Consider the following 144,179-nt stretch of genomic DNA (forward strand, 5'->3'; position numbering starts at 1 on the left):
ATACGAGGCAATACATGATTTTTCAGTTTAGCTTAGAACCGGTTCTAATCTAGCGGATATTAATCGGTGTCGAAGCCATACTGAAAGGATACAGCGATCTTTCAAAATTTCAGATTATCTTATAACTTCTTTCTTTACTTTTTTAAAATTTGGGTTAAATAGGATTTATAATGCATTTATTAAAAGCGAAGGTTTTTGTATAATTAGGGTCGGTTCGTCCGTTCGTGTTAGAGATGTGTTATCCATTTCAAACGTTGCATGAGGATTCATATAACAATAATGTACGATTTAGAAAGCGTAGCAACTCAATAAACGTAATCCAAGATTCCGTACGTTCTCTTTTTTTTCAACAACTTTTTCATGACATATTTATTCTATTTATCTGACTTTTGGAATGATGATTCATAGGACAACCATATTATTAGCGAAGGATCTCTATGATCAAATACTAAAATTAAAAGTATGTTCTTCTGCAGTATCCTGTATTTACAACAAATTTCGTTTGTCCTTCCTTTTAATTTAGAGCTTCGCTTTTAAGGATGTTGTCATCCTTAATTCTCTAAAATTCTCGAATGCAATCTTGGTGTCAGAATGAGTTGAAGCCGACAAAAGGCTTTTCAATCTTATGATGCATGAGAAATCATGTGATTCTGGGAGGGAGGAGACAATGGCCGATAAATTGATGTACATAACTTTTGATGATACACAAAATTATCCCTTCTATAGATTAAAATTAGTGGTTGAAACGTTTGAACACTCAACTTAATGAAACAACCAATCAAATTTACAATCAAAGTCAGCAAAGTTGTAAACCAATGAATTAGAACAATGGATAATATCGTCAAATTTCAATTAATTTGAAAGTGAGTTACTTTAATTTGACGCAAGACCTTTTTTAAAAATTATTTTTAGAGTAGCTTTTATACAGGGATATTAACAATTTTGAAAGGTTTCTTAAAAGGGAGGCAATTTTCCTTCCAAAAATGTTAACTGCCCCTCTTTTACAGATCCTAATTTTACATGGCTTCGCCTATAAAGGTAGATTAAGAATGAGCTTTAAAATAAAATATACATTTCAATGCTTTAGAATTTAAGTATTTGGATCTCCAAGGAATTATACTATTAGGTCTCCAAAAGGGTTGTCCATTTGTGTGTCTGTCTGATTGAAAAGGCTGAGAATTCTAATATGTGTTTTTAATGACCAATGTACATTATTTACTCGCAGAATGAATTTAAAAATTTTTTTTCTTTCATTAGAAACTAGAGGGTGGGGTTATTTTTTCTAGGGGCTTTTCTCTTGGGAGACTGGAGGTAATCTCCTCCACAAATAGTTATGAAACTTCCCAGGACCAGTGAATGAGAACTATATCGTTTTTGCGATGAGCAAGATACCTTCACTACATACAGACAGACATACTGTGACTTTTATTTAAGGATAAATTCATTATTTTTTTTCTGAGAATATATTTCTCTGATCCTAGTTAAGATAAAAGACCCACAAGAAGAATTGTGTGAAAAATTCCATAGGGAATTACTGATTCAACAGAATAAATGAAAAGGTACATACATATCAACAAGGAAGATCTTATGTCTAGTATTTGCGAAGCTTTTTAAAAAGCTTATCGAATATTGACTATTTTTGAAAACTTTTATTTAAGCCGGTTAATTCTCATGATCATCTGCAGATTTTAAATTCAGGAAAATATTCTGGATATTTTACCGTTAATAAGTTAAGGTATCTGTTAAAAATTTATGCAAATTTAATTTTTCCTAAAATTGTATAATTTTACATTTTTTGATGAAACATATCTGTTTAAATTTGTATGTTTAAGGTATAATTCAAAGATTATTTTATCTCTTTTTTGACTTTTAATTTTACCTTTATTCATGACAATTACAGATTCAAAGACTTTCCAATTTATGTACTTTTTCTTTTCTTCAAAAAAATTGGATTTTATTTTCCCTGAAAATTAGTGATTCGAAGATTTTTCAATTTTCTATAATTTCCTTAAATTTATTGTAAAAATTTAATATTTATGTCTAAATAAATATCAACTTTAGCTTAACCTTTAGCGTTTTTAATTGATCCCATTTCCCTGAAAATTACAGATTCAAAGACTTTTCCATTTGCGGCACATTATACTTGATTTGAACAAAAAGCAATTCTCTTGAGCGAGCCAGGGGTTATTATTCACTCACCAGACATAGGACAGGGATAAATATACTTTGCAAAATTTTAGAAGAGTAAAGACGATCTTCAATTCGTAGCAGCTCTATAATAACGTCTGTGGGTGTAGCTTACGCTAATATTAAGCAACTTAATTACAGAGCAACAATTTTTGTTATATTTTTTAGTTTTAATAGTGAGCAAATTTTGACTTATTATGAGTTATGATTTTTTGGATGTTGTCATCCTTGTTTATATACATACTAGCGGCTGCGACGTAAAATATAGGGGCTCTATATTTGGAAGGAAATGGAAAGACAGAAAATAGCCTAAAACCATACCCAGACTTATTTATAAAATAAAAATAGCCTAAAACTATTCCGAGATATAAGAAACTTCATATCGGTTTAGCGGTTAGAAAGATCCTTTGCTACAGACATAAAAAGCTTACTACTTTGAATAGCTTTTAAAGCTTTCTTGTAAAAATGATTAGGTTTAAAGAAAATATCTCCCTTTCTTGGTTGCCAGTCTGGGGTTTTATTATTCAAGTGCTAAAACTCTATAATTCACTTTGTCTGTTGGTCTGTCTGGAATAGATTGATGCATTTTTTAAATTGTTGCTATCTATCATTTCTGTACTGAAATTTAGAATGTATATCGATTCCATTAGTTATAAAGCTTAAAGTCAGGGGCGTGCTAAGGACTTTGTGTGTGTGTAAGTGGAGGAGGGGTAATGTGTGGGGCATTTCAAACTTCTTTGTTATAGATCTAGTCACTTCTTAAGGCTAGTTATAAGAAAGGTAATAACTTAAAGGTTAAGATTGTTATTTTATGAATTTAAACCTAAATAATTTGATCTTAATTAATATAACAAGTATAGAATTTACTACTTATTGTCACTTTGAACTTAACAAAGCGTTTAACACTCGTCAAAAACTTTTTGTTCTCTCATTAAAGTTTATACTGTTTGTACAGTTGTCGATAATAATTGTACATTTTTTACTCACTAAAAGCTCCTCCTAAGGTAACCTATGGGTGTTAAAGACGGGAAAGCTTTAAAATTTTGAAATGATCAACATGATTAATAATAATAAATATACATTACTTACTAAAATAACGACACCCACTATCCACCCCCTTTATCTCATTAACTTCAATCATACTGGATAAACGGACTGACTAAAACTTATTCTGTATCCGTTTTTTAAATATCTAACAGTATACAGAATCTAACTTAAAATTAACTGAGCTTTTATTTCATCTAGTAGTTTTTAAGCTTAAATCTTGATTTGTGTGCAATTTTAGAAATTTTCTCGGATATTAAAAATATTAAGTTGGTGTAATTAATGATTTGATATTCTCCGCTACTTTGAATACTGAAGTTCTTGTCTATAGAATCTAGAAACTCATAACCATACACACAAACATTGTGTTCAGGCAAAAGGACAAGAAATGATAATTCAAATTATAAAAATTTAATATATTAATGGTAAAGGTTTAATAAAATTAAAATATAAAGTCTTTATTGAATATTGATGTCCAATATTTTTATTTATGTCATTTCTCTAGAGATAGTTTAGCTATCCTCTAGAAAAATATAAAAACTCTACCCTTGACAATCACAATGCTTCTCTGTTTTATACATACTTACAGATTACGCATTACCTACTTTATTTAAAGACTAGCGGCTACGCCCCTAGAGGCCTCTACAAGCATTTAAATGTTTTTTTAAATTTTAAATATCTAATTTGAGAAATAATTTGTCTATGTTGCGATCAGCTGTTAAATTTATGTCTCTACGCAGCGCCACTACGTTAGCGACACTATAAGGCGGGAATATTTCAATTTTTTTTCGATTTTATTGTGATTTCTCTTGGAAGGGTGGTGGTACCCTCCCACAAAATAGTTATAAACCTTCCTGGGACCTATGAGAAGCTACCCTGTTAAGGAGAACCCGATCGGTTCAGCAGTTAGCGAGATCCTTCGGTACAAACACACAAACAAACAGACAGATAGACATCCTGTTACTTTAGTATAAGGATACAAAACCAAGAAACATAAATATACAGTTTTTTATTCAAAGCAACCCTTTTTTTTGTTACAATGTCAGTGCATTTTTGACACAATACAGTAAAAAAAGAAATAAACTGGTTCGTCACCCACCCATTCTTCAAGATGACCAATGATGGGAGCTCTTTCTATGTATACTTTGTTTGATATATTCTTACGTTAATCGACCTCAAAGCCCGCTAAACTAATTTGAACAAACACTTAGCTATGATAAATCAGCCCACCTAAAAGTATGTTGTACATGAAATCGTTTTATGCCTGTTTACGGACCAAGCCATTCCCTAAGCTATTACGAAGAACTTAATCCTTTTTTAAAAGTAGTAAGTTTTTTTGTTCTCCAAAAATTCTGCTATGTATTAGTTATACTTTAGTGGGAAGTTTTGTAAATGTCTTGGGGGGTGGGGTGTCTTAGGATATTTTCCTGACCTCCCACGCCCTGCCTCGAGAATAGGGACGAATCAACTAGTTTTATAAAAATAATTACACATAGTTCAAGATACAATATCCAAGGATTGGTCCTCTTTTTTGAACCATTCTTTACGCCATTGAGTGAATACAAATGGAAAATTTGAAAACCTATTTGGATTTGGGACAAACAGTTTACAACCAGAACAAGGATGACAACATACACAAAAGCGATATGGTGCCTATAAAAAATGACGTAATACTGGCCCACCATTGGTCAATTAAAATGTATACTGTCCTGCCATTGGTAATTTAGTCTGTGTATTGGCCTATCATTGGTCATTTGTATTGTAGACGTCATTATTTTTTAGAGACTTCCGCTACATTTTGAGATTTTAAATCTTTTTCAGGAATCACCATGACAAAATTTATGAAAAAGAGATGTCCTTAAGACAGATTTCACACCCTTAGTGTAGAAAAACTTGAAAATATATTTCATACAATTTTTACAGCTTTCTAAAATACCTCTTCTATGTAAGACTAAAGTTTTATCTTTTGAGGGAAAGTACAACCACAATCAAATTTATCTACAATACTTCCTCCCCCACCTCCTGTAAGTTCATAAGTCATAATGTCATGGAAAAATAGTACAAGGTCCTAGTTTAAATGCTTTCTTTGTTTTCCAATTCGTCTAAGCTTTATTACATGGGCGAGCGTGTCAAAACGCACGTTGAAATTGGGAATAGGCATTCCCTCCTATTTAACCCTAAACTTTCATGGTTGGGTTAAAAACCCTTGGGTAAACCCTGCGTCACTGTTTTAAAAAAATCGATTATATTTCAACTTAGTGTTTTTAATCAGCTTAATATTGTTGCGCTACTTGGACTTTGAATATTCTACTAAAGTTTCACGTTAATTTAACATGTTTATAAACTAAAACCATTCAAGGAATTTCATTAAGCTTTATAAAACATAGTATGTACTATTTTCACTTGGCACGTGTAGAGGATTTTAAATGTGAAATCGAGGGGTTAATATATCTTTAAGGGAGTCGGTAAGTACCCTTCCTCCATTTTTTTTAGAGGGTGCAGACCTACCCCACCAAAATGCGTCTAGTGTAAAAACACATCCTTAAATTAAACTAACAGAATGTGTGTTTGCCTGTCCATCTGTTTATCTGTAACGTAAGATCTCGCTAACCGCTAAACCAAAATGGCACTCCTTTAAAGTTTCTATTTGGGGTAAATTTCCTCCAAAATCTCATAAAAGAAATAACTTTTTTCTTCATTCTGTTTTATTAATTGGTTTTATTGCTTTTCTTCAAATAAATTTTATAAACACAGTCATGGAGTTGCTGTAAATAAAAAGCTGGCTGTATTTAGCTTTATTGAGTTAGATTCAAGGTAGGAGGGATATCAAATTTGTTGATTATACTAGTACCCAAAGTTTTATAACAATGTTATCATATAAGTTGACTCAAAAACATTGGGTACTTTTATTGTAGTTTGATTGGCAAGTTCAAAATTAGTAGTGTTTAAACTTTTCAACCATTAATTTTAATCTACAAAGGGGTAATCTTTTATATTATCGTTATAAATGTACATAAGTATATTAATTTATCATCCATTGTCTTATCCCTTAATATCCCTGATTAGAAGAAACAAAGCTGTGTATCTGTAACAACAAGATAAAAAACAATTTATACACTTTTTTTTGCAAATATGTAAATACCATTGCAAAAACAGATTTTTAAAAAAAGCAAAGCTATTCTGTTACTATTATGTGTAAGTTGCACATCTATCTATAATACAAAGTAGAATGATGTCTGTCCGTCTGTCTGTCCGTCCGTCCGTCTGAAGCTTAAGATCTCGGTAACCACTGAACCGATCGGATTCTACTCTTCAGGGATTATACCTACTGTTCCTGTGGTGGTTTTAGTCTATTTTCTTGGGGGGTGGGACACCCCCAACCCCCCCAAAAAACGGAAAAATTCCACCCCATATTTTTTTTTGTAGGAGATATCCTTGGTCCTTTTTTTTTGTAGAATTGTAGAAAATTTCCTTGGTCCTTTTTTTTTTTACGAATTTCACCTTAAATTTTTTTGATCACCTCTAGGGGCAAAACCCCTAGAGGCTAGGGGCGAAGCCGCTAGTTTATTATAATATAATGGATGTAGAATATACGTGGATATAATGACAGCGGAAAATTGTCGTCAATTTAGGTTCCTTTTTCCACTGTCATTTATTGGTTAGTTTGCTGATCCAGTAGGAGGAAGAGGGATTGTTATTTTAGCCCGCTCTAAGTTTCACTTGATTAGAGAACATGAAAATCTGGTGTAAGATCCAAGTAATAATAAATCCATTAATAACGCTTATTTGTCTTTTTAAAGTTAAAATTAATAGTTATATGTATATATCACATCTTCATATAACTAGGCAATAAGGCAATACGTACGTTCGTCTGTTTGTCTTAGTTAAATTTTTTGAAATAATAATAATAGCAAATTTTTTTCTATGGGCATATGTCATAATTATTTTCATAACTACTGTATAAAAGTATTTTTAAATCTAAAATATAATTGATATTGTAGTTGCTGCGCTACCAAAAGGCATAACAATTTTATTTTCAATAGTATTACCTATAAATGTCTGTCTTTATTAACATCTTCAAACTACAATTTTGCAGTTTAGTGATCATTTTAGGACGGTTGTAGTTTAAATGGTAGGTCCGGCTCTCAGGCATATCTCAAATTTGGCGAACTTAAAACTTTGCAACGCCTTAATAGAAATTATTTTTTTCTATTTAGAATATTTACATTCCATATTAAAATGCACAAAAAATTATTAAAATATTTCATTTTGTACAGCAAAAACGTAAATTTGATTTTAAAAATTAGCGATGGTATCGGAGACAACTTCGCAGGAAACTAAATAAAATTTGTGTTACACCTCTGATGACTTTAGAGTTTAAGTTTTTAGTAGCGAATTTACTCTATGTTTAACCCTAAACGGTCGGTACCCTTCCAGACGGATGGACAGACGGATGGACGGACGGACGCACAGACAGACAGACGGACGGACAGACGGACGGGCAGACAGACGGACATTTCGAATTATAGAGTAGACGGACAGAGGGACGGAAGGACAGACAGACAGACAGACAGACGGACAGACGGACAGACGGACGGGCAGACAGACGGACGGACATTTCGAATTATAGAGTAGACGGACAGACGGACGGAAGGACAGACGGACAGACAGGCGGACGGACAGACGGACGGACAGGCGGACGGACAGACGGACGGACGGACGGACAGACGGATGGACAAGCGGATGGAGAGACGGACGGAAAGACGGACGGAAGAACAGACAGACGGACAGGTGGGCGGACAGACGGGCGGACAGACGGGCGGAGAGACGGATGGACAGACGGACAGATAGACGGACGGACAGACGAACAGACGATCAGACGGACAAACGGACAGACGGACAAACAGACGGACGGGCAGACGGACGGACGGACTTTTCGAATTATAGAGTAGCTTCGCTACTAAAAACCAGAAGGGGGGAGGTGGCATTTAAGTCTCTCCCCCCCCCCCCCCCAAATGTTAAGGGGTTATTGAATTATTTTATGAAATAGGGATATGGTTTCATCAAATAAATTTATTAATGATAATAAAACAAGGATGACAACATCCATAAGTAGCGAAGCACAAAAAAATCGTAGAGGGGAATGTGTACAAGTAGATTTAAGGTGTATTTTTAAAATGAAGAATAGATTTTTCGGAGAAAATAAACACGAAACCTTGTTTTATTTTGTACAATGACGACATAAAAGATGCTCATAACATTGGGAAAAATTATTTTGATTCTGATATTCAAAAAAAAGTTTGAAAATTGGACACCAAAGAAATGGGGAAACATATAAAACATATAAAAATAGCCAAAAACCTGCTAAAAGGCAGTCTTACTGCTATGTTTGTTTTCTTAAAACGACAGAATATTTAATTTTGATATCTAGAACTGAAAAAGTTTTGAAAATCGGACAATAAACACCAAATATATGGAGAAAAATGTGAAAAATATAAAAATAGCCTAAAACCTACAAAAAGGCAGTCGGACCGTCATGGTTGTTATCTTTAATTGACGGGAAATTTAATTTTGATATCTGTAAATGAAAAAATTTTGAAAATCGGACCATAAACACCAAAGATATGGAGAAAAAATAGAAAAATTTAAAAATAGCCTAAAACCTGCTAAAAAGGAGTCCGACTGGCATCCATGTTTTATACTTGATTATACTCCATATTAAAAAGATTGTTGACAAGAAATTTCATCCTTCTATCTTAAACAGGAGCCGAGAAAATCGTTTCCCCTATTCTTTCTCAGATAGACGGACAGACATTTCAAATTATAGAGTAGCTTCGCTACTTACTAATTAGGGGGGCAGCAGTTCAGACACTTTTGCGTAAACAGGGAGCATAGGCTTTATCTTAGGAGTGAGAGGATGGGTTATTCAGGTTCAGGTACTGCAGGCCTCCAGGTGGATCCTGGACAGGTAAAAACTTTTACTTTTGAAGTTGCTACTTTATGGACAGTATTTACTTGTTTTTACTTTTAAAGTTAGAGCATAACTTCTTAAACAAAAGTTACTTTATGGATAATAGGTATTAACTCATTTGAAGAAAAATTTGAAATCAATTACAAATTTTTCTTTAAATTATTTAATACTATACATAAAGTAGTAACTTTTGTTAAATAAGTTTTGTTTAAACTTCAAAGGTATTATTTTTAGTTTTTACCTGTCCAGAATCCACCTGGGGGCCCGCAAGAACCTGGAGCCCGATTTAAAATTCTTCTTCTAATGAGTTAATAATATCCATAAAGTAGCAACTTTTGTTAAATAAGTTATGCTCTAACTTCAAAAGTAAAATTTTTCAGTTTTTACTTGTCCAGAATTCACATGGAGGCCTGCAGTACCTGAACCTAGAGCCCGATTTCAAATTTATCTTCAAATTGGTTAATACTATCCATAAAGTAGCAAATTTTGTTAAATAAGTTATGCTCTAACTTCAAAAGTAAAAATTTTTAGTTTTTAACCTGTCCAGGATCCAGCTGGAGGCCTGCAGTACCTGAACCTGGAGCCCGATTTAAAATTTATCTTCAAATTGGTTAATCCTTATACTAAAGTAACAGGGTGTTTGTCTGTTTGTCTGTACCTAAGGATCTCGCTAACCACTGAACTGATCGGGTTCTTCTTAAAAGGGTATATTCTCATAGGTCCCGGGAAGGTTTTTAACTATTTTGGGGGAGGGTACCACCACCCTCCCAAGAGAAATCACAAAAAATCGAAATTTTTTTTACGTTTCTTAATTTTAGAAAGAGAGTTAAACGCAAATATAAATGTCAAAAGCAACATAGACATATTTTAAATATAAAAAAAAACATTTAAAGTGCCATTAGAGGCCTCTAGGGGCGTAGCCGCTAGTACTATCCATAAAGTAGCAACTTTTGTTAAATAAGTTATTCTCTAACTTTAAAACTGAAAATTTTTTTGTTTTACCTGTCCAGGATCCACCTGGAGGCCTGCAGTACCTAAACCTGGAGCCAGATTTCAAACAAATTTTTTTTTCATTTATACCTGTCCAGAAGTGACCTTCCAGCCTGCAGCACCTGAACCTGGAGACCTATCAAAAAAATAGATATAAGGAAAATACACCCCAAAACTAAACTTTTTTTATTGAATAATCTATCCTCTCACTCCAAAGACAAAGCCTATGCTCCCTGTTTACGCAAAAGTGTCAGAACTGCTGCCCCCCTTAACAAAATTCACCTAGAATTGCCCTCTGGCACATATCTTATAACATAACTCCTCATTTTAACAACAATCAAACATGGAAGCCAACATCCATATAAGCAAAGCTCTTAAATGGTAGGACAAACGAACATTAACACTTGTAGAGTGTCAGAACTTCATAATCAGAATTTTAAACATAAGTCAATATAAAGTTGTTACACTTTCTAAATTATACCTAATTTTTATAGGAATCAACATGTAAAGTTTGAAATTGATAGGACAATTCTAACCTGTTTAAATTAACCGGAATAGCTAACTGTCCCAGAATAAAATAAACTCACATACAGACGGACAGACCATAATTATAGAAAAGCATTGCTTTTAAAAAAAACTAATATGTATTTACTCACTGACAGTAAAAAACTGATTCGTTTTCCAATATTTTTTACAAAAGCAGAAAAAAAGTTACAATGACAAGCTGACAGACATCTAAATTATAGATAAAATTCGCCAACAATTTCAAGATCCATATTTCAACTCCATTTATCCCTGCAAACATAATTTACATTGATGCGAATACATTCAAACACATGCAACGCATGTGAATTAATTGATACTTTATCTAAAGACGCTTGTAATAAAAGATTTAAATATATCTATGTATATAAAATACATTAATATACAGATTTTTATTTTTGTTTAAATTTTTATTATTGGTGGTGTTTAAACCACTTTTTTGAACAACGCCCCCATAAAACGTTTCCATGTATAAATTGAAGAAAAGTACATTAAGCTATTAAGTACATCGATAAAGTATTTTTTTCTTCATAGTATTTAAATTAATTTTTGAAACAAACTTAGAAAAAAAGCTTTTGAGATTTTAATACCTAATCATTAATTAATTCTTAAAAAAAAAAATTAATTTAAATATCTGAAAATTTGCCGTTAGTTCTTAGTTGGTATAAAACAAAATAATTTAGAGTAGCGGGGCTACTCTATTACTATTAATATTACAGAAATTTTACATGAGAATTAAAGTAAATATCATAAGATTAGCACCAGTTTTGTTAGCTCAGGCATTCAGAACCTTGTTTTTACTAATTATCCACGGAAAGATGTCTATAATACGATGTGGTAAATTACTCAACAAAATTGATTTAGGATCTACAATTTTGATATACAAGATACAAAATATATTTGTTTTATTTAATGAAAAAAAATATATTTCTTTTATTTCATGAAAAAAATATTTTCTACTTTTCATCCCTTTTGTCCTTGTTAACACAGTATAAACTTTGTACAGCAGAGAAAGAGTGGGCAATGACAATAGTCCCCAAAGTTATTAGGTTGAGTGTTCACACTTTTCAACCACAAATTTTAATCTACAGAAGGGGTTATTCTAAGTATCATCATAGGGCCGGGGATGTATATTAATTTATCAGCCATTGTAGTATCCCTTTAGATCCACTACTGTATACCCCTTCTAATATAATTTGCTTTTGTGTATTGATGAAACAATATGCTGATGTGATAATATGCGGAAATGACCGCACACCGTTTAATTGGTACTTCCCCCCCCATCTTACTTGTTTCACTACGCCTCCCACAGTACAAAACTGTATAAAAAGTCGTCAGAAAATAAGAACTAAAAATCATGAGATATTTGATCATGCAGGTAATGCGTGGACCTACCAGATTCCCCACAACCTTTAGGACATGTAATATGTTTACTCATGCAAAGAATACAAAAATAGCTGATTATTTTTTATCAAAAAGACACATCCTCTGATATAAAGTAGGAAGGTTGGGAATAGTCCCTTTCGTAACATCGCCCCATAAGGGGCGATTCGTTGTATTTTTAAAATGGCTTTTTATAGGTTATTTTAGGTTAGGTTAGGTTATATTGGGTTAGGTGATTACCCCACAGGGTTAGGTAATTGGCCCCGTAGGGTTAGAGCCCCCCGCAGGGGCTAGAAATAGGAGAAAAGCTACTGTGAAAAATACGAAGAATCGCCCCATAAGGTGCGATGTTACGAAAGGGACTATACCCGGAAGGTTTTTTTGTACGTTGCTTTAGATTAAGGATTTAGATGATTACTGACTGAATAAACCAATTTAAGAAAGCTTCACATAAATCCCAATGTTGTTTTAGACTATTTTATTTTAAGATTTGAGTTCTGAGGTGAAATCTTGAAAAAACTTTTGCCTCACTAAAATCAGTTTGCCCCACTAAAATTTTAGTGAGGCAAAATTATCCCCTCTAAATTTTTAGTGAGCCTCACTGATTTTAGTGGGGCAATCTGATTTTTTTAAATTCACCTCTGGGATGAATTAGGATATTTTTTTCAATCTTCGAATACAGTTAGTTTTTTTATGTTAAATTGGCTGTTTTTTTCGTCAATTGACTTAAATATTTTTGCAAGGAAAAAATGGGAAAAAACATAACTTTTGCCTATTTTACTGTTTCAAAAAATTTCATCCTTCACCTTTCTGAGTCTTAATTCAAAGTAAAACAAATAAAAAGATATGAAACTTTTTCAACTCAAGATTGCAGGGGGAGTTGTTTAAACTGTTTTTAACCTATTTTTAAAACATATATCAAAAATATACTATGACACCAGTAGAATTAAACTGCAGAGCCTAAATTTGAATTAAGTCCCCAATAAACTTTTTTGAGGGGATTTAAAAATTAATTTTACTGTTGCTGTGGTCTTTTTTGATCAGAGCAAAAGGTTTTTTTTTATTTGGGTAAAATTCGTAGCTTTTAGAGTGTTTTGCTTCACATATATAGTATTCTGGTATAGAGTAAAATTAGGCCTTTTGATTTCATCTAAATTAATTCATTAAAAACTTAATTCTTTACAATATATCAATGAATTAACTTTATCGTGCTTGTTTTCCATCACTTATTTAAAACACAAAAAAATTGGCTGTAAAGGGTTAAATAGTGAAAGATGAGAACAAACGTTTACGCAATACAACCAATCTTTTTTGTCACATATACAAATATGATAAAATATAAGATTATTCAAACTTATTTTTTAAAATATTTTTAAAAAGCATGTATCTTTTATGTGTATAGTTTTCATTCTTTTCATTTTAATTAAATAAAAATTATTTAACTACATTGGAAATAAGTCACTTTGTGAAAACACTCTTTTTTAAATTGTAAAAAACTGAAATGAAACGAGACTTCTAATTGGTTCAGACTTCAGAATAATATGTTTTATTTTAATGTTAAATTTCTTCTATATAAATTATTGTTTTAGAAAAAAATTATTTGCATTGAACAGAGTAGAGTTTTTATTATTGTATTGATATAATCTGAATCACATCAAATTGTTCTGTAAGAAACAATTTAACCCCAAACTAAAAAATGCTTTTGCTTCCATCAAAATGATCACAGCAACATATAAAATTGATTTTTAAATCCCCCAAAAAAAGTTTATTGGGGACTTAATTCAAATTTGGGCTCTGCAGTCTGATTCTACTGGTGTCATAGTATATTTTTGATATATGATAAAAAAATAGGTTAAAAACAGTTTAAGATAAACCCAATCTCTTCAAAGTAAGGATTTTAGGATTTTTATAGTGTTATGGTATATTGTTAAATAGTTAACTTTAGCTAAGTGAAACAGAATTATCTACCTGACAATCAATTCTTAGTTTTTTGTCTACTGTTGTGTCATAAAAACCTGTACTAGACATATTTTCTAGATCTTTTATAATGTGAATGTAACAGAATAGTTTCTGTACATACTTTCTAGTACTGTTATGTTACCTTAAGCCTATTAGTTTTCTTTGTCTTATATAAAACAACAACAACTAGCATGAAAAGACAAAAAAAAAATTAATTTTAAAGTTGCAATCATAGACACAGTGTAATGATTACAGAATTGATTTAAGGTATATTTAGACATTTGTTGCCAATGATATTTTTCTATACAGCGCTGGATGCTTTGGGATCAGCCACTTGTAAGGTATCATAAATAGGTATAACCAACAAGTACAATAAAAGGAAGAAAAATCTATATATTATTGCTTCGATGTTGCACCAGATTTTCATGTAATCTGATAAAGTGATGCTCGCAGCTGGCTAAAATAACGATATCCTCTTCTTTACTCATACTGGATAAATGAATTGACCAATAAATGATGTCCATATTTGCAAGCTAAATTAACGACAAATTTTCCCCTGTCAATATATCTGTTCTTAAACGATTCATAATAAATTTCTGAAAAGCTTTAGCAGAGAAAACCAGAAAATCTAGTTTCTCGTATTCATTCGAATCCGGTGGATAGGAACCGGTTCTCATCCATACGAAAAAACTATGTCTAGCATCGTAATATATCCAGCTTTCTACGAATATAAAAATGTACAATCATAAGATTAAAACCAGTTTTTTTTAGCCCGCGCCTTCGGCACCTCGGGGCTAAAAAAACTGGTTTTAATCTTATAATTGTATATTCTATATCCGCGGAAAGCTGTTTATAATACGATGCGAGAAATAACTATTATGTTCTTTTTTGATGACCTCCGAATTAGTTGCCGAATGTGTACGCAGTTTCCTGAGTGTTTCCCCATCCTAGCTCAATATTTACTACTAGCTAAAAAAGCTTCAAACTTTAAAAAAAATATCAAAATTTGAAAAATTCAAATTTATAATGTATAAATCGTTTATACATTCAAATTTAGATTTTTTGAGGGAAGTTTGAAGATTTTTAGCTAGTAGTAAATATTGAGCTAGGATGAGGAAACACTCAGGAAACTGCGTACACATTCGGCAACTAATTGGGAGGCCATCTCTTTTTTCATAGTACTCTTTTAATTACAACATACCAGAGTTTCATTAGATGCTTTCACAGGGTCAAGGGATTATGGAGTTTTATTCCTTGTGGCCAAGTTCCTCTATAAGAGACTAAATGTGTCCTACTGTTTTTTCTCCTTGTTTTAAAGAATTAAAGGGGGGGGGGGGGGCACCCATCTGGTATAAACCTGTGTACGTGCCCAACTTTGATTTTGCATTCTCTGAAAGGCATCCATTATTCGTGTAAAAAGGTACTAGGCAAAAAGGTGTCCCCAAAGTTTTCTGAGAGGAATGCTAAACAGCAGGTGCTCACAATTTGGATACGGGGACAATATTTCTGAAAAACAAATCGGTAACTAATTTGGATATTTGGCCATTTTTTTTTACTAGTTTCTTGTTAATTATTTGACTATTTCGTCTGTTAGTAAAAACAGATGTCTAAAGCTTCTTATAAAGATTCTCATGATTAATAAGTACCTACTTTATAAAAATTACTTTATCCTAATGCCATAATTTTTGTTACCTATTTCCAGGGGCATTTTTTCTTGGACCGTCTCTACCCCATAATAGTTGAAAACCATTCCTTGACCCATCAAGGGCTTCACTATAAAGAAGAACAATGTCACTCTAGCCGTTAGCAAGATATTAAGCTACAACAAGACAAACGGACATTATGTTATCATTAATACACTATTAATTTTTCTTTAAATTGTACGTCCCTTAAAAAACGTAAGTGTGACTGTGTGTGTGTTTGTGTGTTTTTGTGTGTGTGTGTATGTGCGTGTGGGTGTAAAAGTAAAAACTGTGTCTTTATTAAACTTCTAGTCCAGATATTGTCTGCTAATGAACTTCCCAGAATAAACCTAGAAGGAATTGTTACATGATGTAAGCATAAATTACTGTTTTACTCTATAGTACTTTGCTGCTCTTTATCTATAATACAAAGTAGAACGATGTCTGTCCGTCTGTCTGTCCGTCCGTCCCTTAAGATCTTGGTAACCACTGAACCGATTGGATTCTACTCTTCAGGGTATATACCTATTGGTCATGTGGTGGTTTTAAGTTATTTTCTTAAGGGGTGGGACACCCCCAACCCCCCTAAAAACAAAAAAAATCCCCCCCATTTTTTTTTTTTTTTTTTGTACGAAATATCCTTGGTCCTTTGTAGAAGATTCCTTTGTGGAAGATTTCCTTTGTGGAATATTTTTTTTTTACAAATTTCACCTTACACTTTTTTTACCATCTCTTGGGGCAAAGCCCCTAGAGGCTAGGGGCGAAGCCGCTAGTTATAAATAAAAAAATAAAAAAATGGTGTTAAAGTGTTCTTGCATCGCTTTTTTAGGTTACTAGCGGTTTCGCCATAGCATCAAGAGGTTTATTATTCACAGGGGCTAGAAAATAGCTTAAAACCATCCCAATCCAAAAAACCTTTATATAACTTTATATAATAGGATAATTGCAGGAATAAGGTATGTCCAACAAGCGAAATAAATCTAAAATAATATTTGGGGGGCAAATGGAGAGGTCGTCAATTTTACGATGTGTTGCCCCCCAACGACAGCTGAAAAATACGTATAGGTTTTGTGATTTCTTTCTGAATTAATTTCATTGTTGGTATAAATAATTGTCATTATCCCAGTTACATAACCCTGCAAAGCCTTTTATAAAAAATATTGAATATAATTCTAAAGTTGAAGTCTTATTTAAAGCCCATACAAATAAATATAAGAACTGTGTTTGCTCAAAACGGACCAGCTTTTTTGTTGAGTTCTTTATTAATAAAAATAGCTTGCAAAGTGAAAGGCGATAAAGCTGAAAATTTGCACACGGAGTGCAAATATCATCCAGGGCAGAACAGCCGACATTTTGACATGCAACGATCCAAAAATTACGCGGCTTGATAAAAAAATAGCTAGACTTTAAGTTCAAAATAACGAAGAAAGTTCTTTAGAGAAATTCCGATGTCTTATTTGTGACATACTTATAGCAGCTAAACGGTTCAATATATATAATCTTGAATAGGAAAGACTTAACAATGCACAAGAAAAGCGAGACAAGAGAAAATGCGCTGAAAATCAGTCTCCATTACGTTTACAGACAAAAACATACTTTTCTTAAAGATGCAACTACTTAAATAAAACGGCTAATTAAACATTAAAAATAAAGCGGCTGACGTTTCCTTGAAAATTTCTGGCAGATTTTTTGTAGGAAGCTTTCATCCTTGCATAAGAAATGACCTTTAGATTTACATTTAGAAATATATATAAATAATATTCTTGCTTTTGTGTTTTCAAGTATTTGTATTTTATATCAATGGTTTGCGGATTTTCTTTTACAAGTATGAGCTGGACAAGAGCGAATAAATGGAGAGCATAGAAGCTTTCACAAAAATATAGCAGTTGGGTAACAAGCAAACTTTATTTATTCATAAGTATTGATGTAGAATACGTGTTTATTGTTGTGGCAGGGGAATTTTTATCGTCAATTGGTCAATATGTTTCTCCCTTAACTATTTTGTCCGTTCGTCTGTCATTTATGAATCAAAGAGTTGCTTTGCAATTTGAATGACAGGGTTAATGACATTAAGAGCCTTGCTATTGTTAACCTATGAATACGTTTTTCATTGATTTAAGTAGAAAATACTAATGTATAAATATTACGAGTTCTATATGACTTCTAAAATTTCTAAATTTATAATCCAACTTCTAAATTACATTTTAATCTTTTAATGAATCCTTTCTTAAAAGTTTATTTTAATTGATATAACATTTTGATATCTAAGTATGTTTTCCATCAATGTTACTTTTACAATTTTTTCCCTTTTCAACTTTTCATTGAAAACTAAGTTTTTATCTGTTGAATAATGATTACATTGTTCATTAGAGGGGGTCAAAATTCATTTAGATTAGAAACAAACGTATTTTAAAAAAAATAATGTTAAAAAAGTAATCCAACTATAGCACATTTAAGCGATTTTGAATGTTGTTGAAAGGCTAAAATTACACTAACATACTGATAAATTACAGTATTTAATAACAATGAAATTTATAGTATTGTAAGAATTGAATAATTTTGAAACAGTCTACTTGTGAAATTCTATTTTCCTCGTATGAAGGTTTTTTTATCTTTCCTATTTTTAGATAAAATGAACAATGAGAAATTTGGATTGGCGGTTCTTATTTTCTGGTCTTCATTGCTCAATTCAGGTTGGAGAGTTTTAACAACAAAGTTTTTCATTTATTATGGTCGGTCCGTCCGCCTGTCTGTAAATGACGTTAATCTAGACTTGTTTTTTTGTCCTATTGATTTTAAACTATGCTTGATGATGACCCCTGTAACAGTTAGCTAATATTTAGAATGCTTAGCATTTCTATTATTAAGTCCATACATCCATTTAAAAAATACTGATTTTTAACTTTTTCGCCTTCAATTTGTTTGTTCTTAAACAGTATCCTGTATTTAAGCACCTTTGCAACAAATTTATATAAATTTTGTATAGATTTATTAATAAGGGCTTCGATTTTACGGGTGTTGTGAAAAAATATGAAAAAAATTGCTGAAATTTAAAAAAATTAATCTGAGATTTTTAAGTTTTAAGTGTTCCTACAGTTAACTAATGCAATGTCTATAACTGAAATAGCTTTTAAAAAATACTTTGTAGCCTTGCCAAATATACCTTTTAACTCTACAAATGTTGATAAAATGGATATTATTTAGAAAATTAATTTAATCACTAATGCCTACTCCCTCCTTAGTAAAATCAGAACTATAAATGGATGTAGAATATACGTGGATATCATGACATGGAAAATATTGTTGTTAATTTAGGTTACTATTTCCCTTGTCATTTATTGGTCAATTCCTTTATCCAGAAAGAGTGTAAAAGATCATTATTTAAGTTCGCTTTAAGTTTCAATTTATTAGAGAACATGACAATTTGGTGTAAGACCCAAGAAATAAATCCATTACCATATCATGTTTAACTAAGTTTAAATGCATTAATTCAATAAATACAAACTTGTAAATAAACTTTTAAACTAAACTGCAGTAATAGGTTAATAAAAAAACTTTGGATATAGTCCCTTTCGTAACATCGCACCTTATTGGGCGATTCTTCGTATTTTTCACAGTAGCTTTTCTCCTATTTCTAGCCCCTGCGGGGGGCTCTAATCCTGCGGGGGCATTTACCTAACCCTGTGGGGAAATCACCTAACCCAATATAACCTAACCTAACCTAAAATAACCTATAAAAAGCCATTTAAAAATACGACGCCTGGCCCCTTATGGGGAGATGTTACGAAAGGGACTATTCCCAAAACTTTATACTTAAATGTAATTGCCGTTTTAAATATGCAAAGTTTAGTTAAAGATTTATCTAATTTTACCATTTAAAATACTAAACTGCATTGATGTTGTTTGTATGTGTCCAATAAGATCTTGTAAACGGTTTTATAAAAGAATTATGTAAATTAAAAATACTTTTGTTATCTAATTTATAAGAAAATTGACTGAATGACAAATAAATCAACCCTTAATCCACTAAAGGTGAAAGAGATTTGGATTTGTACTTACAATATGGATATAGTATATTTAGATGGTTAATCTGGCTACATAACCAATCATCTTAAAAAAGGTATTCCTTGCAGACAACCCTTTTTGTTTATTTATATTCATAAACGATTATTTCCGATAAAACGAGTGACGGAATTTTTCGTTGTTATGATTTCTTAAAAGCTACCTCGTTCCTAAGAAATGAAGCTATTCATAGCGAAACTCATTATACGAATGAATTTCTAACCTATCACATGGCCTTCTTATCCACTCCCCTTCAGTTATATCAAAAAACAAGTTATACTCCAACTTTTCAATTGGAATTGATTTGGCTGAATAGCAGCCCCTGATTATATATAGGATTCTAAAATGAAAACATTAATAAATAGCAAGGCACAAAAAATAAAAAGGCTCAATTAAGAATGGATAAGCAGACGACACATGAAAGAAATCTTTAAAAAAATATAAAAATTTATTTTGCCGCTGGTAAAATTCCCTTTAATTCATTAACAAAGCGAGGTTTTAATAAATGCCTTTTGTCAGAGGAATCTAGATATATCCCTTGTCCCTGATATTTATATAATATTTATTCAGTAGATGTGGGTCGATAATAAATCTTGGGCACTGCAAATTTAGCACTTTCACATAATTTACCCACTTGAGCACCGATACCATCCCCTTATTCTATAAAATTGAAATAAGAAGGGGAGAGAGTAGTTTTTTTGTTTCGTTTGTTTATAAATTTTTAAGTCAGGTTTTATAGGGTTATGGGTAGCCTAACAGGGTTCGGGCACTGAAAGTAAAGATCACTATAGTGTAAGGCATGTAAAAAATCACTACCCCACCCCCACACTTTAGTTATATTTTAAAAATAAGGGTGGAGGAGTGGGGTTTTGGTTCTTGACAGCACTTTGTATGATAGAGCCGCTGATTTTTGTTAGCCCGCTAAACATAAAAGTAGTGTACTTACAATATTGACTTTTTCTAGAGAAATATATTTACTAAGAGACAAACAGACAGACATACAGACAGACAAAATACAGTCAAAAAGACAAGCAATATAAAGACAACAGGGTAGACAGTAGGACAAACAAACTGTCAAAAACAACTTACAAACAGTCAGACGTCGACATATAAACATAGTAAGATAGGCAGATGTCATACAAGTAGTAACAATATATGTAAATGAATGAAGACTATAGCGCTGTACAATTTTTGGTTATATTGTGGGAAGAAATACCCCAGAGTAAATCAGTCACGGTTAGACCCTCAGATGTCAAAACTTTATTTAAGTGTTTGGCCAAAATGACTTAGCAATTGTATCTGTAAGTACGTCTAATAACACCCTTTGCTATTTTTAAAATCCTAGACAATTTTTTTTGCAAGAAAATTGCATAAATTCGCAACCTTTTTTAGAACCACTACATAACTCGAGTTTTAAAACTTTTTATATAAAATCCTTTTTACAAAAAATATCAATAATTACTTAAAATTAAACCTGAAAGAAAAAAAATCTCATTACACGTGTTAATTTGCATGTTTTAGGTCTTTTTTTTGAGGAAAGTATAACTTCCACATTTTTGACAATAATTATATTTTTTAACATTTCAAAGTAAAATATAATAAAACTTAAACGATTTTTCTTGAATTATCAGTTGAAAATTTCATCAAACATGCATTTTAAGTGATGAAAATTTAATAAAATCATTTTTTGAATGTTTAGAATTACCAATTTTCTACATTTAAAACAAAATGTTAACAAAATTTAAAAACATTCTAATATATAACTTTAAAAATCAATAACATTTTATAAAATGATGTTTTAAAAAATAAATCATTAAAAGGTATTAAAATGCATTTTAAGTTGCTTAAAATTAAAACAAGAATATCTTTTTACACTTTATTCTTTGTAATAGAGATTAATCGTCATTTGCTGAAAATGAAACATTTAATAAACTAATTGAATCTTTTTGTGACCATATTTAAAATTTTTAATTTTTACACTAAGATGTTTTTAAATAAAAATCTTTGTTAATTTCTGTTGTACGACAAAAAAAGAAAGGGACTTTTTTACTATTTCTAGGTTATCTTATGCAATTTAAACTATATAATATGAAATAAATTTTAATTGTCTTTCTTTTGAGCCACAAAACACTGTAAAATGTAACATATATGCAAAAATAACAATTTTTTTAATGAATATTATAATATCCTTATATGACATTGCGTCAGAGCTTATTCTTTAGATCATATGTTCATGAAAAGTAGCCATAACTTGGAGGGTTGTGCTATTTGTTAGAATATTAAATAAACTTGAATGGTAAAAATATTAGCATAACCTTTGTCAATTCAAATGCTTTAGGTATATAATTCGGAAAGTTAGTTAAAAAAGAGAGAATTTGCTGTGTATACTATTGAAAGACTTTCAAAAATGTGAATTACAAAGCAATCTTAAAAGATCGGGCCGTAGGCGAGTCTTAGTCGATTGGGGGGTACGGGGGTTTTCTGATAGCAATTTGCGTTATTGGTATACAATGTAAAAAAAAACATTTTAAAGAAATTCTTTAAATAAAACCCAACGTGTATTGGCAGTACAAACATCTTTATGCTAGCAGACATATGTTTATCAAAATTAAAGAAAAGTATTTCCACAAGAAAAATTATTCAGGTTTCTACTTTATAATTTTAAATATTTTTTCTGATAAAATGTTTGACATATATCATATAATCATTTACCAAAAAAAATATTTTGATAATTTAGATTTCAGAGAATATGAAAACCCTCAAAAACTAAGACGACATTTTGCATCTTCTGCTATGACATTTAAGAAAAAAAATTAAAAAATCAAAATTTAGTATGAAAACTATTTTCATCGATTTTTCTGAAGGTATTATCGTATTCTATGGGTTTTTCATTATCATTTACTTATATCAAAAATGCCAAACATTGTACCCTAACTTATTCATTTAATAAAAAACAAACCGTGCAGTATTTAATACTTATTGGCATTAAGGGTCAAGTAGGATTCTTAAATACAATCCAACTGCTTAGTTACCTAACAAACTATGAAGTAAAGCTTTATATGGTAGATTTAAAATGCCTTATGATTAAAATTAAAAAATTAAGCTTCAGATAAAAAACCTTACTACTTTATACACTATGATAATTAAATATGAGTCAATTTAGCTCATAAAAAATGTCGAAAAAAATAGTTATTTCTCGCATCGTATTATAAACCGCTTTCCGCGGATATAAAATGTACAATTATAAGATGAAAACCCTGAGAAGCAAAATGCAAGAAATATTAATTATATTAATATTTAAGATTTAATTAGATGTACATTTAATACATATATTTTTAAAATATTTGATTAATCAAAGTTTATGAATTTTTTAAAATTAAGTGCATAAAATAAATTTGATAAAATTTGATATTTGACTAATTATTTAAAATATAGTTAATAAGACTAATGTATAAATATATACAGAGTAAAAATTAGTTTACTTATATAAGATTTATTAATTTATATTAATAATATTTTTTTGGGTGGTGGAGGGGAAGTATCATCTTCTCTTAAAAAATATTGCCCGTTTATCACTACCCCCTCCCCCCCCAAAAAATATTTTTTTTCTTCCTTCCTTTTGTTTTAAACTGAAATTAAGTGGAGAGTGTACTTCCCCCCTGTCCTTCATAAAAGTGCCTTTAGAAGACTGTAAGGGAGTAGCTACTAATCTAAATCATTACTAACTGTATCAGAAAGTTTTACATTTAACAAACTTATCCTGTATTGACTTATGCAACTAACTATAATTAGAATATTTGTTTATGTAGACACAAAACATAATAGACATAGATATAATTAGTTTAAAAGTTAGTCAAAGTCATATTAATAAAGAGGAAAATATGTACTTTTGAAATTTTTACAGAAAAGGTAGGATTTCTGTCTGTCTGTAGCAAGATATCTTTCAAACCGCTGGAACAATTTGGTTCTTCTTTATGAGGAAACCCATTAAAAGTTGTGTGTTATTTATGAGTGGCTTGCTTCTAGCTACTAATCGGACCACCCGACTTTATTTTTAATTGAGGGTTTATTATTTTATTTTGCCTTAGAGACACAACCCAATCTGTCCTGATTTTGTATCACTTTGAAAAGTGCGATTCCAGTTACGTCATATACGTTTTGGGAAAGAAAAAGGGAAGGGGGGAAAAATCTCTTCAAAAGAGATGGGAGAAAAGGGAAGAGATTTTCTTCTCCCCTTCCCTTTTTATATGACGTCACAGGAATCGCACTTTTCAAAAGTGATACAAAATCGGGACAGATTGGGTTGTGTCGCCTTAGACCAATACTATAATTTTCTTAAATTGTTGTACAATTGGTGCAGATCTTTACGAGGTCTTAATGGTCTATAAAAAATGTAGACTTTAGTACCTTCAATTCTTCAAAACCTGTAGGTAATTGAATAAAAACTTTGAAAGGAAAGGCATGTAAGAAAAATAATTACGTAAGTCTATCCTTATAGAAAAGTAACAAGATCTGTGTCTGTGTGTTTTGAAGGTTCGCTAATCGCTGAACCGGTATGGTTCTTCTTTAAAGTGTAGTTTCTCGTAAGTTCTCTGGTAAGGTTTATAACTATTTTATGGGATGGAAACACCACCCTTCCTAGAGAAGTCGCCCCTAGTTAAAGAAATAACCCCCTAAATATTTTTGCTTTTTCTTTTGAAAACTAAAATGGAAGAGAGGGGGTCGACTTTTTCTTTTTAGAGACTTTCTTGATATTATGCTAGATCTTTAATTTATATATATCTATGCTTCCCCACTTATGGACGTTGTCATGCCTGTTTTAAATGTAAGATAACATCTAACAATATTCCATTGACCTCTAAAATTTAACAGAAATTGAAAATAAGGTGAAATAAAAAAAACTTTGGTATTGTTTTCTTCTGTATTTATGTTTCGCTTTTTTTGTCAGGGTTGAAGCGGTAAGTAAAAAATATCTATTAAGTTTGTTTGATAACAAAAAATATACTTTTTTTGACAATAATCGACAATTGTGTTAATTAGTTTGATTAGTGGTTTCTCTAAAGTTTTTAGTCGAGCACAGAACATCCACAATATTTTGGATAAAAGTTGAATAAATTGGGAAAAGGTTCTTTTTTTATTACTTTCCCTTTAGATAATATTAGGTACTGCTCAGATTTGGTGTAAGGCATAAAAAAAGACAACGATTATTTTACATTCAACGAAAAAAATAAGGGTTGTAGGGGGTTCTATAGGGTTTTAGGGGCATTGTCCGCCGACCAACTATTCTACAAGACAACCAACTCATAAGATTTGTAGAATAACTACGATGCACAAAACTTAAATGTCTCTTTATCTCATTAGGTTTATACAATTTTGCACCGAGTCTTGCAGTGTGTTATTTTATATTATAAGCCTTCCATGTGTATGTATTATATTATATTTCTTTTCAGTAGCAAGGCTCTTCCATAATTCTCTGTGTCTGTACATTAGGGATATGTCAGATTTATTCAGCAAAAATAAAAATAGTTGAAATTTGTTTTGAGATACCTTTAAAAAAAAACTGCCGTTAGCCGGTAATGCTTTAGGTATTTTTACAGCAATTTATTCGTTTGCTAAAAAGTTTGAAATTTATTGAGAAGGTTCTGTAGGCAAATAATCCTTTACTCTACAAAAATTTTGTCTGTCAAATTGTCTATTCAGTTAATTTACTCAGATAATGTGTGAGATAGAAACCTGAATTTTCTTGGATATTAATTTGGGATTTAAATATGAAGTGGTGAAAAGTGTTATGTTTGACGTCATAAAAATACGTTTATGAAGGAGGTATGAGAGTAGAAGTAGGAAAAGAAACCCCTAAAAAAGGGATTGATGATAGACGTATTTTTATGACGTCACATATGACTTTATCCAACACTTCTTTAAAAAGATAAAACTTAAAGCAACAATTCTTTATGGCTGTGCTAATTTGTAATGTTAACCTTGTTATTTTGTACAAATTTATGCATAAAAATATGGTTGCAATGCAACTTATAGAAAACATATTCAATTCACTTTATAGATTTTTGAAAAACTTTTCTTGTATTATTCTGCACATATTTTTATGATGTTAGCTACTCCCTATCTTTATATCTCTTTCTTTATTCTATACTAGCGGTTTCGCCTTTAGTGTCTAGGGGCTTTGCCCCAAGAGGTAATTAAAAAAAGTACTACTGGTGCTGCCAGTAGTTTTATGGCACCAACTGCCCCATAAACCAAAAAAATGGGGGGGGGGATTTTTTTCCACCCCACCCACCCCCCAAGAAAATAGCTTAAAATCACCACAGAACCAATAGGTATATACCCTGAAGAGTAGAATCCGATCGGTTCAGTGGTTACCGAGATCTTAAGCTTCAGACGAACAGACATTAAGCTACTTTGTATTATAGACTAGTTCTTGGCCACTATCCTTCTAGGGGAGGAAGAAAAATAGTCAAATACCTCAAAAGACATTTATAAAGTCCTCTGAAATGTAAAACCAAACAGGATGAGCATTTTCCTATATCTTTAGCGAAGGATTCTGTCAAATGCTGAACCGATATGGTACTCCTTTACAGTAAAGATGAAGTGAAGGTTTTAAACTATTTTTTTGGTGAGGGTACCTTTAACCTCGCATGAGATACGTCCCTCTTATCCCCATGAAGATGACTTTCCTCCTATCCTTTCCTCAAGTACCCTACATGCCTCCAGTGGCGTAAGGTACTAGATTTGTATATATCAGCTAGAAAGAAATTACAAACAGACAGAAAAAAAGACTCACGGACAAACAATCCGATGTAATGATAAACAGACGCGCGGCGTAATTGATAAACAAGGTTGACAACATCCATAAAAGCGAAGCACTGAAATGGTATGACAAACAGACATTAACACTTGTATAGTGTCGATAACTAAGTAATCAGAAAGTGAATGTATAAGATTCAAAGCAAAATTGTAAGTAAATTTGTTGAAAAACTGCTTGTACAGAATAATGTTTATGGACAAACTTACATTTTAAGGACTTGATTATAGAGTTGCTTCGCTTATAATATTGTATTTTGTTTTCCCAGGAATCAGTATACCAAAAATCAGATCAAACGGATAATCAGATCACTTAAAAATTTGTTGTTAAAAAAGTAGAAAATCAACATGTTTAAATGGACGTACGGACATTCTGGTAATGATTATAGAGTTGCTACGCTTTCTAAATCTTACCTTACTACTACAGGAATCATCATGCAAAGTTTGAAATCGATAGGACAATTCTAACATGCCTTAATTAACGAATAAAAAGCTATCTATCTCGGACGGACTTAAGGACCGACCCTTAATTATAAAAAAGCTTCGCTTTTAAAAAGACAGACAGACAAACATTTTAATTAATATAGCAGCTTTACTAAAAATCCACATTAAATTGAAATTTGTAGTTCATTTTTTCAGGTAGGGAGGGAATATAGAACTGTAATTAATACTGGTATTTAATGTTTCATATCCACGTAATTTTATTCGTCGGCTCAAAAACTTAAGACACACTTATTAATTTCGATCCGTTGTTATCAATTGGTATGTACATCAATTTATCATCCATTGTCTTATCTCTCATGATTCCTGATTTTTTCAGGACATTACAGTTACTAAGAGCGCCGCAAACTTTTGAGTTTCAATTATTTGTGGCATGAGTGGGGGGGGGGGGAGGTTAAAGTTAAATAAATTTGCATTGCATTCTCTGAGTAAACCCTTAACAATATGTTCGTGGAAACCAGCAAAATTAAGCTGGGTGGGAGGGGGAGAAATTTTTTGTTTGTTTATTACATTAGGTAGGGTTAGGTTAAGTTATATATATTAAAAGCGAAGCTTTTTTATAATTAGGGTCGGTCCGTCCGTCCGTAACGGATAGCTTTTTTCGTTAATTTAGGCATGTTAGAATTGTCCTATCGATTTCAAATTTTGCATGGTGATCCTTTAGTAGTTAGGTACTAGTTAGGAAGCGTAGCAACTCAATAATCATTACCAAAATTTCCGTACGTCCATTTTAAACATGTTGATTTTTTTACTTTTTTAACAACAAATTTTTATGTGATCTAATCATCCGATTGATCTGATTTTTGGTATATTGATTCCTGAAACAACAAAGTATAATGTTATAAGCGAAGCAACTCTATAATCAAGTCCTAAATATGTAAGTATGTCCATAAACATTATCCTGTATAAAGCAGTTTTTCAACAAATTTACTTACAATTTGGCTTCGACTCTATACATTTATATTCTGATTATTCAGTTCTGACACTATATAAGTGTTTATGTCCGTTTGTCCTACCGTTTCAGTGCTTCGCTTTTATGGATGTTGTCATCCTTGTTTATATTCATATACAATATAAATCAGTAATAAGCTAGTTATTAATATTTATTAACTTCAGTTACAATTATTTAGTATTTTTAGAAATTATAAACTAAAGGCATTCTTTAGAAGTCCTAATTATCTGGATTTCCTCGTATTCTCGTATAATCAACTACTATTGCTATAAAATATAAACACTACGCAAGCAGTAGGTATGCAGAATAATTGAATTATTTTTGTTCCAAAACTGTAAACAAGTTGGTGCCAAGAAGGAAATTATAAACAAAGCTATTTTCACAATCATTCCACTGGAAATTAGAGTTATAGCAGGACAGACATTTTTAAAAGAGAAGCTTTTCTATGTTTTTTTTTTACTTTTTTTTGACAACAAATTTCTGTATGTTATAATTATTCTATTCATCTGATTTTTAAAATAATGATGCCTAATATCCAGGGGTGTCCAAGCTTTTTTTTTGGGGGGGGGGGGTAAAAATTTTTTAAGGGGGGGGTAATTCGGTTTGGGGGGGGGGTAAAATGGCGCGCGAAGTTCGCCGCAAATGAACACAGTAATAGTGTCTGACTGATTATGACGTAACAAAAAAAAATAGCCAATGAGAGGCCGTTATTGACCAGCAATGGTAAAATTTATAATGTCCTCTCATTGGCTAATTTTTTTTGTTACGTCATAATCAGTCAGACACTATTACTGTGTTCGCCGCAAATTTTTTTCCCCCCCCAAAATTTTTACCCCGGGGGTAAAATTTGCTTGGGGGGAGTAATTACCCCCCCTGAAATCTGTTGACAGGGGTAAAATTTGTTTACCCCCCCCAAAATTTACCCCCGGGGTAAAATATTTGGGGGGGGGGGGGGTAATTTAAATTTTATTAAAAATTTTGTATTAAAAATGCGCGCGAAGCGCGCAAAAATTTTTTTTGTTCGAGATTTTTTATTTTGGGGGGGTATTTACCCCCCCAAAATTGTTTGGGGGGGTATTTACCCCCCCAAAAATTGTTTGGGGGGGGTAATCGCCCCATTACCCCCCCCCCCCCCCTTGGACGTCTATGCTAATATCACAAGTCACAATGTTATAAGCGAAGCATCTCTATTAACAAGTCCTAAAAATATAAGTATGTTATTAAATAGTATCCGGTATTTAAGAAGTTTTGCACAAATTTTCTTACAATTTTGTTTAAAATTATGGCTTAATACTCTGCTTATTTAGTTCTGACACTCTACAAGTGTCAATGTTCGTTTGTCCTACCGTTCGATTCGCTTTTATGGATGTCCTTGTTGTTTTCAAAATTACCAACCAAGTTTTATACTAAAAGGACGATTCAATAATATTTATTTTTTTAGTGAACCCCATCCCTGACATAGAGAACTCGTTCATTGTGTCGAAGCCCCACACATTTCAATCTCAAGTGGGTGGCAATATTCTCTTTCACTGCAAGGTAAGTTAGGTTAGTAAAGCCCCAGTGGGAAAGCATATACAGGGTGTCCCTCGTAAACTGGTTTTTTTAAAAACACTTATTACTCCCTTACAATTGAGCTAGCTTAGTAAAATAAAAAGTATTTGGCAGCCTACTACTGACCATTTAATGATATAGTGATGAAAAATCCGCAAAGATAACAGAAAAAAATCTACAAGGTAATACATAACAGGCTGATTTTAGTGAATATAAGACTAATCCACAAGAAAAATATGCCTTAGTTAACTTTAAAAGCAGCTGGTGGTCAAACGGTGGATCACAAAGACTTTCTCCAGACAATATAAGAACTGGCATTGTAGTATAATTAAAAAATCTGGTATATTTCAGGTTCTTGTGTGCATTTGAAGCGAGCTCTCATGAAAAATTAACAAAGAAGATCAATATTATGCCTATTTTTACATATTCACTTATATTACACTTCAGATTCTTGAATATTGCGAATTTCTGGTATGCCATGTCAAGCCTGTTCTATTTTTGTGCTTAGAAAGTCTGAGCGAACAGCCGTTTGGACCCTAACTAATCCTAAAGTTCACAAAGCAAATATTTTCTTGCGGGTTAGTCTAAATTCAATAAAATGAACCTCTTATGTAATACCTCGTAGATTTTTTCCTGTTTATTTTGTGGATTTTTCATCATTACCCCATAAAATGGTCAGTAGTAGGCTGCCAAATACTTTTTATTTTACTAAGATAGCTCAAATATTAAGGGAGTAATAAGCGTTTTAAAAGAACCAGTTTACGAGGGAATCTACTGTAGTTTAATACAGAAATCCGCAGAGTTTGGTTCGAGTGTTACAAAGCCTCATGAATCTTTTCTTAAGTTTGTGGTAATATTTCAGGAATGAGGTATAACCAACAAGCGAAATAAATCTAAAATAATAGTTGGGGGTCAGATAAAAGATCGTCAAGTGTTGACCCCCAACGACAGCTGAAAATCACGTATAGGTTTAAGGATTTTTTCCGAATTAATTTCATTGTTGGTATAAGCTGGTAATATTCTCTTTCACTGCAAGGTAAGTGAGGTTAGTAAAACCCCAGTGGAAAAGCTTATGACTAAATATAGAAATCCGTAGGGTTCAAAAGTGATTTTAAGTTGGTGGTAGTATTCTGTTTAATCTAAAGTTGGGTTATTTTTGAATATCCTTGCAAGGTTAGAGTATTGCTTAATCAATGTTAAAGAGCCCAAAACTTTTAATCCCGAGTTGGTTGACTGTAAATCATACAGTTTTATAAATTCGTTCTCTCATTCGATGGCATTTTAACTTTGTTGACTAATCTAGATAGGGTCTAAACTTTTAAACAATAACTTTAATTTAAACAAGGGTTAATTTTGTTAATCTTAAACTATTTTTTATAGTATTCAATTTAGCTTAGTTAATGACGTAATAATCATTTCAAAAGAAAGGGTTAAACATAAATATAAAAAATGTATAATTTTATAATTTCATAAGAAAACTGAATTTCAGAGTAAAACTTACTTATTATGGTAATATATTGATTTAGAAGCTGACAAAATATAATCATTTTATAGTATTTCATTATACTCAGTTAGAACTTTTCTCACTTATAAGCTGTTCTATATTTGGCGGTTATCCGTACGTACGTAATTACAGTGTTTTATGACCATTCCATTGACTATCACATGTTGTCATATACTTTCTTACAGGGAGGAAGGGGACAATGAGCTGTTAATTAGTCTCCAAAGTTTTATGATAACGTTTTCATATTCATTGGCTTAATAACTTTGGGGACTTTTATTGAATTTTGATTTTTCATTATGTCCAAACGTTTCAATCACTAGTGGCATTCTACGGGAAGGATAATTTTGTGTATCTTCATTGGGGATGTACATTTATTTATCAGATCCCTGATTTTCTTCACACACAATCCATTTGTCTCTCTTATTCTTTGTTCTCTGATTAATATATATACATATTTAATTTTATATATTACTGAAAGGTATAAAGTCATGTACAGTACATCCTCAATGATGAGACACAAAATTACCCCTTCTGTAGATTAAAATTAGGGGTTGAAACGTTCAAACATAGAATTCAATGAATCAACCAATCAAAATTCACTAAAGTCCCAAAAGTTGTTAAGCAAACGAATAAGAAACAGATCGTTCAACAATTATTTGGACCAGTGCAGGTTTTAAGCAATCAACTTATATGGTTATTTTATTTTATGTTAGGTTAGGTTAAGCAAATGTTCTCAGCAGGGATATGAAGTCTTTTTCGGTGGTCCAAAACTAGATTTAAGGAAAGGTACCAATATACTTATACCTTTGTCCCTCTTATATAGACGCCTGTCCAACACATTTGATGAAATTAATTTAGAATAATGTATGAGTATTATTGCCAAGGCTATTTAGGTGGATGTCCCAACAGTCCAGCTAATTTTCAAATCATCTGAATAGAAGATTAATACTTTAGCACAAAATGCCCCGTCACCTTTGCTTTAATCTTACAATTAGAACCCACCCTAAATTTATTGACTTTAGATCTTTATAGTAAGGAAGGGGGCATAGAACTGTAAAAATTACACAGCTATCCAAAGTTCTATACCCACGTTATCTTATTAGTTGGCTAAAATTTGGATACTTTTATGCAATGAAATTGGTTGTTTCCATACCAGTAGAGTCCAAACTTTTCAACCTATAATGTATCAACATTGGGGAGGTACATCAAACTATCGTCCATTGTATTATCACTTATTATCCTAGTGCTATAAGTATGACATACTTGTAGTAATGACAATATGCGGGAATATTAGAACACTATTTAGGTCTGATGCCGTAAATAGAGGTGGTTTTTGAAGCGTTGCTGCTTTGTATAGAGTTTTATTTGTGCTTCAATTTGTATTAGCTATTTAAGAAAGGGAGAAGAGAATGCAGGTTATTCTAAATTTCAATTAGTTTTACTTTGACAAAACTTTTGGTGGTTATATAGAATCTTATAATATTAGTATTGATATCTAAAAATTAAGGGGAGTGTCAGGAGTAGTGGAGGTGCATTACGGAGACAAGGATAATCAGATCAAACACTTATAGAGTAGCTACGCTGCTAATAATTTATAAATGCAAATAGGATGATTTATTAATATTAAATAGCTGGAGATATTCATTGATTTTTTAGTTACAATATAAATGTTAATAATAGGAAAAATCAAAAATATTCATTTGGCTTTTTTCATACCTATAAAAAAAGTATAAGAAAAGTAGGGAAGTTTAGAAACATAAAACAATGTCGTAAAATATCGAGATTAGTTAGACAATCTGACTGACAAAGGTAAATGGATTAAACATAATCTTTAATCAAAGATAAATGGATTAAACATAATCCTTAATCAAAGAAGCATTTCCCGTAGCATTATTGACAGATATATAAAGACAAATTGAAAAAAAGGCCTAAGAATCTTCACGAAAAATTTCAGTCATATATCTTTAAAAGTGGCCGTGTAAATCACATTTCCTCTGTAAAAATACTCTTTTAGCACTACCGGCAGACTGGCAGACGAAACAAGTTAAAACTGGATATACGAAGTTTATATAAATTTGAAGAGGAAAATTCAGCTTTATTCTTTTAATGCTGTAGTGTTTACCGGCGAATTCAGTTAAAAAAATGGATGATAGATTATGCTTTGATTAATTATGAATACAAATTTCGGGTATAGTCCCTTTCGTAACATCGCACCTTATGGGGCGATTCTTCGTATTTTTTACAGTAGCTTTTCTCCTATTTCTAGCCCTTGCGAGGGGCTCTAACCCTGCGGGGCCAATTACTTAACCCTGTGGGGCAATCACCTAACCCAATATAACCTAACCTAACCTAAAATATCCTATAAAAAGCCATTTTAAAAATAGGACGAATCGGCTCTTATGGGGCGATGTTACGAAAGGGACTATTCCCAAAATTTCCACCTTCATTAGATTAAAACAAAAGAGTTAAAAGTTTGGAAGCATAATTTTATTGCCTTCAAAAAAATTATAAGATTTTTTAAGGATATTTAGAACTAATTTGTTGTCCATGGTCCTTTCCTTTCCCGTGTAAAAGGAAGTGAAAGAAAAGTTTTAATTGTATGTCTACAGACACAGTATAAAAAGTTCACATTAGAAATCTCTATCTTTGGATCAGGTCGGAATTGCTAAGAAAATGATTACAATTTTCGATAGTTTTTACAAGCTTCTAGAGACCAAACGGCTGACTGACACAGTATGAGAGAGAACCCGCGATTGTTCCGTATCACATAGCGCATCTGCTCGTTGTCAGGAAGGTGATAAGTTTGAATCTCGGCTTGTATAGAAGGTGCGCGACTTAAATAGTTAGAGTACGAGGAATGCCTTGGCTCAAAACAAGCACAACTTCTAAACTTGCATAATAGGAGTATGTTTCAAGGTGCGTGGAGAGGTTTAGAACCCGAAGCGACACCAAGCCAATTAGATGTCAAACGATTAATACCCACTTAATTATTTTTTTCTTCAGCTTTTAAAGTTGTTGAAAACAACATTTTTTCGACTTAATCCAATATAAATCTTTTCATATAGGAGACGTTGGGTAAAAACTTACTATTAGATAATCTACAATAATAACTGAAACACATCAAATAGAAATCTAATAAAATGGATTTGCACATTATTTATTTTGCGCAAAAAGCATTTCAACTTAAATTAGTAAACCCAGTATTTTATGATATGATATTGAATTATAAAGTATATAGATGAAAGAATGTAAATTTTTACCATGCCGTTTCATAAATAACAAGACTTAAAAATTATCCCGTTGTGAAACACTAATGCAAATCAATAGTCTGTAAAAAAAAAGTCAATCTAGGTGTATCTCAAAAACTGTCTAGTAACAGTATTTTTTGGTATTTATATCATTATTGCAAATTCATAATTATCATATTCTAAAAAAATACTTTGTGACTTACCACTCCAAGTACTTTAACTTCTTGGAACTATCCCTTTAACCCATAAAATGGTGTCTGAAGTTATTCTAATATCTTTTTAAGAATGATGCAAGGGGCGAAGCCAATAGTAGTTGACTTACCTTTATACTTTGTTTTTATTGACATAATGTTTCAGGTTACAAATCTTGGTGCTATGGTCGTTGTTTGGAAATATGGTTCTAGGTAATTAAAATAATTTTATGTTCTCATTCACTTTAATGGCATGAAAACAATTTATGTTTACAAGTGACTCGACCCTTTTTGTTTTTTTAAAGGGATGAGGGAGGGAGGTCGTAATTTATTTTCTGTTTCAGTGTTTAGATATATTATAAATCACCAACAAACGTATGAATATTATTTGTTTTCTTCATTACAGTATACTGTATTTTGATAAATTTCCGTTGCTGCAATAGACAAAACTGTTCTTGTTAAAATGATAAAACGTTGAAAATTAATTAGAGAACAATTTTGTATGATGTGCATAGTACAGATGTACATTTTTATGATGTGAGGAAACTTAGAATTTAATCTTTAGAAGTATCAGATTTTCCTTATTACTTCACAAGAAATTTTTTCTTCTTAAATTTTTGCAGTTTGCAAATTTTGATCTGAAATGAGTAAAATTTTAAGTACAGCTACCAATTACAGTGGGCGTGCCTTTAAGGTGATCGTTTTTAAAATGCACTAGTTAGCTTATGAAACGACATACTTTTAATTCCATACGACTTGTTTTAATAGCGTATTTTGACGGAAAGGTATTTTTGGGTGACTTAAGCTTTCATTTTCACATTTGGTCACTTCTAAAGATTTATAAAACTTTTAGACAATTATAAAAAGAAATGGCAAAACATGATACGGGACAAAACTATGAGTAAACATCATAATAGCAAATTATTTTAAGGTTCTAGTGGTAAAACTAAGATAATAATTTCGACGTAAATATCAGAGAAGTTAGCTCGTATAACAACATATAGGTCGACAAAACCTTATGAAAGACAAGTCTTCATTTTTGGGTAATTTATGCATGTTGGACTTTTACAAAGCTTTTGACAAAGATTGGTAAATAAAGAAACTTCAAATCGATATATCATTACTTGGATGTTGCTCTAGATTTTTATAATGATAAAGTTTTGCACGCAGCTGGCTAAAATAACATAATCCCTCTTTACCACATCCCCTTCTTCTACTGGATGAACGAACCGACCAATAGATTAGCAAGCTGAATTATCGATAAATTTTTCTTGGATAAAATATTTGGATGAAATACATAAATGTTTCATCCTTCTTTAAATAAAAACAAAGATGTCAATATGCATGAAACATAAGCTCGCAAAGACAGTGGGACAAATGAAAATGAATAATTATAGAGTAACATTACTTCGATATTGAAATCTAAACTAACAATTTTAATCTGTCATTAACATTCAGCATCAATTCTTTAAGACCTACAAATATTTTGGGATTTTATTACACAAACGCTAGTTCTATAAACTTATTGTATTCCAAAATAGCGAAAAAACAACGGCCTTAGCTAACCGTTACGGACGGAAGTACGAATGTAAAGACGTTTACTTACTGTTGAAAAGCTTTGCTTTAGATAAATGTATAAACTATAGCTAAAACATGTAAAAACAAATATTTTTTACCCAGAAAAACAAATTCTCAGAAATGATTTAATTTCAGCCCTTATAAATTGGGGCTATAAATATTTCGCAAAACACAAATTTAAATCGAAATTTTAAAGGGACAATCCACTTTTATATTTTATTCGTAATTTTCCAAGAAAAATTAGGCTTAAAATGGACATACAGATTTTCTTATAATCAGAGTCTGCTATTCAGCCAATTAATTTCATTTGAAATTGCCGAAAATTAAATGCTTTGTTGGCGTAGAGTTGGCATAAAACTTGTTTTATGATGTAACTGAAGGGATGCAGATAGGAAAGTAGAAAAAAGGGAAGGGTTGTGGGGAAAATTTCACTTGGAATTGTTTGTCAGAATCATAGTCCCTTTTCCCTGCTTTAATAAAGTTTATAAATAGTATATGATTGAAATCGATAGGATAATTCCAGCATGCTCAATTTTTGACGATAAACGGACGTATGGTTAAAACCAATTTCAAAGACGCTGGAAACTTCCGGAATGAAGATTTTAAAATTGATATTTCATACAATCCTTTTTTAACGATGTTAAAACATTGATTTTAGAAATATTATCAAATTAAAAAAAATAAAATATAAAAGTTTGGAGTGACCCTTTAAAGTCTGTTTTTTACCAACAACATAGGTTTCTGATTTAAACAAATGATTAAATTCACACAAATTTTCAAATTATTTTATTTAGATTTAGTTTTTTTATATTTATTGTAGATACTTACTATAAAAAGTCCAGTAAGTCATTAAAACGGGTTCATTTTACATTTAGCTGGATTTTCACATATTAATCAGTACATTATAAAATAAAATCGCCCAAGTCAAAATGAAGTTATCCCGAAAAACATAAAAAATTGCCCTTTTGTATAGTTTACTCTATGGTTAGGATTTTTGAAAGAATTTGCATCCTCCCATCACACTTTAATGAAATGTGAAAATTTTAAATCAAGATAATTTTGTCCCTTACTCTGGGAAAAATAGATCAGTATATTTTATTTTCAATGTAAATATTTTTTGCTGTACCCAAAAACTTAAAAGGATTTGTCCAAGGGGTAGAGTTGTGGATACTTACAACCTATGTTATTTGTTTTGGAATCAAAATTACAATACACGTACAGCATTAGATGAAACGTGCAAAATGTAAACTACAACCATTTTTGAGATCTTATTGGACATGCTTTCACAAAGACATTTATGCAACCCAAATTATTATCTTTTTAAAAGTAATATTTTTTTCATTCTTTAATTTAGAGCGTAAAATGTATGAAGAAACAAGGATGACAAAATCCACGGGGGCGAAGCTCTGACACGTTAGGGAAAATTGGAGTGGGATTATAAGACCGCCTCCTTACAAAAAATGGTTTACGCCCCAAATCATATGGCCCATTTGAGTTGTCTGTTTGTCCCTGTCTTCCCTCCACTTGAAAAGAGGAAACTTTGTGTAAAGTTTCCATGAAAACAGTTACAGGGTGTTTATACTAAAGATTTAAAAAAAAGTTCTACAGGATGTTTAGAAGATAACAATTTTACAGAGTTTATGGTTATGTTTATTAAAAAAAATTATCTGTACAAGATACCTACAAAAAAGAAACTTTTATTCAAGTAAAGCTTTTAAGAAAACAGTTTTACGATGTGTATGAAAACAGATTCTGGGTTTTTGGATATTTCTTATAAAATCATACACTATGACTAGAACCAATGCAAAACTTTCTGTAAACTGTTATATGTGATAAAACCTATTACTTTCATTTACTATGGCATTTAACTTTTTAAAAAACACTATACAATTTGGAAAACAAAAAAGTTTGAAAAATTGACAATTTTTTATAATTATGTCCCATTGTGATGAGTGGATATATGGATAATGGTGGAACATCACTTTCACATATTTTCATATTCAAAAAGTGTTTCATGTTTTCACAAAGGATCTTGAACAAAGTAGCTTCGGACAAAGTAACCTCTGGACAAAGTAGTATCTAGGACAAAGTAGCCACGGGCCATGATCTTATTAATAGTGGAGGCAACTTTCCTTAGGTGGAAACTTTGTCCGGAGGCTACTTTGTCCGAGGCTACTTTGTCAAAGATCCTTCACAAAGACAACAGAGACAATAAATTAACGAAAATCCCAACATTCTTAAGAATTGAAAACAAAAAATCTTAGACTAAGTGAGTTATAGAGTACTTTCAGTGATCAAAAATATTTTGAAATCTCGAAATCTTTAAGATTTTAAATGTAGCATGACTGGCAGACCAACGGACCTAGTAAATTGTAATCTGGATGTGTTTGGTATAGGGAATCTTCCCAAAATCAGCCGTAGAGAATAGCAGTCGAGAAAATTACATTTCCTCCATAGCGTTACGGACTGACGGACATAGTTGATTATAGAGCATCCTTGCTACTAAAAATGAGTTTATAATATTGAGAGGTTAATAAAGTGAAATGAACAGTTTGTGCTGTAGTAATACTTTTCGGTTCTGAATGCTTCTTGCTGTACGGAAGTGATTGAGCACCAGGGATAAAGAATGTGCATCTTGGTTTTAGTTGCAAATTATCACGAATTGAGGGATAGGTAAACTCAAGATAATATGTCCATTATTCCAAGTTTCTAAAAATATTTTAGACACTGTTGGATACTATTTTGTATTGATGTAATTGCAAGGAGGAAATTAATATCGTCAATTGTCAAAATAAAAGAGTTTGGGCCCCTTTCGTGGCAACGAACCTTAAGCGGCGATTCGACGTATTTTCAAAATGGCTTTTGATAGGTTATTTTAGGTTATATTGGGTTAGTTGATTGCCCCACAGGGTTAGCCTCGAAAGGGACTATACCAAAGCGTAGTTTTTAGAGTAATACGCTTTAGTATTTTAATTTGCCCCGCAGGGATGAAGCCCCCGCAGGGGCTGGAAATAGGAGAAAAGCTACTGTGAAAATACGAAGAAACGCCCCTTAAGGGGCGTTGCCACGAAAGGGACTATACCAAAGCGTAGTTTTTAGAGTAATACGCTTTAGTATTTTAATTTGCCCCGCAGGGATAGAAGCCCCCGCAGGGGCTGGAAATAGGAGAAAAGCTACTGTGAAAATATGAAGAAACGCCCCTTTAAGGGGCTTTGCCACGAAAGGGAATATACCTAAGAGTTGTATTTAAAAGTTAAATTTTTGAACTGTTGCTATTAATCAACAAAATCTGTACTTTAAAATATATTTTGTAATATTCCTTAGAATTGTGAAACAAATTTTAGATGAAAACACTTTAAATATAATGTTTTTGATATTTTAAATTGTTTCATATTAGATTATATTTCAATTAAAATTTCAACATTAGTTTAAATATGTAAAATATTATGATGGATTAATACATATATCTTTAAACAAGAAAGTAAAAATGAATGAATACGCTAAATAATCTTCTTATAGAGGAATAGAGAATATATTCCTCTGAAATAAGGTAGTTAGATGCAGGGATATAAAGGGATACGACAATGGCCGATAAATTGATGTACATATTATTAGAGTCTGTCTGAACGTGTATGTGATTCCTTTCTTTCTCTCTCTTTTTACATGTTGTTCTCTTTAAGGTAAACAAACTATTTTTACTAAGATCGTCATTTTCTTCGCCTAATTCCATAAAGTAAGGGCAATCTGCTCTTATTAGGTCAATCTGTTCTTAATCATGAACAAACGCATATTATAAATTAGGAACAATTTGACCTGATAAGCGCATTTGACTGAAAGCTTGCATATTACTTTACAAATATTTATTGCATGTTTCCTTCCAACTAAAAATGTTAATTTTAAAACCATGATTATTATGGACACGATTGTCTTTGTTTGATGATATCTATCCGTATATATGATGTAGGAAATGAGATTAATTAATGATTAATTTTTGTTGCAGGGTCTTGACTGCAGGAAACCTAAGAATAATTAAGGATTCAAGGTAAACTAAATATACATTTTTATTCTTGTTTGAGGGCGAAGCTATTTTATAAATCTTTCGGGTATAGTCCCTTTCGTGGCAACGCACCATCGTAATTTTTTTCAGTAGCCTTTCTCCTATTTCTAGCCACTGCCGGGGGGCCGGGGGGGGGGGGGGAATTGCCTAACCCTGTGTGGCAATCACCTAACCCAATATAACCTAACCTAACCTAAAATAATCTTTTTTTTACAGACATCGCTCTACTTTGTATTATAGTTATCAAATTTTCATTGATGATGGTTACTGCACTTATAAACTTTAACTTTTCTAAAATTTTCACTTGGATATCTAATTTTTATTAAATTTGTTAATTAATTTTAAAATTTTAATGTTAATTTCTACGATACAATTTAAGCTCCAAATTTTCTTTTGATATTTAATTAAAACTTCTTTATAAATCTAAATAGCGGCTACGCCCTTGCTGCCTCTAGGGGGTTCTTTAAAGAGAGAGAGAGAGAGAGAGAGAGTTGTGGGGGGAGGTTGACCTCCAATTTTACATTTTTATTTTTAGTTCAGTGTAAATAATTTTTATTAATGATTAGAAACTTTCTCTGTACCTAATTAAGCTTAACTGTAAAGGATAGCCTTCTTAATATCATTCAAGTTAATTTTTTCTTTGTTTTAGATTTAAGTTGGTGTACACAGATTTGATGTTGAGTAACGTGACCAAATCTGATGCTGGCGAATATACTTGTGAGGTCAGTTTACACCACACTAGTCCTCAAAGTTTTATGATGACATTTTTTTATTCGTTGGCTTTAAAACTTAGGGGACTTGAGTTGAATTTGGATTGGTTGGTTCATTAGTTGAGCGTCCAAACGTTTCAACACCTATTTGTAATCTAAAGAAGGGATAATTTTGTGTATCTACATCGGGGATGTACATAAATTTATCGGCCTTTGTCTTATCCCTTTAGATCCATGCTAGCCATTAGCCTCTTATTGGTTGACAAATTTTTTTCACAAAAAATATTAATCAATATTAATATTATTTCTCAGTATCGAACAAATCCTGTAAAAAAGGGGTAAGTTTTTTTTTGTCTGAAGCTTAAGATCTCGGAAATGGCTGGTCCGAATGAGTTATTCTGTACAGAGGAGCCTCTAGAATTTTTCTTAACGGTTGCAGAGCCTTTAGAGTAGGAGCGAAGCCACTAGTTAGTTTTAAAACAATAATTAGATAATCACATATACAAACAGAAGACATGAAACTTTGTAGACTAGACTATAAAAGTTTTAAAGATTTTTAATCAATATAATAGATTTGAAATCTGCATAAAATTTTAAGGATTTTTTATAAAATTCGTTTTTTATATAATTCTTTATTTAATGGCGCAAATACGATTTAAGTTAATAAATTTTGACCAATAGGATAGCTGGATTGGAAACTACCTACGCTCTAATTGGTTGAATGATGTACGTCACTTAAGCTTCTCCAATCAGAGCGCAGATAGTTTTCAATCCACCAATCACAGATCTCAAAATTATTTAACTTAATTTGTATTTGCGCCTTTAAATAAAGAATTATATAAAAAACTAATTTTATAAAATATCCTTAAAATTTTATGCAGATTTCAAATCTATTATATTGATTAAAAATCTTTAAAACTTTTATAGTCTATTGTAGACCTATTACTATTTTGAATTACATTTATACTAAAATTAATTATCAATGATAGATTTAAGAATGTAGTTTTACCTTTAAGTTTTGGATGAATTTTTGTTTTAATTGGAAATATATGATATTAATCAACTTAATTAAAAATAAAATTCTCTATGATAATGTAGAATTAAATATATGATTTTCAAAAATTATTTGTAAAAAAGTCAACCCGTCCGTTGGTCTTACGGTCAGTGTGATCCATCGCTACAAACACACGCACACAGACACGCTCCCGTTACTCTTACATAAGAATTAAACATTTAAGAAATGGTTTAGCTATTAAATTCGTTACCTAAGTCAAAGTATCCTAAAAATAAATATAAAAACCAGGGATCTAAAGGGATAACACAATGGCTGATAAATTGATGTACAATACATTCACAATGATGATACAAATTACCCCTCCTGAAGATTACAATAAAGTATACAATTAGTGGTTGAAACGTTTGGACACTCAACAGAATGAACCAACCAATCGAAATTCAAAAAGTCCTCAAAGTTGTTAAGCCAACAAATAAGAGAACTTTGGGAACTTGTGTAATAGACAGTCCATTGTCCCCCCTCTCTCTGTCAGAATAGCTCTCTAGCCAAACTTTAAGATAAAAGAAAATGAATGGAGGTTAAAATAACACAAACATAATACTAGAGTTTTAAAAGGAAAGTCCCAAAAATATTTGTTTCTTATTTCCTGAAATGCACTAATCAAACTTTATTCATAGATCATTATCAACTTAAAACTTAATAAAGGACTTAATCAAATCTGTTCAACAAACTATGAAAAGAAGATTTTTTAATAAAGTTTTTTTTGAACATGCAACTTGTGTTCTTTCATGCTATTTTCCCTTCACTCTGTTTTGTCGGGCCCGAGGTACCGAAGGCCCGGATCAACAAACCTATTATCAATTTCATTACTTTTGTTCTATTATTCGTAGAAAATTGTCTAAAATATGGTGCGAAGCATGATATCCAGCAGATATTAATCGGTTTCGAAACCATACTGAATCAAAAGCAACGTACAATGTTTAGTTTTTTTTTTGAAGCAAAGAATTAGGCCAGAAACAGGCAGACAAATTGGAATGTTCTTGTTATAGATGCTTCATATTAGCCATTAAATTATTTTAGCAGGCTCTAAAAGAAAACAGTAAACGTGTCTGACTATGACGTCAGAAAAAATTAACAATTAACCAATGAGAAGCCAATATTCACAATGGTAAAATATATAGCGGCCTCTCATTGGTTAATTGTTAATTTTTTCTGACGTCATAGTCAGACACTTTTACTGTTTTCGCTCTAAAATTTAAGCGCAAAACAGTATTTACTTTTTAAAAAATTTTCTTCGCATGCAATGACCTTGTACAACCTTGTTTATAAGAAAAAGTTGATTAAAATAGATGATAAACAAAGTAATTAGTGTTTATGAGAATCCTATTCAAAGTTATCAAATCTCACATTTTAACTTAGATAAATCCGCGTTTCATATTTATGTAATTCTTACTAGCACAACTACTCCATAACTAAGCAATGATCATTTGTAGTAACATAAAACTTAAAGTTCTAATCAACTATTAAAAATATTTTACAGAAAATATGTTATTATTTAAAACTATTAAAGCCGCCAATCAGCATCTAGCCGCCAGCCAGCTGTTGTAAAATTGCAGTTTTAATACGGCAACTCTTTTTATATGTAAAAGTTTATAGCATCCAAACGGAAGTGAGTTGTAGACTTGTTTTAAACTTTAAATGTATAAAAAACTTGCTTGTAATATTAGGTTTAGTCAGGGTTTAGTTTACGAGGTCTTAGCAGAAAGAAATCCTGTTACTTTAGTAAATAAAAATTATGATTATATATAAATAATCGACAGAAAACTTGAACAAAAAAATTAATTGATAAAGTAAGAAAATGATAGAAAGAAGTGGGTGACATACTTAATATCCAGATGAAGAGAATTGTTTTCTTGAAAAAAATGTTAAATGAAATGACAGTCATATGTTTAAAAAAAATATCCTGTTATATGAAGCAGTAATTTTTTTTTCAGTTTAGATCTGGCTGACCATTAATCTGAATAAGGTTACCATTTATATATAGTTCATGGGATTGTTTTAGGCTATATAATCTTTCAGTTAAAGTCTGGCGTTCGGTTTAAGAATATTCCCCCCTCCATTTTCTTCACTTCCAATAAAGAGCCGATAGATGCTAAGGCGAAGCTACTATTTCGAGAAGTTAAACAAAAGAATTCAATAAAACAGGAAGTTGCTTTAAAATATTTTGTTTCCATACTTCAGTCTCTATCAGTGTCAAAACGATTTAGAAATATATTTATATTTTCCCAAACATATTATTTATATTTTTTGCGGTACTGTTATTATTTCAGAGATAGGTCATTGAAAAAAAAAGATTTTTCGGGTATAGTCCCTTTCGTAACATCGCACCTTATGGGGCGGTTCTTCGTATTTTTTACAGTAGCTTTTCTCCTATTTCTAGCCGCTGCCGGGGGCTCTAATCCTGCGGGGTCAATTACCTAACCTTGTGGGGCAATCACCTAACCCAATATAACCTAACCTAACCTAAAATAACCTATAAAAAGCCATTTTAAAAGTACAACAAATCGCCCCTTATGGGGCGATGTTACGAAAGGGACTATTCTTAATGCATTTTTACGGCATTTATCACTTTGAAAGAAAGAAATCGCCCAAAGACTTATATATGACAATAAATAGCCTATAACCATCCAAAGAGCAATGTGAATCTTCTCGTGAATTGAGAACTCAATCAGTTCAGTAGTTATCGAAATCTTAAGCTACAGGGATATATAATTGGACTATTGCTTCACCCCTAGCCTCTAGGGGAGGTAAGAAAAAGAGCCTAAAACAACCTTAAGACATTTATAAAGCTTCCCTAAGAAGTACAACCAATTCAGACCAGTATATTCCGAGAACTTAATCTTCAGAAAAAAACACATTTAGATAAGTCATAAATATGTTTTCAGACATGCCATGCCTCTTTATTTCTGTGTGATATTTGCAAAGATATTCTAGAACATTTTTGATGGATCTTCAGGAATATGAATAAAAAATTAAGGGGTGTAAGGGATTAAGAATATATTTCATAGAATTTTAGATTCAACAAGGATGACAACATCCATAAAAGCGAAGCTCTGAAATGGAAGGACAAACGAACATTAACACTTGTAGATTGTCAGAACTGAATCAGCAGAATATAAATGCATCAGTACAAACAATATTTTAAGAAAATTTGTTGCAAAACTGCATAAATAGATGATACTTTTTAAGGACATACTTACATTTTTGGGACTTGTTTATAGAGATGCTTCGCTTATAACATTGTACCTAGTTGTAATAGGAATCAGTTTTCAAAAAATCAAAAGAATCGGATAATTTTAACACACAAAAATTTGTTGTCAAAAAGGTTAAAAATCGACATCTTTAAAATGGACGTACGGACATTCTGGTATTGTTTATAGAGTTGCTACGCTTTCTAAATTGTACCTAACTACTATAGGAATCATCATGCAAAGTTTGGTATCGATAGGACAATTCTAACCTGTTTAAATTAACGAAAAGAGCTAACTCTTTGTGACGGACGGACGGACGGACCGACCCTAATTATAGAAAAGCTTCGCTTTTAATTATAGTGATTTCAATGAAAAAATCAGGAATTTCAGAAATAGGTAATAGCTTAAAAAAGGCTGAATAAATATCACATAAGAACACAAAAGTGGAATTTTATTGCATGGTCAAATTTACAAAAAAGGGTTGTAATAGGGGTTTAAAAAGTGCTCCTTTATTTTTGATCAATTAGTAATTTTTATGATTTCAATCTTAGATATCTAGCATCCTTTAGTCTGGATGTCTTTTTTAAAAGTATAATGAAGAGTCTGTTAAAAAAGCAAGATTTAAAATTAAGCTCTATATGAGATTTAGGAAACTCTTAAACTATGTTTATAACAGCCTCAGTCAATGGGAAAATAATTACTTGTGTTTTGTGTCTAATATTTTTGGTAGATTTCTTAGAAACATGTTCTCTCAATAACAAAATGATTTTTAAGCAGTTTAGCAATCCTATTACCAAACGATTTTTAAAAAATGAGATTTTAGATCGCAGCTTTTACACAAAGTATTTGTTGAGTACTGACCACTCCCCCTCCTATATTAATTTTAAATAAATTGAAAATAAGGGAAATGGGGTTAGTTTTACGTTTCTTGTTTATCAATTTAGGTCAGTTTAGGTTAGGTTATATTGGGTACCATTTTACAGCGGCAAAAATATTTTTGATTTTCAAAGACTCTCATAAACATTTTTCAGTTTTATATTATTTAGAACAAAAGTCTTAATCCTAAGTATTTCCTGAAAGTGAAAAGAAAATGCTGGAATAACTTTCTTATAACAATTTTTCTCATTCATTCGAAATCTCATTTTTATTTTCAGTAGCCAAGTTATGTGATAACTATATCCACAATTGTTTAAGATAAAGAGGTATTTACACCCCAAACTTTAAAACCTCATCAAAGTTTAAAAAAAACCCTCAAACCTTTGAAACCCCTTATTTTACCCTCTTTAAACTAAAAAGCTTGGACGTCCCTGCACTAACTCCTTTGAAAAATATAAATTTACATTTCTTTCAAGCTTAATGTAATGTTCAAAATATTATTTACAATACAAACAGTGCCCAAAAAAATCTTTAAAATTGAATTAAAACATCAGGTTATAGTTACTTTCGTGACATCACCTCTTAAGGGGCGTTTCGTCGTATTTTAACAGTAGCTTTTCTCCTGTTTTTATCCCCTGAGGAAGGCTCTAACCATTTGGGGCAATAACCTAACCTAACCTAAAATAACCTGTCAAAAGCTACTTTAAAAATACGACGAATCGCCCCTTAAGAGGCGATGTCACGAAAGGGACTATACCCAAACAGCATAACCAAAAATCAAGTAGTAGAAAAGGCTCACTCCCCCCTAAAAAAACCAATAAAATAGCAAATAAACATTATAGATCAACAGAAAAACCATAAAATAGTTCTAACAAAACTCATAAAAAATTGAAAAACTTTACTTTAACAAGGATGACAACATTCATAAGTAGCCAAGCTCAAAAATTATGGATGGACATCTGGAAAAATATATGTAATATGTAAATTTATTTAACCCCTGAAAATTTTAGCCGTCTATCTTGAATAGGAGTAAATTTAAATCACGAATACTTAAAAATCTAGAAATCGAACTAGCACCCCAACCAATAAGCAAATCTCAATGAAACTTGATAGAACTATGCAGAATTTAAATTTATTCAACCCCTGAAAATTTCCGCCGTCTATAGAAGTCGAGCAAATCATGAACACTTAAAAATGTAGGAGTCGATCTAGCACCCCTAATATTTGACGAATCTTGATGAAACTTCTTGAAAATATGAAGAATGTTAATTTATTTAATCCCTGAAAATTTCAAGCGTCTATCTTGAAAATGAGACAAGAAAATCACGTTTACCCCAAAACTTTTCAGACGGACATACAGACAGACCGACATTTCAATTCATAGAGTAGCTTCGCTACTAAAAAAATAATACATGATCCGTATAACATTATAAATGAGTGTAGAATGAGTTGCTTGATTTCTAATATATTTATTTATTATTATTTTCTTATTTTTATATTTTTGCCCATCAATCTAAGATTGGACAGGAATTAAAAGATAAATACAGGACTCATTAATAGGGTACTTGAGGGTAGAAATGGGAGCCAGTCCTTTACTTTCAATTTAGTTTTAAAAAATAAAAAGTTAATTTTGTTTCGGAGATAGAAAGTTTTTTTATAGGGTATTTTCAAAATAGCGATTTTCAAACTACAGACAGACTTCCTGTTACTTTATATAAGGACCCATAGATTCTAGGTAATGGCCTGAAAGTCAGAAATAGCTTAAAACCACCCGAAAATATTGTTAAGCCTTTCCTGAAAAGTAATTTTATTCCCTTTAACATAGAACCTAATTGGTTCAGCGGTTAGTGAGATATTAAGGGTCATTCAGACAAAGAAAATTGATAGTAATATAAACAAAATAATATTTATTTTCTTATTCAATTATCCATGAAGTCAAGAGACTGCAAAAATTAATTTATCATTTTACAATTTACTGGCCAACAGTATTTAGAGAGGTTTTGAGTTCTTCAGGGAAAAGACAATGAACAAGAAATACACACCGAAGTTTGAAAACAAAAATAAAATTTTATAAAATAAAACTCTTAGCGAAATTTTTGGACAATACACTAGTACATTTAATCAAGTTTCAAAAATTCATATTTTTTCGAACCAACGAAAGAGAAAACGCGTAAACAAAACTTTGGAGATTTTCTCCCTTCCCCTGTAGTTTACTTTTAAGTTAGGAACTAAAATACAAGGACAATCAGTTTCATAAGCTGTGCAACAAATCTTAAGACATATTTAGGTAATGTAATGTTAAACATACAATAATATTAGGTAATTGAAAGCAAACTTTACCACTAATGTTCTTTTTTAGGTTAAAGATAAAAATAGCATTAATAGGACTTACAAACAATAGCTTTGCAATCAAATGTGAAATTCAATATTTTAGATGTTTCAGAATTTGATCTATCATTTTATGTCCCAAAAGCGGCTGTACCTGTAGCATCTAGGAGATACGAATACGAAGAATTAATGAAAGTAGGAAAATATACTAAAGCCAAACTTAGGTATAAAAATTAAACGGCAAAAACCCATCCAGGGACCTTCCACTTAAAAAGAAACACGGATGACAACATCCATAAGTAGCGAAGCACAAAAAAATAAAATCATGGATGGTAATACGTACGTACAAGTAGATTTAAAGTGTATTGATTAATTGATTTATTACAGAAAACTGTGAAAAATGCAAAAATAGCCTAAAACCTGCTGAAAGGCAGTCTGACTGTCATAGTTGTTTTCTTTAAAGGACAGGAAATTTAATTTAGATATCGATAACTAAAAAATTTTTGGAAATCGGACCATAAACACCAAAGATATGGAGAAAAATGTGAAAAATAAAGAAATAGCCCAAAACCTGCTTAAAGGCAGTCTGACCGTCTTAGATGTTTTCTTTAAACGACTGGAAATTTAATTTAGATATCTATAACTGAAAAAAAAAATTTAAAATCGCACCATAAACACTGAAGATATGGAGAAAAATGTGAAAAATATAAAAATAGCCTAAAACCTGCTAAAAAGCGGTCCTATCGCCATTGATGTTTTATACTTAATTGTGCTCCTTAATGATGGGAATGTTGTCAAAAAATTCTATCTTTTATAGGAGCTGAGTAAATCCCATTTCCCCCATAGCGTTACGGACTGACGGACGGACTGACGGACAAAGTGAATTATAGAGTAGCTTCGTTACTAAAAATCAATCTGTACAAAAAAACCTTGAAATTATTACAAAACAACAGCAAACTTAAATTCAATGTCGATATTCCGATAATCACTATTTTCTAAACTTTTGTTGATTAATCTTTGATGTAATAAATAAATGTCAAAAATACGTAGTGTCGATACTTCATTTCCAAACTAATAGCTTCGCACTTAGACATATACTATTTTAGAAAATTTACCTACCTTCTCTAAAAATAAGGACCTTCATACAATCTCTCTAATAAAGCCAAAGAGACAGACAAACATAAAGCCTTTTCATTGTATAGGATGAAAGAATAAAATCATTAAACCCAGTCTTTACATTTAATATTGATTAATGTATTTTTAACTTTAGAAAAGCGTTTATCGAAATATTGTACAAAAAAACTCTTAACATTGAAACATTGCTTCTGCGCGTTTTAAGATTTTAAAGAAAAATTATTTTTATCATTATTTAATTTTTCAGGTTGAGGTAGATGAAGAAATTCCATTAAAACTTGTACACAAGCTCAACATACTATGTAAGTTTTTAAACAATATTTGTGTATAGTCCTTTCCTGGCAACGCCTCTCAATGGGCGTTTCGTCGCATTTTCACAGTAGCTTTTGATAGGTTATTTTAGGTTAGGTTAGGTTGGGTTAGGTGATTGCCCCGCAGGGTTAGGCAATTTGATTCGCAGGGCTAGGGCTCCCCCCGGGGGCTAGATATAGAGGTTAAGCTACTGAGAAAATACGATGAAACGCCCTTAAGAGAAGTTGCCACGAAAGGGACTATACCCAAATATTTATAGAAAAAATATTTTTAACAAGGGTATTTTCAAATAGATTAATTCATAAACATGATTTTTAACAGTACCCATTAAAGCTTATTAACCTATCAGAAAGTCAGACAAACTAACATTAACAAATATAGAGTAACAATGCATTTAAAAATCAAAATCATTTTAAACAAAAATTCCCTGTAAATCTATCCATCAATTATTCAAATACATTATGTTTAATATGTACATTGTAAATGCTGGCAATTTATGACTTAATTACAGAGATGCTTCTTTTGTCATTTTATACCTAATAGTCCAAAGAATCAATATGCAAAAAATGAATTTAATAGGATGAGTATAATATGCAAAAGCCGTGTTCGTGTTTAAATGGACTTTCTGGTATTGATTAGTTTTCTTCACATTTCAAAGTACATCTATATGATCAAGAAAAACCATAACAAAATAAAAATCAAAGGTCAATTCTAACATGCCTAAAGTAAAGATAAAAGTTATCAGTTATAAATAGACAGACGTACAGTACTACAGACAATAGATGTATAAAAGCATCGCTTTTAAAAACTAGTTATCTAATTTCTACTAAGTAAGTTATTGTTAATCAAACTTTATAATTACTTTCTTAAGATATAATTAATAATTATATTATGTCGTATTTATGTAATAGTACAGAACAGAACAGTACAGAATATTTTCTTTTATTTTATTTTCTAATTTACCAGGGCTCGACGGGCAAGCGTCAGCCTTTAAGCGAAATATCTCATAAATAATTTTACATTAGATAACTATAATTTTTATTCTTCCTTCTTTTATTGAAAATTCTATTATTTCATAATTCAAGCGAAAACGAAACTAACATTATTCTCTGCATATCTTACTCAAATTGTAACTGTTCTCCTTGTAGACGTCAATGTTCTGAAACAAGCATACAAATGTCAAATATTAAAAAGCTAAAAAGCAGTCATGGAGCATGGCTACCAATCTCATCATATAGTGAAACATAGCCTAAAGTTAGAGAATCTACATATCAGACATCTATCTTTTTAGCTCTTAATGACATTTTTTTGTTCAATCACTCAGACGTATGTACTGATAGACGGACAAACCGACTCTACTAAAATAAACCCTACGAAAATTTTAATGAAAAATCAATTTTACCTTTGTTTATTTTTTAATTATTTGTAAAAAGTTTTTATGGTTTACATGTATATATTTACTTTAAGGCAAACTAAGTTAAACTTTTATGTTGGGTAAATTAATTTTCTAAAAGTTTGTCTTAATTTTACATGGGCAAGGGATTATCAAAAGTAAAAGTAGTTTATTTATATGAAATTTAGATTAAATCAAGTCTAAGGAAGATTTGAACTTTTATATATTATTTTTTCAATTTTTTGAATTTAAACTAAACTTAGAGTAAATTTTGACTCTGTCTATTTATATGGTTAAAAAGAACAAAAACAATTGGTTATAACTAATGAATTTATATCAGAACATTTGATTTCTAAAGTAATGTTTTGATAGTTATTTCTCGCATCGTATTTTAAACGGCTTTCCGCGGATATAGAATGTACAACTATGAGATTAAAACTAGTTTTTTTAGCCCCGAGGTCCCGAAGGCACCTGCTAAAAAAACTAGTTTTAATCTTATGATTGTACATTTCTATATTCGTAGAAAACTGGTTATAATACGATGCTAGACATAGTTTTTTCGTATTCATGAGAACCGGTTCCTATCCACCGGATTCAAATGAATACGAGAAAATCTTTTCTATATATCTTTGTTCCCGATTATAAGATGTGGGCGTGTATTGCGAACAAACAGCATATTTTTATTTCGTAGAAAAGCTGCTCTATAACTCACTTCCACCCGAAATGCAAAGGGGGAAAAGTGATTACATAGGCTACTATTTAAAACTCACTTAGTTCACCAGTCTTTCGGTTATGCCTTTATAGGCATTGTATACTATTTAAAGAAGATATTATCTTCGTCGATGCTATTTTGAAAATTTGATTTACCTGGCTTAAGACAAATTACTGATTTGTGTGTAGATCTTGTGTTCATCTAATTAATAAATTTATGGAATTGAGACCCGTAAGATAGCCTAAAACTATACCGGGACTTGTGAAGTTTCCCTTAAATGGAGAACTGAATTGGTTCAGTGGTTAGCAAATCTTAACAGTAAAACATAAAAACTTTTTGGTTCTTTATTTATAGAATGTGATAATGGATATAATAAATAAAACTTCCTTTTGTACATAATCGTCCTTATTTGATGGATTTTTTTTATCCAACTTACTCCATGGTACTGCCTGATGCGTACACTTCAACAAATATGTCTGAAAACTTTTATAGACCATATGCCTTTTACATCAATAAATAGGGGTCAGTTTGCTTTTTAGAGCCATGGTAGCGGATATTCTTTAATTTTCTGTGTTTGTTTGTATTGATTATAGAGTAAACAAGGATGATAGCATTCTAAGAGAATTAAAACTTTTTATTTTGAAATTTTCAAAGTGATTAATTAAATTTTTCAAACATCTCCAAAACAAAATCTTGTTTTTTTCTAAAAAATAAATCATACAAAATAATAACTGATATGATTATCTATACTACAAAGTGGAACGATGTCTGTCTGGCTGTCTGTCCGTCCGTCCGTCCGTCCGTCTGTCCCTTAAGATCTCGGTAACCACTGAACCGATTGGATTCTACTCTTCAGGGAATATATCTACTGATCCTGTGGTGGTTTTAAGCTATTTTTTGGGGGGTTGGGACAGAGCCCCTAGAGGCTAGGGGCGAAACCGTTAGTTGTTTATAAAGCAAGGGGGAATCTAGCTTCATAAAACATAACTTGTTGAAAACTGTTTTAGCACTATAAAAAGGACCATAACCTTTTACTTTACCCTCGTAGTAGATAAATAAAAAGCTGTAGATGAAAAGTTTTGACAGAGGAATTGGTGTAGTTTTTCATTTCATCTTAATCTTGCTGTAAAGAATATACATAATTTGTAAAATAACTAGCGGCTATGTCCCTAGTGGCCTCTTGAAGGGGTGGGGGAAGGGGGTGAGTCACCCATTCAACTTTAAACTTTAGTTAAAAGATTTGTTGGGTAGGAGAGGGGGGTCATTTTTTCCAAGGAGCAAATTTTATAGGAGGCTGGTGGTACCCTCCCTTAAAATGGTAAGCCTTTCCAGGGCCTATTAGGAGCTACACTGTAATGGAGAACCATATTGGTTAAGCGGTTAGCAAGATTCTTTTGATACAGACAAACATAGTTTTGTATTTTCTTGTGATACGAAAAAATGCAAGGCACCTGCCCTATAAAAAGAAAAGCGATAAAAAGCAAACAATTTTGCAATGTTCTAAATTATAAATATTTAACACTTATCTTAGAATGCAGCAACCACCTTGGCCTATATCTTTATACTGGGTGTGCTCACACCCCCACAAAAAAACAAGTTTGAAAGCATTTCCAAAATCACAACAATTAGACATTTAGAGTAAAACAATGGAGGGGGGGGGGGGGGAGGGGTAAATATCTGCATGTCCCCTTCCCGAGGACCCTGCGCCTACTTTCAATTAGGTCTTTGAAATCCAACCAATAGCGTCAGGAACATTAACACAGCCAAGTCACTAGAGCAGAAAGCAATTCGCTAGCAAACATAAAGGTTCCTGTTGATGTTTGGTTAAACATCTATACTATAAATTTATTAGTCAGACCTCAATAAGTCATATAAAATACAAATATCATAATAGTATTGTTATCATACCAGCAAACATAGATAAGCAAGCATACAATTCGTGATAATATTGATACATTAAAAAGCCAAAATTTTGATATGGTTGCGTTTTTTCATTGAGTTACTTAGTCGATTTTAAAATTTGATATTCAAAATAAACTAATTTCAATATTTTGAGATACTTTAAAAGTTCATTTTAGTTTAAACAAAATTCTTAATTTCTTTTGCTTATCTGATTTTGACAAAACAACTTTTTCGTTGTTAATATAAATGCGGGAATTATGGCACACCATCTCTTTATTATTCTACTTCTCTCTCACTTTCTTTATTTTCTATCTCTCTTTCTTTTGTACTAAATTATATTACAGTGTATTTGAATTTAAAAAGGACACTTTTGTATTCTTATAACTAGATACCAAAGAGGTTGAGTGGAAGACTAAGTTATGTTTTATTGTTTCATCTTATACTAGCGGCTTAAAAAAAGAGTTACCTACCTACCTACAAAAAAATAAGGGGGGATTTTTCATTTTTGGGGAGGTTGAGGGTGTCCCACACCTCAAGAAAATAGCATAAAACCACCACTGGACCAGTAGGTATATTCCCTGAAGAGTAGAATCTGATCTGTTGAGTGGTTACCGAGATCTTAAAGGACGGACAGACAGACGGACATACATCATTCTAGATTATGTTGTTGTTTTCTAATACAGATGGGATTGAGAATGAACTTTTTTTATTTAAAATATAATTTGTTATTGAGCAGCAGTAGTTACTAATTTAAATGTTATGGTTGAAAATAATTATTGAAAATAGGAACATTACTTTATAAATAAAACCAAACTTTATTACTTTCTTCTAAAGAATACTATAGTATGCAAATACACACCTTGGCAGAAATAAAACATGAGCTTTAATCACGAAAAGGGGTTTATCATTTCAATTCGCCACCCATTGACAATAGCCTAAAACCATAGAAAAGTTGCATTTATTCACAGTTTAAACAAGTTTGATTTTGGTGAAAGAATAAGCAGATTTTTGAGCCGTAATGATAATATGTAAATATTTCTTGCTAATATATTATCTCGAAAATCAACAATTTATTTTCTATAAAAGAAAAAGGATTGGTTTTACTTTACTTTTGTATAATCATTAACTTGAACTTACTTCATAAAGTGTGTCAAAAATCATCCATTTGTCATCATAAAAATGCTGGAGATGAGAGGAGAAGTGGAAAAGAAAACCTCTAAACAAAAGATGGATAATCTCACATTTTTATGACGTCACATGGCTGATTTTAAGACACTTTGTAAAGTTACCTTCTATTTAGTATTCAATTAGGGTGTGAATATATAGATAATAGGGTTAATCTTAAAAACCGCAGGTATAGGCATTCAAGCATGCTGCATTTTCCAAGGTCCTTCACAGATTTTGAGTACATTGGTGAGAGCTCTTATTTTTTGTACTTTTTGATCAAATTGGCAGTTTTTTATTCACATTAATTATGTAAGGCATATTCAATGATTTAAGATTTAGAAATAGAATTAATCAAAGGAAATTCAGTAATCTTATAAATTTAGTTTTCGATTTTAGCAAAGTTCAAGTCTTTAATTAAATCGGGCAGTTTTTTCAGCTATCCTTAGTTTGAATTAAATCTGTTTTGCTGTTACTAGTAAATATATAGTTTGATTAAAATATAAGTTTAGTAAAAAGAATATTTAAATATAAGCATATTGTAAATATTAAAAAGTATTGCCTGGTTTTTAACCCTTTACAGTCGGGCCCCTTGCCGCACCTTAATCGGTCGGGGGGGGGGCGTTCAACGCCCCCCCTAATTATCTCAGTTCCTATTAGAGCTAGAGGGCTAAATTTTTTTGTGCAAGTCCCCTGTTTGATAATGAATTTCCGACCTTTTATAAGTCTAAGTCAATTTTCGCTTCCTTCACCCTTTTATTTAACAACCTTTGTTTTTAGGTCTTTTTTTATTTAAAATTTCAAACGGCTGTAATTTTCTTATTTTTGAAGCTAGAAGAAAAATTTTTTCCCAGAAAATGTTTATTTTTATGTAAATTTTACATTAGAAATATCAAAATATAAATTTCAGCGGCCGCAGCTGTACTTGGCAGCTGCCAGCCGCCGCAGTCGGCGGTCGGCGGGAAAACGGCGGCGGATCTTCATGAAATTTTAATACGTTATGTAGACATGTAAGAAAAGCTTAAGTTTAAAATTTGAAGTCTTTAAGTCAAAAATTGCGGCCACAGGAGCCTTTTAAAGATTTCTGGAGACCTGGAGGATCAGGACCTGCAGGATCATACCTGGAACCTGAAAGTGACTTGAACACCTGTATATCATATAAGGATGTACTACTAGAGGATTTTTTAGTATTTTGGTATGATAAAATGCTTTGTTTTAGTCAAAAAATATTTTTGCTCTTTACCTGGATGACCCTGCCAGGTTTGCTGGCATTCTGTGCCCGCCAGGATGAAGATATTCAAAAAATTCCAACTCTCAGTTGTGTGTCATACCCATACTTAAAAAGTCAAGCAGTTTGGGCTCTTTATCTTTCACACACAGAAAATGAGATAGAAAAAACCGGATGGGGGGGCGTTCAACGCCCCCCCCCCCCCCGACCGTTAAGGGTTAAATAAACAAGGAAGACCAAATGTACTGTAAACATGTAAAGATTGTTTTTTAACCAAAATTCTTTGTACTTTTGTATAATATTGACCCTTCAATACGAAAAAGACAAGCTATACTGTTTTAAAGCTACAAATAATCTTTGTACTTTTGTATAATATTGACCCTTCAATACGAAAAAGACAAGCTATACCGTTTTAAAGCTACAAATAATCTTTCCCAAACTACTTTATCTCAACCTATTCTTTTGTTTCCGAATTTAAACGTCATTTCAACGTACTGATTAATGTAAAAGTTGCAGTGTAGCTACGCTATCACTTGAAGCATTGCCTAGATCTTTTATCCAGAGGCGTTAGTTTGTACTCAATTCAAATACAATGCAATATCTATCTATCTATCTATCTATCTATCTATCTATCTATCTATCTATCTATCTATCTATCTATCTATCTATCTATCTATCTATCTATCTATCTATATCTATCTATCTATCTATATCTATCTATCTATCTATCTATCTATCTATCTATCTATCTATCTATCTATCTATCTATCTATCTATCTATCTATCTATCTATCTATCTATCTATCTATCTATCTATCTATCTATCTATCTATCTATCTATCTATCTATCTATCTATCTATCTATCTATCTATCTATCTATCTATCTATCTATCTATCTATCTATCTATCTATCTATCTATCTATCTATCTATCTATCTATCTATCTATCTATCTATCTATCTATCTATCTATCTATCTATCTATCTATCTATCTATCTATCTATCTATCTATCTATATTAAGATGCACCGAGTATGGTATTACCAGATGAAAGGGACTATGTAATAATCCAAGGTAGCACTATAACCCTTGCCTGCAAAACAAAAGGATTTCCTAAACCAAAGGTAAAGGTTATATCTCTTATCTCTTGCATAATTCTATATTTGTGAGGAGTATTGTGTTTCTATATATGTAACAAGGATGATGACATCCATAAAAGCGAAACTCTAAAATGGTAGGACAAACAATGTTATAGGTGTCATCATGCAAAGTTTGAGATCGATAGGACATGCCTAAATTAACGACCTAACCGTACGGACCGACCCTAATTATTGAAGAGCTTCGCTTTTAACAAGGACAACAATATCCGTTTTTAGCGCAGCTTCAGCAAGTTTACATAATTTTGAATGAAGAAACGTTGACATACAGTTACAAATAATAAACCATAGTTTTATTTATGAAATGAAACAGTTAATCGCTGTGCCTGTTATTGGTGAGTGGAAGGCTAGTTTACATACGAAAATGTCCTAGTTATAGAGTAGCTACGGGAGAAGAAGTATAAGATATGTCTGTCCCTAAAGATCTCACAAACTGCTGGTCTGATAACTGATTATCTCTTTTAAGTCATCGGAACGCTATTTTTAGTGTGAGTAGATTGATTAATACTCCCAATATCCTTTAAAAAAAATAATTATCCATTTAGAAATTAATCCAAGTTGTGTTATTAGGTGATAAAGTTTAGGGGATTCTAAGCCTCCAAGAACTTGCTTTGCATGTTAAGAAATAATCTTAACACGTAACCTTGATATGTAATGCATAATAATACACCAGTAATCTACAACTTTTTATATGGATACAGTCATTAATATGTAGAAAGATAACTAACAAACGGAATAACGGTTTGTGGCACGGTTTTTTTTCTCGCATACCATAAGAAATGGTAAGTCTAGAACTAAAATATAAGCCAGGACCTAATAATCCACAGGGAGCGGTCGTAGAAAACCCACGTTTCCGTAAGCTGCACGTTTCCTGACAATTATTTAGTCTTAACTATTATTGTTTATTCTTATGCCTTATTGCATAAATTCTTACAATTTTTGAACATAGCCTGTGCAGCCAGCCGTTAGGACGTTTTTAGCCTATAAAGATGTTAAAGGGGCCTTTTTTTGTAATGCTGACATGATACCTTTTTCTCTTACATATACTTTTATGTAAAAGTATTTCTGGATTTAGTGGATTTTTTTACTGCATTGGCTATTTGTAATAGAATTAAATTACAATACCACAAGAATATTAAAATATTTATAGTTTATTTTTATTCTTATACTCAATTTTTTAAGGGGTTTCTGGTTCAAGGACAAATATTATATGAGCATTACATGATTTAAATTCTTAAATTGCTGAATGTAGTCCTAACTCCTAAGATGGTGTTTAAAATAATCTAAAATTGACAAAAATAACACACACACACACACACACGGATAAGCAGAAAACCAATCACTTTAGGTTATACTCGTGGTTTTACTCCTCATCTTTAGAAGCTTCAAAAACTTATTTTTATGGGGACATATCGATTCTTGTTTAACCCTCCGGTCCTACCCCCATAAAAATTTTAACTTTTATTGTTTAAACTTGAAATCTTTATAATGAAGTAATAGTATGTTTGTCTGTTTGTCTATATGTTTGTATTCATGTTTGTCTGTCTATTTGTACTGAAGGATTTCGATAACCACTGAACCTTTACAGGGTAGCTTCATCTTGGTCCTGGGAAGATTTATAACTATTTTGACTCTGGCGTAGATCAATGAAGTTCAAGCTTTTATTTTTTAATGAAGGGGGCCGGGGGGGGGGTTCTAAAACCCCATTACCCCCTTATACATCCACGCCGAAGATGGCACATAATTTATTAGATTAATACTTTAGGTAACGTGGAAGCACTCTGGTGGTTCTATCCCACTGGAAATCCTATCTTATGACAAAACTTTCCTAACTCTCAACAATGTTACAAGGTAATACAAATAAACAACACTTTATGCACTTTGTATGAAGCGCAGCTTCTTTATAATTAGAGAATTTACGACTGACCGGCTGTTAAAATGAATAAAAAATTAAAATAAAATAATGAAAGAAATGTTAAGAGAGTTTTAAAAAATGGTTGAGCAATAAGTAACTTTTTAAGTTAAAAACTTCTAAAAGTTATAATTGCCAAATATTAAAAAATATGTAGGATGCTGTACGTATTGGTGCAAAAAATGGGGACAAATTTCAAATTGTTTTGGCGTGTGACGTCATACCCCCATCTCTTTTCTAGGGGGTTTCTTTCCTCCTTCCCTTTTCTTTCCCCTCACTTGTTACGTAAATAAACAGCCCCGTCAAATCAATTTAAAAATTGTCCCCATTTTTTTCACCAATACGTACAGCATCAATATGTATTTGCCCTTGAATCTTGATAAACGAACGGACCGAAATACGGACAAATCCCAAGTTTAGAGAAAATTCGCTTTTAATATCTTTAATCGAAAAGAAACACCTAATTCCCAATATTCATATACTAATGTTACTTTCTGTTATCAGACATGAATCTGGAATTTATACCTGTACAGCTTCTAATGGTGTTGGAGAGCCAGCAGTACAGTCATTCAATGTTTCTGTTCAATGTAAGTTAGTAAAAGTGTTGAAGCTGCTCTTTATAAATCATGTTATAGTCATATAATTGAAGCTGCTTTATTATAAAGTATTTGAGGGAAGAGTGATGGGCAAAGACAACCCTCCATTTTCAATTTCAGTTTTATTCTTTTCTAGGGATGATTTCTCTTACTGAGTGTGGGGGGTGGGGTGTTGGAGGTAACCTTCCCTTAAATGGTTATAAACCTTCACTTGGTCCGTAAGCAGCTTCACAGATATACATCCTGTTATTTTTTACTTAACATTCTTCGAAAAAATCAATTTTCTGAAATAAAAAATGAAGAAGCTTATAATGCCTATGAAAAAATAAAGTCATACAATACACAAGACCAATGAAAGGCCAGTGTATATTGTATTGATCAATAGTAAAATTTATACTGGCCTATCATTGGTTATTTGTATTGTATGACGTAATTTTTATTAGGCACTATAATCTTCGCCCAAAAAGCCCTTAGTAAAGTAGTTTTTCAATGGGTTTGATCTTGAATTATCTATATTCTAACCTTTAGAATATTTCCCTTGGTTATTATTTTTTTTGTTTACAGACACCAGACATATGTAAAGCAGGGACATAGGGATAAGACAATGAAGAAAATAAATTATAGTAAGAAAACACTGATATTTCAAAATTATAATGGACCAAACCAATTAACTCTTAAACGAAAGTTGACCACTTTTTAGAAAAGAAGAGATTTTCATGATTGTGTAGGTTAGGTTAAGTCTTAGATTATCCACTCAGGGATAGAGCTTGGGGGGGAAGGGTAGAGTTCTTAACAGGACCTAGAAGCAACCTTTGAATATAAGGGGGAAGGATGTTTCCGCAACCGTTTCTTGAAATTATAGGAGAGAGCTAAAAACACGTTTTGAAAAAAGTAGATAGAAATTTAAGGGTCTAACATTTGTATTCCATAATTCTACCCCTGCTTGCCTATATCATATCTCTTTATCCCTGGATATAAAGTATGTTTCTGTTGGTGAAAGTAATCTTGAAATTACTCTAGTTATTATATGAATATAAATATTCTGTTACTCTCTTTGCTAAAGTCAAACAAACACCAAGTATTATCAAAGAAGCATTTACTCGTATTTTTTGTGCATAAGTTTAGAGAAATGATGTAAATAACGTCTTCTCATAGAAAAACTCCGAACGTTTAAATCAAACACTTATGAAGAGTTATATGTATATGCATTTATTGTCTGGTAAAATCTCGTGAACGTCTTGTTTTTACTAATTCGAAAAAGATTAATAATGTTAATACTATCATTTTTTATAGATGAACGTTATTACAAAAATGAAAAAGATTTTTTTCTCTTCTTTTAATACAATTTTAGTTTAATATTATGTTTACATGAGCAAGGGATTATGCATTCTTACAAATGTAAGATTTTAAAAATTTTAACTCATCTTTAATAAAATATTCACACTTTTAGTTGACTAAATATCATCAGATAAGAGTAGATCATTGAGAAATTTGTTGTAGAGACTTATCTGCATTATATATACAGCGAGGTCAGCCAACCCGACTATTTTTATTCTAATAGTTAAACCAAAAAACAAAGAACACAGTAATAGTGTCTGACTGATTATGACGTAACAAAAAAAAATTAGCCAATGAGAGGCCCCTATAAATTTTACCATTAGTCAATAACGGCCTCTCATTGGCTAATTTTTTTGTTACGTCAAAATCAGTCAGACACTATTACTGTGTTGAAAAACAAAGCATAACCAATGATTAAATCTAATTAGTTGGTAAGAGAGGACGTGCAAGTGGGGGAGACGTAGGGTGTTTTCTCTCCCCAATTTTTTTTGGTGCCGAATAATTAAGTAAAAAGGTGTAAATCCCTCGAATCTGGTAAAGCATGGACTTTTACGTTAATGAAATAACGATAAATTTTTTACCAGAATAATCCGTTTATGCTAGAACGACAGTCTGCAGGTTATGGGCGAGAAGGGTCGCCATAGCGTCCGCCAACGTTGTACAGTTTCAAAGTGCCAAAAGATACAATAGCGAGGTGTTATTGGAAGAAGCAGTTTGTGTTGTACTAATAGTATACGGATTTGATGTAACTAACTACATTTTCACCGTAGCAAAGTAAAGAATAAAAACATTTTTCTATATGCCTTTGCCTAACCCCATGTGACTAACCCAGCGGGCCTTCTATGTTACCAATACAAATATTACCTAACTTAATCTAGGGCAAGCGCTAATACAATTACCCCGCCTCCCTATTTTAAGTTCATTTTAAAAAAAGTTATAATTTTTAGGCGACTAAACACTTTTATGGAAACAACACTTTATGTGGAGGTGATAGCACACTGGGTGCGAAAACAATATCTGTTTGGGAAAACTTGATTTATTGTCGGATAAACGTTTCCTACCTGGATCTACAAATAACAGTTTTAATCAAATTATGGATAAAATACGTTTCATTGGTGCAACTTCCTTACATTTTGTGTGTACGTACGTACCAAATAGCTCAGATAGTAAATTTATGCGGATTAGAATCGTCCTATAATTTTTAAACCTTGAATTAACTACATGAAATATTTATTACCTTACTAATATTAAAAATAAAATTTTCATCAGATTTAAGCTTTCTTCATAAACGTTGTAATTTTAGAAATACTTTAGAATGCTTATAAGCAAACAAATCTATGTAAATCCTAGCCGAATCCAAGCCGTTTCTCTAGCTTAACAGCCGCAAAAAATATACCGCATAGCCGCCCTTTTCAGTTATCCGCATTCACTTATTTTGCTCGAATTTGTATCTTGATTTTCAAGAATTAAATAAAATGAATATGTCTAGAATGAAGAAATAAACACGTCAAACCTTCTTATAAAACCATTTTATTAAAATATATATAAAAAAAACATGTTTTTCAAAGCAATTTCAAAATTTCTTTAAGTTTTAACCAAGTGACATTATTTGCAAGCTCAGCAACCTATATCATTACAAAAAAGATCATTCGTACATAATGAATAGTATGATTTTTTTAAAAGCTATCTTTAAACCAAAAACTAATATGATTCAATTCCAATTGTCAAAATATACTTTTGAATTGACAATTAACGATGTTAAAAGCGTAGCAATACTATAATATCTGTCTTTTCATATTAGAATTTGAGCATTTAAGAACTTCTAAATAATAATTTGTTTCTCTCTTATTGAAATAGCTTCTATTCATTTTCCTTACTTTCTTAGTTGATAAGTCTCGCAAAATGGATGTTGCCATCCTTTTTTTCTATTAAAAATTTCTATATTTAAATGTTGCAAAAGCAGTAAAATGTTTTTATACAGTTTATTTAGTAGGGTGTATATATTTAACAAGAACGATTATATCCAAGCTATGTTAAGCTACATTTCACCAAATTGTCAATCAATTAAATATTTGCCTTCTTTGTCAATCCAATTCAAAATCATTTTGTGCGCATTTTTGAATATATGTTAAAACAATTGAAAGATCTTAGGACTTTTTTTGTATAAGTAATATTAATTTAAATGCCAGTACAAAAGCTATTTTATCCTATTACAGTTTCAAATGTACAAACCGATTGAATTCTTCTTTTTAGGGAATTTTTTCATAGATTTCGGTATGGTTTTAGGTATTTTTCTAAATATATGATTTATGCTATTTGTACACCACCCCCCCCCCCACCCTGCCTCTTTGAATCGCAGCCTCTTTATGCTTGGGGCTCAACCGCTAGAATTTTGATGAAGTTGCCCCTGACTACCCTGCCTGTGTATTTGTATAAATTGAAAATAAAACAATTTAATTTTAGATAAGCCAGATATTTTGTGTGGAGAATGCAGAGAGCACACTGGAGTGGGGTTACTAGCAAAGCTAACTTGCCAAGTTTTTGCCAGGTAGTACGATTCTTTCACATCTATGATTTTGTTGTTCTGTTCTAACCAGCTCAACTTGAGTTTTCAGTTTGGAGCAAGAAGTACCATTTTTTTATCCCATTAATTACATAGTAAAGATTATTAAAGTACATTCTTTAGCCAATGTACGCCTGAGATAATTATAATTTAGTTATTAAATCTGTTATAAAGGATTATTCTTTCGTTGAATAATGCTGAATAAATAGATGTTGGGCTTACACCAAAGAAAAAATATCAAGTTTTGACCTGGTAGGGCAATTCTTTCAACCCATTTATGCCAGAGAACATCCAGGTGTAGGTTTATGTAAGATAGGACTAATTAATCGCACCTTTTAGTTTCCATCAAATTTAACTTATCAAGTTTTCATTCACTTATTATTTCTTACCTCCAAATTACACGATTTAGTTTTAATTCTCAACTGCTGTGTGTGTGTGTTTAAGAAGAGTCATCTGAATGCATTACCAATAAACAGACCAACTGATAACAAAAAACCTGTAAAATTTCGCTAAAAGTATAACAACATAAAAGTAAAAAAAATCCTGTGTTTTATTTTATAGGAAAACCTAAGCTAAAACTCTAGTTGTGAAATGTAGTAAATTGGGTGTGCTTTAGTTTCCACAAAATATTAACCAACGTCAATATAGCTAAATATATAATTTTTGTGATCATACTCTTCTGAAATTGAGGGGGGTGTAATTTTAGTATCAGGGGGTTTGAAAAAAGTCCGCTAAATGTCCACCAATCCAATCAAAAGTCAAACAAGCGACTTGAATTTGTAAATTGACAAAAGGATTTTTACACCCCACATTACTCAAGAGTGTGATTTTTGCCTTGATACTCCCCGCTGGCTGTATTACGGGGTTGTACAATATTGTCAGGAGGTAGTAGATGGGTATAGTAAGGGTTAAACTTAGGGGGTTTATCCACTTATAAGCTTTATCGAGTTTGTGCAATCATTTTTATTTAAAGTATTAGCGATTCTCATTTGTGAACCCTGCGTTTGCGGATGGCACACCATAGTAAATTGGATTGACTGAATCTAATTAAAAAATTGCAAAATCATTGGAAAAACTGTTTTTATTTTTGTTTCTACTTTTCTGATTTGTTAACTAGATAATATTCGATTCTAAATCTATTTATTTAATATCTTGTTAATTCTTGTAGGAAGATAAAAATTAGCAATCTTTTAAAGTAAAAACGACAATAAACTGTGATATCAGGGACATCCAAGCTTTTTTATTTTAAGGGGGATAAAATGAGGATTCTAAAGTACTTTTTTAAATTTTGATGAGTTGCAAAAGTTTGATAGGGGTAGACACCCCTTATTCCCAACTCTTGGACGTTTATGTGTAAGATAGTATTCTAATTATATTTACATTTTTTAAAGTCATATTTATCATTACAAAAGACTTATAATAAACACAATTTTAAATTAAAAATGTAAAAGAATAACTTTACCAAAATCTTTTATTTTTCAGGCCTTTAGCAAGTGTGAGCTGGTACAGAGGAAATACTTTGTTGGGACACTCTAACCAATATACTTTCACAAACAAGGAATTTAGTCTATACTAATATGTCTATTATTTATCCATCTATCTACTATGTAGGGACATTATTCTCATTTATACATTCACTAACAAGGAATTTAGTCTATACTCATATATATATCTACCTACTATGTAGGGACATTATTCTCAATATACATTCACTAACAAGGAATTTAGTCTATACTAATATATCTATCTACCTACTATGTAGGGACATTATTCTCAATATACATTCACTAACAAGGAATTTAGTCTATACTAATATATCTATCTATCTACTTTGCTGGGACATTATTCTCACTATATTCACTAACAAGGAATTTAGTCTATACTAATATGTCTATTATCTATCCATCTATCTACTATGTAGGGACATTATTCTCATTTATACATTCACTAACAAGGAATTTAGTCTATACTAATATGTCTATTATCTATTCACCTATCTACTTTGTAGGGACATTATTCTCAATATACATTCACTAACAAGGAATTTAGTCTATACTAATATGTCTATTATCTATCCATCTATCTACTATGTAGGGACATTATTCTCATTTATACATTCACTAACAAGGAATTTAGTCTATACTAATATGTCTATTATCTATTCACCTATCTACTTTGTAGGGACATTATTCTCAATATACATTCACTAACAAGGAATTTAGTCTATACTAATATGTCTATTATCTATTCACCTATCTACTTTGTAGGGACATTATTCTCAATATACATTCACTAACAAGGAATTTAGTCTATACTAATATATCTATTATTTATCTATCTATTTAAAAAAAAAATCTATACTTTACATCAAATATTAGTCATTTTTTTTTTAAATTTAATATTTATCTCTAATTATCAAATTGAATTGAGAGTTCTAAAATAAATTTCATTATGAATTGCATCCTTTTTGATAACGATATTTTATAATATTTTAATTAAACAGGTTAGATTTTACCATAAGGAGAAGCGCAGCAATAACCCGCAAATGTTGGCTTAATTATAACATAATTTACAAAAAACTAGTAAGCAATTTAAAAAGTTGATTTTATGTAATGTAAAAAGTAAAGTTTGCTGCTTTAAGTATCTTTTATTTTGGAAAGACAAACCAAAGACCAAAGTAATGAGTAACTTCGCAACAAACAAGACAAAAGTCTTTTATAATGAAAAATATTAATTAAATTGATCAATATTAAATTAATTACATTCTATAAAACAAAAGCTTTATTATTATTAGCATCGAAGCAAATCTATAGTCTGATGTTAGTTGGTTGGTTGTTCACATGTAAGTACATACTAGAAGATGAGTGTTGGAAAAGACGATTGATTGAAAAGTTTGTACACAATTAGTTTAAAACTAACCAATCACAATTCAATAAAAGTACCCAAATTTTGTATCCATCGAATAAGAACAATATATTGTAAAACTTTGGGTATCATTATAATTTACAATCCAATATCCCCTTCCCCCTAGCAATTACCTGGTGAATATAGTAAATCATACCCTGTCAAAACTGTTGGCCTTCTTTAAATATATAAACAGATGTATAATCCAGACAAATACCTGCCCCAAAGAGCAGAGACCTTGTCCTCTAAAATATTGCTTTTTGTTCTTTTGTTTGGACTCGGCTGTGCTTTAATTCCCGATGCTATTAGTTTATTTAAAGATCCAATACAAAAACGGGACATTGTTCCTGTCCTGAGGGGAGAGTTACTTAAAGCTCACGTCCCCTCTATTCTTTAACTTTAATTTCTATACAGTAGGGGGTGAAGTTGGGGGATGTCAATAACCCAATCTGAAAATTTTAAATTGGGAAATAGCTCCCATATTCGTCATGCAATATTAATACTTGTTATAATTTTACCAAAACTTTCCTTCCATTGACTTTGCTACCTAGAGATGTAATTTTCCTTGTTTTTATATTAATTTCTACATTGAAAAATATGTACATTGAAAAGAGGAAATTTGAAGAATGCTGCAAATCCTGCCATTGTAGATACACATATTATTATACAATTATATACAATAGGTCTGGTTCAAACCAGACATTAATATTTATTTATCTCATCGTATTATAGACAGCTTTCGCGGATAGTAAAATAAAAAATATGAGACTTATTCCCGTTTTGTTGTCAACGAGAAGCCTTTGGCCCCGTATTCATTCGAATCCGGTGGATAGGAACCGGTTCTCATCCATACGAAAAAACTATGTCTAGCATCGTATTATATCCAGTTTTCTACGAATATAAAAATGTACAATCATAAGATTAAAAACAGTTTTTTTGGCCTTGCCTTCGGCACCCCGGGGCTAAAAAAACTGGTTTTAATCTTATAATTGTACTTTCTATATCCGCGGAAAGCTGTTTATAATACGATGCGAGAAATAACTATTAATTTATTTTCTTATGAAATAAAGTCCAAATCAATATTACAATTTTTCCTCATACTATTGAAATAAATTTTCTTTTATAAACAGGATAATTGTTCCTAAAACGTTGATTTCATAATATTTTTATTAAAAACAAAACAAAACAAAAAACTATACAGGTTGAAAAATACACAATCTGACCAAAGATGGGATATAAGATTCTTTTAAACAAACAAGTTACTTACGTGCCCTAAAATTTAGATTTCTTTTTGGAAATTACCCCAAATATTTTTGGGATTTTTATGGGGTCAGATTAGCACTGTATGTATTGGTTATTGTTTTTAAGCCAAAAGCATTAAAATTATAAGTAATAGGATTACATGAGTAGTACAATTACAAAATAAAAATTCAACCCAATTTTCAACTTTAATATGTATATAAAAACCCTATGTAAGACATATCGTCAACAAAGACGTCCAAGGGTGGGGTAAGGGGGTGTTTACTTCCCTTAAACTTTTAAACCCCTCTTAAAATATGAAAAAATTAGATTACCCCTCAAAATAAAAAGCTTGGGCGTCGTTAGCCGTCAATTTAAGTTTATCAAAGAAAAAGATTTTCCATTTAGGTACCAAGCTGTTTTTTAACTATCTGTTTTCTTTTTCTATTTTTTTTGCACTACATCTCTTAATATTTTAATGTATATTACTTTACTACACTTTACCTAACTACTCATGAATATAGTCGTCCTTGTTCTATTAAAAATCTGTCTACCATCCAGAAAACTAATTGTATGGACTAAAAATGTATGAGCAGGGAAACGATCATTCTCTACTTATCAAGAATGTTACAGAATATGATCTAGGTAAAATTAATTATATTTTTTATAGCGTAGCTTTTATACAATACGGATTTGTACGTCCAGAAAAATTGAAGCTCTTTTTAATTCCCTTTAAAAATTACGTCATTTTATTCATTCCTTTTTTATAGGCAATAGATTTAAAACTTTTGGCTGAAAAATGTAGTGGGACAAAGTGACTATAAAATTAGCCATGTGACGTTATAAAAATGAGGTATTTACCAATTTCATATTCCATCTCTTTTTTAGGGGTTTTCTTTCCCACTTCTCCTCTCATCTCCCTCATTTTTATGACGTCTAATGGCTAATTTTTGATTCCCTTTGTCCCACTACCAAAAATTCCCAAATTACGTCATATAAGAATAATGGACTATTTATTTTTATAAGCACTGTAAAGAGCTTCTAAAAATTGTGTTATATCTCAAATTAAACTAGCTTAATTTGTGTATTTTATGTATAAATCTGAAATTTTTTTGAGAGGAAAAAAACAAAAATCAGCTTATTCCCATTTTTTGGGTATTCTACTTTTCAGGAATATATCATCCTTGTTTTTGATAATATTACTAAACAATGATATGATTTATGGGTTTTTTTTATATAAAAGTACATAGCAGTACTTTATACCTAGCAGGGAACTTATTTAAGGCAGTGGACAATCGGAGATGAATTGATTTCGTTACCAATTATGAGGAATAAAATTCCCATGCTGTAGATATTAAACTATTGGTTGAAAGGTTGGCACACATATAGTTTGGAAACAGCCCATCAAAATTAAATATAAGTATCCAAAGTTCTAGAGCAAACGAATATGATAACGTGGTTACCAGACTAACTTATGTTCTAATGTCCTCGCTGATATTTTAGTTTCTTAAATCAAAACCCAACAGAATTGAATTCAGGGATTATTACAAATCTTAGAAATAATACAAATGAATTACAAACCAAACATACTTATATGTATGCACGTGAAAAAATGGCAAAGTTATTGAAACGCTTTTAAGCTTATTTTATGCATTTCAATTGCGCCAGTGGTAAAATAACTTTCCCTTAAAAACTCTCTTAATAAAATGAACTTGAATATTTTATGTTTTGTTTAATTTCCTTCTCAGAAATATAGTGGAATATTTGATCAGAAAAAAACCTTTTTGTTCCTTAAATAAAAGATTGAATGGGATATGGAAGGACGCCAAATTATACTGGTTCCAAAACGTTGTCTTATTCTTTAGCACAAAACCTTTTGGTTCAATTATGCATTGGGGTTGGTTTTAGTCTATTTTCAGGCCTAAACAGCTCTCGCCTAAAAGCTGAACCTATTTATAGTGCCTCCTAGAGGCTATGGGTAACTTCTGTTCAGTTTAATACTGGAAAAAAATATTTAAAATAAAAATATTTTCAATGAACGATCCCTGAATTGCTAATATTATTCCAACTTGCAAAAGTAAAAAAAAACTGTAAGTTGTGTGCATATTACTTTCAAACAATTCAAACCTTGAAAAATTGCAAATCTTTTTATAATCAAAGTTTGAAATTAAATTTGATATTCTCTTCTAAGGAAGTAAAATAGAAAGAAGAAAAAAGTATTTTGGTTTTAAAACCGCGAATGCATACAAAACTTAGAAACTGAATTTATCAGAGAGAGAAAGGGGACAATGGGCTGTTTATTATACTAGTCCTCAAAGTTATATAATAGCGTTTTCTTATTCAATGGCTTAAAAACTTTGGGGACTTTGTTGATTCATTAAGTTGTGTGTTCAAACGTTTCAACCACTTATTTGAATATATAGAAGGAGTAATTTTGTGTTTCATTGTTGTGGATGTACATTAATTTATCGGCCTTTTTTTTTATCCCTTTAGATCCCTTGTAGGATATAGTTAATGAAGCTACTGATTAAATCTACGTTAAAATTTTCCTTTCTTCTATTTTCGTAATTTAGTTGCATAAGTTAAATGTTTTCAGTAAGCTAGGCCTCAAAAAAAGGCTCATCTAATAATCTTTCTGAGAGTAGCAGGTTTTAGGCTATTGTTGTCAGTGGATTTTGATCAGATTTAGAGGTTATGAGGGATAAAATAATAGAATATTCCCTTTCCCAATTACGATAAAAAAAATGAAAATAAAAATCAATTAAGATTAAATAATTGCCTACAAACTTTTGTGTTAGTACAAAGAGATCAAAAAACAAAAAATCAGCCAACTTTAAGAAGCACTATTTTCTTGGTTGTTCTTTTTTGAAAACTAGCGGGTGAGCCCCTTAAATCTAAGGGCTCTGTATTTGAATGGACTAAGATAGACTAGAAAAATAGCTTAAAACCATCCCGAGACCTAAATATAAAATTAAAATAGCCCAAAACAATCATGGAACCTTTTAGAAGCTAACCTAAAAAAGAGAACCCACTTCACTAGTTATTGAGATATCAAGCTTCAGACAAAAATTCCTTACTACCTTGTAAAATAAAATAGTAATGGGACTAGAGGCACAAAGCGAAGCCATTAGTATTTAAAAATAGGCTAACCGATACTGTACATTAAAATATGTTTAAGACACTTTAATTCTTTTGATAAAACTTTGATATTTATGATATGAAATTGTAAGGAAAGTTTGGCCATTATGAATATAACACGGGGTCTAAAGTCTTTTAATTATAGTAATGTAACACCAAAGTTGTTGGATAACAAGGGTAGAAAATGTGATGTGATGTTACATCCAAAGCAACTGTAGAATTGTCTGACAAAATCTGTTTGCACAAGGTTGAGGGACTTTTACATCATTTATGTACATTGTACATTATTACAGGGAATTAAAGGATAATGGTAGGTTAATTTTAATTTTCAAACTTTCTGTATAGCCCGTAGTGTTATTTCTCTCTCCCCTGTCAATATGAAATTATAATAATATATGTCGAGTATATAAATGTGATGGGAAGATTTTTTTAAAATGAGCTGTTCTATCAACTTGTTCCTGATATTATTATATTGTCTTATATAAGACAAAACATAGAAAAATATATAGCTTCTTAGAATTTTAAAGAATAGCTTAACTTAAATTATCTTTGGACTAAAAATAACAACTTTCCTTTCAAATGATACTAACGGTTGCTCCATAAGACTTTTGGTCTTGGCATCTTGATTGATGTATGTAAAAGTTGTAGAGTATGCTACATGCCTAACTATCTATTCTTATCTATGTAATAGTTGTATGGCTAAGTTCTACCTAAATACAAGAGCATACTACCTGCCTAACTATCTATTCTTGTCTATGTACAAATTGCATGGCTAAATTCTACCTAAATACTAGAGTATGCTACTTGCCTAATTATCTATACTTGTTTGTGTAAAAATTGTGTGGCTTTATACTGCCTAAATACTAGAGTATACTACAAACCAAATTATCTATCCTTGTCTATGTAAAAGTTGTATGGCTAAATCCTACCTAAATACTAGAGTATTCTACTCGCCCAATTATCTATACTTGTCTATGTAAAAGTTGTATGGCTAAATCCTACCTAAATACTAGAGTATACTACAAACCAAATTATCTATCCTTGTCTATGTAAAAGTTGTATGACTAAATCCTACCTAAATACTAGAGAATACTACCTGTCTAACTATCTATCCTTGTTTATGTAAAAGTTGTATGGCTAAATCCTACCTAAATACTAGAGAATACTACCTGTCTAACTATCTATACTTGTCTATGTAAAAGTTGTATGACTAAATCCTACCTAAATACTAGAGTGTGCTACCTGCCTAACTATCTATCCTTGTCTATGTAAAAGTTGTATGGCTAAATCCTACCTAAATACTAGGATATGCAACTTCTTAAAACTTTTCTAAACTTTAGTGCCACATGCCATATTTTAAAATTTTAAAGATTTTCTTATTTACAATTAAGTATATAAAACAATAAATCAATTAATCCAATATCTTCATATGTGGAGAACGATTTTACGATACTACTTATGTTCTTTTTCGATGCTGTACGTATTGGTGCAAAAAATGGGGACAAATTTCAAATTGTTTTGGCGTGTGACGTCATACCCCCATCTCTTTTCTAGGGGGTTTCTTTCCTCCTTCCCTTTTCTTTCCCCTCACTTGTGACGTAAATAAACAGCCCCGTCAAATCAATTTAAAAATTGTCCCCATTTTTTGCACCAATACGTACAGCATCTTCTTTTTTCATACTAGAAAATTAGTTAGAATTAGTTTAATTTAAATATTTGAATAATTTAGGAGATTACAGCTGTTCGGCGGGTAATATCTATGGAAAAGCAGAGGCAAAATTGTTATTAACAGGTAAAATATTAATTTTTAAATAATATTATAATAAATGAATATAAATATAAGTAATTACAATACCAGTCGAAGCCGCAGCTGTACACATAAAAGCAGGACCTTAAAATATGGAAAAAATTATTTCTCATGAAACAATTTAAATAATTTTCTTTTAAACATGATTAACATTTACTAAAAAAATTGGAAAAAAATTTAAATGAATTTAGAATAAATTAATATGCTTATCAACTTTATTTTCAATTTATAAAATTCAATTTTTAAATTTTAAAATGAATATATTTTTATGTTTTAAGGTTTAAAAACGGTTAATTTAATAAAAATGCCCTAGGGCGTCCAAGCTTTTTAATTTTTTAAAGAGGGAGGCCGAGGGGGAATCCTAAATTTGAGGGTAATTTAACAGTGTGGGAAATATTTAAATAGTAGGGGCGTTACATACTTTTGGGGCGGTTTTTTTTAAAAGAAAGATCCCTCCAAATTTTTTTTTGAAGGTGGCACCTCCTGCAGTGATAAAAAGATTTAAGGGGGGAAGGGGTCTGGTTTTAATTTAAATTGATAGGAAACTTCGCTTCTAAAATATGTATTGAATTCAAGGTGTACCAGACGAACCAGTTCTATTGGCAGATTTATCAACGGGCTCCGGCGGATTTTATCATCTAGGCAATCATGGAATATCTTTAAAACAAGAAAGATGTAACTTTGTAGTTGCGTAGCTACTCTTGAAGGGTCCAATGTTCAAACTGTCTAGAAAAAAACAGTATAGATTCTAGTCTGTCCGTTTCTATACACTTTACTGTTCTTTTCAATCTAAAAATGTAATTACCTATTCTTTTTGAAAAAAACAATTCTTAAAATATATAAATCATGCCATAAAAAAACCCAGATATTTATGCAAAATTATTTGAAAAGAAATCTATTAGAAATGGGTGATTCAATCATTTTTAGGAGTGCATTATCCTTTTGTATCTAAAATTGAAAATATATTACCACTGCAACTTATAACTAGTGAAGCTACTCTACAGTAAAACTGGGAAGGACCCTTTAACAAGCAGACGAAAATAAATTTCACTAAACTTTGAATCTCAATGAAGCTGTTAAAAAAAGCTGTGTAGCCAAGCCATAGTTTATTAGTGTTTGGACCCAAGTAATCATTGGGCGTTTTGACTTTAGTAGTAATGGAGTAATTTAATTTTTTTTGGTTAGTTTTTAATTAAGGGTTAAAGTAGCAACAAATTATCTATCATCTTTTTGTCAGATTATAAAATCATTAAGTAATTTTTAAAAACCCAATTCAAAATCGGGACAGGGCTTTGCCTTTTAGAAAAAGTTACTTATAGCTCTTGTCCCTCTATTCTTTTACTTTAATTTATTTTGCACAATTTAGACTATAACAACATATCTACAATTGGAAGAAGTTTTCCTTGTTGTATTATAGCTACTATAGCTGTGAATATTGACCATAAAAAATAAACATTTTCGTTCTTACATTACCTACCCAATTCAATGTTTATGCAGGCAAAAAGTAAGAAGTAAATTACATTTTAATGAAATATTTGTAACAAATAACTTGAACTAAAATGGCATTAGTGAAAATAACACATTTTATAAATTACATAATACCAAAAAGATTAAAGTAATATATATAGAGTGATAAATAGCTGTGTAACTCTTTTCCTTTTTCAAAGGCCTTGTACCGTCTTTTGGTTGGGTCTTTGCTATCAGCTGGATCTTTCAAAAATGTAAATACTGTTGGGTGCTGGCAAAAGAACATAAAGCAAATTGTAAACTAATGTGAACACAAGGACGCCAAAGCTTTTTACTTTAAATGAGGGTTTCCATACGTTCAAGGGGGTAATCAAGGGGGATATCTATTAATGTATTTTTAAAAAACTTTTGGGGTGTAAAATAAGAAAATTCAAAGTCAAATGGGGTAGACTCCCCTTTACTTGGACGTCTATGTATGAGCTATAATGATTTCTGCATTTTTATCTAGTTAAATATGTTTTGCATTGTCTAAATACTATTTATTTGTTGAAAAATATTTAGAAAATTATCTATTGACGTGTATAAATTATGATTTAAATATGTACAATATTGAAGTTGCGAATTCAGTCGTTTTCATTAAGCAACAACAAATACTGAGATGAATGGCTGTTCAAGGGTTTTAATAATCATTTTAAAAATAACATTTACCATTATTTCTGTTAGAACATAAAGTACCACTTGAGAAAATACATAGCATATATCTATCTATATACTTTACACTGTAAAAAATATATTCTAAATTTGCCAAAAAAAACCTTATTAGGCAAGACTTGGACTACCGACTATAAGATCGACTAAGTGTCAAATAGGTCTGTTTTAAAAATATTCCAATAAAATTTTCCTATTGGGTAATGAGTATTACTATTTTTTAGAGTGTATGTATTCGCATTTACAATGCCTTTTCAAATTGCTGCATTTTCAATTTTCTCCCTGCTTTTACACAAAATTTGGATGTTTCTGCTCAACAGTTGAACAGTTTTCATTTTCTATACTAGATAAGAATGCTTTGAATTCCAAAGTTCAGCAAATTTGAATGTAAAGCTATCTTTTAATAGAATTGGTTCATTTTAGGGCTGGGGTTTTACTAATATTTCATTTGGACAATAAATAGACTTTCAAAAAATTCCATTTTTTTATTGCTTATTGTAGGTGAGATTAGTTAGCTGTAAAGATTAAAGGGCTCCTCTGGGATACTGAAAAACCCCGCAGAAAAACCCCCCTCCCCTCTACCGCAGGATCTTAAAATATGTTTTTAAAACTTAGAAATGGTAGGTGATATCTTGATCAATAAATAGGTTTATAATGATAAAATAAATAAGAAAATTAAACTTTTTCTACATATTATCATTTGGCCTCTAATTATTATATAATTTTCAGAAAAGCGTTATTTATTATGTAAATTTTATAATATGCGGACAAAGTCGTGCAACAAAAGGGTTGGTTGTCTGTAATAGTCGGGATAGATAGTTTCTTATGACCTATCAGCTATATTTAGTTGTAAGTTTCTTAACTATTTGAATGAACACTCTATCCGAAACTAAAGACATTTCATGTATGTGCTATGTGCCTTTAGTTTGGACGTGTAAAAGCTATTCACCAATCATCAAGTACAGGTTCAAGCACAGGGCTCTTAAGGTGAGTGAGTGGCTTTTTAAAAGTGATGCTTTTATATATTTAGGTTCGGTTCATACGTCCATCTATGCGTTCTTAAAGTAGATCTCTTAAATGCTGCATTTAATAAATAGTACAGCAAATTCATAATCTTGAGCAATTTTGTTAAGCCTTCTATATTTATATTTTTTATTGAGTTCTGACACTCTAAAATCTTCCGTCTAATGTGAGAATTTGGCTTTTATGGATGTTGTCATCCTTGTTATATGCATCAATTGATATCTTTAACCAGGTCATAATAAACAAGGAAAATTAATATCAAAAGAAGTAAAAGTTCTTTTTAGAAAGCCAAATATTAAGATATATTGCCGGAATATTCTTTATTTGTATGACTTTTAATAAATTGAGTTACCCATTTAGGGAAACTTTTTATCAGGGAGTAAGGGAGGGGACAATGGGCAATTACTTCAATTTAAGAGTTTTCGCTGAAAGCAATGAAAACCAGATTTATCCAAAAAATATGACCAAAATTGTAAAGGGATTTTGTAATATAATTTAAAACAAAATTAGTTCTAAGAAAAAATCATTTACTTACCAATACATCACAATGTAGTAAACATTCTGTAATTAATCACTAGAAAAATCTTGTTTAGAAATTTGTCAACCCTTCTCATATATTTTTAACTACTACCTAAATTCAATGGGTTCTTAGATTTTTAATACATAAATATCACAGTAGAGTTTCTATACATGAAACGACATTTTCTTGGGAAAAAATATTTGTTAAAACCAGCCATCAATAACAAACTTTTCTGACTGCAATATTCAAAACTAACTCAGCTAGTTAGCGGGGCATTGATGCGCTAGTACCCAAAGTCAGTCAGAAACGGCTGAATTCGTGCACATTCCCTTTTCACCAGAACACAAAGTCTCGATCAGACTCTTAAAAATTGAATATTCGATCCATTGTCCCCTCCCTTACTCCCTGCTTTTTATAGTCACTGGTCGTAGCTGGAAAACGTGTCTCAAAAATCAGCAATGTGACGTCTTAAAAATGTGATGTATAATTCCTCATTTTTATGACGTCACAAGGCTGATTTTTTAAGACACTTTGTCCAGCTACCACTGGTCGGTTTTATGCTTTTTTCATCAAAATTTAAGGTACCCTTAGAGGCTAGGGGCTAAAACATTGAATAACATTTCACTAACTAGAAGAAAACAAACAATAAACAAAGGGTAGTAGGTAGGATTAAAAGAAAAATACAGAATGACAAAAGGCGTTTTTTTAATTTAATGAGATTTTTATTTCTTCTATTAACCAACCCCTGAATATATTTTCAGACTTTAATAAATTAATTTGAAAAGTGATAATAGCTTTTCGCAGACGCTATTAAATTTTTGTATAATTCCTTTAATGTTTAAATTATTCATTTTCCGATATCGCTTTTCTATCCCAGTAACTCAGGAATTTACTTTATTTAAGTTTAATAGGGGCTACAGCTTTAGCCTCTAGGGGTGTGTTTAATGCAATGTAGATTATATATACAGATAGCCCCAATCAGTTATTGGTGTATTACTTTATTTGAAGCATATTTTTTTTGTTAGAAATTTTACAACAAATTTGATTGTTATTAAACTATTCTTATTGATTTTTTTAAATGATTATAACTAAGGCGATTATTCATAATGTTAGGCTTATTTGTTTTTAAGTAAATTTACTGCTCATGGACAAACATTTTTTAGTTAATTCTTCTAGAATAGAGTTTATACTTTCAAATTACTTAAATTAAAGCTAATTAAAGCTATATGTAGTTATTAATTTCTGTAGTCCAGCTTTTTATGTAATTTTTAAGTATAGATGTATAATCCAGACAACTAACTCGCAAAAGATGAGAAGACACTATTCATATGCTAACAATTTTTTTTTCTATTCTTTTGTGTGTGTGTGTATTATTTCCGACGCTATTAGCTGATTTTAAAGATAAAAATACAAAATCTTGATAAGGTCCTCACCATGTGGGCAAAGCTAGATTTAGTTCATGCCCCGTCTATTCTTTTACTTTAATGTTTTATTCCTTGTTAAGATTTGTAGGAAGTTCTACTACATATAAAGAAATCATCTCATAAGCAGGCATCTGAAGGGATAAGATAACGAGTAATTCATATACGTTCCAATGATGATAAACAAAATTGTCCCTTCTGTAAATTCAATTATTGGTTGAAATTTTGAATTTCAATGAAATTATTTAAAGTTTTTCAGCCAACTAATGAGATGATGCAGTTGTAAAACTTTGGGTACCAGAATGATTGACAATTTAATGTCCCCTCCATCCCTGTCTTAGAAGACATTATCATCATAAAAACAGCATTTTCTTGCTTTACACATTTTTTACACAAGTTTTGAGTTCTTTGGTGCTTAGTTTCTCTGAAACTAAGTATTTTTTGTTGCAAAAAAACAATATTTAGAACTTGATTCAATTTTACTAACAACAAGAGTTGCTTTTAAAGGAGATATATTTATCTATTTTATACAGGGGGGAAGGGTTGATTTTTTACTTTAGTTCAGGTTAGGTAATTTTGTATTTGGTAGTGTGTAGCCCTGAAGGGTTAGGGGACATCAATTATAGGCCCTGCATTGTTAAGACTACCTGCAGTGGCAAGGATATTGAAAAAAACTACCCCCCCTTTTTTAAAATTTATTACAAAAGTAATGAGAAAAGTAATGGTATGGGAGTCAAACAAGCAGTATACAAGCTTTTCAATCAATAATTCTCAACAAAGGGGGGTAATTTTGTTTATCATTTTTGGAGATGCACATCAATTTATTGTCCATTGAATTCTCACCCAAGAACCCCTGTAATTTTGGAAAGATAAATTTGTTATGGAAATATGCGTCTTTGTAGTGCTCACATTATTAGAATGATAAGTTGGACATATATTTTTGGGGCTTTCTATGATGACAGACATTCAGTAGACTGAATAAGTACTCAAGTATTATTGTACATTCCTTACTACCTCCCCCAAATAGTAAAGACCCTTTAACTATATGACAAAAATCTATTTCATTGAACTTTTACTTTCTCAATTAAGCTGTTGGACGCTGTTTGTAAATTTCAATGTTTTGGTTAGTTGAAGTGGTGGCAAATTATCTATGTCTTATTAGTTTATTGTCAGTTTTATAAAGTTGCAAAGTAATATTCAAAATATTTCAGTTCACATTTTGGCAGTGGTCTTTTCCAGATACTTGAAATTTTACCTTAACTGATATCAGCTGTACTTAAATAAAAATCAGTCAATGAGCTTTGCCTTTTATGGAAAGCTAATATTATGGCTCTTGCCGCCTGTATTATTTTACTTCAATTATACATTCACAAAAAATAATGCTTCTAAAAGTTTGATTAATATTTGGTTTTAAGAATGTCTTTTTTTCTTAAGTAAGTAAACATTTCAAAAATATTTGTAAAACTGGAAAAAATTCCATACATACAAAATATCTAGTGTACAAAATTTGACCCCGAATTAACTTTCATCATTATCATACATACGCGGTCAATTACAACATTTTACGCAATATTAAGGATTTATGCTACATATCTTATGTTGCAAAATTATAATTCTTATTTTCTTGTTATATAGAATCTAAAGGGTAAAAGCCTTGCATATTTTCGTACAATTTTGGAGTATGTTTCTAATCGTACCGGACTTGCACCTGCAGATCCAAATACATTTATTTGACCCCTTCCCCCTCTATTATTTACTCTAATAAAAACTCCATAAAAATAAAGATGAGGAGATCTTGGATCAATTTAAGCACCAAAATACCTATATCATACCATTATCATATAATTTACACTTAATTTTGTCAGATTTGATTATTTAAGTCCTTTGTTTCTGACCATAATAAGTATCATTTTAACTTATGTCATAAACCCTGAATAGTCAGTCCTTATGTAATTTTTAATGAACTTTTTCTTTTAGAATGAAGTGAATGATTCAAGTTGGGTGGCCCAGATAATTATTGAGACAAGCAATCCTGTAAACAATGTTTATACATTCACACATACTATTGGTAAGTTTTAATTTTAAGTATTGAACTTATACATCAATGTTTTTACCTTTTGATATTTTTGATAGATAGAGGAGATTTTAATTTTACAAGGAAACTTTGACTTTCAGCTGCAATTTGGAAAGGTTCTAAAGATTCTCCTGACTTATAATCTTATTCGTCCTTCTTTGTTCATCTTGATATTTAGATTTTGTTTATATTTCTATGGTTTGCTACTTAAGGATGTTGTAAGTTTGTCTGTTTCTTTTTAGTCTTTTTTCTCTCTCTTTTTCTCTTTTTCTTTCTCACTCTCTTCTCTCTTTTCTGCTGTAGTAGTTTATGATAAATGCGTATAACCCTTGTAACCTTGTTAAACTCTTGCTCCATTATTTTATCTACATAAACATAAAATTGTAAGTATGTCCTTAAACAGCATCCTGTGTTTACGCAGTTTGGCAAAAAATTTACTTACATTTTTGTTTCGACTTATAGATTTATATTCTGCTTATTTAGTTTTGACACTCTTCAAGTGTTAATGTTCGTTTGTCCTACCGTTTTATAGCTTCATTGTTGTTATAATTATTTTCTAAAACTTCATATGGTGTGAATGTCAATACAACATTACCAAGATAAACAGGGAGATTCACTCCTGGTGTGAGTTCATGAAAAGAAAGATGATTAATTTCATCTATTAGAACACTTTTCATTCTGTTCTTACAGTTTTATAGTTCTCTACAATATGAGAGTATGTATCATATGTATGACACACATTTTAGGGTGGAAAAAATACAAACAAGTTTTGTAATTCATTTGGATCATGGAAAGAAAACGAAGTAGCGGGTTTCGTCGTAATTTCACCGTTGTTTTTTCCTATTACTAGCCCCTAACACTGCGTGCCAATCATTAACATTTACTAAACCTCACCTAAAATTACCTATAAAAGGATACTATGAAAATACAACGAAACCCGCTTCTTTTTTTTCCATGATCCGTGCATACATGGCATTACAGACAAAGTGTGTAATGGAGTAGCATGTTTAATGTTTATGTATCAGGGGAAATCTTCACCAGTATCCCTGACCTTAGTGCTGAGCAAGGGTAAATGAATTTGTCTGGTGAATGGAGAGTCAATTCCAGGGAAGGAGGGGGTATTGGAACGTAAATTATTCTGGTAACAAATGTTTTAGAATTAGTTTTATATACTTTAATTGGATTTTATTAACATGTTAATGTTGAAGCAAGCAGTATTTAAAATTTTGGACTATTAATTTCAATCAACAAAATGGGTTATTTTGTTGGGTTGGTGGATATTCATCAGTTTATCCATTGTCTTATCCCTTGAGATCCCTGAGTATAATCTTATAAAATAATGAATACACAGACAGAAATGGATACTATAAGAGCATTGGACTATTATTTTATTTGTCTAAGTTTTGTACTTTAAATTTAATTTCTTTATTTAATTACATTTCTCTTTACACAAACTTTTGACAAGGATAGACATCTTCAAAGATTGTACATTAACATATTTTGTAACGAAAGGACAGGTATTTTGTTTTCATTTCATAAAAATAATAAGTAAGCCATTAATTGTAGATTTTTTTGCTGCTTTTGATATATTTAGATGCTTGACACTAAAATTAGATTAAGGAGAATGCCTTAGCCCAAAAAGCTATAGAAACATAAGTATAACATTTTAATAAGCAAGGGGCCTGTAGGGACACGTTAAATGTTTTTTATTCAATCTATGGTAAAATCAACAGTTTACCAAACAATATCTGGCCGTTAGACGGCACTAGTTATATTTTTTTATGATATTTGGCAATTTTTCTTTGGATGGTGGTTGTAATGAAAAACATGTAATTCAGCGGTTAGTGAGATTCTTCGGTACAGACAGGTACAGACAGAGACCCTTTTACTTTATTATAAGGATACCAATTAGGTAAAGGTTTCAACCTAATTGAGTTTTATAAATAAATTACTTTTCTACTATTGAAAAAATAATTTCAATGCATTTTAATCAGAATCAAATGAATTAAAATCAATCATGAATTGAAAATTTAATCAAAATAAATATAAAAACAAAAATATGTTTTTTAAGGGTATAACTGCAAAAATTAGCAGAAGAAGAAACTTGTAAAGAATTTAAATTTGTCAAGAAATTTTGTGAAAGGAATTTAATTACATTTTTATGTATGCGTGCGGGAGTGTATGCATTATGTAAATTATAAGTAGCGAAGCCAACCCGCGACCGTGGATCAACAAGTTGCTCATCTACTCGTCGTTGGGGATGTGATAGGTTTAAATCTCGGCCCCTCACCGCGTCATAACTAAAGACTACTGCTGCTATGTGAGATGCACGACATAAATAGTTAGAGTAGGGGGAATGCCTGATCCCATAAACAGAAGAAACTCATTACCATGCTCTGTTAGGACTTCTCAGACAAAGGTCGTGCAAATTTCTAAATGATTACTTGAAATCTAAGGAGAATTAGGTAATTATAGTAGCGAAGCTATTATACAAGTAGGTTAGTTAGTCTGTTTGTCCGTTTATGGAAGGCCTAGTACAAAGTAATATCAAAAAAGTGAAAAATAGGTTTTTATTCAAACAAGTAACTTGAAATAGTTATTTGTTGTTTCGTATTATAAACAGCTTTCCGCTGATATAAATATTATAATGTTTAAACCAGTTATTTTAGCCACGAGATGACAAAAGCACTGGCTAGCAAAACTAGTTTTAATATCATGATTGTACAGTTTTATATTCATAGAGAACGGGATATAATATGATGCATGATTTTTCAGTATGGCACAGAACAGACTCTAATCCATTGGATATTAATAGATTTCGAAGCCACAGTGGAAATAATATTAAATATCTTAAAACGTTGAGCGTTATGAAAATTTTCTTCCTTGTCTACAGACGTAAGCAAAATAAACCTTGAATTTTTATAACCAATGTTAAGTAACGATCAGCATTTCGAGTCTTACTAAATTAAAAGAAATTTTGTAAGTTGCTTAATAAACTAAGTTTGTTATTAATATGTAACTGAGACAGTCCATAACTCTTTGGTTTAATAATCCGTAGGAAATGCACTGTACGACATGTAATTCATGTCGCAAAAAGTAATTTACTCGGCTCCTATAAAAGATAAGAAGCTTTTTTTTCTTGAGAATATTCCTCTTACTCATAAGTAATTCTGTTTGTCATCCTTCGGAATTTTCTCAGGGATCTTAAGGGATAAGACAATGGTCTATAAATCTATGTATATCTCCTATGATAATACACAAAATTAGTGGCTTAAACGTTTGAACACTCAACAATCAAGACAATTTTATTATAAAACCTTGGATACCAATGTAATAAACAGGCAATTGTCACCTCTCTCTGAAATTGACTTCAATTTATCATCAACAAATTTTTTTTGGTGGGGGAAGAGGTTAAAGGGTACCCCACATATAATTATTTTTTTTAAAAAATGTGGAGGAATTTTTCTCTTTTATCAGGGAGAGGGTGTCGTGCCCTCCCACTCCAAATAGCCAAATACCTTCCCTGGATCAATATAAAACTTCCTATAAAGTTGTGAAACGATCAGTTTAACGGTTTGCAAGATATTTGAGGTTATACAGACAGACATGCAGGATGTCAGAAAGACAGACTGACAGTCATCCTGTCATTTTAATATAAGAATCAACCAATTTGTAATTTACCCCAATAAATAACACTGATGTTGGTGGTTATATATATTACCATAAGTAATTGAGGTAATACCACTTAAAGCACAAGTGGAGCACATAAAACCCCTAAAAAAAACATCAACATTAAAAAAGGCGTGAAGAGGGAGGGGTCATTAATGGTTAAACAACTTCGCTGTAACCAGTTCTGGCATTGTCCGAATTTAGAAAAAAACTTTTCGCCCCATTCTCTTTTTACTTTACCACCCCCTCACCAATTTAAAAAAACAGCTAAAGTTTATGGGGGTTCATTGGATCATTTGTGGTACTTAGAGGGAAAGTACCATAATTGGCTTTCAACCTATTTTAAAAATTGCATTTTTATATAAAATAAAGTAATTTGATTTTACACACAATTTAAAGTCTAGCTCAACGAAAGATATTATTAATCTCAAATAAAATTATTTTAAACAAGTTTGTACAGTTTCACAACAAACCAAACAACAACAAGCAAAATTATTTTACAATTTATTATTTTAAACAAATTTCTTGTAAACTATTTATCTATGATCCAACTTTGCTTTGACAAATCATTTTACACTAGCAGCTACGCCCCTAGAGGCCTCTATGGGCCTATAAGTAGACCCCCCACTTACAATTTTGTATTTTTGAAACTTCTTTCCTAGTGGTGATTTCTCTTGTGAGGGAGGTGGTACCCTTTTCCAAAATAGTTATAAACCTTCCCATGATCTGTAAGAAACGACATTGCAAAGAAAAACCATGACGGCTCAGCGAAAAATAACTATTCTAATCTTCTTCATTGTATATTTAAACAGTGAACAGTTATGAAATGATTTCTACTGAACTATATTCTAATAGAATTCTAATGTTTGTTTATGTAAATTTATTATTATGTCACATCAGCCATCAATAACAGAGACAAATAGTCATACTCAAAATCTGTAAGGGCGAGGTAATAACGAGGAGCTCTTATAGCGTGTCAAGTCATAATGTATTGAAAGTGGAGCTTGATCTGGCCCTGGTGGCTGATCAAAAGTGTCTCGTCATACTCCAGGAGTCTTAGGTCCAATTTCTAAGAAACTGGGGTTAATCAAAAAAGAAAGGAAAATAATCAGCTATTTCAGTTTATATAACTCATATAATGTTTGACTAAGCTAAAAGGAAATTGTTTTCAAGTCAACAAAGACGTCTAAGCTTCTTTCTTAAGATTTTTTGGGGAAGCACGCAAAAAAAGTTCTTCTAACAATTTTACAATTTATTTTGGAGTTACAGTTTACAGAATGAAGGGGGGGGGGGGAATAAAATAAACAAATTTTTAATGGAATTTTTAAAATTTATAGTTCTTTGGGCCAAAAAGAGAATTAAAGAATCATTTTTTTCCCCAGGGCTTAATTCTATTTTGTTGGGGGGGGGGGGGACGGGGGATTTTATATCCAAAGTAGATATAAAGAAAAAGGTTTTATGAAATATAATGATTATAAATCACCCCTTTCATTAATTCCATATCTAAATTGTAGAATACCTGTACCTATTGCGAAGAATTCTTTGAAATTCAAATTTATTATAAAATACTAAATTTAAGTTCTAGGGCTATAAAGTAATAATTTTAAATTATTAATTATTTTTTTTCATTTCAATGGCTCTGCAACAATGGGAGAAGGGGTTCTACACCTGCCCTACACCTTTTAAAAGTTTTATTTTATTAAAATAAAAAAGAAAAATTAGGTTGGAAATTACTAAATTACAAACATACATCCAGCTACTTTAATATTAGTATTTTTTCTTTGAAATATACTGAAATCTATATTGACAAATCCATTAAATCATCAATATTTCAACCTATCATTGAATATCTTAACTCTACTATGCTTTTTTTCCGTTTTCTTCCTTATACTTACAGTAATCATCATGCAAAAAATTAATTAGTTAGAAACATTTCAGATCTGTATGTTACGAATGTACGGAGGAAAAAAACGGACCAGCTACAAATATAGCAAAGCTTCGCTTGTATATTTTTTGTAAGCTAATTTAAAATTTGTTTAAACTTTTAAACTAATTAAATTTCAGAGGGACTCTGGCCTGGAGATTATTATGAAGGAACAATTGAGAGTTACAACAAGTTCGGCTGGAGTCTTCACTCTGATGTATTTAATTTTACTTCTGAAACAGGTATTATTCACATACACAAAGTGTTTTCAAGTATGGCATTAAAAACCGATTTATATCCGCTGGATTAGAACCGGTTCTTAGCCAAAAGTAAAAATCATGTACAGCAATTTACAAACAATTTTCCATGACCATTAAAAGAGTAAAATTTAGACCAGTTTAGTTAGTCCAGGCCTCGGCCTGTTGGGGCTAAAAAAATTGGTTTTAATCTCAAGATTTTTTTATTTTAAAAAACGCGGAAAGCTGTCTACTATTGTACTATGCGATAAACAATAAGAATTTAAATATCATACTATTTCTGGCAGTCTGATTGTCTTAAAAAACGTAATGTTTCTTATCCTTAATTTAGCTATGTTAGAATTGTCCTATCGACTTTAACTGTATCCTATATTACAATTTTTTGTAACAAATTTAATTACAAACAATGCTGTCCAGACTTATATATTCATATTCTGCTTATTAAGTACTGACACTCTTTGCCAAACCTATAAAATGTAAAAAGTCTTTTTAGAAATGAAAAAATAAAAGTCTTGAACGTACAAAATATTTGAATATTTTGTAATAATTGGCTGATTTCAAAATTCCAAGAATATATTTAAATGTCAAAATTCTATTCTTGAATTTTTCACAAATAAAATTCATGTATTAATTGATCAATAAAAATCTATTCAAGAAAATTTTGAACATTTTTTAACTAGAATTTAAGCTTTACTACATAAAAGGTTTGTTCGTTCGTACCTCCGCAACGGATAGCTCGCATAAAAAAGTTACCCATGCTAGAACCCTATTGACTTCAAACCTTATACAAAGATTACTATAACAGTAAGGTGTAATCCTATTATATAAAGTAGTAAGCGTTTTTTGTCTGTCCCGAAGGATCTCACTAACCGCTGAACCGATATTGTTTTCCTTTACAGTGAAGCTTCTTATGGGTCCTGGGAAGGTTTTTAGCTATTTTTGGGGAGGGTGTCTTCACCCCCCTCCTCCAAAAAAAATATTTTGTTATTCTTTTGAAACGCAAATTTAATATGGGATTATGTCGACTTTTCCCCCTTAAGTGCCCCTAGATGCTTCTAGGGGCGTAGCCGCTAGTATGGAAAGAAAGGAAAAACTTAAATTATTATTAGAACATATGAACATTTTTGTCAAACAAGCTTAAAAAATATTTTAACGTGTCAATTCTTATAAAGACAATGCTTAATTGTAACTTATTTTAATTAAGAAATAATGTCAATTGGTCTAAAATAATTCAAAATAGTTTTAACTAATTTTAATTTCGACTCACACTTTTTTTTACTTATAAAATCTGTCTGCATTTTTCAAAATTTGATCTATTATCAAGCTTTGCTTTTATGATTATTGATGAACTTTTTTTTATTTCAGATACGGTTGGACGTTCTAAGAATGATCCAAAAATTCAATTGATGCTTTCTGATGGTCCTACAACAAGTTTGTCATATTGTATGCTGTTTATATTAATAAGTTCCTATTTAATCTTTGCTCAGTAATTGTACTAATTGTGTTTGTATTATCATAAAAAGTTATTTTCAATGTGGCTAGAAACCGATTAATATTAGCAGGATTAGAACCGGTTCTCAGCCTTCCTGAAAAATGTATAGCATCGTTTTTAAAGACAATTTTCCATGGATATTAAAAGAGATCATAAGTTTTATTTTCATTTTAATATCCACGGAAAGCTGCCTATAATACGATATGATAAATACGTATTAGTTTTTTCTCAAGCCATGACTTAAATAAAGACTTTTTATCAAGTCATCTCAAAAGATCAATTAGACACTGAAATAAAAAGTCATTTAAATTAATTATATAAATTTTGAACTGAAAAATCTCCAAAATAGTAATACACATTACTTAATTTTTAATTATATTAGTAAGTTTGTATATTTCATTGCCTTATTGGTCTATTTTGGGGAAAAAAGGCACAATTCCATGAAGGCATCGCATGGCCTATTTTAATGTTTATATTTGTTTTAGTATGGCTACTCTAAAAGTTTATCATTCTTTGGTCATCATAATTGTTAGTAAATTTTTTAAATGAAAGTTTTTAATTGAAATATTCAAGCTTTGAGCTTATCACACAAAGTATCCTCTAGAGCACTGAAACCTTCTCCACCTTATTAAAAAAAGTGGAGGGGAGGGGGTAGTTTTTCTTTAATTTTTTTTTTTATAAGTCAGGTTATACTTGGAAAGCACCAAAATTTTTGACTTGAAAAAATAATAAGCGTAAAGACTTAATGAACACTAGCCTGCATACTTATATGTAGATAAATAATATAACTTTATAATATAACCTTGTCTCTCTTCTTCATTTGCGAATTAATCATTCAACCCGCGTAGGAAAAATTGGTTTGATCTTAACAAATCAAAAGATTTCTTGACGTACATGAAACTTCGGCCAATAAAGGTGTTATAATAAAAAAGGGTCAAAGTTTGTTTTGAATTAATTAAAATTACAAAATAAAATAGCAAGAAAAGCAAGATAGATCTTTAAATACATTAATGAGGTTTGTAAACAAATTTTGGGGTTAATATTTTTGAGTAGAACTTTTTGTGAGATGATGTTGGTACCACACAGTGGGATCTTTTGCCAAAAAACGGGACATTAAGGGTAGACAAAAGTAAACATCAATAAAAAAGCTTGTATTAGACGAAATAATGTAATTTCTTTTGCTTTAACTCAAAAATAACATAAATATTGCTCCTGTTAACTTCTAATGTGCATTTGGTAAGTACGTCTGGCGGTTTTGGAGAAGCGAAGCTACCCTATTTTTAAAAAATCTATAAACCTTCATAACTTTAGTTAGGATAGGAATATTTTAACAAAATAAACGTCTATGTAAATATTTCTTCAATGCAAACAATGTTTGTGAACATAAATATAGCGTCAGGTGCACCCAGTTCGAGTCCCGGCATTTTTAGGTAGGTCCAGTATAAGTAAAATAGGACACTAATAAGGCATGTTTTCTAATGTTTTTTTTTACAGATATAAACAACAATAACATAATTTTCAAAACACTTTTGATTTTGTGTTAATACCTTTATTCTAAGTCTAGCTATCTTCATTTAAAGTTTGTAAAAGAATATAAACATAATTGCTTATATTATATTCTCTCTCAAACGTATATTTCTCTATCTCTCTCAGACGCATATATAATGTTTTTGCAATATTATAATTAATCCCCGAATTTGAATTTCTGCTGAACCAAAACCAGTTAGAAATACAATTTTTTTCAGAACACATGAAATTTAGCAAATTTAATAGCTAAAATAAAAGTATTTATAAGTCATCTTTTTTTAAGGACTCCTTGTTCCCTTAAATGTCCATTAAAACCGCGAGAACGGCAAAAATCGTTAAAAATCACACCTACGGCGGCAAATAACGGCGAAACGGTTGGCCGGAGGCAAATAATGCATAAGTAAAGAAAGTTCCGCCTTAAAAAGTTAGAAAACATTGCAGAGATGACTTTGGGCTCTAAAATGACTCCTTCCCCCTCTAACGAGGAAAAATTTCAAATTAACATGAACAAAATTGTTCAAACCATGCAATGTAAAATGCTCAATTACTCAAAAACGGCCGGGAGGCCCCAGGTTATGAAAACTGTTTTAAACACAATACATGTTGCATATTAATATTATCATTGCAAAACCCGGGGCATCCTGGCCGTTTTTGGGTAAAATGGAGAAAACTGATTTTTTGGGGTTAAAAATCTTAATATTTTTGGTGAAATTTTCTCACAAAATGTCAATTTACACCACCAAAAAAATATTTTTTTAAAATTTTTCTTTAATTAGACATTGGTACAGGTATCTGAAAAGTACCTCAATCAAAAATTATTTTCATAAGATGAACATAAATGTATTTTTTGTTGCTTTGAAAAAATTGTGTAAAAAAATCTGGAAAATCATCAAAACTGAAAAGAAATTTTTCACTACCTTTTTTAAAAATGGCATAAATCCGCCAAAAATGAATATTTTTTAAAAATTTCTTTTCTAGCTGTCTACTTACAGCCATTATTAATTCCTAGGATAGATAAAAGTCAATTTTAAATTTTTTGGATGTCCCACTGGATCCCACTGTGTACCAGGGGCGTCCAAGCTTTTTTTTTTTTTTTTGGGGGGGGGGGTAATTCGTTTTGGGGGTAAAATTTGTTTGGGGGGGGGGGGGTAATTACCCCCCCTGAAATCTGTTGGCAGGGGTAAATTTAGTTTACCCTCCCCAAAATTTACCCCCGGGGTAAAATTTTTGGTGTGGGGTAATTTAAATTTTTTAAATATATAGTATTAAAAATTTTTTTTATTAGAGATTTTTTTTATTTTGGGGGGGGGGGTATTTACCCCCCCCAAATTGTTTGGGGGGGGGGTAAATACCCCCTCCTAAATGGGGGGGGGGGGTAATCGCCCCATTACACCCCCCCCCCCTTGGACGTCTATGGTTGGTACCCTCTCCTTAAATAGTTATAAACATTCACACACAGACAGACATCCTGTTATTCTTATATAATAGTATTATAGTAATTATTACAGGGATACAAGTTTTCAGGCCACAAAATAACTGCCTTAAGATACTCTATTTTTTCCTCTATTCTAAAATATTAATTGTCAATCAAAAGAAAAATTCTCAAAAAATTGTATAAGGAATATTCTAAGCGCACATTGGACGTGAGTCTTAGATCTTTTTCATCTAAAGGTACAAAAAACCCAATAATTTATTGATTATTTTGGCCAGATTTTGCTGGATCTTGAAAAAAAGCTTCAGACAACGTAGCGGCCGAACAAAGTAGCCTCGGGACATTTACTTAAGAAAAGTATCCTCCTAAGGAAAGTAGTCCCTACTGTTAATAAAGGTCATGGCCGCAGCGTTCGGCCCCCTGGCCTGTCTAGCTGCGGGCGCTCGCCCCCCTACCCTATAACCTAACCTAACCTAACATAGCCTCATGACATTTATTTAAGAAAAATATACTCAACTTTTAATGCATAGGTGGTTTAGAATTTCGTGGATTTGACAAAATGAGCTTGGTAGATTTTTATTAATTTTAATATTTTTTTTACAATTTTTAATATTGTTTTTACAATTTTTAGGTTGTGATAGGTTAGGTTATAGGCAAGGGGGCCGAGCGCCCGCGGCTAGGCAGGCCAGGGGGCTGAGCGCTGCGGCTATGACCTTTATTAACAGTGGAGGCTACTTTCCTATGAGGCTACTTTGTCCGGGTGCTACTTTGTCCGGATGCTACTTTGTCCGGAGGCTACTTTGTCCGGTTGCTACTTTGCCCGGAGGCTACTTTGCCCGAGGCTACTTTGTCCGGGTGCTACTTTGTCCGGAGGCTACTTTGTCCGAAGCTACTTTGTCCGAGGCTACTTTGTCCAAGATCCGATTTTGCTTGCTTTTATTTTAACTTAAGAACTTCAGACGGCTTTTAATTATTTAGTTAATTATCAACCGACATTCAAGACTTTTAGAGAAACTACAATAATAACAAGGATGACAACATCCATAAGTAGCGAAGCACAAAAAATTGTGGATGGGAATACGTAGAAGTAGATTTAAAGTGTATTTATAAAAATCAAGAATATATTTATTTGAGAAAATAAACACGAAACCTTGTTTTATTTTGTATGATGAAGACGGTTAAAGTAAATTACATACTAAATGCACATTATGATGGGAAAAAATATTTTGAAACTGTTAATGTAAAAAAGTTTTAAAATTAGACCATAAATACCAAAGATACGGGGAAAATTTGAAAAATTAAAAAAAATAGCCTAAAACCTGCTAAAAAGCAGTCCGACCGCCATTGATGTTTTATAGTTAATGATGGAAATGTTGTCAAAAAAATTCAGCTCTCTATCTTTTGTAGGAGCCGAGAAAATCACGTTTACCCCAATTCATTAATTACGGACGGACAGACGGACGGACGGACATTGTGAATTATAGAGTAGCTTCGCTACTAAAAACATTATAACAGGTAAATGAGTAAAAATTAATTTATTTAATTAATCTAAAATATTTGAAAGAAACTAAATATTAAAATTTGTACAGATAGATTGTGATTTAACTAAATCTATATATATATATGAAATAAAATGTAATATTTGAAGTAGCGCAGCTGCTCTATAATTTGTGTATATTCGTCCGTCTGACTGTGGAGTATATGTAGGTACTACATATACCTGTTACTTTTATTTTCAAACTTCAAAAAAACGTCCTTGCAATTTAGTGCAATCACTAATTAATAATTGATTATTCTTTTTCATTAAAACTTAACTTATATTGGTGCGCTACTTATGGATGAAATAGGTCTTGTTCAATGAAGCAGCTTATAGTGCCTGATACAATACGAATAATCAATGATAGGCCAGTATACATTATACCATTGGTCAATTACATTATATACTTGCCTATCATTGGTCATTTGTATTGTATGACGACATTTTTTATTAGGCACTACAAGCTGCTTTTTGATAAATTATATTAATATGTAAATGTGAGTTTAAAGTGATATGATATATAAATTATAGATTATATGTAAAATATATTATTCTAAATAAAGTTTAAATAAATCATTTTCTTTTTTATGCGAAGCTTCTTTACAAGTCAAATTAATAGAAATCGCCCCTATAGAAAATCCCCCTTCCCCCCAAAAAAATAGATTAAAAAAAAAACTAATATAAAAAATGGGAATTAGGGGGGGGGGGGGCTCTCCCCAAATTTTTAAAAATATTTTTTTTCTTCTAAATCTAAATTTAAAAAAATGGGTTTTGGGATTCAACTCTCCCCTCCTCAAGTGTCCCTAAAGGTCTCTAGGGGCGAAGCAGGTTGTAAGTTATACAGCAATAGAATAATTCCCTAGAAGGCCAATCAAACATATTAATCCGTCAAATTTTATATGGAATTTCTAGCAGACAAAGATTTTTACGATATAATTTCCCCTTGGAGAACTTTAGTCAATTTAGATAACTTTATCTGACTTATTACTTTACTAGTACTCTTCACGTCACCTTGGTGTTAGGTTTGCTGTGTAACGCACTAAAGCGCCCAATGGGTATTGGAAAACCCAATAGATAACCAACCCTTTCATCGTACGACCTTCGTCTAGAAGTCCTACTTGTGCATGGTAATGAGTTGCGACTGTTTTTGGCCTTTAAGTATAACTCTAAGTCTAACTATTTATGTCATGCACTGACATAGCAGCGGTAAGAATTATTCTAACGTCTTTAGTTATGACCCAGTGCTTCACTTATTGCATGGATTAAATTAATCAATACCTGCTCTACATGTGTACACTAAGTAACCAATAATGAGGTCGAATTAATCCTGGCACTGTGTTTATATTGGTCCAATCAAGGGATTGATCATCTAGACTTACTATATCTAATGATAGCGCAATTTATTATTTTCTACAATTTAACTCTAAATTAATATCGACGCCTTCTACAAAAAATACAAGGAGGATATAATAAGCATACAATCTACCCCATATATTCCTTATTCCAAAAAACAATAAATACTTCTTACAGAGTGGCTCCATTTCCTAAGTTTTTAATGAATACAAACTTTTCACAAAATATGTAAGAAAAAATTCTATGTCAGCACTCTAACTACATACAATAACTCTCAAGTTTATAATCGAATTCATATTTTTTTATGATTTTTATAACAGAGTGCCACTCTTGGAAATTTTCCTTTACATCTCAATACTTATAAACTTAACCTATTCTAACAATCTCCTTTTTTTTCAGTCAAGTGGGCAGGCGCCACACCATACAACATCCACAAAACCAAGATCCTGATATAAATCAACTTTACCAACTACAATATAAGTACCGCTGACCCTGCCACAACAATCTTAACCAAAACAAAGGTACGTGTTATTCCACACTTGGCCAATGGAACCACCACTCAAAAACCCGCTGCTTAATAACAAGATTCTGTGCTACAAACAATGCCACCCAACAATTAGATGCTCTACTAAACTCAGAAAAATCACCAAACCCCGAAGATATCTAACCATAAAATCTCCAGACTACAAATTTCAAATTCATTACTTCATTCTACAAACTTAAAATTCTGCTCTCAACTATTATTTAAGCATATAGATCATCTAATTAACTACAATCTTCTCTTAACTCTATTGCCACATAAAAAAAGTCGTTTTTTCTTTCTTATATTATGTTAATTGTATTATGAATTTGCTACATACCAACAGATCTTCTAATTAACTACTAGCTTCTCTCAATCTCTATTGTACATAAAAAAAAGTCGTTCTTTCTTTCTTATTTTATGTTAATTGTATTATGAATTTGCTACATACCAACAGATCTTCTAATTAACTACAATCTTCTCTTAACTTCTATTGCCACATAAAAAAGTCGTTTTTTCTTTCTTTATATTATGTTAATTGTATTAAAGAATTTGCTACACACCAACAAATATTTAATTAGCTACATTCTTCTCTTAACCCCTATTGACACATAAAAAGTCGCTTTTTCTTTTCCTTTATTATGTTAATTGTAATATGAATATGCTACATACCAACAAATATTTTTGCCACTTATAAAAAGTAGTTTCTCATTTCTTATTATGTTACTTGTATTATGAAATTGCTACAAAACTCCAAATATTAATTTAGTTACAATTTTATCTTGACCACTATTGCTACATAAATAAAAGTCGTCTTCTCTTCTCTCTATATTTTGTTACTTGTACTATGAATTTGCTACATACCAACAAATATTAATATCAACCTAAACAACTATCATACATAATAACTAAAATTTTTAGTGCAGACCTTTGTAACGGTATATTATTAACCACGTATTGCTACATAAACAAATAAATTTTTATTTTTTTCTATAATTGTTAAAACTGTATCGTGATTGCTACATACTAATAAATATTTATTCTCAATGTCAGCTATACTTCTTTTTAATACCTATAACTGCGACGACCCATGTCATAAAACTCCTCAAATTTTCCGTCAACTTACAAAACTACCAATTTCAATGAACCTGATGCTAGTAATATCCAGACAATAATTGTCTATGGTGAGCTCAATATTTTAACATAGGGTACAAACTCAAAACCAAAAAAGTTAGAAATAAATAAATAACTCTTACTGGCCCAGGTACCCAGACCCTAAATCTTTTTTTTTTTAAAAAGAATAAGTGGAAGTTTTTCTACATAATAATATGATTTTAAGTACTATTACCTATTATTTCACATTTCAGTGTATCACACTCTGCGAATGTCTTCGTTATACATACGCCTCCTTAGCGAACAGGGGGTAGCTAACTTGAGACACAGGGATGCAGGTATGACAGGGTTACCTACAATCACAATTCAATATAGATGACCTTAAAATAGTGGAGAATGTATATAGCATCAACATTAATGACAACAAAGCAAACTATATAAATTTTAACTCATTTAACTCAGACTACACAAATAATTTTATAATAGGTCACTTAAACATACGCTCACTAGACAAGAACAGTGATATGCTCACTGTTCTTCTAGAAGAAATCGACCACAAAATTGACATACTCTGTCTCACTGAAGTCTGGAGTAATCACACTAATTTCAGCATACCAGGCTACAACTTTGCCAGCATCCTCAGGAATAATAAAAGAGGTGGCGGGACTGCCATATTGTCCAAAAAAAAACTAAATGTTAACATAATAAAAGAGTGCACTTTCATTAATAATGACACGGAAATAATAACTATTCACCTTAAACTCAAAAATACAAACAGACTAATATCCTCCGCTTACAGACCTCCATCCAACACATTTACTAATGTAAATAACTTCCTATCAGACATTAAAAAAATTATTGATTACAAAAATAAATCAATCCCGAACGCAACAGTAGATATACTTGGTGACTTTAACATAAACATCTTAAACTATCTCAACAATAACCTGACTAATCACTTCCTTACAGGTATTGCTGATCTTAACCTGAAATCATGCATAAACATCCCAACCAGATTAACACATCTTTCAAAAACATGCATTGACAATATTCTCACAGATGACACAAACAACTTCACCAGTTATGTTCTCCCTTCTTCAATCTCTGACCACTTTCTAATCATTAAAGCCTCAGCTAGTCATGTCAACATGTCTAAACCAAATACCTACTACAAAAGAGTTTTCGACCACGAAAACATATTGAACTTCAAAAACAATATTCTACAGACTGACTGGTCAGATCTAACAAACGCAAATAACTCTACGGACCAATGGAATTTCCTCTTCAAAATCATTGATAAAAAATTTAATGAAAGCTTTCCACTAAAAAAATCTTCAAATAAAACCAAAAATATCCCTTGTCCATGGATAAACAATGAAATCAAAACTCTTTCAAAAAAGGAACGAGCCTTATACCAAAAGAAATCAAGATCAAATAACATTAACATCGCTGAAAAACACAAAACTGTAAAAAGAGAGCTCTCAACAGCTATCCGTAGGGCCAAAATTGCATACTATAACCAAGAATTTAAAAACCTCAAAGACAAACCTAAGCAAATGTGGGAAAAAATTAACAAAATAACTAACAATAAACCTGCTACAAATAATGACATCAATTGCATCAAAATAAACAACAACACTTTAACAGATAAACAAAATATTGCAGAAGCAATGAACAAGTTCTACATAAACATAGGTAGGGAACTAGCTGACAACATCAAAACCACTCACGAAGAGCAAGAGAAATACTTAAATGATTTACCTACCAAAAACTCATCTTTTTTATTCAGCAGAATAAACTCTAACACAATTAAAAAAATAGCTATTTTGCTCAAACCGAAAATGTCCAGCGGACCTGATGGTATCCCCACCAAAATCACAAAAATTATCCTAACTACAATACCTGAACAAATTGCGTACATTATCAATAATTCTCTTCAAGAAGGTATCTTTCATAACAGACTCAAAGAAGCAACTGTCATTTCGATCTTCAAAAAAGGCGACAAAACCTCACCAGACAACTACAGACCAATACATCTCATTAACTCACTCTCTAAAGTTGTTGAGAAAGTAGTTGCATACCAACTAAGACGTTATCTTGAATCAAACAACATACTAAACAAAAATCAATTTGGCTTCAGAGCCAAACACAACACAACACATGCAATGTTAAGCATGATCAGCACCCTGGAATACTTCAAAAAGAATAACAAGAAAACATCAGCAATCTTCATTGATCTCTCCAAGGCCTTCGACACAGTACAAATACCCATCTTACTAAAGAAACTTGAAAGCATTGGCATCAAAGGGAAGGAGTTAGTCTGGTTCACAAACTATCTCAAAAACCGCAAAATTAAATGTAAAGTGGGAAACTGTTACTCTGAATACTCTCGTACAACAATAGGAGTGCCACAAGGATCAATTCTCGGCCCCATCCTATTCATAATCTACATTAATGACTTGCCTAACCATTTAAAAGAATTTATCAGCCTTTTCGCAGATGACACACTAGTTGCCCCTTCCTACAACACTGAAGAGGAACTTGAATCTAAAGCAAACTTAACCCTTAAGGATCTAAAAAAATGGTTCAATCTTAATAAACTAACCCTAAATGCCTCCAAAACTAGAATGATCACCTTCAACACTAACAAAAACATAGACCTTAAAATAGATAACATAAGCATTAAAAAAGTTCACAGCAACAACCCGACAAATGAGGTAAAATCATTCAACTTCCTCGGTTTCACCATTGATGAAAAGCTAGACTTCAAATCTCATTCAAAAACTGTAATTAACAAACTAAACTCAGCCAACCACATTCTCTGGAAACTTAAAAGAATATTGCCCTTAAGGCAAAAAATCTTAATATATAACGCCTTCTTCATTCCCAATCTAACATACGGTTGCGCTATCTGGGCTAACAACAAAGATATTGTAGAGACCATCAGCAAACTACAAAAAAAGGCCATCGGATCTATTAACGGTACAACATCTAAGAGAAATAGTGAACCTCTACTAAAAAAACACAATCTTCTCAAATTTAAAGACATAATTGAAATCAACAAATTATCTATAGCACATTCAATTGTTCATAACTACGCTCCAGCTGCACTTCAGGAACACATCCAAAAGGAAATGCCTCATGAAAGATTAAGACGAAACTTACTCAACATCAAATTTGATGGCTCCAATACAAAATCCACAACCAAATACTCCATTCCCCAGTCCTGGAATAATCTCAACAGTGAAATAAAAGAAATTTCATCAATCTCTAAATTCAAAAAAATAATTAAAAAAAATATGCTACAAAATTACTCCAATATTGAAATATGTAGTCTCAACACTTGCAACATATGTAAATAATCAAGATGCATACAGACTCCACTATCTAAATCCAAATTTGACTAATATCCAATCAAAGCTCACCAAAATTTAAAAATCCGGTCAACTCTGGTCCATTACCCTGATCTACACCTTGCTCCCCTGTGCTCACTTGTTCGCTACACCCTTAAACTTATTATCATAACTGAGTTTAGTTGTAAAACCTCTACCAGTACTGACTGTACTAAAAGAGGTGTACTAATCTCTACTATCTTTGTACATTAACCTATTTCGTAACTTATTTTTTATATTATTTTATAATAACTGTATTAACGATAGTAAAAATTTTGAAATACATACATACAATATCAGTTTGATTTTAACAAAGTGATCGACAAAAATAGAAAAGTATAAGTACCTGCTCTAATAAGTATGAAAGAAATCTCTAAAAGAAAGCAATTAGTGTAACAAGTTTGGGCTGTTAAATGCTGAATTAATTCAGTACTAGTTATTATAAGGGTATTCAAAAAAGATAACATTCTAAAAATTATAAATATAAAGGTTTAATCATCTAATGTGCATCCTATAAATTAAAGGGAAATGATACTACTTCAAAAATTTTAGTATCAATCAGTAGAATTTGAATTATAAGTCAAATAAGTTACAATTAACAATCTTTAGATTTCATTTTGAAATGTTTAATAGATTAATTTAAGAAAATATTTGTAATTAACAAATTAATACAGGTATAAAGAACTTTTGCTATATGTACTTATTCGTTTAGTATTCCTTGACCGTGTTAGATATTAGCATAATCTAAATATTGAGTTATTATCAATATAATTGATTCCACAGATAATCGGACGTTGTATTATTAGAAATTGTGAAGCTACTCCATAATTAGGTTATATTCGTTTCTCTGTTCGACTAAGACCGTTAGAAAAATTACTATATATATATCATATATGTATATCTTATCCCCTTAATTAAAAAAGAATAAATTTATAAGACTAACGCGTCCAATAGAAGCATACTTGTGGTTATCTGAATACCAGCTATTCAAGTTTTGGAAAAATAATAAATAAATTCACTTTAGAAGGACTAAGGTATAAGTCTGAAAAGAAAAGATAGGTATTATGCAGTACAAAAACAAATGGAGCTAAATTGATCAATACAGCATCGTATAATTAAACTCCCGATCGACAATTTTCATTGACTTTGACTGACATAGTGAGAGAAGGAAATTGCCCCTCTAAGAATGACTTTTAATATCCTGTTTTTAAACTAAATTTATAATTAAGATTCACTGTATGATGATTATTTATTTTTAATTTATACCTAATGCAAAATAATTCAAAAGTCATTACAGTTATTTAATACAAATAAGAATTCAATAAGGATTCAAATTAGCATATTTGTTGTGCAACAACTCTAATTGTTGGAAGTGTCTGTAAGTTCGCCCTTTAGACGCTAAACGTAGAGTATTTATGCAGTTTTTTTCTCCATGAATTTATTCACTCAATGATTTAAACATACAAAATTATAATCCTATCCAGTAACTTTAAGATTCCTCTTCAGCTATTTATATATCCGGATCCTTTTTTATAAGGATTACATTGTTATCTTGTTTTTGCTGCGCTAATCATTACCAAAACTGTCCTTGTTTATTAGCTAATTGTATACAACAAATAATTTATAGAATTGTTTTTAACTTTTACTTGGGAAATGTAATAATGAATTTGAAATATGCAACCATCCATTCAAATGATTTTCAGTAGATCATTAAGAAGAATTCATAAATTGTTTATTATTTGTACTTTAAAGTATATTTTATATAGTAAAACATTTTTTACTTCGATTTTATTTATCTTTAACTTAAAGTTTCATGCTTCGCAATCTTATGAAAGATTCTAATGTTTTTTACAACATAATTAGATGATTTTTTCATTTTTTTGTGGAGATTTTTCAATATACTTAGGCATATTTATATTGAAAGAAAATCAAAAAATAGTTTGTAAATATTTAATTCGACCAACCACTTTTAATTTTAGCGTCGAAAAGAAAAAAAGTAATAATTTTTTGGGGGAAATGAGTATTTTTGTAGTATTTAATTAAAGACATTATGCAATTTATCCCAATTTTATTTCAGCTATACAATATAATAGACTAGATATTGAAGCTTTTAGTTAGATAATGGGTTGAAATTGTTAAAGTTTGAGAATCAATCAATTATTTTTTTTCTTATCATAATGTTTTACGTAAGTGATCAGGGATCTTAAGGGATAGGACTATATCCGTTACATTGATTTACATCCAAGATACACCTTCTGTAGATTACAGTCGAAACGTTTGGAAACTCATCTTAACCCATTAGTGACGAACCGGCTTTTAACGCCCGGTTCCAGAAAATGCCAAAATAAACCGGTTTTCAGTTTCTTGATTGCATCATGCTCGCTTGAGCCTACCCTTTACTGCGCTGTTTTTCAATTCCCCCCAGAGAGAAGCGTTTCTATCTATTAGGTCGGCCACAATCTTTCATCGAAAATGGGTGAACCAAAAAAAACAAGGTGATTTAAAATACCCCTCCTAACTTTTTTGTTTATGAAGTAAAGTTAGTGATTTTTTTCGTGAAATTTAAAGTTTATTGGCAACTACATTCATTTGTGAATTCGTTTTATTCAAATTATTATTTTTTATATGATTTTTTTATCGTTTTTTTACGTTCTATATAGGCCCGGTTCGGCGTGAGTAAAAATACCCGAAAGTTTTATTGCCCGGTTCGGCACTAATGGGTTAATGAACCAACTAATGTAAATTCTTCATTCATTTTGCAAATTTGTCTCAAGCCAAATTTTTCTGAAACAAGAAATGACTAGAAAAAAATGTCACTTTTAAAGGTTTTAAGAAAGTTTTTAAACCCAACCTCAAATTCAATTGATAATTAACATTTATTTCCTACCTATAAGACTAAGGACAAAACAAATAAGATTGAAATATAAATTTAGGTTAAGAATAATTAAAAATAAGTACTAATTCTCTCAGAAATATCTATTAAAAACAAACTTTTAAAACCAAGCAAACTATATGAAACAAAATATCAATGCATGGTTAATTATGAAATGTCCTCAATTAATTTGTTGAAATTAGTTGTGGAAATATTATTTTAAAGTTTGTGAATGGTACTTCATTACAGGTCTACCAAACTATTCATAATAAAGCTAAGAATATTAATAGAGCATCAGTTGTATATTTCATTTTAAACAAAGCTTTTTATGGCACTCGAATGTAAAAATTAGAATACTAGTCATAAATAAAATCAAAGAACAAACACCCTTTAATACAATTTAGTAAGGTCTTTGTCTTGTCCATTCGAATCGTGCTAACTGCCAAACAGATTGAGTTCTCCATTTTAGGTAATTTTCCCATAAGTCCTAAAAGTTTTAAGCTATTTAATCTATGAATTTTTGTTTGTTGCTTAATACCTCTCTAACCATGGACTGATTTATCCTCAACGTTTACTGGGAAGCTTCAAAAATCTAAATCTTCTGAAGTACCTTTTAGCTATTTTTTTTGCAAAGGTACAGAAAGAAATAAGGCTATGCACAAATGCTTAAATAAAATAATAACAAAATTAATTACTACATATAATTGTTTATTTACTGGTTTCTTTGCTTCTTACCTATAGCATAACATGACTAATAGTATTCGAAACATCTATACTATATAATCTCTAATATAATTTATCTTAGAGCTACTTGGAGTCCAGCAGATTAACCATTAGTTACCAATTCAAAGTGATTATAACAAACTTTAGGTGTGGCACAATTATAGCTAGTTAATTAATCTAAAAATAGATATATGTACTTTTATTTATTGCAGGTACTATATGTAATGTGTGCACAAGGGGGTGTAATACCGACAACAAGAGGGAAGTTATATTAAGAAATAATGCTGACTGTTAATAATGACATTATAAAATATGATACAGCTGGATATCTTCCAGATAGTTTTGATATGTGGTATCCGCTGGATATTAAAAAGGCCGGATATTTGGCCCAAGTTTAATTTTCGAGCGGTTTTTAAAAACAATTTATGTTTGATTATGAAATAAATGTTCCTGTAGCTTTAAATATAAATTTGAGCAGCTTTTATATATCTTAAAATTCACGAATAAAATTTTTTTGCGGATGTGTACTTTTGAAGATTGTGGAATTATCTAAACTGCTATAATCAAGACACACTAAGAAATAAGACTTTGCCTATGTGCTATCATTTCTGCATAAAACCAGTTTGAAGGGTCGCAAATATTTAATACCTTAACTTCGCCCCTAGCCAATAGGGGCAAGGACATGAAAATAGCATAAAACCACAAGATTAATCAAGTAGTACTGCATATATATCATTAGCCCTCTAACTCCAATAGGAGCTGAGATACAAGAAGAGTGCCTTCGATGTCCCCCCCCCCTCCCCCCCCCTCGACTAATTAACATCCGGTATGTGGCCCGACTGTTAACAACATCAACCATATTCGAGATAGAGGGTGTGATGGTCATGTAGAGCCCATCCTTTTTGCCCCCGCCAGCAAGAATAAATAAACAATATAACGTATTTCTGATCTTAGTAGTTGTTGATATTTATGGCATAATGATTGCACACCGACTTCATGTTGTATTTATTTTAAACCCTTACAAATTATTCTCATATATATGTCTGTAATTTAGTTCTTGAACTTTTCAACAAACTTTAATCAAATGTATTGAATTACTTTTGTAGTTACTAGAAAAAATATAAAGATGGCGTCTTAACTTTTTTGCTTTTTATTTAGAATATCTAGCCGGTGCTTTTAGTACTTAGTAGATGTAAAATTTTCCATAGAATTCTGATATGCAGTCGTTTTTTTTTTGTAGACCTCTTATTTTTGAAGTAATTTAAGTTTAAAAAGAAAAAAAAAATATGTCAGTTTTAAGGTACTAAAACGGAACAAAAAAAGAGAAAAAATAGCTATAATGAACAAAAATAGTAAGATCTTTAATTTGACACCTTACTTTTTTAATTCTGTTAAGTAATTGTTAAAAAAATAAATTTTTTTTAACCTCGGTGAACAAAAACTTTAAACTTAAATATTTTCTCTCACAGGCATAACAAATATGTGTTTATATATTACTTTAGAATGAGAAAAATATTACGAATCCATTCTAAGCAAAATTGAAAAAGTTTTATAAAAATATAATAAAAAATATAAGTTTATTTAAAGAATCATAATTTTCGGCTTTAAAGGGTTGACTTAAACAAAACCTGAACAAAACCTAAACAAATGTACATACACTGTAACAGATATTTTTTAAACACAAGAAACAATAGTGCATTTTTAACTGCATTGTTTTGAAGTTTATAAACAGATTGAAGCATATTTGTTCATAATTTTTCATTCTTTACATGTTATGTAAGTATCACTATTTTATTGTAGTATCTATTGTATATATTGTATGAACATTATCCTTTTTTTTGTCAATTCTATTGGTTAAGTTTTGAGTTGAAGCTTCTTGATTTGTCAATTTTTGAGATTTTTGATTGGGTAGTTAAATAGTTACAATTAAGTGTTGCCTGTAAAAATATAATATTTTAGGCCATTTATATTTTTTGAAGTTTTTACTTTTTTTCAATTTTGCTTAGATTGGATTTGTATTATTTTTCTGATTCTAAAGGTATATATGAACCCATTTTTTTATGTCTGTGTGAGAAAATATTTAAGTTTAAAGTTTTTATTAAACCGAGGTTAAAAAAATAGATTATTTCAATAATTACTCAACAGAACTTAAAAAGTAAGGTGTCAAATTAAAGATCTTATTATTTTTGTTCATACTGGCAATTTTCTTCTTTTATTTTGATGTGTTTTAGTACCTTAAAACCGACTTAATTATTTTTAAAAGAAACTAAATTACTTCAAAAATGAGAGGTCTACAAAAAACCGATTGCATATCTGAATTCTATGGAAAATTTTACATCTACTACGTACTAAAAGCACCGGCTAGCTATTCTAAATAAAAAGCAAAAAAGTTAAGACGCCTTCTTTAAAGCTTATTAGAAATGAATCCATATAATCAACGAAACTAAAAAGGAAAAAAAAGATAATTTTAGAAGCTAAGCTTTTTTCTGTCAGTAATGCACTTATGGGATTATTTGTGGCAGTTGAGCACTGATAACCCCCTCTTATTATTTTTTTGGGGATGAATTTCAAATGGAGGGGGCCATGGTATTTTTTTATCCTATTTGTTACCCATTGGGGACTGGAGGAGCCTATAACTGCGGCGCTCTAAGTCCGCGGGGCTACCTGGAACCCGATATAACATAATTTAACCTGACCTAAAATAATAAACAAACAATTGAAAAACTATCCCCCTTTTTTAAGAGGTTGATTTTACATCTTAAATTTTATTTTTGATAAGAAAAAAAGGGACAGCGGGTAGCGGGATATTTCGTTACAGACAGACAGACATCTTGCTCTTATTTAAGGATGCTATTTGTGTTTTTTTTGTTCTTATTGAATAAAGTGCCAACCTCGTAAAACGAAAAGAAAAACTTGGCCTTTTGTTGTAAATCATAATTCTAAATTAAAACGAACAAACTTGGGAGAAATTTTTCCAAACTTTGTCAAACTTCATTAGGTTCGACTTTATATTGAAAACACAATCAAAGTCAATTTAAAGTTGTTTGAAAAGTTATTTTTCATTTTTATTATTTTTCTGGCAAAATATAGAAGGGCACCATAGTTAATAAAAGTTTGTAGACATTAAGTCTTTTATTTTGCAATTTAATTTTTATGTAAGCTGTTTTAAACGGTGTTTATTTAGACAGATATATATACTAGATATGTAGCATAAAAAATAATATCATTACACAAATTCACGTAATTTTATGCATGGTTTGATACTTTCATAACCTGGATTGGCCGTTGCAAAAGCCAAAAATACCAATTACTTAATTGAACCATAATATCCATGCAATGTTTTATATCAATTAAAGATAGTTTTTACTGATTAGAGTTCAACCAAAGAATTAATAAAAGTTACAAAATAACGTGTGTTATTAGCTTTTAGTTATCATTTGTCTTTGCGGATGTGTGCATGAAAATTAGTTTTCTTGTGACAAATGCACATACAGACATTGTTTAATTATAGAGTAGCTCCGCTTTGATATAATACCAAGTCTGTGAGTCTATGTGAGATACATAATTGAAGATCTTGGTCTAGAAAAGGTTTGGCAAGTCAATCCTTTATCCTTTAAAATTTTAACTTGATGTAAATTATTTTCTAGCAAACAATATCAATCTAAAATAATTGAAGCGTGATGCCATTTTGTGCATTTTTCAATAGATTCAACACATTATATCAAAAGAGAAAAAAGCCTAATGTTGCTTAGATTAGAGATTTTTTGTTTAATATGGGTTGTTTGTCTGTTTTATCTGAATAATACAACGTTGACAAAAATCAATTTTGGTAAAATTTTTTTTTAGTTTCTTTTTGTTGCCGCCTACACACAAGTAAAGTATATCATACAGAGACAATATATCCTTTCAAAGATCTTTCAAACGTTTCATATAATAACTTAGAGTTTAGCTTTACAGCTTTACATCCTAATGTTAAATTGTTTTTGTATTTTTAAAATGATAATCATGTTATTAGCATTGAAACAACTCTACAATATATCCTTATCGTTGTGTCTGTTAGTCGCCTGTGTTTAATTAAAGAAAACAATTTTTCACCATAAAGAAAAAAAGCAGAAAAACATATTTTCAAAGTTATATTCCCTTTCCTATATTATTATCTACTGCAGCAAATAAACCTGAATATTTCAATCGTAGGCGGAGCAAGGATTTATTTAATGGGAGGATTGCAGGACTTCGGCTGAATGTGGCTTATTGCAGCTGCGGCCGTGACTGAAGGTTGCTGATTTTTTTTGCAGCTGATACTGCCAAGCCATAATAATTACCTCCTAATTTTTTAGAGAAATGACAAGTATTTGTAATTCCCGAAGCAAATGGAGTTCAATAAATACAACAAAATAAATTTTAATTCAGTAGTGATAAAAATATTCTCCTTTTCTTGGGTTTTACACCGCCTACTCCTGATAAACTAGCCTTGGGCCCAACCCCTCCAACACCAACATCCATTAGAACGCGTATAAAACATTACTCACCATTTCTTCTAAACAAAATTTACATAATATACTATCACTAAACAAAAAATGGGCTATTACACTTGAACCGAATATAGACCAAAAATTTTTCTAGGCCTTTATCGAGGTGGGGGCAGGGTCAATGAAAATGAGTTTATATTTATAATCCTTCATTCATGATAGTTTACAAAAGGATTGTCATATTTTTATTCAATTGCTAGTGTTCGTTTGTATGTTTTGAGCTTCGCTATGTAAATGTTCAAATCAGAGGCGTAGAGAATTTGTGTATCCAACCCCCTGGAAAAATCAAGGGGAGTATATTCACTCCCATGGGCGTCCACTCTCTACACCTCCTTTGACAAGAGCCAACACCCCTATATAAAAAGCCAAGGAAGTTGTCAAAGCAAAAAAGTCACACCCATTTTAAATTTGGGGAGGAGTCAAGGGTAAAAAAGACGCTTTTTTGGCTTTTTATTTTGGGGGTCAACTGAAAAAAAAATAACATCCCTCTTTTTGTCTCACTCCCCTAAACCTCATATCACTCTAAACCCCAATCGTTTTTGGGTTTTAGAGGTGTGGGCTTTGGCAAAACAGTGTGCAGTATAATCTTGTTTTCTTATTTACCTCTCCCTTCATCTGCGAGTACTTGCATAACAAAGTAATTTCAAGTCTCACACAAAATATTCTTATATTGCGTTTTTGATTGCAACATAATTTACATAAAAATTTATTTTATTTGGGTACATTTAGAGTTTAGAAAACATGTCAATACAATATTTTAACCTGTAGAGATATAATTCCCAATTCATTAAAGATAGCCTGTAACTTATTGTTTTTAAAAGCGAAGCTTTTCTATAATTAAGGTCGGTCCGTCCGTACGTACATCCGTCCGTCCGTAACGGATAGCTTTTTTCGTTAATTTAGGCATGTTAAAATTGTCCTATCGATTTCAAATTTTGCATGGTGTTTCCTTTAAAAGTTAGGTACGATTTAAAAAGCGTAGCAACTCTATAATCATTACCAAAATTTCCGTACGTCCATTTTAAACATGTTGATTTTTTTACTTTTTTAACAACAAATTTTTATGTGATCTAATTATCCGATTGATCTGATTTTTGGTATATTGATTCCTGGGACAACAAAGTATGATGTTATAAGCAAAGCAACTCTATAATCAAGTCTTAAATATGTAAGTATGTCCATAAACATTATCCTGTATAAAGCAGTTTTTCAACAAATTTACTTTCAATTTTGCTTCGACTCTGTTACATTTATATTCTGATTATTCAGTTCTGACACTATATAAGTGTTCATGTGCGTTTGTCCTACCGTTTCAGTGCTTCGCTTTTATGGATGTTGTCATCCTTGTTTTGCTTTAGCTTTGATAAAAATAATATGTTTTCTTTTAGCTGATTCTCTACTTTTGTGTATTGTTATCCTTTTTGAAATATTTCAAGTCAGGGGTCTAAAGGGATAAGAAAATTACCGATAAATTGATGTACATTGCATCCCCAGTGATGATACACAAAATTTCCCTTCTGTAGATAACAATTAGTGGTTGCAACGTTTGTACACTCAAAGTTATGACTTAACCAATTAAAATTTAATAAAAGTCTCTAATTTTGTTTAGCCAACAGATAAAACATTATTGTAAAATAATAGCCTAATAAACAGTCCAATGTCCCATCCCTGCCTGATATCAAGTAATTCAAGACTAAGACAGAACCTATAGCAAGGAGGAGAAAAACCTAGATTTTTTGAAAAACAAGGATGTAATATTCGTACTTGCGGAGCATTGCAAATCTGATAAAAATTTTATGTTTGTTTGTTTGAAGTCAAAAATCGTAAAAATTTAAACAGGTTGACCAATGAGGTTATACTACTTAGAAAGGCTCTATGACTTATTGCTTTAGGTCATTTTTTGGAAAGCACAACCCTTGAAATGTAAAGCACCTAGAGGCTAGTTGCTATCTATTATCATCGTGATATCGCTATTATGAAGTTGAATCATTCTAATAAAACAATCGTATAAATATAAATTAGGGAAATCAGTGATAAACAAAATATCAGCAATTGAAAATGATTTAATTTAAACCTGAAGTTTGGTGTGCAATAATTTCCGTAGGATTATCAAGACCTGAAATCATTAGTCCTGTAAAAATTAGAAAGACTTATATTATAATTGTTTTGAAAGCTACTCTAAAATCCAAAATGTTCATCGGTTTATTTGAAACGTGATTTTGTCGGCTAAAATTAAGATTTACAGCTGAAACTTCTTGTCAATATTCCTGTTTATGGAGCATATATATATATATATATGTATAAGACATTAATGGCGATAGGACTGCTTTAAAGCTTCTTTTTAGACCAATTAAGGAATTGGGTATCTGGAACTTTATACTTATTAGTGGTTCGAATAACTTCACATATAGGATTTTTGCATCTCTCATAAAATAATTTTTATGCGGAAGTGAACGAACATCTTAAAGTTTAATCTCTGCCAGAGTGACCTTATTTCTCCTTTTAATATAGAAATTTCATTTTCACCCCAAATTCCAATATTTTCAGTATACTGTCAAATTGAAGTTTAATCGTTCTGTTTTTTTTGTACCGTTTGCCTTAATTTCTAAGCATCATCAAACAAAGTCCGCCAATTGCAAAGCTATTTGTATGTTTTTTTGTTCTTTAGTTTCATGATTAGTTAAATTCTTACTATTACAAATTTTTGAATATTTTTTTTCATCAATCAGGCTTCCTGAAAAGTACAATTAATTCGGACCAGTATATATATTAATCTTAAGCTTCAGATAAGAAAAACCTTACTACTTTGTATTATACTTTGTAGCCTTTGTTTTAAAATTTAAGATACTGCAAAACTATAATAAGAAATTATATAAGAAACTTAATATACTGCAAGATATAAAATAGACTTTTTTATAAAATCGAAATAAAACTTTAAAAATTTAAATTTTAGAATATTGATAGGTTTTATTTCATAAAAACATTTTTACAGATTTTGGTGCAGAATAATTTTTTGGTAAAAAGTTTTGTGAATTTCAATTTTTGAATTAGCATATTTCAATACTATGTATATATATATATTTAAACGTGAAATATTATATAAGCATCAAAAAAGATTTTCTTATGATAAATTGTTTTGCTTTAGACAATTCTAGGGACATTCTAAAGCGTTGTATTTGTTTGTTGAATATTTTATTATTGCTCATATTCTTTTATTGCAATTAAATAATTTTTACATTAAATCTTTTTAAAATAACGCTTTATGGGCAAAGGGTTAAAAACATTTCTGTATTTTTACAATAATTAATTCTAAAAACGTTTAGGTCATTCTTTTTATCTTTGATGAGACTCTTATTCTTTCCGCGGGATCGAAACCGGTTCTAGTGCATTAAAAATTCCATTATGATTGTATAATACAATTTGCTCCTTGAAGATCATTTTTGTTAGCCGTGACTTCAGCCTGCCAGAAGCAAAATAAACGAAAATTATTATTATTGTTTTTCAATTGCGTTCGCGGTCAACTGTTCATATAACCCAAAAAGGAAGAATAAATTATAATGCGTACATAATTAATTTCCCCTTCCTTAAAATCATAAACTGTATTAAAATATTATATTTAACCTTAGTTTGACGTTAGTTTGACGTTTGAATGGCTTTAGTAAAGAATAACTTATCAAGCATAGCTTCGAAACCGATTAATATCAGCTGGATTAGAATCAGTTCTCAGGAATTCTAAAAATTATGTACAGCATCGTATTACAGATAATTTTCATCGAATATATTTCATTTTTCATTTTCATAATTTTTCATTTTGATGTAGGCGGAAAGATGTCTATAAATATAACTATTACTTACATTACATAATACCTATAATCATTAATAGTTATTTCTCGTATCGTATTATAAACGGCTTTCCGCGGATATAGAATGTACAATTATAAGATTAAAACTAGTTTTTTTAGCCCCGTGGTGCCACCGGATTCAAATGAATACGAGAAATAAATTTAAAAGATTTTTACAAATATTTTGAAAGATTTTTTTTGTACATAGATAGCAGCACCAGAATTTGCATCAAGGTCAGGTAAACGATGTTTCTTTCTTAAAATATTTCTTCTTGATAGTTTGATCCATGAGAGTGCAATTTTTGTCAGGTGCTGCGTGAAGTTGGTCAGGGTGTGGGGGCAGATTCTTCTTCAGGATGGAGGTTCAAGGAGATCATTTTTGTTTCAGAGCGTTGATTCAATTTGAACAATTTTTATAATATATATTGCTAGAAATTAAATTTTTATAATATATATTGCTGAAAATTCAATTTTTATAATATATATTGCTGGAAATTTAATTTTTATAATATATATTGATGGAAATGTAATTTGCCATATCTTTGTGAAATTATATTTTGTAAATTGACTTATTTAACTACAATACCTGCCATAACAAGTAATTGAATAACTATTTGGACAGAAACTATTTAAGTTTTGCTGGAAAATACAAAACAAAATAAGTAAGATTATATTTGATTTAAATCATTTACCATCATTTGTCCCATTCCTGTTGAGTTAAGTTTAAATCATTTATAACGTCAGTTAAAATAGAATGAATACCTAAATAGTTAAAATATTACTGTCTATCGGATCATTTTTTCTAATTGGAATTTTTGAAAGCGAAGCTTTTCTATAATTAGGGTCGGTCCGTCATCCGTCCGTCCGTCCGAGATAGATAGCTTTTATTCGTTAATTTAGGCATGTTAGAATTGTCCTATCGATTTCTAACTTTGCATGATGATTCCTGTAGTAGTTGGGCACGATTTAGAAAGCGTAGCAACTCTATAATTATTACCAGAATGTCCGTACGTCCATTTTAAAAATGTTGATTTTTCTACTTTTTTAACAACAAATTTTCAAGTGTTCTAATTATCCGTTTGATCTGATTTTTGGTATATTAATTCCTGGGACAACAACGAACAATATTATAAGCAAAGCAACTCTATAATCAAGTCCAAAAATGTAAGTATGTCCATAAACATTATCCTGCTTCAAGCAGTTTTTTCAACAAATTTACTTACAATTTTGCTTCGACTCTAATACTTTTAAATTCTGATTATTCAGTTCAGATACCATACAAGTGTTAATGTCCGTTTGTCCTACCGTTTCAGTGCTTCGCTTTTATGGATGTTGTCATCCTTGTTTTTGTAGATTTTCATAAAGATTTTTAAATATTTTTTTCAGAGTTTTCAAACTCTTTTGATGGCATAAATTTTGAGGAAAAAAACAACAACATTCTCCAGTTTTCAGGGCAGTTTAACTCATATAGCATATGGAACACAAACAAATTTTAAAAGTAAAAAACAAACAAATTTTGATGCTTAATTTAGGTTTAGACCCCATAGAGATAATCCTAACATTTCTAAATATTTTGATTTACAATAAAATAGACCAATACTTTAATATCAGTGTTTTAAAGAGATTTTCTTTTTACAGTTTTCCATAACGTCGGCTACTATCATAAAATTTGAACAAAATTACATGTTTAACACATAAAATGTGCCAATGTGAATATAGACAAATTTAAGAAATATATTGATTCAATAGTGGGAGGGAATTTTGCTGGGATAATGGCCGATAAATTGATGTACATCCCCAATGATACACATAGAATAATCTCTTCTGTAGATTACAATAAGTGGCTAAAACATTTTGACACTCAACTTAATAAACCAACCAATTAAAATCTATTAAAAGTCCCCAAAATTTTTAAGCCAACTATTAAGAAAACGTTATTATAAGGCTTTGGGGACTAGTGTAATAAACAGCCCATTATCCCCTCTCTCTATATATCTCTGATTTTGTCTAGCAGGACTAACAATAAAATTTTATTCTAAAATTTCCTTATTTTCTTATCAATAAAAACTTTTTAGTCAAGTAGGTTGGCTACAAAAAAATTTTATTAAACGCAAATATTGCCATCCTATTTTATAAAGTAGTAAGGTTTTTTGTCTGAAGCTTAAGATTTCAATGACTACTCAACTGATTGAGTTCTCCATTTTAGGGAAGCTTCACATAGGTTATAGGATGGTTTTAGACTAGTTTTTTAGATTAAAGTTTTTAGATATTTTTAGGGTATTATTTAGAATCCTCCCCACCCCTTATAAAGAACTTCTAGATGCTGTGGGCGTAGCCGCTACTACTATTCACAAATACAATTTCTTTGACACTATAGCTGTAGATTGTATAATGCAAATCAACCCCTAAATCAAAACTTTTACAGCTGCAATCCAACCACATTTTGATTTTAAGCATTTTGGTGCTGGTTGCAGTCAAAGCGAAAAATTTACTTAAAATTAATTTCAAGATTTTTGTCCAGTTTCAGCGTATTGTTTTCAATTTTTAGCATAAAGCCACCAATAAAAAAAGGAGGTTGCCGAGCCTTGGTTTATATACTATGCTAAAATTAGAAATAATTGTCTTTTAAAGGTCGTCAAAATATTGATAGATTTTGAAACACTACCACATTGTTTATCATATATATTTATATAAAGCATTGTGTGCCTATAAGATTTATATTGTGTTTTAGAAAACCCATAGAATAGTAGATTAAGTAGAAACATAATTAGGTTGGAAATGCCTTGGCTTTTAAAAATTTGCAACTACTTACTATAAAATAGGCATTGCAAAGAAGAGGTTGGTTGTCTGCAATAGTTTATTGTGAATAATGCCCTGGACCGACTCACTTTCTTAGTTTTCTCAATGTACTAGTTTTTCAATAGATATAAATAATTCAGCTTAAGTTATAGAACTATAATTTTCTATGATAAAGCCATAGTTTCTTACATGTTGTTTGTCTATTTTGGAAAATCAAATTTAGTCTACAGTATAGAATGAGATAAAAGGGTAAATAAATATTCTAATAATTATAATTTTTTCATCATTTTCAACATTTGTTCTGTACAATAAGCTGGGCCTATATAATGCATGATATTAGTCTAAGGCAAGTTTTAGGCTGTTTTTAAAAAGTATACCGTGATCTATTTGTTCTGTACAATAAGATCTCAGACACAGCTGGAATATTGGTCTAGAGCAAGGTTTATCCGTTTTTGGCCAATTAGAAAAATTTATAGAATTTTAGTCGTGAACTATTAGATATTCCCTACAATAATCTTAACGTAACCAAACCTTACTACTTTCTGTCACACAAAATTGAATAAATTAATTAATGAATTAAATATGGCTTATTTGATTTTGATAACCCTTGAAATATTTATTACCAATTCTTACCTTATATTAAAGTAACAGGATGTTTGTCTCTCTATATGTCCGTCTGACCCAATGTTTTTCTTCTCTACAGGGAGGGTATATTACTATTTTTGGGAAAGGTATCTCCAAACCCCTCAGAAAAATTCCCTATCTAAATAGAAAGCAGATTTTCTTTTAAAAATTATTAAATTATTCCTTTTTCTTGAATTATAAGATGGTATAACAATAGTAAAAGAAATGCTGCATTCTTTTTCTTCAGTTATAGATAAACAAGAACGATTGGAGGCATAAGCGTGCGGGATTCATGGGGTGTCAACACCCCCCTTAAAATGTTTCCCCCTTTTTCACTTCACATCTCTGGAAAACCCCTTTAAAAATTTGGGTACAGTCCCTTTCGTGGCAACGCCCCTTCAGGGGCGATTCGTCGTATTTTTAAAATGACTTTTAATAGGTTATTTTATGTTAGGTTAGGTTATATTAAGTAAGGTGATTGCCCCGCAGGGTTAGGCAATTGGCCCCGCATGGTTAGAGCCCCCCGCAGTGGCTAGAAATAGGAGAAAAGCTACTGTGAAAATACGAAGAATCGCCCCTGAAGGGGCGTTGCCATGAAAGGCACTATACCCAATTTTTTTTATTATTCGTAGCCAGGGATCTAAAGGGATAAGATAATGGCCGTTAAATTGATGTGTAACCCCAATGATGATACCCATTCTGTAGATTAAAATTAGGGGTTGAAACGTATTGACACACAACTTAATGAGAAAAAAAATCAAATAAAAGTCCCCACAGTTATAAAGAGAAAAAACTTTGGTAACTTGTGTATTAAACAGCCCAATGTCCCCTCCCTCGTTGATCCGCAGCTAAAGTCAAAATCAACCGCTTATCTATACAATTTTTGGACGACTAGCAGCCCCCATCATGGCAATAATAATATTCACCTCAGCCACTTATTATGTATTCCGCAGCTGGGCAGCTCTTTCATGCATATAAATATACGCGGCTGCCGAACCTATAAAATACGTTTTTTGTTCTTTATTTTTCTTTATTTTCTTCAAATCAAAAGAAATTCTCGTAGGGTAGGTTTACTCTAAAAAATGAAATAAAACATAAAAAATATATCTATGACGTATAAAATGTTTTTAGTATACACAAATTGTATTTTATATCTTTTGAAATATTTAACAATCCTTTTAAAAAAGTAACAGTATGTTTGTCTGTGTTAGCAAAGTATTTAGATAACAGCTAAACAGATGTGGTTCTCCTTTACTCAACAGGTTCAAGGAGAGTTTAACCCTCATAATAAAACATTTTAAAACTAAAATTCATCCCCATTTCCCCTTCTTCCCTCAAGTAAACCTTACATCCTCTATGGGCGTGGCCGAAAGTGACTAACAAGTTAAAAATAAAAGTGTGCTTCATAATCTAATATTTCTTTATTGCAGAAAAATAGGGTTACCGTGTTTTTATGAAAACAAAGTGCCAAATAACAGAAATTTAAGTATAGGTGAGTAAACAAAATATTTCAATGTACCGTTACTTAACAAAACTCAAACAAACCAATTAATCTTTAGTTATCATAAATAAAACATTTTATAATCTTTTAGAATAACCAGCGGTTATGCCTCTAGAGGCATCTAGGTAAAGGAAAATCTACTTTTAATTTCAAGGGAGGTATTTTTTCTAGGGCAGTTTCTGTTTGGATAATGAAGGTACCACCCCCCAAAATAATTGTAATTCCTCCTTAGACCTATAGAAAGTTTTACTGTAAAGCAGAAACCATATTGTTTTAGCATAAAGACATCCTGCTACTTTCATTTAAAGAAATATTGACATTTTACAAAGCCATTTTAACAAATTCTACCCATTTGAATTATCTTGTTTGTTTCTGACTAAATTTCTGAAAATTTAGTCATTATGTCTATTCACGATATAATACTTCTTTTATATAAAAATTTGCAACACTTTGTTTATTAATCATGAGAAGGATAATCCACAGTATTTGAAATAGGTACATATCCCACCCCTCCCCCCCTAAATCTCTATATTTTTTTTTAAATTTGTGAAATGGTAGAAAGAGGCAGCTTACCATCTTAATAAAGGTTTAATAATGTCTGAAATTCGCGATAAAAAAGTTATGAAAAAACTATAAAAAGTAAAAAATATATATTTCTTATGTGTCTATTCAGATGCTTAAGTTTTCCGAAGGATTTTTGTTGCAAAAAAGGAATTGGCTTAAATCATAGCCTATATTTAACTTTATGTAAGCAAAAGTTTTAGAGGAAAATATAACAAAATGAGTAACACAAGTTTTTTATGCATTGACTAATAACTAACAATAATAAGAAGCAGAATTTGTAAAACTTTATAGAAAATTCAATTATATACATATATACCTACGACATATTAAAAACATCGATTTTAAGCTGTTGGTATTGATAAACCGCCGTTCTTTCTATTGCAAATGAAAAATATGTTAATAACTACTATAAAGCTGGTTAATTCAGAAAATTCAAGCAAACATAGCAAATTATGCACCGTTGTTACTTCTGTGGTTTTTCTACCCTTACTGCTTTTTAAGAGCACTAGCAGCTTCGCCCCTAGCCTCTAGGGGCTTTGCCCCAAGAGGTGATAAAAAAAAAATCATGGCGAAAATCGAAAGGACCTTGGAAATCTCCTTCAAAAAAAAAAACAAAAAAAATGGGGGGGGGGATTTTTTGGTTTTTTGGGGGGTTGGGGGTGTCCCACCCCCCAAGAAAATAGCTTAAAACCACCACAGGACCAATAGGTAGATACCCTGAAGAGTAGAATCCGATCGGTTCAGTGGTTACCGAGATCTTAAGGGACAGACAGACAGACGGACAGACGGATAGACGGACAGACGGACAGACAGACATCGTTCTACTTTGTATTATAGATAATTGATATCGATCTTCCTGAATTCTAAAATGAACAACTTTGCTTTTGAGTGTGTCTATATATCTCTTACAGCCCCCCGTAATAATGTTTAGTAAGAATTATTTTCAGCTAAAAACACATTCGCTTAATTAAGAGCAATTCACATATTGTCCTACTCGCTTAGCTCCCTTAAATTTTTTCATCTTTATATAAGATCTCTAAACTATCTAATACAACATTATTCTACTAATCCATAACAAATATAAAAAGTGTGCATGCATTCAATAAAAAAACTGTTTTTAAGTTTCCTTGTTTGGTTAACGAATTACACTGAAAATAGGGATTTATCCAAAGAAACGAAACTCGAAAAATCATGAATAAACAAACAGTTAAAGTGAGTTTTAGAGCAGATATATGTATATTGGTCATAAAAAGAAGGGAAAGGAAAAAAGAGAAAGATAAGATTCATAACGAAAACTTTGTAAGTTAATATAAATATGCATTACGTTAGGGATATCTTTACAAAAAGAGCAACCTATTGTAAATAGCAGCCATGAAAATAGCATTTTTTTGCGTTGTTGTTATATATCCGCAAAAAAAGATTTTATTTACAATGTTGCAAAAAGCATGAATGGCCACAACAAACAAGAAAAAGTATATTCAAAACAACGATACAACTTGGCACACAATATTTAGAAGCAGATATTAAGCGATTTGTGTCAATCAAATTATAAGATGCATGTATGTCTAAATTTGTCTTATCGACCTTAATTTTTGGAATGGTGATTCCTAAACAGATCAGGCACTATGAAAAAGGCAAAGCATCTCTAATTATCCTTTATATTTTTATAATCTAAAAAGGAAAAGTTTCCCTGAATATTAGAATGAAGAGCAAAAGTTATGTACTTTATATCAAGAAGGTCCAAGTGGATGGGGGGTTCATTTCGATTTTTTTTTACAGAATCACTGTAAACCACTTACAGATTATATTCTAAATCCTCCCCCCCCCCCCCCAAAAAAAAACCAAAAACAAAAAAGGTTGGACGTCCAAGCTGTATATAATTTTACGACTTATTAATCTAAAATAATTATTATTATTCAAAACAGAAAGACAACGTTCATTATATAGGAGCTTTGCTATTGGCCAACCTTCCCCCCTCTCCCCCCATCAAGTAGATTAAGTAAACCGCTCTGATCTGTTATTATGGAAGTTGTTTATTCATTTCCGCAGTTTATTACATTATCATATTATCAGCACCGCATATAGTTTATTTACTATTATGTAATTTTGAGCAGGAAGGGGGTGTACAATTGGCTGTTTATTACAATAGTCCCCAAAGTTTTATAATAACTTTTTCTCATTTGTTGGTCTAACAACTTTTAGGACTGTTATTAAATAAAGATTTGTGGTGCATTAAATTTAGTGTTCAACCGTTTTTAATTTACAGAAGGGGTAATCCTGTGTATCATCATTGGGGATGTACATAAATTCCCTTTAGATCCTCGATGTAAAACACAATGCAGTTGTGTAAAATAAGGGAATGATTAAACACTATTGTAAGAGCAAATAAATTTATGAAATACATCTTAGCAGATTGGTTTCAGTGATAAGTGAGGCGAAAACATGCTTCTTTTATTGTTACATAAAAAGAGCGATCAATTCCTGTCCTTTAATTCTATCATATAAATCAGAAACGGAAACGGCAGGATTGATCATTCCATAATATTAGGAAGTTTTATCATTGTTCTATAACTGGCTTTTGAACTATTTATCGGAGGTAGGATAGGAAACCCTTGGAAAACCTCCCATCCCATTGTGTGGCGAAGCCAACAGAGGCTATGGGGACAGGAAAGAGTAAAATAAATTAGTCAACCAATAAACAAAATTATGTTTAATGTTAAACAATACCATTTTTTGAGAAGAAGGTTAATTTCTAAACTTCACAGTGCAGGAGAACCATATCGGTATAGGACACAAGATGAGATCTTCTTGTAGATACAGAATGAAGTTAACTTTTATAATAAAAGAGAAAATTTAAGGTTAAAGCTCGAGTAATTTGCTAATGTTTTTTTTCTGTCAGGAAAAGATTTTAATTTTCTTATTGCTTTGCAGTAATGACGTCTTTTAAACAGTGAAGAAATAAAAAAACCTATGAAATAAAACAGAAATATGAAAAATTTCAAACTCTATAATGTATATGATATGTAACCAGACAAAAGGTAAATAAATGATTAAAAGCAAGAAATAAAAGGAGACTGTTGAAAAAGCAATCTGAATGAATTTTGCTTTAATCAAATGAAGATTGTCCAATTCCATAATTGGGACAGGTTGCAGTTTTAGTAGCGAATCTACTCTATGATCTGTCATAGGTCCGTGATTCAGTTATTCAGTCAATAACGCAATGGGGAAATGTGATTTTCTCGGCTGCTTTTGAAGACAATTCAACGTCTGCTCTATAACTAACTTTGTACGTTTGCCCTTTAAATGACTAGCTTTGCTACTTATGAATTTTGTCATCCTTGTTTTCATTCAGATTTACAAAACTAGAAGGACTGAGCGCGGCTACAGCTGCCAAACCCTACAAATCATACGCATTATCTTATTAATCGTCATTAATTTATTTGTCTGCAGTGGTTTGTTTTAATATAACTTTTAGATTCTCAAATATATTGAACCACCTAAATATTTCTTCCTAATTGAAGACGGTATAGTTTGTATAAACTGTACATAGGAAGCCTCTACTAATAATAAATCAAAAAGTAATTTTCTGATAGTGCTAAAAAAACAGGTAAAAATCAAGGTATCGTTTTTCAAAGGTGTATAAATTAAGAATACACAAGAAAAATGTTTGAATTTGAAAATTAAGATGTTATCATTCCATCGGAAAAAGCTCAAAGGCTTGAAGCAAAAGACAGGAACTACATGAAACTTTACCAACGGAGTGGTGACTCTCTTTCGATTTGTATTGGGTCTTTAAAAATCAGCTAATAGCATCGGAACTATAAACACAGCCACTTACCTACAAAAGAACAGAAAGCAGTTTGCAAGCAGACAAAAAGGGTCTCCTTCACTTGGGTCAATAGTTGTATGGATTATACATATATGCCTATACATTTATTCTCAAAACCATCACAGACCCATTTAAAAGATTCAGTGACAGACCGACAAACGGACAAAGAAAAACGGACAAACGGACAAAGAAAAACCCTAAAAATTTAGATGGATAATCCCTCATTTTTATGACGTCATATGGCTGATTTTCGAGACACTTTGTCTAGTTACACATTCATCATATGATAAAATATAAAAAATCATGTAAAATAATTGAAAGATGAGAAAAAGGATTACCACATTTAAAATGTAAAAGAAAAGAATAAAAAGGAAAAATAAACTCTGAATCTTTTAAACAAATTTAAACTTGTAAAAAGTTTTTGAATTCAGGACTAACACTGTTTTTAACACTTTGATTTATCTTTTTGTTGTTTTCAGACAAACTTTTAAATATACTTTTAAACAGTTTTACCTTCTATTTTTCTTGTAGGTCAAATTATATATAGGTAGAAATTAATTGTTTATTAGAAAAATTGAAAATCCTTAATTGCTAAAACAAGGATGACAACATTAATAAAAGTGGAGATCTGTATGTTGTTAATGCTATAAAATGTAAGATTAAAATGCGTACAAGTGTAATGTTTTCTTATTTTTTCCAATAAATTCAGTCTTCACACCACATCTGCTCTTGAAATCACCTTGTTCTTGGTCCTGTCAATGTTTTTATACTTCGCTACTTATGAATGTTGTCATCCTTGTTTTAATTAATGAGTCAATCATTAATAACTTCATTATCGTTTTCCCTGTATCGACTCAACTGTCCTCATTCATTATACAGGTTTCAAGTTTAGTTTTTAGCATTTTATAAAGTTAATTTTGATAATCTTATCCTTTTTTTATTAAACTTTACAAGGTTAAAAATAGTTATTTCTCGTATCGTGTTATAAACAGCTTTCTGCGGATATCAAATTATAAAATTAAAACCAGTTTTTAGCCCCGAAGCAACGGGCTTAAAAGACTTGTTTTAATCTTATGATTGTTCATTTTTTTTGGGAAAACTGAATGTAATACGTTTCTAGACATTAGTTTTCTGTATGGCTGAGAACCGGTTCCAATCCACCGGTTTTGAAGCGACACAGGAAAATATATTCTCGTATTCATTCGAATCCGGTGGATAGGAACCGGTTCTCATCCATACGAAAAAACTATGTCTAGCATCGTATTATATCCAGTTTTCTACGAATATAGAAATGAACAATCATAAGATTAAAACCAGATTTTTTAGCCGGTGCCTTCGGCACCTCGGGGCTAAAAAAAACTAGTTTTAATCTTATAATGGTAATTACTATATCCGCGGAAAGCCGTTTATAATACGATACGAGAAATAACTATTCCTGGTTGGTGATTTATATTCTTACCAAGACACGTCATGTCCATAAGTACAAGTTAAACAAGGAAGCAGTGCCAATTCAGGGATCTAAAGGGATAAGACAATGGACGATAAATTGATGTACATTCCTAATGATGATAACAGTTATCTTTTGTTGTTGATTTAGCCATATTAGAATTGCAATTTATTTTCTTTTTTTGATAATCCAAATTTAATTTTGTTCGAAAAAAGAATTGATCATGTAATATTTTTTATTTAGAACCATATTTTATAGGAATGAGTGGTGTACTCTAATTTCTAATCGATCAGTCTAGCAGTTTACGGGATCTTTTGGGACATAAGCGAATGTTTTTTTATAGGCTCTACATCCCTAGTTTTTAAAGCATAATATTTTGTTAAGAAAAAACAAAACAGCCAATGTTTTCTTTTAATCATCAAGTTCAGAAGAAACTATCTTACAAGATTTGACCCCATAATACCACGGAGACATGTACTGTCACGTGTTTCTTAATATGTTATAAAAATATAAAAAAAAACACATCTAGTAACTGTTGGACCGATTTGATTCTCCTTTACAGATAGTTTTTTTAGGCCGTGTTTTTTTAATATTTTCTAGAAGAGTAGGTTAACTTTCCAAATTAATTTTTGTTTTATTTAAACCCAACCAAAACGTTTTTTTTTATTTTAGTTTTCATGGAAAAAATGTGTAATACAACGGTATACATGATTTTTTGGTACGGCTGACAACCGATTCTTATCCAGCGAACATTAATCAGTTTCAAAGCCATACTATAAATTGTTTTAGATACACTTCTGATACATAATATTATTCTATTTCTTACAGTACTTAAACTATACTTCAATGTTTGATCACAGTTAGGGAGGCAGGGTCATAGGATTGTATATTATACAGCATGACCCTCAAAAAAGTATTTTTAAGCATCTGCAGCCCTTATTTCTCAATGAATTATAAAAAAATGCATATGTCCTTGTTCTCCATAGTATTCCACATAAGTAGATATAAAAATATTTTTTTTACCTCCATTAACACCGGAGATTTTTAGAGCTAAAGTTTTGAAAAAGTGACTGAGGAAAAAGTAACTTTTAACATGAAACGACTTTTTTAGCAAAATTAAGGTAGAAATCCTTTAATTTTGTTACTAGCAGAAACTTTATACAAAAATGAAATAAAAAATTTAGTTTTTGAGTAAAAAGCATTTTTTTACACATATTTTTTGAGTCTTTTTAGTTTAATGATATTTTGAAAAACTTACTTATTAGGCAAAATTTTTTAAGATTAAAAAACCAAATAAATCTTTATGGATATAGCAGGAAAATTGTTTTTGTTTCAAAATCCTAACTTTAATAACAAAAAAGTTATGAAGAAAATAAAATTAAAACATAATGATATTTTTGTCTAAAAAGCTTAATCAACCCCCTATTAAATTATTGAGATGTCAGAAAAGTAGGCGGAGCAACTGTCATAATTAATCCTTTTCTCAAATAAGGGTTAATAAATAACCTAAAATTTGCAAATAATCAATTCATTCAGTAGTATTTTTTGCCATTATAAATTTATATTTTTTGGTGGAATAAAAAAGAAATAATTAGTTAACTTGTTTTTCTTTGTGTCTCATTATTCAGTTGCCAGAAAAACATAATATAACCATCCAAAAAATAAGAGAAACAAAAAAAAATTCTTTTTCTCAGTCACTTTTTCAAAACTTTAGCTCTAAAAATCTCCGGTGTTAATGGAGGTAAAAAAAATATTTTTATATCTACTTATGTGGAATACTATGGAGAACAAGGACATATGCATTTTTTTATAATTCATTGAGAAATAAGGGCTGCAGATGCTTAAAAATACTTTTTTGAGGGTCATGCTGTACATGCCAGTTAGGACTTCTCAGACAAAGGTCGTGCAATCAAAGGGTTGGTATATTTTGGATCCTAATATCCTTAGGTTTTAGAGTATCGCATCCCCTCACAAGCGGATGATGCTCTAGATTCTTTAAATGATCCCTTAAAAATGGAAAGCGTATCCCGCCCTTTCGAGGTAAGGTAAATAATACCTGCTACTAAAGTTTTAAAAATACGGTCTCTCATTCGTTGCATTAAAAACGTTTATTACTTTTATTTAAAATTCACAGAAGAGCTAGTTTTGTTTATCGTAATTGAGGGTGTAAATCAATTTATCATCAATTGTATAATCTCTTAAGATCCCTAACAACAAGACAGTTTATAAAATCCCAAGGGGTTGATTAAGGGTTTTTTCAAAAGTAAGATACATAACACTACAGAATTTTGGTAGAAAAGAATTTTTTTTATTTATTTTTCGAATTTTTTATCTCCCTCTACATCTATACTAATTCATTTTCATATTCATCTTGAAACTAAAAATAACCTTTCAAACTTAGCGATACAGAAAATGAGGTTATGTGAGGATTAGATATGTAGAAAACATATGACTTGTTATGATCAATACTGTACCTTTTTATTTGTCATATAATTCTAGAAACCTAGCATAAAGCGAAGCAACCCCAAAATCATTACTAGAAAACATTTGGTGTGTGAGAAATAAAGCTTTTTAGATATTTGAGAAAATTATTAAGTACAAGAAATCTCGGGTATAGTCCCTTTCGTGACAACGTCTCTTAAGGGGCGTTTAATCGTAATTTCATAGTAGCTTTTATTAGGTTATTTTAGATTATGTTAGGTTAGGGGCTAGAAAGAATGGACAAGGTACTGTGAAAATGCGACAAAACGCCCCTTAAGAGGCGTTGTCAAGAAAAGGACTATACCCAAGATTTATTCTATTTGATAATTTTTCTCAAATATCTAAAAAGCTTTTTTCTCTCACACTAAATGTTTTCTGGTAATGATTTTTTGGTTGCTTTGCTATATGCTAGGTTTAACATCGTTACGACATTTCTGACATGTCTTAATTTAATTTAAGATGAGAACACTTTACATGACGAGCGTATGGACTAGCTGACCTAAACTGAAGAAAAGTTTGCTATCAAAAATAAGAATTACATGACAATTTAAAAAGTGCAGTATTTATCTTATTGTACTATAATGAATAAAGTTAAAAAATAGAGGAGGAAAGTTAGAAAGGGACTTATAAGCTTTTTATTTTTTGAGGGGGGGGGGTAAATTGAGGGGTTTTTTCTTCGTGGGGGGGGATTAAGCATTTTGTAAATAAATTAGAAAAAACCACTCCACTTTGGGTTAAACTGCCGATTCTTAAAAATATCCCTTTATCTTTGCCTTTCTAGCAGGCCTATTATATCATTATTATTATTTTATGTTATATGTGTAATATATAGGATGTACTTTTTATATCATAAATTGACATCAATTTTTATATAATATTCAAATCTATTGATAAAATTTACGAACGGACATACCATGATAATAGAAATAACCAATTTTAAAAACTGTACAAAATTTGAAGAGAATTGCAGGCAGCCAAAAAAAGGAAGTATGTGCATAGTTTGAATTTGCCAGTATCTCGCTTTACCTTTTATTTCTATTCATACCAAATCTTTTTATGGTAAGGGAAGAATAATAGAATAATAAATGTACTGTTATATAGAATATAGATAGATATTAAAGACACCAAATTGGAAACACCTTTTAGCTAGCACAGACAAAAGTGAATTTCATTAAACTTTCTCAATTAGGCTGTTAGTCATTTTCATTGTTTTGGTCACTTTTTCCCTGAAGGATTGAAATTGTGGCAAATCATCCATGTCCTTTTTGGGTTATTGTCAAATTAAAAAAAATAATAATTTTCAAAACATTTAGCAGATTTTTCGCCTGTGGTTCTCTTGTATGGACCTGAAGTCAGCCAATTACAAAATTAGGACAGGGTCCTTGTCATGTAGGGAAAGTTACACCTAGTCCCCTCTATTCTTTTACTTTAATAACAGAATAAAAAGAGTTTTTACTTTATCATTGTGCTATGATTATATTGTATGAATTATAGTCAGAGATTTAATTGAATAAGACATTGGCCGATAAATTGATGTACATCACCAGTGATAATACACAAAATTACCCTTTCTGTAGATTACAAATAGTGTTTTAAACATTTAAACACTGAACTTAATGAACCAATTAATCAAAAGCCAAAGTTTTTAAAAATTCCCCAAAGTTGTAAAGCCAACGAATAAGAAAACTTTATTTTAAGATTTTTGGAGACTAGTGCAATAAACAGTCCAATGTCTCCTCCCTCTCTCGGATAATGGTACAAATATATAAACTATGTATGTATTTGTGTATGTGCGACTTTGTTTTTACTTTTGCAAAACAAGGATGAAACTCTATAGATCAGCTGCGTGCACTTAATTTTTAAGGGTTGCAAGCTTATGGTGTCTTTGTACACCCTTATCTCAATAAATGATTAAATGCCCCTCTGGTTAAAAGACAATGGTTAATTTTCAATTTTATATTATTTCAGACCCAATTGCTTGTTTTTGTAAAGCGTCCAAGGTACCACCATCCTCCCAAGAGAAATCAACCTTGAAGGCCTCTAGGGACATAGCCGTTAGTATTAAACAACTCACAGAGTAGCTTGGTTGCTTGATAAACAATTAATGGAAGGCGGCGAGACAACGAGTTTTACTGAACAAAGCAAAATTGAAAAAGTTTAATGTGATCCCTCTAAACGACGATTGGACAACAAACCTCCCTTCAAACAACAACACATAAAATTTTTCAAAAAATAGCTTTAACCTTTACATACAGCAACTCTCGTCGTTGATGGTGAGATATGTTCGAATTTTGACACAAACTGCATCATAATATGTCAAATGAACTACACTACTGGTAAGAGTAGGGGTTATATCTTGGCCCAAAACAGGCGCAACTTATTAGCATCCACAGATAGTGCTTCCAGACAAAAGAATTGCAATTAAAAGCTAGGTTGTCGCAATGTTTGCGATGTTAGTACTTTAGCAAATTAGCATCTACTATGAAGTAGTACTGCCCTACGTTGTTATGAACCACACACAGAATTATTCTGGTCCATTTTCAGTTGAAGGTATCTTGCAAAAAGTTTTTGACAGATCCAGGAAATCTAAGAAAAAAGGTTGATAATAGAAAAATAGTTACAGAAAGAATGATAGCAATTAAGACAAATGTTTGTGGAGGGGGGGGGGGGGGTGGGGTGGCTATTTAGGGACAATTTTAACTAGTACGGCTGACAGAAAATGGGCTATTAACTGCCAGAGACTACTAATGCTAAGCTTCTTTTAAAGATCCGTCCAGTCCTTTACTTTAAATAGATCATGTTATTACAGATTTTAATTACATACATATTTCTATTAAATATAAAGTACTAAGCTTTTTTTGTCTGTAGCGAAGGACTTGCGGCTACGCCCCTAGAGGCCTCTAGTGGCACTTTAAATGTTTGTTTTTACAATTCAAATATATAATTTGAGAAATAATTTCTATGTTGCGTCAAAATTAAAAAATTTTTTTTTTGTGATTTCTCTTGGGAGGGTGGTGTTACTTCATCTGTTACTTTATTATAAGGATAACGCTAACCGCTGAACCGATATAGTTCTCCTTTACAGTAAAGCTTCTTATAAGTCCTGGGATGGTTTTAGGCTATTTTATTTTCATAAAAAAATTTGGGTATGGTTTTAGGCTATTTTACTGCCCTTTCGTATCCCTTCGAACATAGAGCCCCTAGATGCTAGGGGTGCAGCCACTAGTATTTGATTAATGCATCAAAGGTAAGGTGCGGAGCCACTTTTAAACAATAGAGGAAGAAAAAGAATGGTAGGTTAAAAGAAAAGTCGAATGAATACAAAAGATAATAGAAATAAGGGATAAGGCATTATCCATTTTTTTCATAAATAGATAATTAAAATAAATGGAAAAGAAGTATTTTCGATTTTTTTGCTTTCGCGCCATCTATAATAGATTGGAAACATTTTTTCAGTTCCTTACCTTCTCGGAGAGCCATAGTCATAAAAAATTGAAATGAAGTAAAAAAAAACATACGAACCCCCTTCCCTTATTTTAATTCATTTCAAAATTATTATGCGGGGATTCTATGCTCAACTATGTATTTAGGGGGAAACAGCCCCTATTTTAATGACTTTATTCTTATGTTGAATGAAAGATATAATTTTTTTCACATGGTGTATACCTTTTATTCTTGCTAGACTTCCTGTTTATTCAGTGTGTATACATGACACAAATACAAATATGCAAATTTTTATACAATACCCAATCGACATAGGATTAACCATCAATCCCCCCACCCTCTACTGAAGAAATTGTATTTTATTGAAAATAATAGTTTTTCTCGTATTCATTCGAATCAGGTGGATAGGAACCGGTTCTCATCCATACGAAAAAAACTATGTCTAGCATCGTATTATATCCAGCTTTCTACACATATAGAAATGTACAATCATAAGATTAAAACTGATTAAACTGAAAGAGAAATAGAAGTAAACTTTTTAATTTCGGGGGAAGGGGGAAGGGGGAGGGGTTATGTGGTCCAATTATTAATCAGAAGGACTGTTTATTTCTCTATTTTCTTTTCCATAGAGATAGATTAGAATTATTAAAAACAAACAAAAACACTTTTAACCCATGATAAATATATTCAAGTTTAGTCTTTCTTCTAAGTGAGAGTTACCAAAATTATATCATCCAAGACAACATTTTCATAAGAGGCCAAATAGGTCAAAATATAGGCAAGCATAAAGCTTTCATAGGGAAAAAAAGTCAGTTTAACAGGGGAATCCTGGTAGTTGTCTGATTATACATCTTTGCTATAATTTTAATGTATTGATTATTTTCTACAAATAAAAACCTGGTTTTCAGCTAACCTTTAAAGATTTTTTTAAAAGGGGGTAAGAAAGGCTTGTAAATATATCTATACTATAAGGTAGTAAGGGGTTTTGACCCCTTCGAACAAAGAGTTTCTATATGCTAGAGGTAGCCACTGGTAGATTAATAAAATTCAACACTTGAGTGTCTTTTTGTACATTAAATAATATAATTTAGAAGACTTTTTTCCAATGAAATAATTTTTAGAATATTTATCTATTGACTGTGCCTTCTACTATAAAGATATCTTTTATATAGAGATTTATAAAAAGTTGAACAAGTTTAAATAAAACACAACTTTATTCAACAAAACAATATTTTAATTTTCCAAAATTTTAATACTAAATTAAAACAGGTTATAATCGCGGCTACTATATAACAAGCATATGTTCAATTATCTCTTGACAACCAAATATTTTTTGGGGTGATAAGGTTAGAGGCAAATTTCTTTGGAGGATGGAGTTACTCTCACATAATAGCTATAGACATTAAGCTTCACTGTAAAGAAGAACCATATCGGCTCAGCGGTTAGAGATACTTTGCTACAAACACACACAGACACACCATCCTGTTAATTTTATAATTTAGTGTAACCTATCCAAAAGGACGTATTTGTTCTACATTTAACCGTTAACAAGGATGACAACATTCATTAAAGCAAAACTTTGAAATTAAACGGTATAGCAAACAAAATGAACAATCAAAAGTTGATTTTATAAAAGTTCAGAATTTACATGATTCGGATAATAAATTTAGAGTATAGATGTATAAACAGATAGCTACAAACATTCCTTAAGCAAAGACCTAAAGCTCTGCAGAAGGTTATTTATCGATAGAAATTTTGCTTTCTCACTTAGCTGCTAGAAAGCTCATATGCTGTCATTGGAATAAGGTTTGAAGAAATAATCAAAATCACCAACTTATTGCTATAAGGATTTGTGGGACCTTTATTATAAATTAAAGTCATCTGCCCAATTGTACAAGAGTTAAAACAATTAAATCAAAAGATTTTAGTGTAAAACTATTTGTAAATAAGAGTATAAGAATAAGATATTGTTATCAACGACAAAAAAATGTTTTGCCTAGTTTTTGTAAAAAATTTTGAGCATATTTATCATTTAAAATCAATGCTATCTTTTCAAAAGTGTTTCCATTAATTTGTTTGTGTTTTGTAAGCAAACCCTGTTTTATTATTATTTGTACTGTGTTATTTTATTTGAATATATATTTCAAAGATAGCTAATTTAAAAAAAAAATAAACTGAGATGAATGTCGGAAATTTCTTATTAAACATAATAATATATATATAATTAGAACAGTAAGACCTTGAAAATAAGCGATAAATTATTAGATGATAATTATCAGTAAATTTAACAGAATTTAAACATAATTATTACAAAGCTAGCTAAAAAAGTGTTGACAAAAAATAATAATCCTTTTATTCAAATACTATAGAACATTATAACAAGGATGATAATATCAAGTGTAGCAGCATTTAAAAAAATATGTCTTTCTAAAATCAATTGATTTAATGAATAAAATATTGAAATTATAGCAATGTACAGATTTTTATGATTTTCAGGAATTGAAAATAATTACATTCATTTGGTTGCTGATGTAAAAAGAAGAGAAGGGCATGTATAGAGTCATAAAAGAGCTGCAATGATTTACATATATTTAATTGGATGTAAAATCCTTTTATCAAAGTCAAATACAGATTAATTTTTATTTGCAAACTCATTGGAAAAAAATCCGGACTTACTGATAGACAAAGTGAATTATAGAGTAGCTTCTCTACTAAATATAACATATAAATAGACATGCGCAGAAGCTACGTAGGAGCTACGGACAGTTCTAATATTTCGGAAAGGGGAAAGGAAGAAAGTTATCTATCTTTTACTGGGAAAAACATTTAAAAGCCCCCTCAAAAGGAAAATATTTCAAAAACAAATTAAACCTATATTGATTTTAATTTGAACCTTAATATTGCTATTTTTAAAAATTGGCATTGATATCTACTTTCCGAAATGAATGTATTGTTAGCAGCTTGAAGTGAAAATATTTTACTGAAAGTCCAAATTTTTACAGTTTTTATATTTTTTTGACAATGCTAAAATTGATTTGTTTCCTTCATTAATTTTAAGATATATCCATTATTTATTGAGGAAAAACACAAATTTATGTTAAATTTTATAGTTAGGGCATTGTTTTTAATAATGAAAAATCCTGTATAAAACTCGGCCATTTTAGGGTCCAAGCTGTCAAATTTCTTGACCAATATGAATATGTTAGTAGGTCTTTGCCATAGTTCTATGTAGCCATATACCATCGACCCCTCTATTCGGATGGGCGTACGGACTTTATGGTAGCATTTGTAGAGTTCCCACGCTTTCTAAATCATACCTAACTGTTACAGGAATTATCATCCAAAGTTTGAAATCGATTTGACAATTTTAGCATGCCTAAATTAATAAAAGTAGCCAACCGATACGTATGGACGGACTTTCAGGCCCTCAGTATAAAAATCTTCGCTTTAATAAATTCTAGTTTTTAATCAATTAAAACTTTCAAATGACCTCTTTAGTTTTTATTACACGGTTAAAGGAAGGAATATATTACTTTTGACTTACCTTTATATTCTACCTGTTAATTACCTCGTTGGTGTAACATCTAGATAACCCAAAAGAATAATATGCTTGTCATGGGATGCGATGATTGTTGCCTACTATAGGATATTAGATTAAGTAAAATCCAGACAACCAAACCTTTAATTGTGCGACACTTTTCTAGAAGTCCTAACTGTAAATGGAAATGCGTTGCGCCTTCTACGGGCCAAGACATTTCACAATTGGTTAAGTATCTATAATATAACATTTTTAACGTATCTATAATACAAAGTAGAACGATGTATGTCTGTTTGTGTGTCTGTGTGTCTGTACCGAAGGATCTCGCTAACCGCTGAACCGTTCGGGTTCTCCTTAACAGGGTAGCCTCTCATAGGTCCCGGGAAGGTTTATATCTATTTTCTTGGGGGGTGGGACACCCCCAACCCCCCCAAAAAATGAAAAATCCCCCCCCGAAATTTTTTTTCCTTTAATTTTTTTAACTAAATTAAAAATAAGGGGGGGGACAACCTTTCCTCCTCAAGTGCCCCTAGAGGCCTCTAGGGGCGTAGCCGCTAGTCTAATATAAAGCATTGTGGTCCAGACTCGAGCACGACACCTTTAAAGTTATTTGAGTTTGAAATTTCAGTATTAAGCTCTATCAATTTCCCCTTTATCCATGAGTTTCTCTGACTGACTGCATTTCTCTTAGAAAATAAAGTCTTCAGTCAAAATCAACTTTTCTTTGGCAACCAAATATTTTTTTTATTCTTAAATCAAAGAACACCGGATTTCAGCAGCTAGCTTTCTCTATAAACTAACCAAGGAAATAAATTAAATATTCATATCTATCCTATTATATAAAGTAGTAAGCGTTTTTTGTCTGTCCCGAGGGATCTCACTAACCGCTGAACCGATATTGTTCTCCTTTACAGTGAAGCTTCTTATAGGTCCTGGGAAGGTTTTAAACTATTTTTGGGGAGGGTGTCTTCACCCCCCTCCTCCAAAAAAATTTTTTTTTATTCTTTTGAAACGCAAATTTAATATGGGTTTAGGTCGACTTTTCCCCCTTAAGTGCCCCTAGAGGCTTCTAGGGGCGTAGCCGCTAGTTTTATATAAAACAAGTATCTTTTATAATAACTTAGGAGGGGGGGATAATTTCTATTTTAACCATCAAAAGGTCCCAAAAAACGTTTGTGTATTCAATAATCCAGAGAGAAAAAAACATTTATTTTCATTTGTTTCAAAATCATTGGGGGAGGGGAGGGGTTGAGGAAACTTTAGAGGAAAATGGAAAATATTTGAACCACATTTCATCAAAAAAAAAGACACTTGTTGAATTCAAAATTAAAAAATGAAAAAATGTAAGTGTAGAAAACGTAAGATGTTATTCCTAGACTTGTTAGGTTGTTAATCAAAAGTTTGTGAAGAAAAATGCAGGATCTGAAATTCGTCTGTAAGATGTAGTTGCAGCTTTTTATAAAACTGTGGTGCTAGATATAAATATAAGTGGTATGGAAGATGTGGGGGGGGGGGGAAAGGGGGGTGGTAAAGAAATAGAGTTAGTGGCTAGTATAATGTAGCCCAAATCACAATTCAATAATAAACTGCTAATCTTTAAAATGTATATTGGAACTTGGTCTTTCAAATTAAATCTAGATTTATTGGGTCTTTTATCTCATCGTCAGGTTTTAAGCTATATATAGTAATTATGAAAAGATTGGGGTTTCAAAATTTTTCAACTTGGTTTGTGATTTGTGTTGATGTTAAGATTTATTTTTGCATCGCAATCCCCTCCTTCCCGACCCTACTCCAAATCTGTTTCTCGCTCCCTTGCTTTTTAAATACCAAATCTTTTCTATACGCAAAGTCCGTCAGTATGTAAGTTTAGCACCTTGGGAATATTAGATAGGAATATAAATATATTGGCATAAATAGAGAAAAATACATTCTATCCAACTGCCTATCAGAATCAATAGGCTTAAACACCGTTTTTGAATCAGATGAAATTAGTTAGGAAAACGTTTTGTATTGCCCTGAAAGTATTCTGAAATTGAACACTGTTTTACGTACTGAATGAAAAATCAATTTTAAAGAAAAAATTCTCATAAATGTCTGTTCTTATTTGGTTGTTATTCTCAAGTAATATATATTTTTTTTGGGGTGGTTTTATGCTATTCCTTGCCCTCAAGACATCTTTTTAAAAAGCAGAACCCCTGTGGTCTTGAGGCATGAAAGGAGGCGGCGGGGGGGGGTGATAATGGTAAAAAATTAAGACTTAATTTATTACTATAACTTGTATGTTTCTTAAGTACATTTTAGCCTTGTTTTTATGGAAGATGTTATTCTTGTTTTATTTTTTCCTTCTCTTTCTGGAGTCACTAGCCCTATTCATCATACTGAACTTTACAGGGATGTAATGATAGGAAAATATGCTTTAATAGTTAATTATTGCATGGTATTAAAGACAACTTTCTGAGAATGATAAATGTGAAAAGTATAGGTTTAATTCCAGTTTTGTTAGCTCCAAAGGACTGAATTTTTGTGCTTCGCTACTTATTTATGATTTTTAAAAGCGAGGCTTTTCTATAATTAGGGTCGATGCGTCCGTCCGTCCATATATCCGTTTGTCCGTCCGTACGTCTGTAATGGATAGCTTTTTTCGTTGATTTAGGCATGTTAGAATTGTCCTATAGATTTCAAACTTTACATGGTGATTCCTGTAGTAGTTAGTTACGATTTACAAATAGTAGCAACTCTATAATCGTCACCAGAATGTCCGTACGTTCATTTTAAACATATTGATTTTTAACCTCTTTTTACAACAAATTTATATGTGATAAAATCATCCGATTAATTTGATTTTTGGTATACTGATTCCTAGCACAAAGTACAATGTTATAAGCGAAGCATCTCTATAATCAACTCCTAAAAACGTAAGTATGTCCTAAAACATAATCCTGTATTTTAGCAGTTTTTAAACAAAATTCAATTAAAATTTTGATTCGACATTTATCATTTATGTTCTGATTTTTCAGTTCCGACCCACTACAAGTATAAATGCTCGTTTTTCCTACCGTTTCAGAGCTTCGATTTTAAGGATGTTGTCATCCTTGTATGGATTATGAATTAAGAAAATGTATCTACACTGAAACGAACTGACTACTCGTCTTGTCTGTTATACATGTATATTGTATAGTATCATATTCAACAATTTTTTTCACCAATAAAATAAAAGTAATATAATTAATACCAGTTAACAAAGCTTGGACTTTTCATTTTACTACCCGCAGAAAGCTGTCAATAATGCGATGCAATAAATGATTATTCCTTTCCCTTACAGTACAGAATGTTTTATTTTGGCAATTCCATCAGTTTTAGACATATGATTCTTGAATCTAACATTTTTTATGCCAACTTCAATCTATTTAAAATTTTAAACATTTTATGTACTCTAACAAGGATAATATGATTCTTGAACCTAACATTTTTTATGCCAACTTCAATCTATTTGAATTTTAAACATTTTATGTATATTAACAAGGATAACAACATTTTAAATAGCGAATCTCATAATACAATAATGAATTGATGATATTATGTCATACCGGGTTTATTTTCGTGTCACGAATTAATTGAGGAAAGTTCCTTAAATTTTAAAAATCAATAGGACATTATTAGAATTACCAAATGTAGGTGTTCCGCAAGTTCGTAATTTGCTTATATTCACTAACACACAAAAATATAGAGTAGCAATGCTTTAGTAAGGAGAAAAAACGTGTTACTTTTATAATCTTTTAAGAACGCATGTACAGAATACATATAAATAAATATTATGTCAACAGTTACAATATGTTTAAAATTATCTGACGTTAAGAAACAGATACACAATTTATTTATAGATAATGATAAGTTGGTTACTTTGAAATGAATGCAGTTACACCAGCGGATATCCAAGGGCTAAAACTTCTAATTCATTTTCTGGATCTGCATAATTTGACTGGTCCATGGTAAATCTAAATAAATAAAAAAAAGACAATTTAATAATTTTTCAATACTATCCTATGATATAAAGTAGTAAGGTTATTTTTGTCTAAAGCTAAAGATCTCGGAAACTACTCAATCGAATGAGTTCTCCATTTTAGAAAAGCTTTACATATGTCTTTGGATGAATTTAGGCTATTTCACTGATCTTTCTCTAAACCCTTTAATACAAAGCCCCTAGATGCTAGGGCCGAAGCCGCTAGCATTACATAAAAGAATGACAACATGTACTTAAAACTAAACAATGTTAATTTTTTGAGCAAATTACTATTTATTGTGCATTTGTTAATAAGTCCTATTGGTTAAATGAAATTGTTTCATATAATAGAGATATATCGATATTAAGACAAATACTATTTTATGTAAAACTAGCGGCTTCGCCCCTAGCCTCTAGGGACTTTGCCCCAAGAGGTGATAAAAAAAAATTATGGCGAAAATCGTAAAGGACCATGGAAATCTCCTTCAAAAAAAAAAAAAAAAAAAAAAATGGGGGGGATTTTTTGGTTTTTGGGGGGGGTTGGGGGTGTCCAATCCCCCAAGAAAATAGCTTAAAACCACCACAGGACCAATAGGTAGATACCCTGAAGAGTAGAATCCGATCGGTTCAGTGGTTACCGAGATCTTAAGGGACAGACAGACAGACGGACAGACGGACAGACAGACATCGTTCTACTTTGTATTATATTTTATGTAAAACTTGTAAGTCATTTATAATATTTATTATGTTTTCAATAATTTAAACCCAACCAATTATGTAGAGAACAAATATTAACCGTAATTTTTAGGGGGGGGGGGAATTGCCTTTTCGAGTTGTTCGAAGAATAGGCGAACAACTTAAGTTGAGAAATTAAGAAAAGATAATCTAATATTTACCTGTTTGGGCTATCAGTAAAATTTTGCTGATATGTTGATATGCTCGAATTTAAACTTGAATCACTAGCACTGTTTCGATTTCTTCTTAATAACTTACTAACTCGTTTATAAATACTTGATGTTTTCTTTGATTCTTTCTCCTTTTTCACTCTATGTCGAAGTGTAAAAGCAAAACAGATGTTTGCTACACGGAATCTATGTTCTACTTCGATATAATTACGGTCACTCATGTTTAGTGAGATTAATGTTTTTGTTATTTTTATAATAGAGATGTTAATTAATATTACAAGATAAAATGTTGGAAACCAACTGACCGGCCTATTTAAAAAATGACAAGAAGTTGTCTCATTAACAGGGAGAGGGGGAGGGAGGTGGGGATGTTGGATTTACTAGATTTTAAAGCAATGGGTGTAGATTCGTAGAATATACGTGGTGGATATTATGCCAGGAGAAAAATTATCGTCATTTTAGGTTGCTATTTCCCCTGGCATTTATTGGTATTTCCAGTAGAAGGGGAGGGTTGGGGGTAATGGGGATGGGAATTTTAGCCATCTACAAGTTTTACATGTTAATCTGGTGTAAGATCCAATTAATAATAAATCCATTTTTAAAGCAGAAAATAAAACCAAACATTAAAATTGGCGGCTGATTAGTTTTAGGGCCTTCATAAATAGAAAAAGGGTGCAAGGAACGAGATATGTATCTTGATAAAACTATTTAAATATCAAAGAAAACAAATATCATATTAGGGCTTAAGTAAAAATCTTAAAATGATCCATTTTATTAAATACCTTTCACGATTTTTACCACAAACATAATATTTTTTATGACCTGCATGGGTTCTAATCCAGCGGGATTCTCCTAGCAATTACAGAACCTATCCATCCTATTATATAAAGTAGTAAGGTTTTTGTCTGTAAAATATGATATTGATTTCAACTGAACCGATTGAGTTCTCCAATAAAGGAACACAGGTTCTAGGATGGTTTAACGCTCATTTTAAGATTCAAAACTTATCTTGGTGTGGTTTCAGGCTATTTTTTCAAATACAGATCCCCTAGATGCTTGGGGAGCAGCCACTAGTTCATATAAAAAGTAAAACATACTATTTTATCCTCTTTCGGTTTAAGTAATATTGATAAGTCTTTCTTTAATTATCTAATTCCATTTCCTATTTTTTTATCTTTTACATTTCAAATTTTGTTTAATAAAATCTTTCCCTGTCCATAAGAAAACATCATTTAAGGACGAACTATATTTTAATTTCCGAATGTGTACACAGTTTCCTCGGTGTTTCCTCATCCTATCTCAATATTTACTACTAGCTAAAAAATCTTCAAACTTCCAAACTTTCAAAATTTTGAATGTATAAACGATTTTTTTGGGATGTTTTAAGCTTTTTTAGCTAGTAGTAAATATTGAAATAGTATGAGGAAACACCGAGGAAACTGTGTACACATTTGGAAATTAAATTTCAGTTCATCCATTTAAGGGATAAAGAGTTAGGGGAGTGATCAGTGATCTAAAGGGATAAGACAATCGTCGATAAATTGATGTACATCCCCAATGATGATACAAAAAAGTTATTTAGACTACAATTTTTGGTTAAAAAATTTGGACACTGAATTTAATGAATGTCCCTAGAATTGGTTGGTAAGCCAAAAAAAAAGAAAACGTTATTATAAAACTTTTGGGACTAGTGAGATAAACAGCCCAATGTCCCCTCCCTTCCTTCCTGGGTGAGGAAAGTTTCGAATAAATGTTAAAATGTAATTAGTAACAACTTTATAGTAGCACTGCTATTCTAGAATTAGAGTCTGTAGGTCATTATGATGAGTAAGGAATTTTGACAGCATTTTCAACCTTTTTTTTGCTGCAGATTTTTAAAAATTTAAAGAGATTGATTGCTCTAGATTTTACGATCTATGGAAAGAAACTTTAAATGATTTTTTAGATAAATTTTATCTTTACAGGAGACTCTACAAAGTGTCCGAAAAAAGAGCCGTGTGACGTCAATAGATCCATCTCTTTTGAATGGGTTTCCTCCTTTCATCTCTCCCTTTTATGACGTTACACGGCTCATTTTTTCGCACACTTTGTCGAGCTTCTCTTTACTAAAATTTATCATTATTGTTGTTTTTCATCTTAAATGCCTGTTATGGATATACCTGTCCTTGTTTTTTTCCACGGTAATGAACAAGTGGTGAGTGGGATTATTATTATGCAATAAATATGGGGACAAATCAGGGAGGTAGGGGATATTGGACTGTGTTTTATACTCTATCTACAGTTTTTAAAGATAAATTCAGTAATTTGTTGGCTTAAAAACCGGTAACTTTGAATAATTTTTATTGGTGTGTGAACATTAGCAGGGTCAAAACCTTTCCACCAATAATTTAGATATATATTTTGAAAGATCCCTGGGTTCAATATATAAAATTTACATCTTAAGTGTTAAGAGATTTAAATTTTTAAAAGTTTGGGTTTTCAAACAGTGATATGCTCAGCGATGCACAAGGGGGTAGATGATTTGGGAGTGATAAAGAGGAAGACAGGCTTTCCTAATTTTAATTCAAGGGGGGTTTTGACACTCCATTACACCCCTTTACCGCTCGCCACTGGCTCTTACATTTGACCTCAATGTCGCAGTCCCTCTCCTAAACAATATTTGTTTAGGAAAAAGTTTATAAAACAATTAAACATAAAAAAAGACTGTATCTATATTTTTAAAAGCTAAGCTTTTCTATAATTAGGGTCGTTTTTTATAATGATTCTTAAGACAACAAGAAAAAACATTAGAAGCGAGGCAAATCTATAATTAAATCCTTAAAATGAAAGTATGTCATTTTCCTGTATTTTATAGTTACGCAATTTTGCAACAAATTTTGGGTATAGTCCTTTCCACGACATCCCTCCATAAGGAGCGATTCTTCGTATTTTAAAATGGCTTTTTATAGGTTATTTTTAGGTTAGGTTAGGTTATATTGTGTTAGGTGATTGCCCCACAGGGTTAGGTAATTGGCCCCGCAGGGTTAGAGCCCCCCGCAGGGGCTAGAAATAGGAGAAAAGCTACTGTGAAAAATACGAAGAATCGCTCCTTATGGAGATATGTCGTGGAAAGGACTATACCCCAAATTTTTGTACAATTTTGTTTAGACTTAAAAAATGATGTTCTGCTTATTAAGTTCAGACATCAAGAGTTTTTTGTTTGTCCTTTCTTCTGACTTTAGAGCTTCGCTTTTATGGATTTTGTGATCCTTGTTAATTTCTGTATAAGTAGCTATATGCTTTGAAAGATCAAATAAACTCAAAGATTTTAGAGAATATGGAATTTTTTGTTTGAAGGGAGGTTATTCAGGCTTTTGTGTAAAACAAGAATCATATTATCCATAATAGGGAAGCTCAACAAATCAGACTAACAAACAAACAAACGGGCATGCGAACAGCAATAAATATAGAATGTTATCGCTTTCATTTCAAGAAACATAATACTTATTTAGTCTGGAAAACTATTTTTGGAAATATGTCTTAAATATAAAATGTTAGACTTGAAGAGGCTATTGTGGACTATATGTACTACGTTTGTGGCTAAAAAATTTAAAAGTAGCTTTCGATAGATCAACTTATTTACTGTAAATTATTATTAATTTAATTCTTGAGGTTTGACTCTCACAGGCTGATGTTATTGTATTGCATGGGCAGATTTTTCCAAAATATTGAAAATCTTCGCTTTTATTATATTCAATGTTTTTAGTTTTATTTCTGAAAATAAGGAAAAGAAATAGAGAACAGTTACATCATATACATAAAACAAATTAAGGTGTTTCACGTAGAACAATATAAATATCTGCGTATGGAGTTTACAAATGAAACAAGAACAATGTTGTTCATTAGGATAAAAACAATCTAGAATGTTTGATCTATGTCAGTCATATGTACACTGTTTAGGTGAACAAACTCATATTTAAATAAACTGTTAAAGGAACCTACATAATTAATGATACGGAAATTTTATGAAAATCGTAATTGATTAGGTTAGGTTAAGTAAAGGCTAGATAAGATAGAATTACCCTTGAAAGATAATACTCTATTTAGAAACTATATCTTTTTATTTTAAAAAAATCAACTAAGCAGGAGGGTTTGGGTGATCCAAAAATAGGGTTGAGTGAAAACATCCATGATTCAAATGACAATTAGTCCAACAGAATAGGGATGTACTTTGTTAGCAAGTAAAGTAAAGAAACAAACATAAACGTAGAGTAGCTGTGCTCCAAATAGAAAGAAATGTAGGCGACATGCCTGAAGACTCAAGATTCACCAAATCTAATTTACAAGCGTAAGGTTTGTTACACAAAGTAGAACAAGGATGACAACATCCATAAAAGCGAAGCACGGTAGGACAAACGGACATTAACACTTATATAGTGTGATAACTGAATAATCAGAATATAAATGTATAAGAGTCGAAGCAAAATTATAAGTAAATTTGTTGAAAAACTGCTTGGTACAGAATAATGTTTATGGACATACTTACATTTTTAGGACTTGATTATAGAGTTGCTTCGCTTATAACATCATACTTTGTTGTCCCAGGAATCAACATACCAAAAATCAGACCAATCGGATGATTAGATCACATAAAAATTTGTTGTTAAAAAAGTAAAAAAATCAACATGTTTAAAATGGACGTACGGACATTCTAGTAAAGATTATAGAATTGCTACGGTTTCTAAATCGAACCTAACTACTACAGGAATCACCATGCAAAGTTTGAAATCGATAGTACAATTCTAACATGCCTAAATTAACGAAAAAAGCTATCCGTTTGTGACGTACGGACGGATCGACCCTAATTATAGAAAAGCTTCGCTTTTAAAAAGATTTGTCTTGCTCTTTACCAGGGATACAGAGATAGGTATATAAACTGTTTACAAAGATTTTTTAGAAATTGTCTTGCAGTTGATCAGGGAAATAGGATGAGTATATGTAATCTATATTAGAAGAATTAATAAAAAGAGTTGTCTTGCTGTTAGCTAGGGAAATAGGAATAGGTGTATATATACTTTGTTATAAGAATTTAAAAAAGATTTGTTTTGATGATGTTCAAAAAAGCAGACATGTATATATGTAATCTTTGTATAAACGGGTATAGTCTCTATCGTGGCAATTTATCAGATTTGTCTTATTTTCATAATGGCCTTTCATAGGTTTTTTTAGGTTTGGTTAGGTTAGGTTATATTGGGTTAGGTGATTCCCCCGCAGGGTTAGACAGTTGGCTCCGCATGGGCTAGAAATAGGAGAAAAGTTACTCTGAAAATACGAAGTAACGTTGCCACGAAAGGGACTATACCCGAATAAACTTGCTCTTGCAAGGGATACAGGGATGGGTATATGTATACTTTGTTAGACGAATTTCAAAAAGATTTGTCTTGCTGTTAGCCAGGGAAATATGTGTATATGTAAACTTTGTTTTGGTGTTTTCATACTTTGTTACAAGAATTAGTAAAAGATTTTTCTTGGTGTTATATATAATGTACTGGAATCTATTGTAAGGGAGACACCTTGGATTTCCGGTTGAAACTTAGAAGAAAATAAGACAAAATATTTAGATTTGTTTATAAAACTAGCCTTTTCAGAATTTTCCACCAATAATTTAAGTACGCAAAAGGGGTAATTTTGTAAATCATAATTGAATATACAACAATTAATCTTCCATGTTATACCTGGAAAACATACTTGAACTAAATTCCTTAATCAAAGAAATCTGAACTTAAATAAACATTAATTGAAATTTCTATATTAATTCCTACATTCTATACGTTGCTAAAAACAGTTCTTCTTAAATATTTGTTTTCTCATATAAAAATTAAATTAAGTTTTCTTTGACAGTACACATGTTAGAATTTAAGTACTAGGTATCCCATTTTTAAAAACAAAGATTTTCACATTTTAGGACAGTCCGTATATTAGAATTGTTCCATCTTTTTTGTTTTTTGATTCTTGGAGCAATAAGGTATAATCTTTAAAAGACTAGTAACTCTTTTTGTTACCTTTCATCAAATATTCATTTTCTGCCTTTTCAAGTGCTGACACTCTAAGAGTTTGAAGTTCGTTAATCCGACTGTCTAATTTGCTGAGTTTCGCTTCTAGTTTTATGAATTTTGACAGCCTTGTTATAATTGTCACAAACACGAAAAAAATTGAAATTAGTGGCCTTGATAAAAGTGGTTTTATTCCAATGACATCAGTTTAAAGTTCTTGAATAATAATAGTAAAATGATTTTAAAATTACATCAGAATAAAATTCTTGAATGATAATAGTAAAATGATTTTAATTTTTAAGGAATGTTAAGCAGAGAACACCCCACTATGTTCCACGGGTGACAAAAAATCGTTTTTTACATTTTGGAAAATACACTTTTAAACAATTGTTTAGTAATATACACAAGTTTTTGGAAATAAAGCCGAAAGAATTAGCTCTTTACTATGAAAAATAAGAATTTTATGTGTAATTATACCAGAGGTATGGAATTAAGTTCCTTTTCATCATTGTAAACAACTATTTTTAAGGTCAACTAAACTACATTTCAAATCATCGTGGACCCTTTATTTTTAAAGCTATTTTTAAGTATTTTATATTTTTGGAATCAGTATGTAATAATTCATACGTATAGCCTTTAAAAGAAGTCAAATCTCCTTTTTTTGTTGTAATTGTAGATGGTTTTCTTAGCATACCCGATTTCTGTAAAATAGACAATTTTCTTCTAATGAAAATTTTACGTTTGGTTCCAGATCTTTTAAGACCAAAAAAGTCCAAGCAAATCCTCTTACATGGTGATATTAGATGTATGTATAATATCAGAGAACTTTACCCTGTGTATGCGAAGCTATGCGAAGTTTGTTTTTTTAAGCCCTAAAGATACTGGGTCTATCAAAAAAATAACAATTCTTTTAGACATAAAATTAATATATTACTTATTATCTAAAACACCTATTCCATTAAACTTAAAGTAAAGAAAAGTTTTAAAAACAAATAAAAGATTATCCATTTATGTCTAAGGTCTTATCTGAACTATCATACCTTATATTGGGGGGGGGGGGGGGGGGGCTCGATTTATATCAATCTTGGATCCCATTAAAGCTAGAAGTCTAAAAATTTGTATGTGGTTTCCTTAATCAACAAAAAATATTCTGATTTTATATGTTTAACATTATCTACTCCCTTTACCCTTTAATTGAGCAACCTTTCACAAAAGGTTCTTTCATATTAACAAAGAAGAGTAGAAATTATGTTGATTAAGATAGAAAATGTTTCCTTTAAAATAAATGAAAATAAAAATTAGAGTCTTACATATCTATGATCTAAAGGGATAAGATAATGGCCAGTAAATTAATGTACATCCCCAATGGTAATAAACAAAATTGCCCCTTCTATAGATTACAATTAGTTGTTGAACTGTTTGGACACTCAACTAATAAAATAACCAATCAAATTCAAAAGTCCCAAAAGTTGTTATGCCTACAAATAAGAAAAAACTATTATAAAACTTTGTGGACTAGTATAATAAACAGTCCATTGTTCCCTTCCTCCCTGCTTAAATATACACACAGAAAATGAGTAAGAAATTTGCTCATCTGTATTTATTAGAAATCTCAAAATATAAATTTCAGCGACGGCAGTCGGCAGGAAAATAGCGGCAGATTTTAATGAAATTTTAGTTGGTCGTGTATAGTTGTTAGAATAGCTTAAGTTTAAAATTTGAGGTCTTTAAGTAAAAAATTGAGGTAAAAGGAGTCAATTAAAGATTTCTGGAGACCTGCAGGATCATACCTGGAACCGGAAATTGACTTGAACACCTGTATGTAGTAATATAGGATATTCTATTATTTTTATAAGATAAAATGTTAAGTTTAAGTCATAAAAAAAATTATTTTTGCCCTTTACCTGTATGATCCTGCCAGGTATCCTGGCATCCTGTGCCCACCAGGATGGAGATATTCAACTTTCAGTTATGTGTCGTACCCATTATAAACAAGTCACTCAGTTATAGCTCTCTATCTTTCACACAAAGAAAATGAGATAGAAAATACTAAAAGGGGGGAGGGTCGCCCCCCCCTGACTATTTAGGGTGTAATATCTTTTGATATGATCCCCGTCAATGTTGATTAGAAACAAAGGAAGTTACAGCTTCTGAAATGTGCTTATTAGACTAGCTTTACACCCCCCCCCCCTGACGCCCCTTGTGTAAAACCCTTATTATAAGTATTTTCACCATTATTTTAAAAGATATATGTATACTTATTGCTATTTAAATAAAATTTCATCAAAATTTTCAAATATACACTCTCTATGATTTTTTGTCATTTTTCGGGATTTCTGGAATACAGTGCACCCCTTATCCATTATTTTAAAACAAAATTGAAAACTATGGGGGGGGGGGTAGTTTTCGTTTGTTTGTTTATTACTTCAGGTTTGTTTATGCTGGATTCTTGTAGCCCCTCAGTGGTTAGTTATAGGCAAAAAAAACTCCCCCTTGCTTTCAACTTATTCAAAAAAATAAGAGGTTAGGTTTAAGTGCTTGACATACAATTTAAGGGAAAACACCAAGAAAAACTCTTTGTTTATAATTTTGTAATTCTTTCACTGTCTGTTGTTCCTTTTGTTTTTATCAACACAATAGTAATAGAAAAGAAATCTTTATAAAATTAGAGGTATGAGTGTAACCTAATTTATCCCTATATAAAAGTCCAAATATTTTGCAA

The 144,179-nt window shown here is 31.1% G+C and overlaps 3 protein-coding genes across 3 annotated transcripts; 2 read left to right on the forward strand and 1 right to left on the reverse strand.

Annotated features, from left to right (window-relative positions):
* Nucleotides 1–15,537: 15,537 nt before the first annotated feature.
* On the forward strand, nt 15,538–65,386 carry LOC145324491 (opioid-binding protein/cell adhesion molecule-like). Its single transcript, XM_080167075.1, has 11 exons — nt 15,538–15,598; nt 29,532–29,626; nt 34,751–34,797; nt 40,163–40,204; nt 40,869–40,941; nt 49,781–49,835; nt 57,268–57,368; nt 59,167–59,252; nt 59,818–59,900; nt 63,711–63,795; nt 65,293–65,386. The coding sequence occupies exons 1-11, from the start codon at nt 15,538–15,540 to the stop codon at nt 65,384–65,386; spliced, it is 822 nt and encodes a 273-aa protein (XP_080023201.1).
* Nucleotides 65,387–68,462: 3,076 nt separating this feature from the next.
* LOC145324255 (cell adhesion molecule Dscam1-like) lies at nt 68,463–88,427 on the forward strand. Its single transcript, XM_080166878.1, has 7 exons — nt 68,463–68,598; nt 72,821–72,883; nt 73,475–73,540; nt 75,999–76,060; nt 80,015–80,105; nt 85,845–85,946; nt 87,327–88,427. The coding sequence occupies exons 1-7, from the start codon at nt 68,538–68,540 to the stop codon at nt 87,449–87,451; spliced, it is 570 nt and encodes a 189-aa protein (XP_080023004.1). The 5' UTR covers nt 68,463–68,537; the 3' UTR covers nt 87,452–88,427.
* Nucleotides 88,428–134,280: 45,853 nt separating this feature from the next.
* On the reverse strand, nt 134,281–135,725 carry LOC145324257 (uncharacterized). The gene is made up of 2 exons (XM_080166879.1): nt 135,417–135,725; nt 134,281–134,515 (listed from the first exon to the last, which is right to left on the reverse strand). The coding sequence occupies exons 1-2, from the start codon at nt 135,644–135,646 to the stop codon at nt 134,437–134,439; spliced, it is 309 nt and encodes a 102-aa protein (XP_080023005.1). The 5' UTR covers nt 135,647–135,725; the 3' UTR covers nt 134,281–134,436.
* Nucleotides 135,726–144,179: the final 8,454 nt, after the last annotated feature.

Source organism: Acartia tonsa, chromosome 7 (assembly GCF_053477335.1).
Source record: "Acartia tonsa isolate MP-2025a chromosome 7, ASM5347733v1, whole genome shotgun sequence".
Classification (NCBI taxonomy): Eukaryota; Metazoa; Arthropoda; class Copepoda; order Calanoida; family Acartiidae; genus Acartia; species Acartia tonsa.

What these genes read in the sequence shown, in the direction of transcription:
- LOC145324491 (XM_080167075.1), top strand. Translation starts at nt 15,538, where the DNA reads ATGCTAAACAGCAGGTGCTCACAATTTGGATACGGGGACAATATTTCT. An exon ending in ATATTCTCTTTCACTGCAAG is followed by an intron (nt 29,627 to 34,750) that starts GTAAGTTAGGTT and finishes ATAATGTTTCAG; the next exon opens with GTTACAAATCTTGGTGCTAT. An exon ending in ACTCTCAACAATGTTACAAG is followed by an intron (nt 59,253 to 59,817) that starts GTAATACAAATA and finishes TTCTGTTATCAG; the next exon opens with ACATGAATCTGGAATTTATA.
- LOC145324255 (XM_080166878.1), top strand. Translation starts at nt 68,538, where the DNA reads ATGTATGAGCAGGGAAACGATCATTCTCTACTTATCAAGAATGTTACA. An exon ending in TGTTACAGAATATGATCTAG is followed by an intron (nt 68,599 to 72,820) that starts GTAAAATTAATT and finishes TGAATAATTTAG; the next exon opens with GAGATTACAGCTGTTCGGCG. An exon ending in CGGCGGATTTTATCATCTAG is followed by an intron (nt 73,541 to 75,998) that starts GCAATCATGGAA and finishes ATGTGCCTTTAG; the next exon opens with TTTGGACGTGTAAAAGCTAT.
- LOC145324257 (XM_080166879.1), bottom strand. Translation starts at nt 135,646, where the DNA reads ATGAGTGACCGTAATTATATCGAAGTAGAACATAGATTCCGTGTAGCA. An exon ending in TTTACTGATAGCCCAAACAG is followed by an intron (nt 134,516 to 135,416) that starts GTAAATATTAGA and finishes TTATTTATTTAG; the next exon opens with ATTTACCATGGACCAGTCAA.